General features: G+C 40.0%; 3 protein-coding genes across 5 annotated transcripts in view; all 3 read left to right on the forward strand.

Annotated features, from left to right (window-relative positions):
* The window catches only part of VPS26A (VPS26 retromer complex component A), a 24,760-nt gene extending 2,307 nt beyond the window's left edge, over positions 1-22,453 (forward strand). Inside the window, exons 2-9 of the mRNA XM_067552646.1 lie at positions 2,268-2,417; positions 11,816-11,891; positions 14,242-14,398; positions 15,525-15,689; positions 16,177-16,283; positions 17,852-17,920; positions 19,522-19,664; positions 20,614-22,453. Of these exons, the coding sequence (XP_067408747.1) occupies positions 2,268-2,417; positions 11,816-11,891; positions 14,242-14,398; positions 15,525-15,689; positions 16,177-16,283; positions 17,852-17,920; positions 19,522-19,664; positions 20,614-20,727 (981 nt within the window). The 3' untranslated portion in view covers positions 20,728-22,453. The remainder of the gene's footprint in view (positions 1-2,267; positions 2,418-11,815; positions 11,892-14,241; positions 14,399-15,524; positions 15,690-16,176; positions 16,284-17,851; positions 17,921-19,521; positions 19,665-20,613) is intronic.
* Positions 22,454-32,329: 9,876 nt separating this feature from the next.
* SUPV3L1 (Suv3 like RNA helicase) lies at positions 32,330-64,147 on the forward strand. Of its 2 annotated transcripts, XM_067552647.1 has the most exons (15): positions 32,330-32,649; positions 41,695-41,772; positions 42,155-42,262; positions 43,520-43,634; positions 45,530-45,698; positions 49,135-49,246; positions 49,872-49,949; positions 51,199-51,290; positions 52,243-52,423; positions 52,837-52,930; positions 54,018-54,237; positions 54,597-54,677; positions 56,309-56,485; positions 63,067-63,215; positions 63,619-64,147. In XM_067552647.1, the coding sequence occupies exons 1-15, from the start codon at positions 32,397-32,399 to the stop codon at positions 64,085-64,087; spliced, it is 2,376 nt and encodes a 791-aa protein (XP_067408748.1). In that variant the 5' UTR covers positions 32,330-32,396; the 3' UTR covers positions 64,088-64,147. The 2 variants fall into 2 exon arrangements, with proteins under 2 accessions (XP_067408748.1, XP_067408750.1); XM_067552649.1 differs by lacking the exons at positions 32,330-32,649; positions 41,695-41,772; positions 42,155-42,262; positions 43,520-43,634 and having other exon boundaries at positions 45,538-45,687.
* An 8,475-nt stretch (positions 64,148-72,622) lies between these two features.
* On the forward strand, positions 72,623-111,547 carry HKDC1 (hexokinase domain containing 1). 2 transcript variants are annotated; one of them, XM_067552654.1, is made up of 18 exons: positions 72,623-72,760; positions 79,944-80,106; positions 85,369-85,517; positions 85,608-85,727; positions 86,703-86,798; positions 87,703-87,802; positions 89,023-89,206; positions 91,356-91,511; positions 92,584-92,817; positions 93,711-94,015; positions 95,475-95,623; positions 95,714-95,833; positions 97,974-98,069; positions 98,148-98,247; positions 102,589-102,772; positions 103,595-103,750; positions 105,546-105,779; positions 107,748-111,547. In XM_067552654.1, exons 1-18 carry the CDS (start codon positions 72,698-72,700, stop codon positions 107,890-107,892), a joined length of 2,754 nt encoding a protein of 917 aa, XP_067408755.1. In that variant the 5' UTR covers positions 72,623-72,697; the 3' UTR covers positions 107,893-111,547. The 2 variants fall into 2 exon arrangements, with proteins under 2 accessions (XP_067408755.1, XP_067408754.1); XM_067552653.1 differs by lacking the exons at positions 72,623-72,760; positions 79,944-80,106; positions 85,369-85,517; ... (9 more) ...; positions 97,974-98,069; positions 98,148-98,247 and adding an exon at positions 101,522-101,820.
* The last annotated feature ends 24,963 nt before the right edge of the window (positions 111,548-136,510 follow it).

The raw sequence follows: 136,510 nt of genomic DNA on the forward strand, positions 1-136,510 counted from the left end.
CAGTGAACCCATGAGTCTCGCAATGGTTTTGCTATATTTGTAAGATCTGCAGTCTTTGACTGCTAATCTTGCATATGAAGTTTTCTTGGATGGTATGTTTACATATAAGCTATTTTGACAAATTGGAGGTGATGGTGCTTTTATTTAAAGGCTTTATTTCCCTTGGAATTAAAGCGTAGGCCAGCCCATAAGAGAACAAGTTAAAATTAGTATTGATGTTCAGTGTCTTATGAGTACTCATACTGCCAACCTCTGTTTCTGTGGTGACTGTGTTTTAGTGGTTCTCTATAATTTGTGAAATGCTATGAGATCCTTTTAGATGATGTGTGCTGTGAATGTAATGTATTTTGGTTTGGATGTAACTGTGCATAAAATTAAATTTGATGCATGTAATTGCTGACTACACGCTGAAAGGAGTACTACATGGTTAAGGATTAATGTGCATGTAGTCCTGGAAAAGTCAATAAAATGTTAAACTTAAAATATTTCTTGTGTACTAATGATTTGGGAATTCTTCCTAAAGAACTAATTTAGCTGGAAACTAAACAGATGTAGCTCATATAGTCACAAAGCAAGCTTTTTTGCAGTTCCACTTTTGAATGTGAATCTCTATTCAGCACAGACTTGAAGACTTCCCTGTTAGATGTGAGCTCCTCCTTGGGCTGCTTTTGAGCTTCATGTTGTGGCTACACTACAGCGCGTATAGCGGCCTAGCTGCCCCGATGCAGCTGTGCTGCCATAGCGTTGCTAGTGTAGACACTAAACCAATGGGCGAGAGTTGTCCCATCAACTTAATTATTCCAGCTCCCTGTGAGTGGTGGTAGGTATGTCAGCAGGACATCTTCTCCTGCTGACATACGTTCTGCTGCTCGCAGGGGGGTTGGAGTAATAAAGTCGATGGAGGACAGCTTTTCCCACCGACATAGCACTGGCCACACTGGCGCTTAGGTCAGTGTACTTGCATCACTCAAGGGATGGCTTATTCACACCTCTGAATAATTTATACTGATGTAAGCTATAGTGCGTACATAGCCCTCGACTTCCACTTAGTACTGGGTAGGTGTAGCTAATTTAGCTTTTTTATGGAATTGTGCACCACTCTTTGTAAAGTGAATTGGGGCAGTCTGCCGGAGTAATGAGCTCTAAGTAGAAACAAAGTACAGAGATCTCTTTCATTTAGCCTTGTGTATCTTGACGTATCATGTGATAAAAATTGCTTTTTATGTCCTTGCTTCAGCCTGCTTTGCAGATCTGTGTTTTTTCTGTTTTCCCTATACAATGTGACTCTTGCTGAAGTGAGAGCTTTCTTTTCAGCAATGCCTGCTGTTTGGAACAGCTTTCTTGCATCATTAGTTCTACACTTCATTTAAGATTTTAGTTAAATACGTCTCCTCTTCTTTTGACTCAGTCTATGCTTTCCTTGTAGTGTGGTGGGATAAAACTTGTGAAGACCCTACATAAAATGAGGATGTATATTCTTTACTGAATACCAAATTTACTTAGTAGAAGTGAGGGATGACTACATCTAATTAATATATATATTATACGTACTATAGTTGGTTCACAGTCTAGGACCAAAAAACCTCTCGTTCCAGTTGTGCTGTATTTCCTGCAGATCACTGTCCCATGTCTTTCAGTTTGTGGCCTATTTGCTCCTATTCCAATAAACAGCTTGTAAGAATGACATGGTTTCCTAACTGTAAGAAATCAAGGTGTGTTTTTTTTTTTGAACCTGGATTTCTCAAGAATGATTTAAAACTATTGAATCTCAGTGGAAAGTTGCGATACTAATAATTAGGGTGGGGCTGAATTTTTTTTCCTGTTTCTGTAGATGGAAGAAGCAAATGCACAAGTAACTGGTATTTTTAATGGTGGTAATAATTGAGTACTAGAACTATCTACTTGTTCCTGTTGTAAATAGTCACTTTTGCATGGACTGGTTGCTGCTGCTTGCTGCTGACCTTATCTTTAATTATTTGCTAACCGAGTACTGTCCCATGTGGCTGTTAGGAAACTACTTGTGTGTAACTTTTTAAATAGCCTACTGAAATGATTTGCGTATTCTAAGAATTTCTGTGCTGTACATCTGTGAACTAAGATCTGTCCTTCAGTACACAGGGAATTTGTGTAATTGGGAACATACTTTCTTCTCCATCACCTAGTCTTTAATTAGTATCACAACTACAAATAAAATATAGGAATATGTATTTCATATAGTTACCTTTACCCCTGTGATCTAAAAAAAAAAAATTTTTTTTTTATTACAGAGTTTTCTTGGAGGCTTTTTTGGTCCTATTTGTGAGATTGACATTATTCTTAATGATGCAGAAACAAGAAAAACAGCAGAAATTAAAACTGAAGATGGCAAAATAGAAAAACATTTCCTCTTCTATGATGGTGAATCTGTTTCAGGAAAGGTAAGGGGTGTGTGTGCATGTGTGTTTCTAAAAAAAAAAATCTTTTTACTTTTTGTAGCACATAAATGTAAATTAGATATCAAACGTGATGCTGATTTTTCTTCGGATTAGATAAACTGGTCTGAACAGCAGCTTAATTCTCTGGTCTGCATTTCATCTTAAAGGGCAAAAAATTATCTGTTCTATACCTACTTGTGACTAATGTGAACTTAATTGCCACACTAACTAATACAGAGGAATTTAACGAGAACCTCTGTTTTGTATATTTGTTAGTCATTGCTGCTTCCTTTTATCTCTTGTTTTCTTCCGATCTCTGAAGAGGCCAGTATAGCCAAAGGCAGCTCTGTCATTTTGAAATAATTTTTCGTGTTGGAAGCAGTGATCTTTGGAACCTGAGAGAGGAAGAAGGCCAAGAAGGAACCATTTATAGCAATAGTCTTTGGGCCTCCATTGCTCGCTTGTTCTGTACATTGTGAAGTTATGCCTCATGCCCTGAAGTGGCATTTGATAGCACATGAGAGGACCTTCAGCTCAGCTGGCCACCAATTCAGTAGGGGGAAAGTGTTTTGACAGCAAATTGGGAAAGGATTAGGAAGCCTAAATTGCATCCAGCAAGGAGCCAGGGAACGCCGATTTGTTCAGCATCTCACTGGGGAGTGCCTTATGCTTATTCTGGTCTTGTCTTAACCAAGCTTTTTCCATACCTTCGATACATTCCTGCTCTAACCCCTTCCTTCCCTCAAAGGAACTGAGCTAGATGTTGCATTCTAGGGCTATTTCCTCAACAGGCACCTCACCCTGTCTGTCAAGGGATCTATTAACCATCAGGAAATGCTCCCACTTTTCAGATCTACTTCTAAGGAATGTGTAGACTCCTCAGAACTAGAGTGTGAATCCCTGGAAGGTCATTCCAGAGGACTGAAAAAACTCAAGAGTCAGCCTGTGGTGTGTTCTTCTTCCTTTTAAAAAAAAAAAAAAAAAAGTACTAGCTTTCATATACTCACTGATATTTTTAAAAAAGGAAGACAGTCCACATTGCATAGCAATTGCTGAGAGGCCCCCGAGGAGCTTTGACCAAAGCGGCTGCAACTGGATCGGAAGACTGTTGGCTCCTCAGGCAACTTCTCCTCTCGTCTCCCCTTTTCCTCTTCCATCCCAATATAACTGCTTGCATAATCTCTTGTGCCCTCAACCCCAGATGCTAACAGATCACTAGTGACATATTGGACTGCAGGGTGTACAGAAATTTTTGAGCTCTCAGCTCCCAGTTAGGAAATGCTATACGCTTCATATTTCCAGTGTCCTTATAGAGAGGATCTTCTATCCCCAGGAGAAGAGGTGGCTTATTCTACTCATGAAGACCAATAACCTGCTTTAAATAAATAAAATGGACAGTAAATCTGGCTTTCCATGATTTTGTCCAGGATTCTCTTAAATTGGTATCCAGCACTGCAAGCTCCTTTCCCCACTGTGAGGGACCTATGTTTACTAGACTTGGCCAAAATAAATTTAAGCACAGTGTTCTCTAGAGGCTAACACACACATAAGATGGATCTAGGTTCAGTTGTATGGAAATCTGGAGTGCAAAACAGTTGACCTAATAGGATTCAGATCTTAAACTGAGCAGTGTCCAGGCTCATGTTTTGACTTGTGGGTGGAATGTTCTTGAAGTTAAGCAATGAAGGGGAATCTCAAGCACTTTGCAAGGTGACATGAAGGAATTTCTGTGACCTCCCTCGATTAATCTTTAATTCCACACGACGATAATCAAAGTAAAGAGTCTTTTGGCTGTGAAACTGTCATCTAGTTGCTTAACTTTAAGTGCAATGATAAATCCTTATATGTAAGGACTTGTCTAAATGAACATTTAGTTGACAGCAAGGGGGGCGTGTAATTTGATGCACTAATGTGCCACGAATTAAGTATCCACATGGACCCTGTTGCCATGCATTAAGTGTCCTAGTGTGCTTTAATAAGACAGGAGTAGATTAAAGTGCACTACGGAGCAGCTAATGTGCAGCAGCAGGGTCTACACAGGTGCTTAGAATGTGGCGCTCCAGCACAAGGTAGACTTCAGCAAAATAGGTTGCAAAACTACATGTTCATCTAGACAACCTTTAATAGCTGTCATGCACATTGGGAACTTGGAACATGGGTTTTCCTGTACATTTCAAGATTGATTTTTGTTTTAAAACACACAGGAGATTTCTCAGGTTGGAGGCATATAGGGCTGCCATGAGTCTCAGAAGTGCATTTGAAAAAAATTAAAATCTTAGTTGTGGTGGATATGGCATTTGGCCAACAAATCTGCCAAGCTCTTGTACTACAGTTCATAGCTCCTTGCTCCCATCTTTGAACCTACCCTTTGGTTTGTTGGGCTTGATGTGTAACTCTGCCTTAGCCAGAAACGTGAACAAAAGATACAGCTCTAGGTACCAAGTACAGGTGGTCTAGTCTTGCTTTCTTCTTGAATGTGCCAGGGAAGTGCAGGCTGCGCCACAAGAAAACTTGTTGTTTTGATCTGGTTCCATCAATACATACAGTTCAGAATTCTATTGCAGCTGTGTAATAAGAATCCTATAGTAATAAAATATTACAGGTTCATGGTTTACAAAAGCTGCAAAGAGATGGTGGAGCTTATATGCTAGCTGGAGGATGCTAGCTTACAGTTAACTGCCTTCCAGAACTCACTGAAAGCGGTGCTGTTTCAACCTTCTCTGGCATTGCATCTTGGATAATTAAATTCTTTTTTACTGTAGTAGCAGCCTGCTATGTGCATCAAGGCATATGGTCTCTCTTCTGCTATGCACTCAAGTGCCATTCAATGAAGCACACAAACGTAGAACTTGCAGACATTTGTGGCAGAAATGGTGGTTGCTCACACTTCTGTCAATTAAAGGTGTATCCATATGAGTAGGAGTCTAAAGTGCTACTGAAAGATGCTAGTCTCTCCATGTGAAGTTGGAAGCTGGGCTTCTGTTTTATCCTTAGGTGAGACAAGAGCAAATGGGCTGAATCTCACCAGTTCTTCTCATATGCTTTTCCTCCCAACCCTACTCAAGGCTCCAAATGCTCTAAATCACCTGTATTGGGAAGAGCTGGTGAGAGGACTGGGGGTCTGCTCAAATTCTAGTTTCTTCTTTTATTCTAGGGACAGCAGTAAGGCAGCTGGACTGGCAGGAAGCCACACTTGCTGGGGGCTCTGTGGGTGGATCAGGAAAGAGTAGGGAGTTCAGCACTCGGGTGGACCGGCTTAGTGTAGTGCGTTGCTTTCCAAACTCTCGAAAGCTGATCTCTCTCCAGGAAAATTAAATCAATTGCATCTCCACTCTAACCCTGCCATGAGTTGTCATACTTCAGAGTTTTAATTAAACTAATCATAAGCTTGCCCATACATCATTCCTTAAAACAGAAGTTTGTTAATAAAGTAACTTGTATTCAAGAATTTATTTAAAAAGTGAACTAGAATATCCATTTTAAAGTTTACTGTAATATATTACTTAAAATGTTATAGTTGGCAACATGTTTGTTAGAGAAGAATTCCTGTGCATGAGGTGTGAGGTCCTCAGGTTTGGCTTCTCCTCCAAGGGGTTTTGATTCCCTACTAGGCTTCTTGGGTGTGACTACTCCTTGAAATGGGGTGTGTGGAAAGAGATATTAATCTCAAGGATCAAAACAGTTAAAGGTACTATGAACTTTGTGTCCAACATTAAAACTAATGCAAAGTCTAGGGTTTTTTCTACAGAGGCCCTGATTCACTTGGTTTCTTGGCAGATACCCAAAAGCATTTATTCTGAAGTTGAAAGCTTATGATCAAACACAAGAAAGAACAGGAAATAAAAAGCATTTATATTGAAACTGAAATTGAGTAATTATGCAAAAAAACCCACAACCGCTTAATGTATTGAAGTCTCTCTCCTTTGGGAGGCAAAAATACGTCTCATTTTAATTTTTAAAACCATTCCCAGAGAGCAGTTATCAGTGGTTGGTAGTCAATTTGGAAGGGCATATTGAGTTGGGTCCCACGGGGATCAGTTTTGGGTCTGTCTGTTCAACATCTTCACCAATGATTTAGATAATGGCATAGAGAGTGCACTTACAAAGTTTGCAGACGATACCAAACGGAGTTGCAAGTGCTTTGGGAGGATAGGATTAAAATTCAAAATGATCTGGACAAAACTGGATAAATGATCTGAAGTAAATAGGATGAAATTCAATAAGGACAAATTCAAAGTATTCCACTTAAGAAGGAACAATCAGTTGCACATGTACAAAATGGGAAATGACAGCCTAGGAAGGAGTACTGTGGAAAGGGATCTGGGAGTGATAGTGGATAACAAGTTACATATGAGTCAACAGCGTAACACTTTTTTGCAATATAAAGCAAACATCATTCTGGGATATATTAGCAGGAATGTTGTAAGCAAGACAAGAGAAGCAGTTTTTCCACTCTACTGTGCACTGATTAAGCCTCTGTTAGAATATTGTGTCCAGTTCTGGGTGCCACATTTCAGGAAAGATGTGGACAAATTGGAGAAAGCCCAGAGAAGAGCAACAAAAATGATTAAAGGTCTAGAAAACATGACCTATAAGGGGAAATTGGATTTGTTTAGTCTGGAGAAGAAGACTTAAGGGGGACATAAGTTTTTCAAGTATGTAAAAAGTTGTTACAAGAAGGAGGGAGAAAAATTGTTCTCCTTAACCTTTAAGGATAGGACAAGAAGCAATGGGCTTAAATTGCAGCCAGGGAGGTTTAGGTTGGACGTTAGGAAAAACTTCCTAACTATCAGGGTAGTTAAGCACTGAAATAAATTGCCTAAGGAAGTTGTGGAGTCAGGAGATTTTTAAGAGCAGGTTAGACAAACACCTGTCAGGGATGGTTTAGATAATGCTTGGTCCTGCCATAAGTGCAGAGGATTAGATTAAATGACCTCTCGAGGTCCCTTCCAGTCCTACTGTTCTATGATTCATTAACAATCTTTCTTTGATGAAAAGGAAAGAGGTAATTTTCCTTTTTGTCCTGATGTGTGAAGGCTGTTCACTACTTCTGTTTTTAACAGACACAAGGTGGAGGAGAGACAGGCTAGAAAAGGTGGGGGAAATAAGGCTTTTGTTGAAGTTTTTGGAACACTGGATGGCTGGCCAGTTATGAATGGATGCTTTGGCTGGCAGATCAACCATGCATGACACCTGTTGCTTGGACCATGATTTGCTTTCCGGTCAGGGACATCATTTGGTTCGGTCCTTCTCCTTTGATGGGATGGGGTTGTAGCTCTCCTATCTTGCTGTGCTGATGCAGTGCAGTTGATTTCAGGATTCAATTAAAAGCAGAGAAAGAGAGATGATAGGAGGACAGAAAGAGGGGCAGAAAGTAACACAACAGGGATGGGAGACACAACAGGATCTCGTGTGCCTCTGTGGTGTTGGCAATCGGGTATCCTCACTGATTACCTGAGAACTGGATTTTATGATTTTCAGGACTCAGGTGAAAAAACAGATTTCCTTAGACAAGAGCAAGGCCTGATGGCTTTCCTCTTGGGAAGAAAATCCTTTTGGTCTGGTCTTCTCCTTCTTTCTTGGGTTTGGGGAGGATGAGAAGCCCGAGAGTTGGAACGAGATAAGACCTGGGAAGAGAGATTCTTTTCCAAGCCTTCTTTTAAGAACCGCAAAATGTTGTTGAGAGAGGGAAAGTGGGTGGTGTATTTTGTCCACTAATTATCCCTACAATTGATATGTCTGATATTAATTCATTAATTTATAGTTCCACATCTCTTCTTTTTACCAAGCATGATTTCAACACATAGCTTGAATTAATTATATCAGGAGGCCTTTTTGTTTAGACTAATTCAATCTGTCTCCTTTTTGTACCTTTTCGTAATGGGTCATACCAGTGGTCCATCTAGCCCAGTATCCTGTCTTCTGACAATGGCCAATGTTAGGTGCTTCAGAGGAAATGACTAGAACGGGGAATTATCAAGTGATCCATCTCGTTGGCCATTCCCAGCCTCTGGCAAACAGCTGGGATAGACGGATTGCTCATAGCTATTAATGGACCTGTCTTCCATGAATTTATATAGTTCTTTTATGAACTCTTTTATAGTCTGTCTTCACAACATCCTCTGGCAAGGAGTTCCACAGGCTGAATGTGCATTGTTGTGTGAAGAAATACTTCCTTTTGTTTGTTTTAAACCTGTTGCCTATTTAATTTAATTTGGTGACACCTAGTTCTTGTGTTATGAGGAGTAAATAACACTTCCTTATTTACTTTCTCCACACCAGTCATGATTTTATAGACCTCTGTCATGTGTGTCCTGTCCCCATTTCCCTCTTAGTCTTCATTTTCCAAGCTGAAAAGTCCCAGTCTTCTTAATCTCTCTTCATATGGAATCTTTCCCATACCCCTAATCAATTTACTTACCCTTTTTTTTGGTGCCTCTTTCCAATTCCAGTATATCTTTTTTGAGATGGGGCGATGAGATCTGCATGCAGTATTCAAGATGTGGGTGTACCATGGATTTATAGAGGCAATATATTTTCTTTCTTATTATCTATCACTTTTCTAATAGCTTTATTTGACTGCCACTGCACATTGAGTGGATGTTTTCAGAGAACTGTCCACAGTGACTCCAAGCTCTCTTTCTTGTGTGGTAACAGCTAATGTAGACCCCATCATTTTATATGTATAGTTGGGATTGATTTCTAATGTGCATTACTTTACATTTATTAACATTGAATTTCATTTGCCATTTTGTTGTCCAGTCACCCATTTTTGTGAGATACCTTGGTAACTCTTCGCAGTCTGCTTTGGACTTAACTATCTGAGTAGTTTTGTATTATCTGCAAATTTTGCCACCTGATTGTTTGCCCCTTTTCTAGATCATTTATGAATATGTTAAGTTTACTGGCTTGTAATGGCCAAGATCGCCTCTGGAGCCTTTTAAAAAAAAATTGGTATCACATTAACTGTCCTCCAGTCATCTGGTACAAAAGCTGATTTAAATGATAGGTTACGTACCACAGTTAGTAGTTCTGCAGTTTTCTGTTTGAGTTTCTTCAGAGCTCTTGGTTGGATACCATCTGGCCTTGGTGACTTATTACTGTTTAATTTATCAATTTGTTCCAAAACCACCTCCAGTGACACCTCAATCTGGCACAGTTCCTCAGATTTATCACCTAAAAAGAATAGCTCAGGTTTGAGAATCTGCCTCACAACTTCAGCTGGGAAGACCGATAGAAAGAATTAATTTAGTTGTGCTGCAATAACCTTATCTTCCTTGAGTAATCCTAACTACACCGACATAATCCCTTGTCTCTTGTTGAGGTGGTTTTATTTTGTCTGCAGAGTAGGGGAGTTACATCGGCGGGAGAAGGATTTCAGTGTGTACACCTCCACTGTTTTGTCAACAAAAGTTGACTTTTGTCAACAAAACTGTAATGTAGACCAGGCCTTAATGTTCTCCTATGGTATCTGAGTTAGTGCCTCTGAAGACAAATGAGGTAGTTTACACCTGAGCCATTGGTTAAGGTTGTCTGAAAGCTCAGACAGATACTGTGTCAGCTACACTTAGTGTGAGCAAAACTTTCAAAATATAACCTAACAACTAGAGACTTGCTCTTTTAAAATTAAAGCTGAGACTGCGGAGGACAGCTGAGAAGTATGCTGGATTCTCCCTCCTACTCCGAGTCCTTTGTGCTCTGAGGACCCATTCACCACACTTTGGGGAAACCCCTGATCAATGCTTAGTGAATGTCTTTGGATGTAAATGCTGCTTTTAACCGCAAAAGTTGCAGCTATCAGATGGGTACCATAAGAGTAATAATCTCTACCATTCCTTGTTGACAACTCATCATATTAAAAGTAGACTGAGATTGGTTTAATTTGCTGATTCTTTCTCTGTGCAAAAAGTATGGGTCATGGAGGAGGGAAGAACAAGTGCTAGAGCTGTGCAAATAACTGATTTCTTTTCCCCCAGGTTTGCAGGCAAAAAACACCTGTTTTGGGTTGGATGATACATTTTGGACCTGAAACACATTTTATTTCATTTGTCTTAATAAAACTGAAGTAAATTTAAAAGAAAATACTGTTTTGTATAAAAAAGTTAAAATGTCAAAACAAAATATTTCATTTTTTTCAGGTTTTTTGACTAAAACAATTAACACAAACTTGCTAAAAGTTTTCATATACATTTTTGCCCCACAACCCCAGTACAAACATTCAAAAAGCAGAACAGCTAAATGCCCAGCAGCCGGAGCCTGGGTTAAGCACTGTTGTCACAACTGTCTGTAACACATTCATTGCATATTTGTGCCTGGGGGAAAAAGATTGTGGAGGGCAAAGTCAAGTCTTAAAATAGATGCCTAATTAACTGAGCATAAGACAGATTCCAAATGTAGGGGGCTCTGAGGGAGCCCCAGTGTGGCCCACAAGCAGCATCTTGATGAAAAGTATATGCTAGACTTCTGCTTCTCTTGAACCCTTTTGTGTTAAGGGTGACTACTGGGATTTGGGACGGGGTGGGGGATTGGAGACTGGTGTTGGGCTTCCCCAGGACTTATCTTTCATATTAATACTGGATAGGTTGGCAAACTTTAGCGCCTTACCTGTTTGACTGCACAGCTGAGTGAACCTCCTCTTCATCTGTAGTAGTCCTATTACCTTATCTTTATCTCCCATTCAAATCCCCAAAGGGGTCAGATACCAAATTTGGATCAGGATGTCAAGCTGAATGATCACAGCTGGTGGTGTTGGATGAGGTGGTAGCTGGATTTGGCAATGTGAAAGCAGAACCTCCATCCCTCATGTATCTCCAACCGTACAGATGAATAGTTCACATTTAATTAATAAGGGTTAACATGCCATTGTAACCTGGGTACAATGGTACTAGCTTGGTGAGCTGACAGCTATTGTCTAAAACAATGAAACTTCAATAGTTTAAACACCTATATAAATGCTTTCCATTTTGAGAAGTAAATCAGCAAAGATCTTTTCCTGGCAGCTCTTCTCTCCTGATATGGTTTTAGTCCTCAAGAAGATTATACAAGGAGGAGGCAAAAGTTGTCTAGTCAGATGACTACTCTAAATAGGAGATTTGAGCTGCCAGGAATAAAGGAAATTCCTGATCCTGTAGTGGAGAATTACTAATTTGATGGCAATTTTACAGTCCTTTGGACATTCTTTATCTGTCCTTAATGCATCCTCTTGTCTGTATCCCTTAAGGCAATACACAGTCTTAAATTCTTAGCAATTATGGAGTGGAAAAAGGCAGGGAAGGAAAGTAGATATCCTTCTGGGCACACCCAGATAACTGATCTTTTCCCAGAAATGAAAGTGAACACCTGCTGTTCTACAGTGGGGAAAAAAGTATGAAAGCCTCCAACTACTCTTCTTGTTTTTGCAGGTGAACATAGCCTTTAAACAGCATGGAAAGAGGCTAGAGCACCAAGGAATTAGGATTGAATTTGTAGGACAAATTGGTGAGTTTTTGAAGCTACCAATGGGGTGTGGGTAGATGTGATTTATGGAACTTTACGTTTGTGAATGTTGGCATTCTGACTCAATCCTCATGATTACATCAGGATAGTGGTTAATAAGTGCTGAAGTAAGACAGTATCATTTTAACTCAGAAATAATGTGCTACTTGTGCTCGTCAGAAACTGAAAAAGAAGTAGTACCAGGCAGTGTGCTTGACATTTACACAATTTAATGGCACATGTGGTCATTGCACAACTATGTTCACAATCCAGATGGCATTTTACAGTCTTAATCTGCATACTCGAAATGAAGACCTAGGAAAATTTACACTTTTGTTAAACCACAAGTGGCAATTGCATGAAAAATAGCACCCAAAAATTTACCTCTCCTCCTTATTTCTTAGTCTTCTTTAGAGTATCAAATCAAAATGTCAAGCATGTGCCTGCTATGCAGGCCTAGATTACTTTTTTGTCTTTAATCCTTGATATAGAAGGACAGAGAGATATAGGAAAAGAAGGGTGGTGGTGGCCTATAATTAGCTATTTCTAGAAATACTTCTGTGACCCTTCCATACTTCTAAAGTATAGTTGTTTACTGTTACTCTACATTAAGTAAGGTGTCTAATTATCTCAAAGTGCCGAGATCTATAAAATTGCCTGGTAACACGGCATTAAACTGGAGTTCATTTTTTTTTCATTCAGATTTGGGACTAAGATTGTGAAGAATCTGCATCATGTAGTTATGTTTAAAGTTCTATCAATAACTTCTCCCAAAAATACTTGAAATACCCTCTCTATACACCTTAGATGTGTTATGAAATTCCATATTTTCTGTTTACATTAGAACCTCTCTGGCTTGTACAAAATATCTCTCTGCCTCAGCAAAAATTTAATAACAAAATGCTGTAGTGAGGTGGTAATTAGTTTTTAGATATATTTTTGTAAAACTAACTAATTCATGAAGTAATATAATTGTTCATTTGACAACTGTTTAATTTTAAAGTACGTTTGCAACATTCTTTTAATTATGATCACTTCTGCAACATGCAAAAAACAGTAACTTATTTGTCTCCTACTGTTCTCTTGTATTTCTAACAAGCTAATTTCATGATATATTACTTGGGTTGTCATATTTGTAAATATGAACCTGTTTAGAGTAATCATATGTTTAATAAATTGTCCCTAGCAGACAATTACAAATAAACTTGAGTCAATTGTCAAATATTTTAACTCATGGTGATAGTCACCAGCTGACAATGTCTCTTTCCAATTCTGAATTGTAAGTAACTTACTCAGGTTGCATGTAGAAATGGTTTTCTTCACGCAGGTTTTGCAAAGTTAAAAATATATCGTGTGAAGACTGTGTGGCTCAAAGATTTAGTAGTAAGGTGAAATACTAAGTGTCATATTCAGCCCTGGGGTAAATGGATTCAACTCCATTAGTCAGTATGCATCTGTTTACAGTATGACAGAACTTGGACCCAAGTGACTGGTTCGAACTTACCTAAGTTGGTAGTAATGGCAATATACCTTCTGCCAGTTTTTTTTGGTAACTTGTAGGAGACTAATTGGTGGTTGCAGTCCTATTTCAAATGGACAGGTGGTGTTAATTGTGTTTTTTGCCTTTCTGCTGTAACTGCCAGAGACTAAATGGACATGGATACTGTATTACAATCTGTTGGAATTAATTTATTTCTGCAGGGTGTTACTGCGACACTAATTTAACCAGAAATTCATCTATTAAATCCAAAGGCTGAATGCTATTTATACAGTTGTTCTAAATAATAAGCAATTTACTATATCCGAACAGAACAAAACAATTATAAGCATTTGATCAAAATACTTACAAATGATAGATCCAGGAGTGCTCAGACCCATATTGGTTGGCTCCAACTTGATCAGGAAGGTATTAGCAATGAATGTCTAAGAGCTAGTCTTTTTATACCCTTTAACAAACCAGTGATGTGTCTGTCTGTTGCAACTTAGCTGAAAACCAGGTTTTGGTCATTTTGGGTCATTGCTGGTTCAACACAGCACTATCCGCTATTTTTTAACTATCCCTGATTATTGGGGCCTTTTCTTCTCTCTTTATCAGTTGCTTTCAGGTGCTGTTGTTGTAATTTGATGCTGAAGATTGCTGACTTCAGTTTTTCAAACACCTTTTTGCTGAACGTGTTCTAAAGTCCATTGGTCTGGAGGTGAATTTAATTCCTCTCTTTTCCTCTCCACATATCTCACTCCCAGCAGTCAGAATAGAACTGTAAAAAAAAAAAAAAAGTTTCAAATGACGTTCATTTCAACATCTGTGATTTATTAAAAAACTTTGTTCTGACTTCTTGTTTCTCAATTTCAGAACTCTTCAATGACAAGAGCAATACTCATGAATTTGTAAACCTAGTGAAAGAACTGGCCTTACCAGGAGAACTGACACAAAGCAGAAGTTACGACTTTGAATTTATGCAAGTTGAGAAACCATATGAATCCTACATTGGTGCCAATGTCAGATTGAGGTATGAAAACATTCATTTAAACAGGCAGATTCTATGAAATTTGATACTAGAATCGGACATCATGTTAGGTTATATGTAAAACAGGCTCAGTGTGCGTTCAACAAAATGATAATTCTGTAAAGTCTGCTTCCCATTAAGTTAGTTGTAAACATAAAATTAATGCTGTATTACTGAACTAAAATTTGTATTTTTCTCCAAAACTCTGTATATGGAATTGAAGGATATTACTGTGCTCACGCTCAAAATGGCACTCTTTGTGGACAGACAGTGAGATTCCCACCTAGAAAATGGGCTGGTACTTCATTCATTTCACCTGTTTATGAAATCCTGTCCTTCTGTAAGTTGAAACTTTCTGAAGTGCTGATTTTGATTCCAAATAAAACATGGGAAGTGGCATGCTTTAGCGGAGGTCTTAAAGGGATAATTCTGATAGCTGGCACTTATCTCTTTGGAAGCAGCAGGATCATATGGAGGGTTAAATTAAAGACCACTCAAGACATGTGCTGGTCTCCCAAATCTCTCATATTCTAAGGCTGCTTCTATATACAAAAATGTCTTCAGTTCTGTTCATGCCAGACCAGTTCTCTGTAGGATGACACCCATCTCCCCCTCTCCCCCATCAAAATGCTATATGTCCCCTTTTTTGAACTGAAAGTTAGCTTATGAATAAAAAATATTTTTCTCAAGTACAGTGTTTCTTTTCCTGTTAACAAAGAACATAAGGTAAGAAAATAACATTTGAGACGCTACTTAGTATAGATTGAAAACACCAAGATAGAAAGTAAACTTGATACCTATAAAGAAATCATGTAGTTGAGAACATAAGGAGGATTTTTATTTATAGAACTCTGATTCTTGATACACGTCAACATGGCTAAAGGAAATGAGACTGGAGGTGTTGTGTGTTGCTAAGACTTTGACTTGACTAGCTAGTGAGTAAAACAGTGGATAAAATTCTGTAGAATAGTGGGTTTAATAAGAAATGTAGGTCTAATTATTGAATATAAAATGACCCTCTTGCAGTTTTATTTTGGTTTCATTAGAGGGTCACCATGGCAACTTTTTCCATAAAAACAACATATTCTGCATAACTGAGTCTCTGTTAACTTTACTGTTTACTTTGTAGGTATTTTCTTAAAGTGACAATAGTAAGACGACTGTCAGACTTGGTAAAAGAATATGATCTTATTGTTCACCAGCTTGCAACATACCCAGATGTTAACAACTCGATTAAAATGGAAGTAGGCATTGAAGACTGCCTGCATATAGAATTTGAATATAACAAGTCAAAGTAAGTGGCTCAAAATCACACAAATAGAAGTACTCAAACTGACCAAGAAGAGAGAAACTTTTGATGTAATGTAGATGACTTAAAAATGAAGACTTATCATAATGATTCTTGCATTATGAGCTTTTTAGGCCTAGAGTCTTGGAAACAAAATGATCAAGCATAAAGGCAAACATTTCATTTTTAGAGTAGTTGCCAAGTGCCATTTTCAGTGCTTAATATTCAGTCTCTTGCAAACTTTCTAGTAACTTTGACTTCTGAAATCATGCTCTCTACTTGGATAACTTTAGTGCATTCTCAGCTGGAATCTGTCATGGTCGGGATGTTCTAGCCTCACTTGAGTGGTTGGGAAATCCACCTTAGGAGAAGAGCACTGTCTGGTTCAGTTTCAGAAATAAAAATTATGTACTTTGTTTTTTCTTTAAACTCTACCTAAAATCATGTGTATTTGGTAAGCCTTTAACTGAAAGCCATGTCTGTTTTCCTAAAGGTATCACTTAAAGGATGTGATTGTTGGAAAAATTTATTTCCTCTTAGTAAGAATAAAAATCCAGCACATGGAGTTGCAGCTGATCAAAAAGGAGATCACTGGAATTGGTAAGATGAGCAAAAAAGGAAGAATACAAATCTGAGCTTTTAATTTGTGTATCATTAAAGTGAATGCAAACCTAACAGTAAGACTTAGTCAAAGATATATATTGTGGTTTTGGTTCATCAGACATTTTAATGAGTTTTCTGTTGATTTAGGGTTCAGAATCAGATGTCATATCTAGTACAAAGTACTTGATCTAATAGTAGTGGACTTCTACTTCATACTGTATAGAGCTTGCTTTGGGGATGGAGAGCTCATCATGTATCACTTAAATTTACACACTACTTACAAAACTCTTGACACTAAAATTATGCATCAGCATGAATTGTTTGTTTATTCACTTCAGTCTAATCTGAAATGGTGGACTTTTTTCTTTTTTTAAACAGTTGAGGAGGTAGGTGGTGTCCTTTGAACAGCAGATAATTGTGAAGACAGAGTAAAAATTTCACAAATGCCTAAATCGTATTAACTTTCAATGAGATTTAGATTCCTTTCAGTGAGACTTGGGGCTCAAAAGTAACCCTTGAAAATGAGACTTACAAGCCTACATTAGGCATTTTTGAAAATGTTGCCCTTCATCTACATTTCCCCTTTGTTAAAGGAGATATATAGTATATGCAAAGCATCCTTTTCTTTTCTTTTTTTTTTTAAAATGTGGTATGTGCCCTGTTCTGCTGCTGATGTCTTATAGGAAGACATAAGCAGCAGAACATTCTTATAGGTCTTCCTTGAGGATTCTTCTCCTTCTCCCCCCCCCCCCCCCCGTAACTTTACAAACATAAGTGGTGTGTTCTTTCTTCCCTGGCTTTTTTTTTTTTTTTTGCTGAAGGATGACTTGGAGGTCTGGGAATTTGAGTTCTCATGCTTAAGCTGAAGAGGTGGTATTGCTGCATTTTTAATAGACATCCGTGTCCATTAGTCTTTGGAGTTAAATAGGTGTTCTTAAAAGCAAACTAAAAACAGCTTTTGTGATGCTAGGGTTTTACAAGCTCTTCCGTCACCTTATAGTTATCGAAGGTAGACAGGACATGAATTTGTAATATGTAAAAGATGCAAGAAACTTTCTTTCCTTAAAACTTAAGGTGCTTTAATATATCAGAAAGGGTGCAAATAATTTCTTTTCCTTTGCAAGTCAACCTTTACACATCCTTGAAGCACTGCTTTTTTGCTAAACTCCTCATGACTCATAGACTTGATACCGAGCTACTTGATCTACTCTTTAATTTGAGGAATTACTGTTGACAGTTAGCACTATGTCCATTTCAGAAAATCAGCATACAACTTTGCATTTACCCATACTATATGTAGCTCTACCTAGTATGTTCTGTCATTTTTTATGAATGTAAGCACTAGTGGAAGTAAAGAGTTTTTTTTTCTTAATATACACATACTTTCTTAAGACATACAAAGGGTAACCAAAAGGTTTGTGTCATTTATAGTGAAAACACTGTTCTTGGGCAGGAATTGCCATAAGACAATTCTTTGGAGCCCTGTAGTTTCATTGAAAAAGCATATCAAATAAATGTTCCAAAAAGTCTCAAGTGAACATCTTGCACTTTTTATTTTTAACCAGGGCCCAGTACCACAACAGAGACAGAAACTATTGCAAAGTATGAAATAATGGATGGTGCACCAGTCAAAGGTAAACAGTTGCGCTTGCACTTTGGAGAACATTCTAGTGTAAAAATTATAACTAGGCTTTTAAGATGATTTTGCTTCTGTATGGATAGGAGTTGGTTGTCCTGAAAAAACTACATTTGTCTTTGGGCTGTGTAAATGGTACAGTAAGGTAGAATGCCCAAAGCTGCAAGTGGCAATAGTTATTACTTCCCCTAGACATAGGGGCTCCAATCATGAAATTTGTGTTTGAAGGTCATTTATCTTACTACTGCTACTCACCGCCACCAAAACCTGTGATCTGATTTGGGATTCCACTTCAAGTCTCTCTACTACACGAACAACTCACTATATAGGAGGAAGTAAAGAATATTCTTCCTAAGAAGGGGGTAGCAGTGCTTCTTTTTTCTCACTTGACTGCCATGTGCTCCCCTTCTTTACTAGTATTTTTAAAAACTTCCATCTCAGCTCTCCACCATATTTGCCTCTTTGGAAGCAGACGCTTCAGCAAGTTTCTGAGTACAAGACAGCTACTACCTGTTGTCAAGACTCAGTCTTGCAGCTGCTGCCCATGATCCCTTAGCACAACTGTGCTATGAATATTTGGGTGCTTCTAAATTACAATAACTCAATGGGTGGAAAAGATACTATTTTTTTAGACCTCGTCTAAACATAAAGTTACACCAGTTTAACTAATGGTGTAGTTTTAAAATTTATTTTAGTTAAGTTGGTGCAGCTTTGTTGGACCAATGAAAATTAGTCCGGTTAAATACCTGTGTGGACACATTTATCTGTTTAAACCTGGTTGCCCTTAATAGGGCAAGCTGTGCTGATATATCTGTTTTAAAACTGGTTATAAATCTGCTCACAAAGGGATTTAACTAAACTGGTGCAAGTGTGTGTGTGTGTGTGGGGGGGGGATGTCAAGCCCCTAGAAAGTTTCCTTTTTCCTCCTGAGCTATTGCAGCAAGTATCTTGGGGACTTAGAAGCAATCCAAGACTTGGTGTGGCCAATCAGTGGGGCAGGTTCTGGAACAATTAGGAATCCTGAGGGAAGATGCTGACTGCTAATGACTCTCAAACCTGCTTCCAGAGAAGGGTTTAGGGACGGAGGGAGGGAGATGGTAAATAAAAGTAGAGGAAAAGAAGGATCTCAGGTCTTACATCATCTGAAGAAAAATCAGTGGGAGGAAGTAGGCAGGGAGGGTTCTAGTTTGTAGTGGTGGGAGTGGGCAAGCTGTCAGTACCACTTGAATGGTGACCAACCTTCCTTGAGCAACTACTTTAGGAACCTGAGACAAGACTAGAGAGCAATATTAAACCATACTTTCTGTGACAGGGCGTCTGAAGGTGATGTTGCAAAAACTCCAACGAGGATATGGATCCTGCAGATCCAAATCAGTCTGATCCAGATGAGTTTGATTCAGGCATGGCTAAAGAACAGTAACTGATCAATAGTTGTCTGATCTAGTTTTGAGTAAGAATAGTTTTCCTCTTGACTTGGAGTTAGTATCCACACTTCTTCAAAATAGCTCTGACCACAAGATTTAGATTACTTCAGTAAGTGATGGGTTAACGGTAGCTCTCTCAGATTAAACTAATTCTAACATTTCTTTCCTCTTCAAGGTGAATCAATTCCTATAAGACTTTTCTTAGCAGGCTATGATCCAACTCCTACAATGAGGGATGTGAACAAAAAATTTTCAGTGAGATACTTTTTGAATCTAGTGCTTGTGGATGAAGAAGATAGACGATACTTCAAACAACAGGTATGGTGTTGTACAGGCTGGAGTCTTGTGACAGGATGGCTTTTTATTAGGCTTTTTTGTTCATATTTGGAAACGTAAAATAAGTAAACTCTGTGCTACAAATTAAAATGTGAAAGGCATTTCTCCCATTTGCTGTACTGAATAGCATGTGCACAAAATTTAATTTGCAAGTGAAGAGCAAGAAGGGGATGATAGACACTATTTTTAACAAAGATGAGGTATTGTGTGGTACAAAATGCAAGGAAGACATGATTGATGCACTCTAAATAGCCAGACAGAACAATACAGATAGCAATTGCTTTGTGTCTAAAAGAAGGCTATTAGAGCATTATTTTTAATTACTGGATGTGCAACATTTAACTTGTGTTTCTTCATCCAGCATTAACCCACCCAAGGGATTTGAGGTGGTTCCTGGCATAAGAGAGTACAAGGGTAAGGGTGTGAAAAGTGTATAAAGGGCAGGGTGGGTACTTTGTGACCATTAGAGGAAAATAAAGATAGGAACAAAACTGAAATCACGTAAATATGGCTTTAAAGTGTGAATAAGAAGCTTGAATGTAATGCAGAAAGGGGGAGGAAGCCAGAAGGATTAGAAGAGGGGAGTGGCATGATTTGGGGAAGAAATATTATTTACCTTTCATTTGTTTGATAGCACAGAATAGAAGCAAAGTGAGGATTTGAGTAGCCAGAGAGGAGGTGACTGACTAGAAGAGAGCACAAGACACATGGACATACAATCTTAATATTCATAAACTGAATTGCTTGTGTTATTAAATCAATTTGTACCTGATTAGTAGAAATACAACTTATTACGGAGCTTAAATAAATGGTGAAGCAAAGTATTTTGGACACCTTGCATCAACAGAACGTATTCATTTTGAGGCTATGGGGTTAATATTTGAGCAGACATACCACTATACTAAATGAGTGTTTTGCTTCCCCTAAATAGGAAATAATTCTTTGGAGAAAAGCTCCTGAGAAACTGAGGAAACCACGAACAAACTTTCACCAGCGGTTTGAATCTCCAGAGCCACAAGCATCTGCTGAGCAACCTGAAATGTGAACCGCTATCGGAGGTGAAAAAACTGTTGTGACACTTCAGCAGGTTAAAGATGGCAGCAGCCTGTAGGAAAAGAGAAGGCAAAAACTCACATTACAACTGTCTTCCTTCATCTTACAGTGCTGCATTTACCATATTACTAAAACATTCGTCAAGTAAACATTCAAGTGTGTATATACATTTAAAATAAAAGGCTTTCTCAAACACTGGAACTTTCTTAAGCTACTATTTTATACTGCACATTTTACTTTCATTTGATAATGTTATGCACTTTTTATGCATAAAACTTAAACAAATCTAGTTATATTTTCCATGCATGTAGGCTTGTATATTTATTTTTTTGCTAATCACCTATAATATGTAGATTTAAAGCATTTCTCTCCCTTCATGTCATTTATCGCATGCATACCTCAAATGCTGCTTATCTGCACTGGTTTTGAAACCAACAGATAAGTATACTTGTCTAAATTACACTAAAAATCAGGGTTTATGGTGGATTTTTTTTGTCCTAGGAATGTTTAAAAGTCTCATTCTAGATATGTAAACATTGTTTAAGACTTCATAAACCATGTACATATACATACCACAAACTTACTTTACCTGTTTGGAGGCTTCTAAGACCATACATGGCTCTCAGGGGCTTTGAAGCTTGTATCCTTTCACAAGAATGTTCACAAACAAATTTGTTCCCAGGAAGAATATTTTAGATATGTGGTGACTGTTGCAGTTCACTCTAACCATATTTGTTTTTACTTAGAACTTCCAGAAACTCTCACTTCTTCTTCCACCTATTGGTGTTTTACTTTAACTGAGATGGTGGGGGGGATGGAAATGTTTTAACATAGTTTAATCATCAAGCGTCAGCTAAGACAGTGTGTTCTTGAAATCGACTTGTTTCATGCACAATATTTACTCATCTCTTGGATTCACCAACCTACTCCCGTCTTTGCAGCCTACTCCCTTGCCATCCTGGGTGAGGAGGAAAAGTGACTGCCTTTCAGAAGAACATCCTTATTCTAGTCCATCTAGGCCTATAACTGGGGGGGGATGGGGGGGAGCAAACTGTTGGTTTTTTTTTAAGAAAGATATTTTTTGAACTGGTTGAGTCCGAAAGTGTTCAGAAATTTTGTCTAGCAAAAGACAGATTATTTTTGGTTTACTCGTCTCTTGTGTGAGTTTAGAGTCTTTGATCAAATTACTTAAACAAGTTAGCCTCCATTTGTTCACTCTTAAGCATGTAGTCTGTTATCAGACATAATATATGTGGCTTGGGCACAAAATGAAGCTTGCTGTGTGGAAGGCTACTTGCCCTTGTATTTCACTTGGACTATAAACAAGACTTTCTAAACTTCAATGCAAGTGTCATTGGTTTACCTTACTTTATGAGTAAGCAAAATAATTGAATTACACTTCTGTAAAATGTTTTACTACTATGGCGCTTTGATAAAACAGACAAAGATTCTATGTACTATAAGCTGGGGTATTTCTCTTAAATGTGGATATCTGAGTGCAAAATTAACTCCCTCATGTAAGTGCCTGTTCAGAATTTTTTTAAAAATATGCCAAATATTTTCATGATCACTTGCATGTTGTAATCTGGAAACTATTCCAAGAGACTTTGAAAACTGATTGTATTTAACCAGCCTCAGATTGTGCAACCATGTATAATAAACAAGAAACACACTGAGCCTCTATTTGAGTTATTAAAATTGCTGTGTTCTCACTAAAACATGTGAATTGTCTTTAATTGGAATGTACGCTACTGAAAATACCATTTGCAACAGATATGAATGTATTTTGAGAATGGAACACCTGGGTTAATATCTTAACAAATCTGTATGGTATATAGAATCTTAAGTAATTTATAGTTACTAGCCTCAATTCATCCTATGTCAGCGAGAAAATCCATCCCCATCAGAGACTTATTTTTTGCCATTTATGAAATGAGCTAGTGGGCTTAGTTCATTTCCTAGTTTTTAACTTTTTGGCAGTCTTCTCAGAGAAGCAAATGATTGACAGTTTAGTCTGCATGATCAGTCTCTTCAGGGCAAAGTAGTTTCTCAGGCTGGTTTTGGACATACTTTGGAAAGACAATATGTGAAAGCTCACACAACTGATGTACTGATACCAATTTTTATTGAGATTTTAGTTTTTTCAAGGTTTTTTTACATCAGAACAATTGGCTTATATTGAGTTAAGCATATATGAAATATACTCTCACCATACGTTACAATCAGAAATTCTCTGTATGCATAACTCGAATGGCTGAATAAAGATTTCAGACTTTGTTTAATCCTTTAAATCAAGGTTAAAATTAAGAAAATTGATTCAGTAAAGATATAAACATTTCAAATTACAGGCTTACAGTTTATTAAATTAGCTCAACACTGGCCTAATAAGCATGAAGTTACCTCAGATGTTCCAGGGTGCTCTAGCTTGACTCTAACACAGGGCTTTATATGAGACTATGGTCCCAATGTTTACTATCCCAAGTCTTGGATCATAAAATCTTGGCGCAAGTACACTGTGTGTAGATTTGCATGGCATTTGACAAATTAATACTGTATAAACTAATATAACAAAACCCTTAGTTACTTGTTTGTCTGAAAAGTAATGATTGCTTTTTCAGTGGTAAAATTCAGCAGATTTCAGTAACCATATCCTATTTATACTTGCACCTAGAATGATGTATAAATATCACTGATGTATTGTCTCCTATGACTTTTTTAACCTGGAAACTCTATTTTTCCTCTAAATAAGTCAAAGCCCAACTTATTACTTAAGATGGAGTCTTTATACATCAGTGGTTTCATTTTGATGTAGTGTATTTCCTCTCATTAAAAACTGTTCAGTTCATTAGAGAGCTTGATCTTCCACCCACTCTTGCTAAATACTGATTCCTCTGTAATATGCAAGATACCTTTCAAAAGTGAACATCTATTTTCTTCCAAAGGTAGTAACTTACAAACATTTTAATTTGCCTAATCAGGGCAGAACTTTCCCCAACCATAGTCATCTAGTTGCCTATACGTAGGCTTTGGTAGAATAAAGTGGTATGTAAGAAAGGTGTGTCTTTACCAAACATGCAGATTCAAGTGATGTCTTTGTAGCTGTGTGTTCTAGGAAAGTGGAATGGAACAGATACAGTGGGTTCTAGCAAAGAGACTTGCTGGAGTGCTGTAATTACAAGATGAATCTTGTACAGGGGAGGCTGTTACCAAGACATTGACTAATAAGAGTGTATGACTTACCTGGTTTCTAAGTAAACATGGCATTCTTTAAAATCTTCTGGGACTTAGACCAGTTATTGGGGTAACTTACCAGCTGATTTTGGAAACTAAGGGAATTAACTTTACCCCTCCTATCCTTGGAGATGTAGAAAGGTTATTTGGGCTAGGGCACTCAGTTGTAGGTTGGGCATATGTCTGTTGTTCAAAGGTGCTGTTAGCTTGCTGACTTGGGAAGATGAGGCCTGGGAAAAGCCTAGTGACCATGAGAAATAACAGGAGTGGTACAAGGAGTGGAGGAACAAACAGGTTACAGCCTCCATTTCTCTGTGACATCCTGACAATATCCTGAGCAAACCTTATTAGAATTAAAATAGATTTTATTGAATTGTTAGACCTTGTTGCAATGAGGGTTAATATCCTTGTGGTACTTGTATTAAAAATGCAATACATAAGAATGGCCATACTGTGTCAGACCAATGGTCCATCTAGCCCAGTATCCTGTCTTCTGCAGTGGCCAATGCAAGATGCTTCAAAGGGAATGAACAGAACAGGGCAATTATCACATGAATCATTCATTCCCTGTTGTCCAGTCTCAGCATCTGGCAGTCAGACTTAGACACCCAGAGGATGGAGTTGCATCTCTGACCATCATGGCTAATAGCCATTGTTGGACCTATCCTCCAGGAACTTGTCTAATTCTTTTTTTGAACCCAGTTATGCTTTTGGCCTTCAACATCCCCTGGTAATGAGTTATACAGGTTGAGTATGCATTGTGTGAAGTATTTCCTTTTATTTATTTTAAACTTGCTGCCTCTAAATGTCATTGGGTGACTTTCCCCCCCCCCGCCGACACCCCCCCCCCCCACACACATTCCACATACCACACCATGATTTTTATAGACTTATTTCTTGTTTGTCTCTTTTCCAAACTAAACAGTCCCATTCTTTTTAATCTCTATTCATATGGAAGCTGCTCCATACCTTTAATCATTTTTGTTGCCCTTCTCCATTTCCAATGTATCTTTTTTGAGATGGGGGTGATGCAATATTCAAGGTGAGTATACTATAGCTTTATATAGTAGCATATTTACATTCTTAGTATCTATCCCTTTCCTAATGGTTTTTAAACATTTAGCTTTTTTGACTGCCATTGCACGTTGAATGGATGTTTTCAGAGAACTACTCACAGTGACTCCAAGATCTTTCATGAGTAGTAAAAGCTAATTTAGACTCCCACATTTTGTATATATAGTTGGGATTGTTTTCCAATATGCATTTATCTGCATTTATCAACATTGAATTTCAGCTGCCATTTTGTTGCCCAGTCACCGAATTTTGTGAGATCCCTTTGTAATTCTTCAGTCTGCTTTGGACTCAACTATGTTGGCAGACAATATAAAATTACTCAATTTTGCCACCTCACTGTTTATCCCTTTTCCCAGATTATATATGAATATGTTAAACAGTACTAGTCCCAATAGAAGTCTGTGGAGGACACCACTATTTACCTCTCTCCGTTCTGAAAACTGACCATTTATTCCTACTCTGTTTCCTGTGTTTTAACCAGTTGTTGATCCATGAGCGGACCTATCCTCATATCCCATGACTCCTTAATTTGCTTAAGAGGCTTTGGTAAGGGATGTTGTTAAAAAGGTGTTTTGAAAGTCCAATATCTACTGGACACTCCCCGCTTCCCCCAAAGAATAGTAATAGATGGGTGAGGCATGATTTCCCTTTACAAAAGCCATGTTGATGCCTCCCTAACCAATCATGTTAAGCTATGTTTCTGATAATTCTGTTCTTTACTATAGTTGAAATTTGCCTGGTACTGAAGTTAGGCTTACCAGCCTGTAATTGCCAGGAGTGCCTCTGGAGCCTTCTTTAAAAATTATCATCACAGTAGCTTTTCTCGAGTCACTTAAATCAGCTTCTGTACCAGCTATGAGGTTACATACTTCAGTTAGCAGTTCTGCAATTTCATATGAGTTCCTTTAGAACTCCTGGGTGAATACCATCTAGCCCTGGTGACTTATTGCAGTTTAATTTATCGATTTATTCCAAAAATCTCCTCTATTGACACCTCAATATCAGACAGTTCCTCACGTTTGTTGCCTAGTAGAGAGGGATGGTACTAATTAATTTTCTTCATTATTAGCCTTTTGAAGCCATCTCTCTGCAGAGATATGAATATGCTAATTCAAAGTGGACCAGAGACCAATACACACACAAAAGTTTGGATCAAAGCCTGGGTTTTAAGCCGACTCCTTCCTGATCCATCAAAGGGCTAAGGCCCACATCCTTAGGGGAGGATTGGAAGGACTTGGCCAACTGAGGCCCACAAGACTGCTTGTTCTAAGCTGAAGCTTTGGTGAATTTGTATCCACAAAGAAACCTCTAAGGTGGGATGATGCCTGCTTATTTTATTAGCATGCATATGTGTTATTTTATTGCTTTCAATACACTTTCTCTGTAGCACTTTTTACCTTAAGAATAAAGTAAGCATGCTTAGAAAGAATTGAGTGGTAACGTATCTGTAGCAATCACTCTGTTAGTCTCTGAAGTGAAAGCAAGCAGGCTTTAGGCATACTGTCTTTGCTGGGAAATACACAAGAGTCGGAACTGTGCATATCCCAGTCAGAAGGGGGAGAGATGCAGATCTTCACCCAGAAAGGCAACAGCTGGGGCAAGCTGGAAGCCTGAGAATGGGTACTCTTGCTGGAACATTGGGGAAATACAGGTGCAGTTGCCCTGAAGTGGACACTGTCACTCTGCAGTCCTTGTACTAATAACAATCTACATTTTAAAGGCTTATTTTGGAATTATTGTTTCTGCAGGTTATTACTATGACACTAATTTAACCAGAAATTCCTTTACTAAATGTAAAGGCCGAATGGTTCTATACAATTGTTCTACACATGCCTAAAAGGCCTAACTAACAAGCAATTTACTAAATCCAAACAGGCTACCCCCAGTGGTGCTCAGACCCATATTAGTCAGCTCTAACTTGGTCAGGCAGATATTAGCAATGTACCCTTTAACAAACGTGATGTCACTGCTGATTACTGACTTCTGTTAAAAACTAAGGTGAGACAGTTCACCCTTATTTGCAGTCTTAATCCAGATAAGATTTACAACTTCCTTTCTCCCCAAAGTCTTTCCTTCCCTCATTCTTGAAGACCACCAGTTTTTCTGTTGCACCTGGGTTAATTCAGACTGTATTGTTAAGATAACACTGGTATATAGAATGAAAAAATTCATGTTGGCTCCATTTGAAACAGATTTTTTGTGTCTGCAGTCATCCTATTCATTAGAGGCCTTTTTTTTTTTTTAAAGAAACTTTTTCTTATCTTATTTTTTTGAACCAGCCATTCCCCTATCTCCATTCCATCTGGACTTCTAACTTGTTATTTTCCAGGCCTTCCTTCTACTTGCTAGTTGAGGCCTTTCTTTACAACACGTATATTTCCTTAGCTTAAGTAGGTTAACTAATTTTTTAAATTTCATATGCTATAGCTTGTATTTTTTAACAGATGTCTTGATTGCTCTTACACTTCAAAAATCTGAACTTAACTATATAAGAAGCCTTGATACTTTCATGTGTTAGTAGTCAGTTCTGCCCCAGGGAAAGGGAATGTGGTGAACTGGCAGCTGCAGTTGCTTCCTTGTGGCTGATGCAAGATTAAAAAAAGACACCTATAACCCTTCAATAAAGTTCAGTTGATGCGCACCAGATTTGCAGTACAGCCTAATCATATACTAACCCTAGCCTTTGTCTGTGACTATTTTGCTGATCATGCACCACTTCCCCTCTGACTTGTGAAATATTAAAATAAGTATTCTAGAATCTCAACATAGACACTTCCCAATATCTGCCTTTATAATTCCAATCTAGTTTTATCATCCACACACCTGCATGTGATTCATTACTGAGTTATAAGGCCTAATTTTCATTAGCACGTTTTACTTGATAAACAATGCTGATTACAGCTACATGTACAAAAATGCTTTAATATGAGATTTTAAAACTGTAATTTGGGTGTAATCTATTTATTCATAACAACCTGTAAAAGATACAAATGATAGCTTTCTTAACAACCATTTGCAAAAATGTGAAATCTGACTGGAGGAGAAAGCAAGGCTATGAAAATTGGCAGCCTTTGGACAGGAACGTTTGTCTTTCACCCAGGGAAAAACTTTAAAAGGCTGCCTCATTTTTTACCCAACTGGTGAGTGGTATTTAAATGGGGTTATTTTCTGCAGAAAATGTTGGACATTATTGGGCTGTTTATTAGTAACAATCCAGACCAAAACATAGCCAGCAGCTGGCATAACTAAACATTTTTGCAGCCACAAAATGCAGTTATTGTGGCTCAGGCTTATGTGTTTCATTAATTAAAAGACTGAGTCGAGGACATGCAAGTTGAGGTGAGCAGTAACACCCAGCTCAGACTACATGTGGCATGGGGTATAGGCTTGCCAAATCTGTTTGGATCTATTCCGGGAGGTTTCATCACATGATGTAATGGCATTAATGACTGACCTACCGTATTCTAAACCTTGTTCAACAAGGAGCCATCGTTTTACCTTCAGTGGAAATAAGGAGCATTGTATGAATCATAATTTCACATTTTAAGCATGCTGCATAAATAAACAATATTGCAAAATTTCCAATTGTAATGTGAATCTTATTTTTAAATAGCAAGATCAGGTTTAGGTTACTTTGCTTGTTAATGCATGTTTGAACATTTGTGTGCATTAGTTAATTCCATTATTTAAAAATACAGAAAATAAAATAGCATACCATTAGAAAATGCCAGTTACAGCAAAAACTCATTGATTAAACGTAAAATCAAATATTATTGTATTTATATTATAGAAGTTGGGTCTCCTGTAGTGAAGTGCCTTTGCTCAGAGTTTCTTTCTTTTTAAATCTGTACTTCAGTTGGCTTCTTGCTGCTTTCAGCAACTCTGGGGACTTTTTGACATATTCATAAAAGTCAGCGCACGACATGCTATAGTTCAGTTGCACCTGTAACTCTGCTTTCACAACACTTTCACTCAATCTGTTTCTTTCTCTGCTCCAAAGCTGAGTCATTAAGCTGAAAACCCTTTCACAGTAGGCATTTGAGACTGGAATTGAAAGTGTGAAAGATACAAGTTTAAACATTTGGCTGTTTCCACTTTCTGGTATTTGTTTGAAAACTTCTACCCATCTTTGATCTATTTTTTGCTCCTTTGAAATGATTTCTCTTCTTATTTGCTGTAAAACACAGTAATCATCAAACAGCTTGTCAAAATCAATCTCAATGTGAAGAACTTCAGCCAGCCTCTCAAGATCAGACCATTTTACTTCATTGTCCAGTGAGAGGACAGACATTTGTTTGAAAACAGATGTCTTGAAATCATACCATTTCTCAAGGTATGTGATGCATCTTGACAATGTCTTATCTGCCTCCTCCTTAAATTTCCTCTTATTAGATGGAGATACATTGCACAAAATTGCCTGAGCTGATCTTCCATAGAACTTGTCCTCTTTCCTTCTCTTTAGTTTAGAATGAAGACCTTCCATGACACAATCTAATTCTGTACAGCTGGCATTATTGCATTCTAGCTTTTTGAGTGCTTCATAAAATACTCCCATCAGGTTATGCAGAAAATAAACATAACAAAGAGGGAGAGACTCCTGCTCATCCTCACTGAATGCTTCCCATATAATCTTGACACATTCTTCTTCTCCCTCTGAAATGAAATATGCCTTTAATGCAGGCCAGCATTGTAGGACTCGTTCTATTGCAGGCAGAAGGGACAGCCACCTAGTTGGTACATGATGCAGAAGTTCCTTATATTCAATTTCTACAAATTCAAAAAATGAATGGAGAGATTCTGTCTTTTTAGCACAGGAAGAGAACTCGCTACATACTTTCAGGACAAGACTTTCAACATCAAAACTCAAAGCTTTCATGCCATTTTTAATACAGTTATGAATTACATGGCATTTGCATCCAACCTCAATTATTCTATCATTCAGTTGTTTAAGCTTCTGATAAACTAACCTGTGTTTCTCAAAATTAACAGAGGCATTATCAGCTACATAAGATGACACGCAGTTCATACTAAGGCCGTTTTCATCTATAATATTTGAAATGCGTGCAGCAATGGCTTCACTTGTCTCATCATCATCGTGGTAAAAATCAAGCAAACCATGTTTAATCCCTTCTGTCTTGGAAAAATAACGAACAGTTATTGGAAAAAACTTCCTATTTCCCTTATTAGAGGCATCCGATCCAACAGAAAAAAATCCTGCTAATTCAAGATCATTAAGCAAAAGTTCTTGTGATTTTGGCGCCAAAACATTCTCAGTAATACTAGTTGCTTTTGTCCGTCCACAAGACATTTTTCTTGCAATTTCTGAATCCGGTAGAAACCTTGGAAGCATATTGTTACCGCACTGACTAGCATAACTTAAATGATGAACCACACCGTGGTAAATTTCGCCAATTTCTGCTGCTGTTACTAGATTTACTTGAGGTGTGTCCTTTTTTGTAAAAGAGGATGTCATCTGAGGTGTTCGTTTCTGATTTTTCATAGCTTCCTTGTGTTTTGTACATTCTGCATGGATATTAACAGCTCGTCTCCCTTCATATTTAACAGAAAATGCTTGCCGACACAAAATGCATTCTGCTGTAAATTCATCAACTTTACGAAGCCAATTTTTATAGTCAGGGTCTTTGCACCAGTTGTCATTGTAACAACAATAGTACTTTTTCTTTTTTATGGTACCTTTGGAGCTGCTATGTTTTGAAGAGTCCTCACCATCATCCATTTCTGTTCCCCTTTTTTTGAAGTGCAAGGCACGTGCAGGGTAGTATGTTGGAGGCCCAGTACAATTTGAGTTGCTTGACCTCTGTCCTACAGGCTTAGTATAGCATTCAGTTGCTTGCTTGGCTATTCTGACCCCCGTAGCATGACATCTTTCAGTTGGCAGAGACTGATCTCAGTTTCTGCATAGCACGGCACATAAGACAAAATACAAATACTTTATGCTTGCAGCTGCACATAGATAACGGTGATGGGAACAAGTTATCCTTGAACGTCTGGGATACATTGTTTTATTGCTTAGGGGCATATTTTTACTCCGCCCCTCCTATCACCAGATGTTGTTTTGAGGACCCCAATTATTATGGTGAGAATGGAATGTAGTTAAGGGTGGAAACCCAATGTAGGTAATTAGCATATATGATAATGAGAAAGATAATTAGGTGAAGGTTGTTTATGGAAGGGTTAAGTAGTTATCACTTAGACAAAGGGGGGTGCTCCATCAACAACTGACTCCGCCGGAGGTGCTGCCGGTTGGACCAGAGGCCACTGACTCCCTGGCGGGGCCCCTGAAGAAAGCCGTTCCTGCATACAGCCTTCTGAGTGATTGCTTAGCTCTCCAGGCTTAGTGAGTATGATATATTGTAGTTAATTTTAGGCTTTGTATCTAACTAGTATATTTATAGAAAACCTTGCACATTAAACCTTATTGATCTGCAAATCCACACCGATGACAGTGTCCAGAACCAACAGAGTATAGACCAAAGAGACAAGCCAATGCCAACGTGCCCACATCTATCCATTTCGGGGCACAGACTTTTACAGCGTGACAGAAAGTCGCAACGAGACAAGGTAAAGAAATGCACGCAGAGTGCAACTGCTGGGCCGGCACATGCACATCACCAAGGCGCACCAGCGGCTGGACTGCTGTATAAATCGGACTGTCAGAATGCCCTGTGAGCCGTGGCCGGGTTGCTCTCAGCAGTCAGCTGGGGATTTAGATTTAATCCCTGGAGACTCACGGGCAATCCTGGAGGGCTGGCAACCGCGAGCCGAAACCGTGCACTGCTCCCTACCGAGCAGCTGTCTCATGATCCCGCACTGCAGCTAGTGGGGCGGCAGCGAGCGAGCGAGCGAGCAGGCTCCCCCTGCCCGCGGGTCTGGCCCTGCAGCTGGGGCCCGCTGCCTGCGAACAGACAGCCGCGCCGGGAAAACAGCACCAGCCCCTGCTCTGGGCCCTTCCGAATCCAGTGCCGCCCTAATGCGTCATTGATAGCCGCCGGCGGCAGGTCCTCTTGGCACCGCCTGTCCCAGGGGGGTGGTGACCAAGGAGGGTGGCCTGCCGGGCTGGATATTGGCGGAAAGGGCGCAGCCGGGCGGGATCAACCTTTTCTCTCCCGCCGGATGCAAAGCAAGCCCGGCGGGGCGGTTCCCATCGTTGTTAATATTTTCCCCCATGAAGGCACCTTGACGGGCAGCCCTGAGCGGTGGCCTGTGTCGCTGCATGATGACGCAGTCGGAGTAGGCGTGAGAGAGTGCGCGCGCGCGCGGTGCGTGCGCCGTGTGTTGCCGCCGGTGGAGTGTTAGTGAGGGACGAGCGCGCGTCCGTCCTTCCACGGCTCGTCTATGAACCGCTGCGCGTGGCTGCTGTCCCGCTTGCCGGCCCGCCCGGGACCTGCGCTCCGCCATGCCGGCGTCGTCTCTGCTGTCTTCCGGAGCCTGGGGCGCCTGCGGCAGCCGAGTCGGGCCGCCGCCTCGTCCGAGAGGAACGGCGTCAGGGCCCCGGACACCTCCTTGTTCGTGCCCCTGAGCCTGAAGCCCCTGGGGCCGAGGCCGGAGGGGGACATCGGGGCCGAGCTCACCCAGCCGCTCAACAAGAGTAAGTGGTGCTGGGTGGCGTGGGGCGTGCAGCGGCGGCGCGTCAGGTAGCTGGTGAACAGCCTTTGGCGTAGGCCTGAACTGTAACCAAACCAGCCACTAGGCAAGGCCGTGTCTGAAGGGGTCAGTCTGGTTCTTGGTGTGGTCACATTTCATGCCTGTGCTGAACGCGGAAGTCCCTCTGTGCCATGCATGCCATGGCAAGTCGCTGTTTGAAGACTGTCTATTTGTGGAGGGCTAGTCTCTTTCTTCCCCCAGCCCTAGAGAAATGCATTATTACAAGAACAGAACTGTATAAGAAATCTGTTCTTGACACTGTCTTCATGACTTGCATAGCACATATCTACCTGTGCATCTGTATATTACTTCATTATTTACCAACGTCGTTTCCTTTTGACAGACCTGAGGCAAGGACCTCTGAATTGTTCAAATATGGTGCCTGCTTCTTAAACATAGTGGTAAGATGCATGGAACAAGAATCTACAAATCGTAGCTTGTCAGGATTGGCAGCATATTTTGTTAAAGATCTGCAAGGTGTATTGTAATTGGAGAAAAACCTATCATTTTGTTTTTTTCACCCCTTATTATGGAAAACGTTGGATGACCATAGTGGGCACTTCAATGACTAGGTTGAAATCTTGTGAGCTGTCACTCTCATATGTGGTAACTTCATAACTTCACTGTCACAAATCCGAACCAGTTCACATCTGAAATATTAGTTTCCTCAAATTTTGTTTTGAGGTGGGTAATGCTGCCAGGGGTCAGAATTTTCTCTAGATGAAAATCAAACATACCAGCTCATGAATACTTTTACTAAATGCCCAGCTGTGTTAAAAACTTTAAATACACCACCATATCTTGTAGGAGAAACAGGAAGCTTTGTCAGGAAAGAGGAAGAAATAGGTAGGCTTTTGTGGCAGCTGGTGTGTTGTGTGTGACCAGCCAAGGTCAGAGAAGGCTAGCTGAGATAGAAAGGTTCCAGGATTCTGAGGAAAAACTATGAGCTGCAGGGGAAAGATCCTGGACAACGCAGAGAGCTTGGCTCAAGCCAAAGTAATTCTTTAGAGTGGGGTGGAATCTGAAGCAAGGAAATGTGTATAGTTGTATTTATTATTTTGTGTAGATCTGTATATTTCTCATGTTAACCAAGTAAAATGTAACTATGTTTAGAATCCTTTTCAAAGTCTGTCTGTTTACTTTAAGTGTCATGCACTCCTGAAGAGAGAACATTCTGGGGAATGTGGTAGAGTTGTTGGGGAGGCTTGGGGGAGATGACACGACTTGCAGGGCCTAGGCAGTTGGTCTGCAGGGTCTCTTGCCAAGAGAGGTATTGAAACAGGTCTGTGTCTGTGCAAGTTTAGCGAGCCAAAGCCCCAGTCCCAGCAAGCTAAGGGCATGTGGGAGTCAGCATTTGGTTCCCCTCACAGCAATCTGATGAGTATCCAGCAGGGGCAATTGACTAGATCTGTGATAACTTGAAGTTCTTAACAGCTGTTTGTCAAAGACTTGGATTGTTTTATCTTCTTGGTTTTGGACCATTTTAAAGATGAGTAGAAACACTTTCTAGCTGGAACATAAGTGCGGGGTTCTCTATGTGTTTCAGCCTTAACATCATTAACGATTAAAGCCTTTAGGGCAGTGGTTCTCAACCAGAGGTTTGCATACCTTTGGGGTTTCGCACAGGTCTTCCAGCGGGTACATCAACTCATCTAGATATTCGCCTTGTTTTACAGCAGGCTACATAAAAAGCACTAGCGAAGTCAGTACGGACTAAAATGTCATACAGACAAAATGAGAAAGTAAGCAATTTTTCAGTAATAGTGTGCTGTGACATGATTGTATTTTTATGTTTGATTTTGTAAGTAGTTTTTAAGTGAGGTGAAACTTGGAGCACGCAAGACAAATCAGACTTCTGAAAGGCGTACAGTAGTCTGGAAAGGTTGAAAACCCCTGCTTTAAGGCACTCTGTGCTACTGAAGCTGTTGAGGGTAGCAGGAGCAGTATGGAATCTTGAACTCTGGCTTTGGCAGGAAATAAAAGAATCTCTTGCTCTAGTTTATTTAAGAAGTCATGTACCGTAGCTGTAATTTCTGTCATCTTGCATAATCCTTTAATTTACGTGGACTTTAAATTAAAACAAAATGTTTTGTGCCCTTTCAGCCATTTTTGTTTCTTTTCTGTTTTTCATGTCCCCGTATTTGTGAAATGTTCCCCTAGAATTTCAAAGCTTTCTTTTGAGATGCTAGGTGTAATTGTTTTTCTTGTTAAAGTTGTTTTTACACCATTCACTTGTTAATTTTGAATATATTTGTCCTCTTCTACTCAGGAGCAACATTATTTTACTAAGGCATGACACAAAAACCTTAGGATTTGCCAAACATGACAATTTTGTTGGGCTTTAGGTGCTGTACAAAAGTGAAGATGACACTGGTGCTCTAAAGACTGCAGGATCTAAATTAAAACAGTTTCAGATACATAATGCATTAGGTTATTAGATGTTGTCCTTATCTAATGTTAGTTTAGACAATAAATGGTCTGTGTTAAACCTCGGAAGTGGGAAACATAAAAATAATCTTAAATTGTTTGGTATTATTTTATAGCAAGCTAAATGGTTAGGGGAGACTTTCCAGGAAGAGACTGCATGGGCTTGGCAAATAGTGTGTCGTCCCTTACACACACACACACACACCCCCCCCACACACACACACAACATGATTGTTGTCACACATGGAAATCCTTAACTGTTGTCTTCCTAACCTAAGGTATGTGAAGGCTACTCCTTCCCTGAGAAGCAGCTGGAATTGGCAGTGATTTAGAACTCTAATACCAGTAAACCAGAGAGTTAGTATCTTTATTACATCTTCTAGCTTCCTTCACATGCCTTTGTGAAAGAGTGTCAGCATACAGTAGAGCTTAGAGTGAAAGGTGATAGCAAGTAGAGCCAGATAACTAGCTAAGGGGACCATAGCAGCGGTCTTTATTTGATGTGGATCAGAAATGCATTTCAGTATTTTTTTTTTTTTCAAAATAGTAATTCTGAGAAATGGTTTAGGAAAAACATGTAGAATCTGTTTGATCTCTAGTAACCTATGGGCAGAGAACAAGGCCTATCTTGACAGATTAATTTCTTTGCCTTTCCACAAATAATAGATTATTTTAAAATGGCTAAAAGAACCAAAGTCTTTGTGCTCTAAAATTGTGAGGAATGCAATACAGGAACCCACAAGTGCATGCCTGGCCTCTAGCTTTCTCAGTACTGCTAACAGTAGGTTCTGTACTTTAAAGTGCAGTACTTTATAAAGTACTTTAAAATATTAAAGAGGAGATCTAACAATATTTATCTTTTCAAACATTTATCCCTCTCTTTAAAAAACAAGAAACTCACAACCCTCACACCTTTGTTTTGTATGTATTTGCTATTGCTTAAAATGTATTTACCTTTTCTCATTGCTTTGGCTCTGCTCCGGCCAACCAGCTCCACAGGTGGCTGGACTTGGGGGCTGGCAATCCCATGCTCACAGCTCGTGACACCCACATAACCATGTCACAACCCCCAGTTTGAGTACCAGTGATCTAGAGGTCCCCATTTAGGGATCAGGGCTCTGCTGCACATAGGTGGTGGAAAGACATTAAAGCTATGTTTATGCCATGTACTTCTACTGCAGCTTTGCTGGTATATCTTGTTTTGTGTGTGGGGATGTGTGATGTATGATTGATATGCAACCATGTATAACGTTGCTACTACTTTTATACAGTTGCAACAAAACTTATGCAAAGTATGTCAAGTAAGGTGTCAATGGAAAAGTTGTGATTTGCTAAGTATGATTATCCTGTTTATATGCGTATATCATTTTGTATCTGAAATATAGATTTTGTATCTGAAGTTATAGATGTTGACTTTGTACTGGCATCCTGCATATATGCAAGATGAGTAAAGCCCAACAGGTAAACTCTACATTGAAACCAGACATCCTATTGTAAATGCACCAGGCAGCTTAATGGTCCATTTAAGGACACTTAGCTTGCACAATAGACCATAGAAGAAGCCTGTCCCCACCTGATGAGCTTCTCCATGAACCTTTTAGCCAGAGCATAGAGGATAGCTGCTCCTATGACTCCACAAAGCATGCAGGGACATGTGAATTGATCATATGACCCTGGACTCCTTTTTGGGCTTGTAATTTTTCACAAACTGATGACTGAGAGACTGAAGGCATCCACCCACATGGGAAAAATATGTAAGGCAGAAGCACCATCTTCATCACCTCTTCACCTCTTGTTTCATTTCTCTGGACTGGATTTCTAACGAGAAAGCTTTAAACAAGGACTGATGTTCCCCCAGGCGGTTTGGGTAATTCTCAGAGACTTTTCAAATTGGCAATTTATTTGGCCACTGCCACAAACCTTATTCAGGAACTTTGCAATGATTGTATATATGTGATTTTCTACCATTTTAACTCTCATTTCTTTTTCCCTAAGAATAAACCTTTAGGTATTAGATACTAAAGGATTGGTAGAAGCATGATTATTGGGTAAAGTCTGAGTTCTATATTGGCCTGGCTGCTTGGCTGAGCTCTTGGGATTGGAAGGACCCACTGTTTGATGAAATTGGTTTTAAATAACCACACATCATAAAGTTTAGTGTCTGGATGGTGAAACAAGGGCTGGGATATCTAAGGAGACTGCTTTTCTGACTTCTTCTAAACCAGTGTGGTGAGACTCAAGTTTACTTTTATTGCTGGCTTGCTATATCTTTATGGAAGAATAACTACCAGCCTGGGGCATATTTTCCCTATTTCTCTGCAGTTTGTCCTGAATCTGATATCCTTAGCTGTGACCCACTGAGGCACGGGGGTGGTGGTTTTACCATATTGGTAGACAATGAAGCTTTGCTGGTATAGCTGTGCCTGCAGTAGGAGCACTTTCCCAATATAGTATGTCAGTATTCCTATAATAGTAAAGTTATCCTAGTGCAGACTTGGCCTTAGGCACAAGATTCTATCTGTGAGGGGAAGTAGAATTGTTTAGGCCAGATCTACAGTGCAAGTTTTTGCTGGCATAGCTGTATTGGCTAGGAGTGTCGCGGGGGGGAATCACACTGCCTAGCTGACATGGGTATGCCAGCAAAACCTCCAGGGTAGATATGACTATGGTGACAGAGTGCTTCTTGTCTTAGCTAACATCCTCAGGATGGTGGTGGTACTGTGCTGGCAGACAAACTTCTTTTGCTGGCTTTTCCTGCATCTACACTAGGAGCTCTGCTAGCATCATTATAATGGCTACGACTCTGCAGTGTAGACAAGCCCTTAGAAAGGAAAAGTGTGTGCTTAAAGTCAAAAGAGCTATGGTATAGTCCCAATGCCATACTGCTTAGGATAATAACAAATATCACAACACTGACCTTTTGGTTTTGTAACGTGGCCGGTTAGAATATTCTTACCATTCAGATTGTTTGAGCGCCATTCTAGCTGCCCTCAGGGCTCGGAGTTAGCACTGCTGTTCTATTTGCATTTTCTGTTCTAAGCCTCCCCTGCGCTGTTCTGTTGGTGCTTCTGCCTTTGTTAGCTGATGCTGCAAGGTAAAGTTTAAGGCACTCAGCTGTTGCAGTCAGTGCTGACACCATGAGATACAAAATAACAAAGAAAAAAAATTGAAAGGCTGGCAAAAGCTTGGCTGGTGGGAATTGGTACAGATCTAAACTGGTTGTCTTCCTTAGTGGCCAGGTCAGCTATTTCATAAAATATATTACTCTTTTTGTAAGTTCAGAAATAAGGCCCAGTTGACTGCATAGTTTGTAAGGGGGCTCTTGAAAGTAAAATTCACCCTATAGGCTGCTCAGACTGCTTTGGTTTTTCTCTTGGTTAGTCGTGTTAACTTTTACAATTATATTTAGTTTTTAATATTTTCAGGAATGCTAGGAGTAGCAGTAATTAAAGGACAGATCATGAATGTGTAGATAACTGGCCAGGTATGTCCGGTAGAATGAGTGCAATCTTCTATTCAGTTGCAGATGGAAGTGCACATTTTTTTGCCACCATGGTTCTTAATATTTAATAAGTGCTAAATGCATACTGACATAAGCAGATGCAACTCTGATGTAACTCTTTATCTGCTTTTCAGAGTTAGGGTTATTACACTCTTCTTAGCTTGCTCTCTGTTTCAGTATTCTTGGAACTGTATGTATCTTGTGCACTGTACTACATGTAGGGCCCTCCCAAATTTACTGTCCATTCTGGTCAATTTCACAGCCATAGGATTTGAAAATTAGTCAGTTTCATATTTTCAGATGTTTACATCTGAAATTTCACTGTGTTGTAACCTGGGGATCCTGACCCAAAAGAGGGTCATGGGGGTGGGGAGGGGAAGGAGGAGGTTTACAAAGCTGTTGGGGGCGGGGTGGATTGCAAACCTCACTTCTGTGCTCCCTTCAAAGCCGGGCTCTGAAGGCAGCAGTCATGGAGCTTCCTGCAACCAGAGGAGGCTCCTGGAGATGGAGGTGGGCCTGATTTTCCTGTACTTCTGTAAGTGTCCCAGCCAGTGGTGGATTAACATATGGGCCCACAGGGCCAATGCTCAGGAGCACCAGCCAATTTGGGGGCTCCACAGAAAAATGGGCACCCCAAGCTGCAGGGTCGGAAGCCCCGAGCCCCAGCAGGAGCTCCGGGGGTGGAATCCGGAGCCCCTGCATGGCTGCTCTCAGGGGGAGATCAGACCTATCTCCCATTACTTCCCCTGGCTGCAGAAAACTCTGGGGCTGCTGCAGTGCAGAAGTGAGACACCCTCACTTCTGTGCTGCCTCCAGAGGTGGGTCTGATCACCCCATTTGAGAGTGGCCATGCAGGGGAAGAGCAAATCCTGTCCCTCCTCAGCCCAGCTGGGAGTAGCAGCTTGGAGCCCCAACTGGGGTGCTCCCAGCAGCACGGGGGAGGTGGATTTCACGGTCTGAGACACATTTTCCATGACCATGAAATTGGTAGGGCTCTAACTATGTGTTACAGTAGCTAAGTATAGTGGGAAAGTTGAAGTGGGTGCTCCAACTCTAGATGTATTAGTTTATATTGTTCTGATCATTTTTATTTGGATACTTCTGAACTGGATGAACTGCCAGTTCAAGAAAGACCTAATATTTACCTTTTGTTGTCAGATGTTTGAAGATGGCAACCTTTTTTTTTTTTTAAAAGATAAATGAGATTTTAATTTGTAACGCTTTCAAAATTATAGTGACTGACAGGTCTAGTTAAGTTTTGCTATAGTTAAGATGAAAACCAGATTTCCATTTAAATTTATGTAGGTTTCTATCCTATAGCATAGGTTCTAATCTGCTGGGAGTTTGGGACTCACCATTTATAATTTGAAAAGTTTTCTGGCTGGTATCTTGGTTCTAAGTCAACTTCCTAAGACAACTTATTTTTCTCTACACCCTCAAGTTCAAATATTGATCTGTGGATTCTCTCCCCTCAATTTTTTCTTTTTTAAACTAAGGCTAGGAGGTTGAAATGATGGGAATGCAGTAATTATTTATGTTTAGATTTCCATTGCTTGAAATATTTGCAGTCATATTTAGCAAACTATAAAGGGATGATGACAGAGAAGGGGAGAAATGCAGAACGAGAGAAGAAACTGTTGCCTGAGTAAATGTGTTGCTAGGTTTTCATAGACCACTCTGTTTGGCATATAGGCAGTTACCATTCTAGTGTTCCTTTCTAGTAAGGTAAAGAGAAGCTGCCAACACTGGTGCCTAAAATTAGTCTATTTTCTGTTTACATTTGTAAGCATAAACATAGTTATGCATGTCTGCACTATTCTTATGTTTCATATCCTGACTATACAGTATTTCCTCCTTAAAGGATTTCTTGTATGCTATCAATACTCTACCTGCTCCAAATAATCTGACATATGGGGTGGAAGGATAACATGATGTACATACTTGTCACTTGACATGATGTACGTGCTACTGAACAACTGGAGGGGAAGTCTAATAGTACCACCACTTCTATAAGAGCCATACTACCTGAAGAGGAGGATGGTTAGAGCAATAATACATAGCTCCATGCAGCACCCCTCTTCTGATCGAGGTGCTCTCTTCCCCATGGATCTGTGGGGTTGGGAGGCTTCATTCCCCCGGTTGCTCTTTGATCCTCAGTGCAGTCATCTTGAGGGGCATTTTTCAGGAAACTTTTTGGCATAAAACTTGTAGAATTTTTTTTTTCTTCTGCTCACCACCAGCTGAAGGGGGTGCTTCAGCCCTCGGTTAAATATTTTTTCATAAAAAAACAGGCATGTTCTCTTTGATTGCTCTAACAAACTGTTAATGTCACAGATTGTGGTCAAAGAAGTAATAAATGATTTGAATAAGCCTTTGACAAAATCCCCAGATTAATAGGAAACTAAGTGGTCATGGGAGAGAGGATAAATTATACAGTATAAAAGGGATGTAAACCATTATGCTTTGGATCACAGCGTGCCATTAACTAACAAGAGTAGTAAAACTTTCGTTGTATGATAACCTGTAGTGCACGATTATGGAATTTTTTTGCACCTTCCTATAAAGTATCTGAGATGGGCTTCTGTCAGAGACAGGATACTGGACTAGATGGGCCTCTGATCTGATCCAATATGGCAATTCCTATGGTATCACTTGTGATGATTATCAGCCCCAGTACTAGGCTCAATGTCAGTTGTAACTAAACTTAAAGAAAGTCAGAGTTTGTTCATGATGACACACGCTCATTTTCTTACAAATGTTTAGACCCAGATTTTTTAAGGTGTGTAGGTGTTCTGCTCAGTGTGGCAAGGCTGTGAAAACAGACAGTTTTCAAAAGTGAGGTAGGCACTTAGGAGTTCAAGTACCACTGACTTTCAATGAGACCTAGGTTGCGAAGTCAAGCATTGCAATGCTGAGTAAAGCAATGCCTAAATACCTTTTAAAAATCTGAGCCTTAGGCTGAGTAATATAAAATAATTGCAGTCTTTCTTAATTACATGTGAGCAAAGGTAAATCTGACATGTCAACTATGTTAAGAAATTTTGTATTTTTATATTACAGGTGAAGTCCTGAAAATCTTAAATAAGTTTTACAAGCGGAAAGAATTGCAGAGACTGGGAGGAGAAAATGGACTGGACGGTAAGAAAAATGTAATATGTGGCACTACCCATTTTTAACAATGAAAATATTAACTGGATGTTTCTTTTTTTTTCCCTTTCTAGTAGAATAACTCTCAGACATGAGAAACAGAAATATGGCATCTTGTATTTCGCCCCTTATTTTTTAGTTGTTTTTAGAAAAACTGTTACAAACAAACCCTATTTACTGTCTGAGCAGTTTGCTTTTCTTTTTTTCTTTAATCTGAATATTTGTATATGAAAGATCTTCTGAAAAATATATTATGTGCTTATTTCTAAGTAACTTGATTTAAGTGGACGCTTTGAGCATTTTGTTAGGTGTTTCAGAGTGCAACGTTGTACGTAACAGTGAACCTTTTTTTGTATTTCTTTTCCTTCCACAGCTCGTCTTTTTCACCAAGCATTTATAAGCTTTAGGAAATACATTATGGAGTCCAGTTCCCTGAGTGCTGATGTACACATTATTCTAAATGATATATGTTGTGGTGCAGGCAAGTATATAGAATATCTTTTAAAATGAAACTTAGTTTGTGAATATTTTTATTTCCTACTCTGGCTTGTATAAGGATAAAGAAAATTGGGTCTGAATCTGTGAGGTGCTCAATGCCTTGGAAGCCCACTGAAGTGGGAATGGAAGGTGTGGAGGTGTCTTTCACTTTGTGGGATCAGGACCTTAAGCACCTATTGATCTCCAGACCATCATAAAGATGCATATCCTGCTCCACAGAAGTATCTTTTCCTCGCATAGTTAAAACTTTTAAGAAAAAGAATTGATGACTATTCATCTTTTCCATTCCATATATTTTTCTGTTATGACTTTACAACTTCTGTGGTTTTTAAGAGGCTATTCAGAATATTCTGATGGATTACTGGTTTTAATATTGCTTATTTTCTCTGAATTTTTTAGAAGCTGGAGAGTATACTTTTTTTTATCCTTTGCTTTGTGTTTCTTTTGTGGGTTTTTTTTGTCAGTACTGACACTGGAATACATGTTCTGGTTATTACATTCTGTATCATAATTAATAATGACTGTGCCAGTGAAGAGGAGATGCTAGTTGATGACTGTAGAAACAGCACAGGAATGCACACAGATCTTCTTAAGTATATGTTCTACAAAAACAGTAGCAAGCTTTATTTTTAAATGGTGGCATTTCTGAAGTGTTAAACATGACAAAAGTTCTCTATGCTTGAAATATAATCTAAAGTACAGTAGGTTAAATTATGAACCTTAAAGTATTTGCTAGAATCCTTTTAAAATTCTCATATGCTTTTAAACTAGTATATGGTGGCACAAAATATTTGTCAAAGTAAGTTGAAGAATGAGCTTTACCTCCTAACAAACTTTTGAAAATGTCAAAATTATCTTAATTTTAATACAAAATACTCAGTTTTGGTAGTCAGAACACAGTAATTGAAAAGTATCTAAAATTTTTAATTTAATTTTATTTGGTTTATCTTAAACAAATAATCCTAAGAATCTTCCTTCCTTGAAATCTTCTGTAACACAGGTAATAAAATGCTGTGGAGTAGCCAGAGTAATTGTACTAAAGTTAGATTTTGTTTTCTTGGGTGGGGTGTTGTGGTTTTTTTTTCTTATCTTTTCTTTTCTTTTTTTAAATCCTAGATTATATTGTATTATAGGTTTAATGAGTCCACATTGTAATATTACTTTACCTTTTTTCAAAAAACCCATCCTGTGAACCTATACTCAGTAGTAGCAAACTTTCTTAAAAGTGTTTCTCTTCCAGGTCATGTTGATGATCTTTTTCCATTTTTTCTGAGACATGCTAAGCAGATCTTTCCTATGCTGGACTGTATGGATGATCTGCGCAAGATCAGTGATTTAAGATTACCACCCAACTGGTTAGTGTATTTAAGTGTCAGACTTTCATGTTATTGCTATCAGTGACAGCAATTTTTATGCTGAAGACTTTATTAATTTAGTTGTCTGGAAGATGTTCTTGTTATAGCTAGTTATCAGCACTGATCTTGTGCATACCTGACTACTAGTACCAGTACAAATTGGAAATAATGTATAGCTAAGAGTAAATGGTTCTGATTAGTCCAGTACATTTTAGTGGTAAAAGCTTTGCTATATGATATCTAAACGTAAGGTGAAACTTAGTCTCATGTCTGTGGTTGTCCAGTCTTTGGTAGGTAACGATTCCAGAAAAACGTGCAGAACCTTCAAATCATGTCATAATGACATTAATCATAGACGAATAAGGCTGAAAGGGACCTGAAGAAGTCAAGTCCAGCCCCCTGCACTGTGACATATCAAGTAAACCTAGTCTGTCCCTGATAGGTGTGTGTTTGAACCCTTTCTTAAAAACTTTCAATGATAGGGATTCCACAACCTTTCTTGGAAGCCTATTCCAGAACTTACCTACCCCTTACAGTTAGAAAGTTTTTCTTAATATTTAATCTAAATCCCCTTGCTACAGATTAAGCCCAATACTTCTTGTGCTGTTTTCAAGGATGTGGAGAACAATTGATCACCATCCTTAACATATCTGAAGACTGTTCTCCCTCAGTCTTCTTTTCTCAATACTAAACGAGCTCAGTTTTTAAACGTTTCTTCAGCAGTCTGGTTTTCCCAACCTTTTATCATTGTTTTGCTCTGGACTCTCTTCAGCTTGTCCACATCTTTCCTAAAGTGTGGTGTCCAAAACTGGACAGTGCAGTCCAGCTGAGGCTTCATCAGTGCTGAGTAAGTGGAACAATTAACCTCACGTGTTTTGTATACGCTCCCATTAATATACCATTAATACATCCTGCACCAAATTTTTGACTTGTATTCAATTTGTGATCTGCTATCCCCAGATCCTTTTCAACAGCACTACCACCTAGCCAGTTATTCCCTATTTTGTAGTTGTGCATTTCTCTTTTTTAAGTGAAGTATTTTGTCCTTGTCTTTATTGAATTTCCTTTTGTTGAATTCAGACCAGTTTTCCAATTTGTCAAATTTGTTTTGAATTGTAAACCCGTCCTCCAAAGTGCTTGCAACCCTTTCTATCTTGGTGTCATCTGCAAATTTTATAAGCGTACTGTCTGCTCCATTATCCAGGTGATTAATGAAATGACATATTTGCTGGATAGTCAAGTATTGGCAAGATTTGTTTTTTAAAGAATAACCAGTTTTGGACCTGGGCTACATGAAATAAAAGTTCAGCCCTGGCTCTCAGATCACTTTTACAATCCATGTGTGCCAGGAGTCAGACTTCTTTGGTGTGATGTCTGTTGCTATCAGTGTACTTTGCCAAAGAATTAAAATTTAAATAAGATGCCTTCAGATATGAGATCGCTGTTCCTTTATCAGACATTCCTTCTTTCTCCTCCCGTTAAATAATTGTAGCTTGTTGACAGAAACTACTTCTAAACAAAGCTGTCTTATACTCACATCCTATTCAACAGACAGTAAACCAAAACTCTAAAAAGTAAATAAAAAAGAATGCAGTAGTAAGGCAATAGCAGTAAGGATGTTATTTGTTGACAAGGGTATTCACATATTTGACTTTAAACTTTCTGAAATGTGAAATGATCAAGAGGTCTACTAATATTCAGGATTATACTGAAACCTCTTTGTACCTGATTGAGTTTAAGAACTATCTCCTCCCAGTCTTTGGTTTTATTAAATGATATTTTAAAATAAACTAACTGGCAAATAGTGTAAATTCATTTGGGATTTCAGCCAAATTTGTATCAGGATGATAAACTATATTTGTTTTTGTATTTGTTGTCTTTGTTTTGTGTTTTAGGTATCCAGAAGCCAGGGCTATTCAACGAAAGATAATTTTTCATTCTGGCCCCACAAATAGTGGAAAAACTTATCATGCTATCCAAAGATACTTGGCAGCAAAATCAGGAATATACTGTGGTCCATTAAAACTGCTGGCTCATGAGATCTTCCAAAAGAGTAATGATGCTGTCAGTATGTTATTTAAACAACTTCTGCAATTTTACATGCATTCATGTCATTATACAAAATATTTTTTTTAATAACTTTGTTTTAATGGTAGTCTTTGAAATAGTATCTGCTAACGTAGTTTTGAATTATGGTACTCAGTGTGCATTAATTCTACTGATGCAGAGAAAGAGATGAGATGGTCTCTAAACACTGCTCTGTTGCATTCGTGCATGTAGCAGTCTGTTGCTCTTCAGTCATTGGTTTGCCCCTGTGCTTATACTGGCTCTTGCTGGGGGTTTTTTTTTTTTGTAGCACTGGGGCATGGAGATGACCACCTCAGTTGCCTTTGACATTGCATTAAGGCAGCTGCCCAGGGACTGTGACCTTGAGAAAACAGGGACAGTATTAGGTTGGGATGAACACTGATTGATGTGTCAGGGAAAAAAACCTAATTCAGGTTATGTTAAATAAAATTATTTATTTTTCATTGGCAAATTATAGAAATAGAGAGAAACATGAAATAAGAGTTGATTTTTAAATAAATCACTTTATTGAGTCACTATGTAAAGCAGTGCTAGATTTAGTTAGAGAAATGTTTTTAAACCATGAAAACCATAAATAGTAGCAAGTCCATTTGCCTTTCAGCTGCAACATTCTGTCCATCTCCCTGCTATAAAAGCCCTCTACATTGGTGGAACATGTTGCATGTACTTGCAAGGAAGTACTTGTGTTAAGGGAGACCATGTCTATAAAATTTCTTTTCTTTTTGATGTGGAATCTTACCCTTCTCAGAACATTAATAGGGGAGGTCATGGTTCTCTAGGCAGTATATAATATAGGGTTACTTATTCCTATTATACAACAGCTTGATAAGTCAGTTTAATTTCTATTCAAAATAGTTACCCTGGCTTATACTAATATCTGTCTTCCTGTTTTAATGTTTATATGTATATTAGCGGGCATTGAATAAAATGTTTTCCCCACTTGCAAAAAATGCTTTGATTTAAAAGGCAATTGCCATGATGTTGCTTTTCATTACCCTGTTGATTGCCCCCAAAATCTTTGTAGGTTTCTTCTCTAGCCTGTTTTCAGCTGCATAGAATTTGCAAGGAGGCAAATAAAAATACACCGATTACAAAGCATTAATTTAAGACTAACTATTAAATCACCAATATTTGTATAGTAGTAATAATCTGTCAATAAAACATGCTGATTTTTGGTTAAATTCTTTAATAATAATTTTTGTAAATCTTACCATTTTAGTTTCTAACATGGTTTTACATTAATACAAAATTCTAATTCCTAAGAGCAAACATCTCCCTTTGAACAAATAACCTGAAACAATCTATCTGTTGTTAGTGGAGTTGTCATGAAAAAGATTCCTTAATCTATTGAGGTTCTTTGTGCTCAGCGTGTTGTATATTGTTTCTGATACGATTAAAACATGTACCTCCTAGGGCTGGAGAAAAAAAATGAAAGCGTAATGATACTATGTTCCAGGAATTGGGGATCGGGCGAGATCTTCTGATTACAGAAATTAGTAGTATCTAAATGTTGACTCAAGCATATTAGAATGTAATTGAATACAAAATATACCTTAGGTATAATATCGCCCGCCCCACCCACCACCACACAAAAAAAACCTTTTTTTGGATAATTTTTGTTAAACAGTGTACTCGTTTAAAACTTGTTTTTTTTCAGTGCCTTAAAAATAAAGAAAATAAGGCAAAGGTTTTCTTTTAGCCTTTTAAGTTCTTCTTAGTTTCACACTCTTCAAACAATCTTTTCTTATTTCTAATACAGTTAAATTTTGTTCTTCTATATTTACTGTACTTCATTGTCTATCTTCTGTAACTACTTGTGGCATGGATTTCTCAAGGATAAAGCTATCCACCCACTAAAGAAAATCAAACCAGAGATAGTAATCCACTAGATCAGAGGGATGGGTGAGAGGGAGAGAGATGTTGTTAAGATAACTTATTTCATTTAGGTTTTGTTTTAGAAGAAGCTCCATACCAAAAAGCACCCATTCAAAGCTTCGGTCACTTTGATTTTTAAAAACATAGCACCGTCAGAACATAGCAACAAAATTGAGCCAAATAACACGTTACCCTTCCTTTGTCCCTATCACACGTCATTTAATCAATAGAAAACGATCAGTACAATTTAAAACCACCCATCAGACAGAAATTTCACCCTCAGTTTCCTCCCCTCCCCTTTAAAACAGGCTTTTTAGCATGTCCAGAAGGCCACTAAAATTGGGCCATATCAGACCATGTATGTAGGAATGTAGTATACCTGGGTTTATTTCTGTGACATAACAGTGTACAATTTAGACTAATGAGCAGCTGTGTCACCCCTGCCTGGCAACCTTGTGCCTCACAATGCCGTGCTAAAGTAGCTCCAACATTGTCTGCTCACAAACAGCCTGCCAGCCACACTTGGGTTACACTGTGGTTCTCACCAGCCTTCGTTATACTGCAGAATGACTCCAATACACCCCCAGTCCCAGACTCCTCCCCCCCTCGGGAAATGTATGTCTGGTACTGCCCAGTCTTCTCCTGGACAGTACAAAATATTTTTAAGTCGGTTATTCTTTCAAGGGAATAATGTACTATCTTATTATCTCAAATAATTATTCAGACACTTTAAATTAAACACACTGGATTAGATAACAGTAAAACAAGTTTATTAACTACAAAGAGATTTTGTGAGTACAAGTAATGAGGAATAAAAGTTAGAGATGGTTACAAGAAAAATAAAGATAAAATGCTTACTAATACTTGACTTAACAAACTATATCAGACTGAAGCAAAGTTTCTCACCACATGCTTTCAGCAGTCTTACTGCCAAACTCTGTAGGTCAGGACCTTTCCCCAGAGTCCAAGGAATGGTTTCTTTGTCACATGAGGCGCAGTGAATGCAATGGACAGGGGAAGAGAGGGGTGTTTGTCCCTCATTTGTCTTGTTCTTGAAAAACATTTCCAGCTGGGCACTAGGAAATAAAAGATCTATGTGAAAAGATGTTCCTGCTGGCTTTTTCTCACCTGTTAGGGACACAAAGAAATCTCATTCTGTTTGATGACTCTGTTTATTGCTCAAATGCAAATTAAGTGGAGCACACGTTCCTTTGTCTGGGACAGACCTGTAGCTCAAACTGAGGTTGGCAAGGGCTGTGAGGTTTGGAATATGTGTTGTCAACTTCATATGGGGAAATTTTATAATTTTACATTAGTGTTACCACACATTTTATTAAGACGATATTGACCAGCAAATTAAAAGTTTTCAAATGCTACTTTACAAGACATGCCTTGTAGAAAGATTATTATGATAATTTGTAGGGTGTGAATACAGGGGTATATTCTTTCAAAATTTCCCAACTTTTTTCCCTTTGGGAAATATTCTAATTCTATTTTTAAGATAGCAATTTAACCTTGACTTCCTTCATTCTTTTAGAATGTGCCATGTGACTTGGTAACAGGAGAAGAGCGTGTTCTTGTTGATCCGGGTGGCAAGCAAGCTGCCCATGTTGCTTGCACTGTTGAGATGTGCAGTGTTAATACGCCTTGTATGTATGCATGGTTATTTTCTTCATATGTATGGATTTCTTTGTATGCAATGATGCTTATACCTGTATGTTTGAAATTATTAATAGTATTTGAAATTAATAATATGGGAAACCACCAAACACTAATTTAACCATAAATTCCTTTATTAAATCCAAAGGCCAAATGGTATTTACACAATTACTCTAAACATCTCTAAAAAGCCTAACAAGTAATGTCATTGCCAATAACTGACTTCGACTTGCTTGTCAGGGACTTTCTTTACAACACATATATATTTCCTTAATCAAACTTAAGCTAACCCTAAGTCTTTAATTTCATATTTATTCTACACCCTATAGAAGGTTAAACTAAAGCAATTCGTTCTAGTCTTGCAAGTGTTGTATTACTCTTATTTTTAACTTAGCAATTTCTGAACTGTGCTAGAATACGGTCATCTGAAAGTTGTTAAATTTGGGTACACTCAGAGCAATCTTGGAATGCAGTAAAATACTGAATTTAAATAATTCTTGTAGGAAATAATTTCATTTACTTTTGAATTGTGCTTCTTGGAGAGATTACCTTCATATATAGTCATGCCATCTAGGTGCCCCTCACCTAGCATCATCATTTTCTTGTTTTTTTAAGATGAAGTCGCTGTGATTGATGAAATTCAGATGATCAGAGATCCAGCTAGAGGATGGGCCTGGACCAGAGCACTTTTAGGTATGCTCATCAGTGTTGAAACTGAGCCATTTTACTTTTAATAAGTTAGCTCCAAGCGTGTTAAGTTTAACACTGATTATGTTGATAGATATGTCTAATATAACACGTACAATGCAAAATGCAAACATATGAAAGGATTTAAAAGCGTTGCTTCTTCTGCTTTAACAGTGAAGGTCTCTTTTACATAAAGATATTTTCTTACTTTCATCTATCATTTTGCTTTCCTTTCTGTAAATATTACATATTTAAAAATAATTTGTCAGGTATCTCTTCTCCCCACATTATCTCTGAATGCATTTGTTCTTGTTTGTTTACCTGCTTGATTAGTAGAGAAGACTCACTTGATCATATGTATTTATTACACTTTTGTATAAAAAATTTCCCATGAGTGTTGAAAAATTATAACAATAGGTAATCCATCAGAATTTTTATTTTAAAAGTTAGTGCTTAAATGTGTGCTAGCTTGGTGAATAATAAACATTTCTATAATCTTTTTAATTTTAAATAGAGTTGGTTGAAATTTTTCTACCAAAAATGGGTTTAATTATAAACAGAATTTTTTGCAGGAAAATGTTTTCAATTTTATGTTTTTTAATGGGAATTTTTGAAAACATTTGTCTTCAAAAACTGGAAATTTCAGAATTTTGGGTTTTTCTCTCCCCTTTCTTTTACCATTTAATTCAGCAGAATGAAGAAAAACCAAAACATTCCCTCCCCCCAATTTTCCCTTTTTCCCCACTCTGTGACTTTGTAAAAAACATCTCCACCTTTTGAAAAGTTAGAGTGGAAAAAGGAAACAGTAACTTCCATAGTTGAGAAAATTTTGAGAAGTTAAGAATAGCAGAGTTAGTTTGATTTTTCCTTTTACAAATGTAGCAGTGAAGCCTTAGGCATGTGTTCCCACGTTGGACAAATATAAAGATGATCCTGGGACACCAAGAGGGTGTCAGCACAATATTAACTTTAAAATAGTTATCAGATGGATGATTTGACATCAGATAATAGTTGGTACAGTCAAGAATTGCTCCCGTGAAATGAAGCAGTATATAGTGGTTGTTTAGGTAACAAGTAAAAGTCACAGTGACTATGGAGATATAGGAACACAGCATCAACAAGAAAAGAGATCCCATCCTCTGTTGCCATCTTCAGTAGGCAGGATTTCTTTTCCATAACCACCTTTGTCAGCTATCAGTATTTCTGATTTGTGTGAACACATATTTTAACACTTTTTCACCTCATTTTTTTTCAGGACTGTGTGCAGAAGAAGTTCACGTTTGTGGAGAAGCTGCTGCTATTGACTTGGTGACAGAGCTCATGTATTCTACAGGAGAGGAAGTGGAGGTAGTTCTTACACTGCCCTCTTTTTTTTCTCTCTTGTCCAGTGGCTATAAAGCTGTATACACATTGTTCAGGTGCTCCCTGTTTAAAAAAAATCTATCTAAAATATTGCAAGGGACTACTATATCCCTCATTTGAGAAAATACTGATCAAATCTACAGGAGTCAGAGCTTGTGTTGACATGTTGGCTATGTATGAATCAAAGGGTGCTTTCCTGGAGGTGTTGCAACATAAACCTATTTTAGCAAAAATGTTAGTGCCTTAACAAGAGAACAATGGATCTTACAATTTCTACTGATTTACCCAGAGAGTGCTAGATCTATGCTGATGTCTCCTTTACGTGTCCATTTTTCCTTAGAGGTCATGATGCCCTCCTTTTGCTCAGGTCACTTTTTTGTTAGTTAATTGTTCTTAAGAAATCAAAAAATAGTGGAAAAGTTTGAGGCTAAAAAGGCTAACATCCTCAAGGGGAAAAAGATATAAAAAGAGAAATAGACCCAACTCAAGTTAGCTATTACCATGTGCTCATCTGCAAGGCAACAATCTTCTCTTAAAGGACATTTTACAAACATAGGTCCTGATCCTGAAAGCGTTCTGCCTGCAGGACTCCCATATTGGAGAGCAGTCTTTTCTCCTTAGTATTAATACAGTATTCATCACATTGTAAATGTCTGCAATGGAATCTAACGTAAAAATAAAAATGACTCATTTTCTGTCTCCTGAAAAGGTCAAGTTCTCTGTTAAGAATGTTCATTATGTTTTGGAAAGCATAAGGGATGTCACAAAGAATGGATGCCACCTTCTACCCTAGTACTTCTATCACTGGGGTTGTGAAGCACAGCACAATCTTGAGTCTATGATGAATTTGTCCTATGAAGTTAAATTTTCATAGTAATTATAAATTTTGTAAAGAATTTTTGTATTTTGCCATGACAAAACTGCTGTTTGATCCTAGGTCAGAAACTACAAGAGACTTACCCCTATTACCGTGCTTGATTATGCACTAGAATCTTTAGATCACCTCCGTCCTGGGGACTGCATTGTCTGTTTCAGTAAAAACGATATTTATTCTGTGAGTCGGCAGATTGAAGCCCGAGGATTAGAATGTGCTGTCATATATGGCAGTCTCCCACCTGGTAAGAGACTAGATTTATCTTGGTTTTAAAGAGAAAGCTCTGTTTATTGTTGCTACCCTAATAAAAGCATTTAATAAAGAGACTCTGCATTTTCCCTGCTTTATATCTAGATACTGAATTAAGGCAATAATAAGCAAATTTTCTTTGCTCTATATTATAGTCTTGGAGTTTGATTACACTGTTGATAAAGATCTTAATTTTTGTTCCAACAACAACTTTATTTTATTTTGATTTATTTAAAATGGCACCCATCCATCTCTTTGAGAACGCTTGCAGATATTAACATTCATGTTTCTTCAGCCTGTTACGCTTTTGTTCAGTGATATGTAAGAGCATGCAATCTTTTTTGTATAATCTCTTTTGGTGGGGAAAGTCTGTTACATAAAGTGTACTTGTGATTGATTCTGTTCTAGGTACAAAGCTTGCCCAGGCAAATAAATTCAATGACCCGGATGATCCATGTAAAATTCTAGTTGCTACAGATGCAATTGGAATGGGGCTTAATTTGTAAGTACTCTGAACAGGTTAAGGCTTATTTTTCAATGAGATGAGCGTGCTGGTTTTCCTTGGTCTTTCACAGTTTGCTTAATATGGATAAAAGTATATTATGTACAGCAGTGGTTCTCAACCTATGTCCACAGACCCCTGAGAGTTCACAAACTATGTCTAAGGGATCCGTGAAAGACTTAGACTGAAAATTGACTGAACAGAATTCAACTATATATACAGGTAACAGATTTCCAAAGGGGTCTGCACCACCATTTGATATTTTTAGGAGTCCGCAAATGAAAAAAGATTGAAAACCACTGATGTACAGTACCCAGTATGTGTGTACATGTGTGTGGTTGACCTGACTGGGTAGATCTGTACTTTCTAGATACTGAAAATGATCACAAAAATTAAACTGCTTATTTAGAGCTCAAACTGTGTGGTACTGAGCATCTTCAATTCCCTTTTGATTCAGTGGCAATTGAGTGCTCAGCTCCACAGAGAATCAGGTTCTTGTTCTCTGATGTGAAAATTAGAGGTGTGCAGTTCAGAAATCTTAGTGGTCTTAGTCAAATCTCAAATGTTGTAGTATCTTTTTGTGATGTGGTCACCATTGGACTCTGCTGAGACTGCCAAGGACTGAAGGGGTGGAAATCTAATTTACTGTGTGTGTTCCTTCTTAAACAGGACAGGTGTTGGTCTGGTGATGTGGGAAATTTGTACTGCTGCTGCCCATGCTGTGTCTGTTCTACGGCTAAATAAAGCCAACTTTGAACACTACATTCATATTAAAATAACATCTATAGTCTCAGGACCTACTGCTTTGTGAAAAAAAAGGAATCTTGAGAGGAAAAAGGAACTTGTATTCTTCTGCAGTAATTAGCTTTATGGAAATAACTTGCATGACATAAAAAGAGAAAGTATGCAGTGTAGTTATAGCTATGTCAGTCTCAGGATGTTAGAGAGACAAGTTGGGTGAGGTGAACCAATTCTCACCAACCGAAGTTTCTTTTTGCATCAGTTGCATCTTTTTCTGTAAAATAAAGTAGCCAATGATTTTTGTCTTGTTTTTGTTTTGTTTTTGTTTTTTGTTTAAATGTTTTAGGAGTATAAAGAGAATCATTTTTAATTCTCTAATAAAGCCAAATATGAATGAAAAGGGAGAGAAGGAAATGGATACAATTACAACCTCTCAGGCTCTACAAATTTCAGGCAGAGCTGGAAGATATAGCTCTGTGTTCAAGGAAGGGGAAATCACTACAATGCATCGTGATGATCTTGTACTGCTGAAAGAAATTCTGAATAAGCCTGTGCTTCCGATAGAGGTAAGAGTCTTAAATGTTCAGGTCTCACTGAAGTGTTTTAGAACTGCCTTGGTATATTGTTATCCAGTGTTGTTCTTCACTGTACACAGTTGAATCTGAGTAAGAAAAGTGAATTGTACAGTGCTGTCTTTCTGAATGTGTGGGGCATTTGTAGGTTCCATAAAACGTGTGAAGTCTCTCACTCACATGCTGCAGCGGCTCTTCTAGTTTCTCTCTGCTTGAGCTTTGTTTTCATTTTGGTTCTTAAATTCATGATGGTGGTGCACTGTGGTGGATTCCATGGATTTGCTTTTCAGTTGCTGGTATTTTTAAAGGTTTTTTTGTTAAGAAATAATGAACATCGCTTTCTTTTTCCTTAGACAGCTGGCCTGCATCCTACTGCGGAGCAGATAGAAATGTTTGCATACCATCTCCCTGATGCTACTCTATCAAATCTAATTGTAAGAATGATTAAATCTATAGAAACATGAGCTTTCATTTTTAAAATCACTTAATGTTACTTTATAGTTATTGCTTTACTGCAATGCAGTGTAATTAAAAAGCCAAGGTGCTGCTTTGTGGGGTTATTTATTAAGCAATTGGACTTTTCTATCTACTAGTGTAGTGACAGCTGATGCATTCAGAATGCTCATTATAACCCTTTCTGTGTCACTAATGATCTGGAAGTCTCTAGGTAATCTTGTTTTGTTTTTAAGAGCATTGTTGCTGCAGCTCCTGCTCTTCGCTTGTTTTGGTATTTTAGAAGTATGTATACTTTTTGGTTTGAAGTTGGAGACATAGACTCAGATATTAAAGCAAAAATAATAGTTTTGGAAAGTAAGCAGGTCATCTAGAATTTAGCTTTTTTAATCTCAATCACTTAGATCTTGTGTGTACTATCTGTTGAGACAGTGTCTTCACTAAAATTTGGACATGTGGATTCTATAGAAGCCACTCAATCCCATCACTACTTGGTTTTTTGGATTTGTTCCATCTTACTAGTGCATTTACTTGTGATGCTCATAGAAGTTTATTTAGGAATACACTTTTATAGTATAAATGAAACAAAAAAAGCACCATGAAAAGATTTAATCTTCTAAACAGATTATCAGAATTTTACAGTAGTTCACACAGATTCCCTGAGTGTCTTGAGGGTCCACTAAAGTTATTAACTGAGAATACTAAGTTATCTAAACAAAATGTACAAAATTACCCTGTTATGAAAAGGAGAGTTTGTACTATCCAAGCAAAGGCCTCTTGTAAAATTCATGCTGATAGAAAAGCAGCACATGTTTAAGCTTTTGCTTTCTAAACCTCAAAGCTAGTATTCAAATCTAACTTTATATTTTTTTCCTTTCAAAGTCTAATTAAAATGCCTTATTTCATATTTTTCTGTACGATACACATACAGTCAGGCACACAGATCAGTGGTTGAATGTATCTTTACTTATCATATCCATACCAGAGACAATTACTGCTATGGACACTTAAAAAAAAAAAAAAAAGGTAATCTTAAATATGTTTCAAGCAGAGGAGGATAGGAATAGCTATTTGTCTTTATACTCTATGATCTCAGCTCCTGCAATGTTTTAGTTGATCTGTGTTTCTCACTATTCTTTCCTGTAATCTCAAAAATCCTAAAGCCAATCTTATAATAATTTAATGGTTTGAATTATCCACTAAAATAAAAAAATGTATCTTTTGTTATGCTGGTGACATGAATCTACAACAAATGTTGAATGTAGAAATAGCATGATCTTATAAAGTCAATTATGTGGCACATATGTATGCTCCCTATTATACTATATTTAAGAAAAAGTTGGTTTATTTTTTTGAAGTGTCATATACCCTCCATACTACTACTGAATCTGCATTACACATGTCATTTTTAAAGGAAACTGCAGAGAGAGAACAAACATAACCTATACAAAAATTGGTGTTTTTAAGCTACCCTCCAAATGTAATCAGACTTTGAAAGAGTCAATCAAATATTCAGTAGTTAGCATGGCAGTATGAAAGTTGGCAACCATCAGTTGTGATAACCTTAACCTGAACTTCAACTATTAACAGTATTTTAACTCTTTCTGAACAGGATATCTTTGTGAGCCTCTCACAAGTGGATGGGCTCTATTTTGTCTGCAATGTTGATGACTTTAAATTTCTAGCAGATATGATTCAGCATATTCCACTAAATTTGAGAGCAAGGTATGTGTTCTGCACAGCACCTATCAACAAAAAACAGCCTTTTGTCTGCACCTCATTGCTAAAGGTAAGTTCTTCAAATAAACAGAATTTATAATTGACTAGATCAGTCTTAACCAAGTATGTGTCCCGTTTCTAAATTGGTAGTTTACAAGTGCATTTTTAAAAGGCTCACATGGAAGTAGAAATACAAACTATGTGGCGAATTTAAAAAGAAATACAACTATTAACTGTTCAGATACAGTTTTGTAAATGCATTAGCTTTTCTTTGTTAGGCCTCAGCTTCCACTTTGGGATGTAAATTAAAATAAAGTTGTTGTTTTAACTTTCACTTTATTCACATCACAAAATCCCTTTATTTTGCATCATAAAATCCCATAACTTTCCCAGTGAGAATTTCTGAACTAGCAGATGTCAGGAATGAGGTACATACTCAGTTGTGTGGTGTAAAGCTTTGCACAGCACCTGCTCACAGTAGCTTGCCTGGAATCAACTGGTGCTATTTCCAGGAACTCATTTTTTTCAGCACCCTATATGCGAACAAAATAGAAGAATTTAAGCCCAATAAAATCAATCATTGATCTTATGACATTAAAAAACCCAAAACTTAGCCTAATAATGAATTCACATAACTAAGAACTAAATTTATATGACCATATATGATCTATTTCATAGCAAAGCCTGATTTGAGTAATCTTCAGTCATGTTGAATAATCTACTGAACGCAGTAGGAATTACTTATGCAAATTAGGCTTTGCAGGATTGGGCCCTTGCTCAGTGACATCCTATTAATTTATGTCATATGCTGCCATCTTTGTTTCACTTGGTTTGGACAAAACACTATTTCAGAGTAAAAAACTTAAACATTTTTGCTGCATATCAGTGAAATGAGGAAGTCTCAATTGTGTGAAAATACAGGCCTATATTTTACAAAATGATTCTACTTGTGATTCTACTTTTCTCAAATTACCAGTGCCTCAGTTAAGCTACCTAAAAAGGACCTGATCTTCCAAAAATGCTGAGCCCCCATCCTTTGAAAAATCAGACCCCTGCCCATTGTCTGAAATTGGACACCCAAAATCACTAATCACTTTTGAAAATTTAGGCCATAAGTTTTCTGATTGAGTAGTCTGCTGACAAAGCAGGTAAGATTCCCAAGTGTTATGTTTTTTTAATAGAAATTAATCACTATTTTTAGCTGAGAATAGTGACCTTGTTAAATCAGGGAATGAGTATCCAACATCACTTTCTCAACCTGGAAAGATAATCTGAAATAAGAGAAGCATTGTTAGGATTCAGCCAAACCATGAGATATTCTCTGACAGATCTAAGACAATGGACAAAGCCCAGCTGACCATGCTAGGAGGGAGATCATAAAGCTCTGATCTCAATTTCTGGGAAGTCTCATACTTCGCTTCTTAGCTGTGTGTGTGTGACCCATAACAAATTGTTTTAATGAGGCAGAGAAGGGGAGAAATGGCTCCTGGGTTGAATAGTTATGTAAAAAAATGTGTGGTAGTTGATAATTCTGAGCTGCATAAAGTAAACATCATCTAAAATATGTGCAGACAAATTTTAGAAATACTAATTATTAAAATAAATAGATTAAAATAGTAAATAGATTCTGAGATGACAAAAGCAGTATTGCCTTGCTAGTCAATCTTCATTCCACTCAGTGCTATGTCATAGACAGAATGTTAGTTCTTTGAGCAGTTACACCTGTCCATTCCACTTCTGGGCGCACACATACCCATGCACTAATGTCGGAGATTTTTCCCTCAGCGGGACCGGCTGCTCATGTGCCCTTTACTCCTGTGCGATGGTATAAAGGACAGACCCTCTCTAAGTTCCTTCTTCCACCTGTGATGGTTGTTGGAGTATGCTTCCTTGCTATTGCAAGTGTTTCCCTCTCTCTAAATCTTTTCTATTGTATATAGCTAGTACTCGTTAATAGTGTAGTGTTTTAGTAGTAGTTTCCCTTTTTCTTTTACTAGTGTACTTACTTTACACTTTGGTTCCTGCTGGTTCTGGGTACTGATACCGGATGTTGGGGCATTCTGTGGTCCCCAGGCTTCAAACCTTGCCATGAAAGCAAAAAGCTGATAGTCGTGAGTGACCTGCACTCCATGTGTCTAAAGTGCTTTGGAGAAACTCACATCAGGAGCAGGTACCAAACCTGTAGGGACTTCAAGCCCAGAACTAAAAAGGACAGGGAGGTCAGATTAAAGCCTTATGGAGTCAGCCCTATTCCCACCCTTGGAAACTTCCTGCTCAGGTGGGCACTGAGCACCTTCATTTCGCCTAGGAATGCTCCTTCTGTTGTGACAGTGTCTCGGTGCTGATCTCCTTCTCTGGCACTAATGAAGAAACACTGGCAGATGTCATTGAGGAGATTGAGGTCCCTAGCACTGATGGGAAGCAGGGTAGAACGTGTTCAGTGCTGAGGAACTGCCTGGCGCATATAGCATCGGGTGCGGTCGTTGACTTTGTACTAGTGCCATTGAGACCGACATTTAAGGAAGCACCATCCTGTTCAACGGTGCCATCCTCTCTGGCTCAGCAACAGCAAAAGACTTTCCTGATGCCATCAACGCCTGAGGCAGATGCAGTGGCATGTGATCTGCTGAGTCCATCTGTGCCAATTTTTGCTGGAAGTTCTATAGACACTTCGCCCAGTACCGGCAGACACCCACTTGCAAGGTTCTAGAATTCAGCGCCTGGCACCATGGGCACCTCTGGACACTCTGGTTCCCCCTTGTATGATGCTGTTAAGGGGCAAACAGGCTATGATTTCTCTAGTGCCGTCCTTTCTGGACTCCTGGCACTGAGAGATACTGCATCTCCCTGGTCGAACTACTCGGGTTCATTCTCTGAGTTGGAAGTTGGATCTTAAGTGTCAAAGCTGTATTCCATAAACCATCACTCTTATCCAATGGATTTTCACCCCTGGTATCCAGCGGAGGCTCTGCACTGGTCGGTCAGTAGGGAACGTTGACTGGGAAGAAATTGGGCTCTGGTGCCATATCAGTGGCAATACTGGAATTTGTGTGGGTTTCTACCAACCTCCGGATCCTCTCCCCACCCCATTCTCCAGTAGGCATTACGAAGCTTCATGTCAAGAGCTGCAAGAAGTCGCTCCCAGACATAAGCTCAGTACTGAACATGAGCAATCTGCCCAGTGAATCCCCCTTTCAAGGAACTGGGGGAAGCACCACCTCAGCCAGCCTTGGGTTCCTCCTCATCACCACCAGATGAAGCAGTAGTGTCAAATGTTTCCTCATCTCCCCCTGACAATTACATCAGGGCCTCCTAATGAGGTTGGTTGCCAACACAGATGTACAGGCGGAAGTAGAGCTCACATAGCTCTACTTGATTGATCTAGTTCATATTGTGGGATCTGTGGGGCCTTCTCAAGTGGCACTCCCCACAAACAAGCAGATTTGGAACATGCAATAATATTGTGGCAAACCCCATCTTCCTTGCCTCCCACAGCTAAAAAGAATGTATCGAGGTATTCTATCCCTTCTTAGGAGTTTGAACACAGTTATACCCTTCTGCCCTGAGGTTAGTAGTGGTCAGTAGTGTTAATGAAAAAGAGCACCAAAGTCAGCAGATGTCTACCTCAAAATCAAAAGAAGAAAGAAACTCTTTTTTGGAGAAAAAGGTTAAACAAGTGGCCTGTAGCTCTGGATTTCAAATCAGTGACTATTGCTTGGGCATTGTTATTTCTTCCTCTTGGACAATGTTTTAAAATATACAGAAGAAGTTGCCAGAGGAGGCCGGACAAGAGTTTCTTGCAGTAGTGGACAAAGGAAAGATGGTAGCCAGGGCCTTACTTCAGGTTGTATTGAATGCTGCAGATTCTACTGCTAGAGCTATGGCATCAACCATAACAATGCATTAGATGTTCATGGATCCAGTCATCGAGTCTTCCTTAGGAGGGACCATCAATCTTTTCACAGCAAGCAGATACCAAGTTTTACAGCCTTAAAGACTCTTTATGCTGAAGTTTTTGGGTATTTACACTCCTCTCACAAAGAAGCAGTAGTTTTTCCCACAGCAGTCCCACCATTATACTTCCTTTATGCCTTATCAAGACCAGACTAGGAGAAAAGGGAAAAGTTACAGGAAGAGACCACTTCCTCTTCTTTTCTTGTCCACTGCAAGCTTGTCCAGACAGCCTGGGAACACCGAACAGTCATTTTGACAGTCTCGGCAAGGACAGTGTACAACTTTGTAGTTTGCTAGATTCTCATACCTGTTTTTTTTTCCCAACAGGCTGTCCCACTTCCTGAGTGCTTGGCCCTATATCACTACAGACTAGTGGGTCTTAAGCAAGATGGAATTGGGATCCATTCTTCAGTTTTTCTACCTCTTGCTCCCACCCCCTTTTCCATCCCTTTTCAGGGACCTCTCTCAAGAGGAAGTTCTCCTATGGGTGGTACATTCTCTCCTATCAGGAGACATATAGGAAGTTCCTCCTCTACACAGAGGAAAGAGTTTTTCTTCATGCTACTTCCTGATTCCAAAAACAAAAGGCTCTCTCAGGCCCATACTAGATCTTTAAGAGCTGATGAAATACATAAAGAGAATGAAGTTTCACAGGGTCACTTAGGCTTCCATTATCCCTTCCTGATGATTGGTATGCTGTCCTTGACTTAAAGGGTGTATTTCAATGTGGTAACATGTCAAAGCCCAGGAGATTCCTCAGATTTGTGGTCAACCAATCCCACTATCAGTTTGCAGTCACTGCCATTTGGCCTGACTGTTGCCCCACCTGTCTTTTTAAAAAGCATGGCATGACAATGGTGGCTGCGTTCCTGAGGAAATCAGGAGTCCAAGTGTTTCTGTATCTGGACGACTAGTTGGTGAGAGTCTGATCGAAGAATGAGGTGGTGCTGATAAATGAGGAAAAGTCAATCCTTTGATCTGTTCAGAGAATAGAGTTTATAGGAGTGGTCTTGGATTCTACAGAGGCTAGGTCATTCCTCTTGCAAGCCAGGTTCCAGACAATGTTGGGCATTTTGTTAGACCTGAAAGCCCATTTTGCCACGACGGCATGGAACTGTCTCAGGCTTCTGAGGCACATGGCCTCATGTATGTATGAGGTTTGGTGTGCTAGGCTTCATTTCAGGAAGCTGCAGGGCTGACTGAGCTTGGTATACTTCCCAATTTGTCATCCACTGGACATGTTGGTTTGAGTTTCCAAAGAAGTCTTGGCTTCTTTGGACTGGTGGATGGATCCAACCAATGTATATGTGGGAGTTCTTTTTATTCCTCCACAGTCTACTTTGATTCTTGTTACAGATGCTTCCACCCTAAGTTGGGGGGTCTGCCTTGGAACTCTGCAGACACAAGGTATCTAGTCTGTCCAGGATTTTACTCTCCACATAAATGTAAGATAGTTAAGAGCCATTTCTCTAGCTTGCCACACTTTTTCCCCCACATCAGGGGAAGGATTTTACTAGTTCTTAGGGATGACACAGCAGCAGTGTTCTACATGAACAGCCATGGAAGGGTGTGCTCGATTCTTCTATGCCAAGAGGCAGTACAGTTTTGGGAGTTTTGTATTGCCAGCTTGATCTGTATCAAACTCTCTCACCTTCCAGCTATACCAGAAGAGCCTGGCAGATTACCTGAGCAGATCTTTCACCTGTCACCATGAGTGGTCTCTGTCTGGGAGGTTCTCCACATAGACTTGTTTGCAAGCTCACACAACAGGAAGCATCATCAGTTTAAGAGCAGGTCACAGTCCAGTGTTTCTGACAGATGCTTTGCTGTTGCCATGGAAAGACAACCACATGTATGCTTACCTTCCGGTTCTGCTGTTTCCCAGAGTGTAGTTAAAAAATCAGACAGGATCAGGCTCACATGATTCTTGTTGCACCAGCGTGGTCTCCAGCATTGCTTTCCGACTCTGTTGTCCCTCTCAACCAGGATTCCATTGGTATAAAAAACAGATTCAGATCTGATTTCACAGGACCATGGTCTCGTTCTTCACCCAAACCCAAGGCTCTTCATTTTACAGTCTCCAGGGTTAACACCTCAGGAGTTTAGCCTCCAGATTGAACTGGCTGTGTCATCCGCAGTGGAATGCATGTGTGCAATCACGTGAAGAAAAATTGGTTATTAACCTGGTGTTCTTTGAAGTGTGTTACACATGTTCCTTCTACAACCTACCTCCTTCCCTTCTATATCAAAGTCTGTCCAGTAAGAAGGAAATGGGGCAGCTCTGCCCTTTGTCATCGCTCAGCACCACAAGGCAGCAGAGGGTGCAGTGCCACCCTAGTGGGTACCACCAATGGAAAAATGTCTGATGCTAGTGCAGTGTGTGTACATACCTGAAGTGGAATGGACATGTACAACATCTCAAAAAACAATACTTACAGAACAGGTTAGTAACTTTTTTTTATATTTGTCAGTATCGTGATTTTCCATTATTACACAACATGATGTTTACAAGATAAAAACACCTGCGTGTCAACACAGCTAAAGAGGCTATAATTAACAAAGTTGTACTTGTAACTCATACTAATACAGTCTATTTCTGAAGATTTGAAATGGTTTAATAAATTACTATCTTGTAAAAATATTCGGTTCTTGCTAACAGACTAATATAAGACCCCGTTGAATCTGTTTATTTTCCAGTTTGCAAGACAGTTTAGCAAAAATGAGCCTCTGACGTTTGACTGGGTATGCAGGCATACGCACTGGCCACTGATCCCACCAAAGAACATCAAGGACCTTATACACCTTGAAGCTGTTCATGATGTTTTTGATCTCTATCTGTGGTTAAGGTATTGAAATTTAAGCCTAAGTTGTATTTTGTTTTTTGTCTAATGTATTTGTAGTTCATGGACAAATGGAAGCTATGTCTTTATGTTGGTGCAAATTTAGCACTATATGGGGGAATGCCTTGTCATCAGAGAGGATCGTGATAGTATAGTTATTGCATCTGCTCAGTTTGTACAATCAGTATGTTCTACAGAGATCTGTTTAACTGTAAATGTGATGATGGATAATATGATACAGAAATAAGAAGCATATGGGTGGGAGCAGATAGACTGTCTCTTAAATATTTTTTTGGTACTTCACAACACTTAAATACCACATAATGGTAACACAGCAACTTGTTATCTACTTACTCTGACCTACAGCAGTTCTTAAGTTGGCAAGATTAAAACATTTTTTTTCTTTCAGTTACCGTTTTATGGACATGTTCCCAGATGCCAGCCTCGTAAGGGACATCCAGAAAGAATTAGACAACATTATACAAACTGGTGTACATAACATTATAAGGCTTATCAGAGCTTCAGAAGCTACTTCTGTTTCTGGTGCTATAGCTGTACCAGATGACTTTCCTCTTCAGAGGACCAAAGTTAATGACCGTATGTTGAACTTGGAAGATCTTCCAGAAGCAAACCGAAAGGAATTTGCAAGTGCTACAACAGTCCCAGGACAGAGGAGAATGAGGGGATCTAAAGTTTTGAGCTCTAAACCTACGGAAGGATCTCTTGCTGCGACACTAGTGCGTAAAGGACTCCTTACCCAAGAAATGCTGAAACAGCTGGAAAGAGAGTGGGAGGTTCACCACAATAACAGTGGAAATTTCCCAAGTGAAAAAATAGATCATCAGAATGGTTCAAAAGGGACGGAGAAAAAGAAGTGAAATAATGACCTAATTCCATTTAAGATTTGTTCAGAGAATAAATACTATTTTAATATCCTTTTCTAGCATCTCTGGCCCGGTGCCGCTGCATTTTTTTTTTCTTTGTGGCTAGTTTTATGAAGCAAACATTCAGAGATGGATTCTTGTAAGCTGAAAAGTTATTTTATTAATTCTGCTTTTGTTGACTTGTTACACACTTTCTCACAACCATGACATTCAGCATAATAAAAATATTGTGTTCCTGTATAAAGGTTTGAACCTAAAACACACTTACGAAATACACGCTTAAATTGTTTTTACCATAGTGGTCGGGTATATTTTTCTTAGTAATGAAGTAGCTAATCATTCCACACTTTTCATGTAGTACATAGTTCAACAGATAAATGCTATAATTGGTAATCTACAACTTCAAAGGAAATCAGATTAGTATCTCATGCCTTTCAACCTTTGCCTTCTCTGAAAATCTGTAGCAACCAGGTGGAAAGCATTTATCTGATAATGTCTTAGATGTGGGCAATTTACAGTATTTCTCTCTTGCAGAAATTCTGAAGGAAGGGACATATCCCTTTTAAGTTCTATCTATCTGATGGCTTCTAGGAAAAAAATTCATACATTTAAAAAATAAAATCTTTCCCCTGGGGAAAGCTAGAGATGTTCTTATTTAGGCAAAGCTAAAAATGTTATACTGTAAAAATATGAACTTGGGGGTGTGGTTGCTTTGTGGTGTTTGCTGTATAGTCCATAAATTGCTGTCTTAATGCTATTTCTTTCTTTTGGACTACAATCAAAGTCTATGTATTTGCCCTGACTTTTTACATTCCCTTCATGAAAGGTGATGTCTATGCTTGGAGCTAGGGGTGTGATTCCTAGCTCATGTAGATATACTTAGGCTTGCTCCCATTGAGCTTATGTGCTAAAAATATAGGGTAGCCATGGTAGCATGGGCAGCAGCGAGCTTCCCCCTGTGCAAACCTGCTGAGAGCCTGTGGGTACGTATTCAGGGTGGATAGTCCCTGCCATCACTGCCTGAGCTACCATGTACAGTATTTAAATACTGTGAATACTGCTACTGTTTTGGCACCCTAGCTCAGTGAGAGCTAGAGTGGCTGTGTACATAAGCTCAGAATCCTCCTCCTTGCCCCAAGTGTAGGTTTATCCAAAGTGACTCTGTTCTTCTGTGTGTGGTTGCATTTTATTTCTTTAATTTCAAGATAATCCTTCATCATTCTTAATTGTTATGGGAGGAAATAAAATATGTAACTTGAGATCAACTAAATATTTAGTGCAATGTACAGTGCGGTATACTTAGACATCCATGACATCTGTACATCTGATACCCTATTAAGAGAAGTTTTTACCCAGCTAGCATAAAATTGGAATGTTGGCTGTTTAGTTTGACCATTTCCCAGTTCATCTGGCTAAGCTCTCCACAACTCCCCTCCCCCCCTTTTTTAATTGGAGTTAATCACTATATAATCCTTCCTTCTACAAGTTGCTTGAAGTGGAATGCTCTTGCTCTTTGCACACGTCTAGCCCTGATCACTAAATTAGTTTGATTTAGATCATTTTAAGGCGACAATCTTGTCAGTGTCTTTGTAGAGAGAACACAGATCAAATGTGCTTAGAGGCTGAAGCTACTTTTGTCCATAGAGGTGATCTTCAGCACGGGGGCATGTTGTAATGGCTGTGTGAAGGAAGTTACACTGCTTCTGCTGCTCTGCTTGTTTTGTGGAGAGAGGATTTCAGCTCCAGCATTCTGAAAGCTGTAACATTGCATCAGTTTTTGCAAACTTGAAAGCAAAGTTTAATTTCCTTTTAACTGATTTCTGACTTTCTAAAATGTCTGGGTACAAACCTCCATTGATGGGTTGAAGGTTTAATTTGCACCCAGTTAGATTTCATTTAGCTCTAGTTAATACAGAGAACAACAGAATCTATAAGCAACTATGTGGAAACAAGCACTGTGTCAGCGTGTAGCAGCTTGAAAGCATTTTTCTTCTGATTAGCTACTTTCAGTGCCTTATATATTTCATCTCCGCAGTAATTATTTGATTAGACTTGTGAAATGTGTATAATTGTTTTCCAAGTTCATGTAACTTTTTATTTTATTTACAAAGCTAACCCACTGTTGACAGATTATGGCAAAGGCTTCCTTTGGACTCTTTTGTTTTGTGTGTTTTTTCTTTTTTCTTTTTTTTTTAAAGTATTGTCTCTCTGAGGCTTGAACTCAGAAGGTTTAAAAGTTGAGTACTTGATGTACAGTGGTGAGCAGTGAAAACCACTGACTTTCAGGCAAGCAGTTTTGCACGCCCTGATATGCTGCTGTGGAATTCTCCGACCACTTGCTCTGTTAAGTTTTTTAGGCTACAAACTTCAGTCCAAATCTTAAACTTAAATTCAGAACATGTATAATGTTAATGCTCCCTTCCCAGCTCTCAATCATCGTGGGTATGGCATACAGAAAAACCACATTCCTGCTATACTCCCTGCTTCCATTATGTTTTGATAAGTGTACACATAGCTACTTCTTAATGTATATTTTGAGCAAGGAGAAGGGGCTTCATTTGGATATTTAGAGGCGTAAACTGAAATCTTGTGTTTGAGCAACAGCCCTTCTAATGAGAAAGAAGCTAAGTAACTATTCAGCATTCTTTTGGTATTTTGCTGAGATTAGCACTTTATCTTAATTCATTGCTTGTTCCCATAGTGACTCCATAGTAACTGTTGTAAGAGCTCTGAAATTTATTCAGGCGTTTCTAGGGCTGACTTTCATAAAAGAAAGTTTTCTTTTCTTCTGAGCTAATGGCACAGTTGCCATTAACTCTAATTAACGTTGCTGTCAAATTGGTCTCACATGATATGGTCAAAACTGATGTTGCAAAGCAACGCTAGGTACACATTTTTAACATGGGTCTTGTTTGTACAAAACAAGAACACTTCCAAATGACCTGTGCCTAGTGGTTTTTGCATGGAGCTGTTGTTTTGTGCCTACATTGTGTGTGTGTGTGTGTGTGTGTGTGTGTGTGTGTGTGTGTGTGTGTGTTCCTACATTATGAAAGTTCAACACACTTTTCAGCTGACACTTTAAATGGAAGCCTTGGCTCCCGGATAAAATGTAAATTGCAATTTCCACAGTACTTACCTTCAGTTGGAAGAGCCGCTTTCATCAACTTTGTTTCTGATGGGGGTTGTGTAGAAACTATGGTAAGGCAGTTTTTTCCCCTCTTGCTGGGCGGGCTTACAGGTGTTTTCTTTCTTCAATTTCTCTGAAGATGTCTTAAGTACACGTTTCATCTTATCATTTTGCATCCTCGTGCTGCTAATGATTGTCTAAAGAGAATCTTAGACAAAACTGAGCTTTGTGCAATTTGTCCTCGTTAATACATATATCCAATATGGCAGTGAAGGTGCAATTCATAGCTATCTCCCACTTCCTGAAATCTAAATGAGAGCTTTAGAGAATTTGACATGGGGTGAAGCCAACAGATGACTGTTCATTTCCCTGATATCTGTTATCACTGAACTCCAATGTGCAAATAAGATTGGAGCATTTGTGTGGGAGAGCGGTGCACCTGATAAACTAATAAAACACTGTCTGAAAATAATGTGTTGGAGGAGTCAGTGGGGCATAACATCAAAATAGCGTGAACAAGTTTAATAAGTTAAGCTAATAGGAACAGTTGCCATTCCTGGTAAAACTAAGTCAGGAAAAACTTAATATTGCCCCAAACCCAAAAAGTCTTCAGAAAATGAATTCTTTTTCCATCCAAGTTTGCATGTCCTGTGACTACTGGATAAACTTATTTTGCCCAGATTTGAGTTCATTTGTACAAGATATTTTGGTGAGATGAAACTCAGAAGGAAGAGGAGAGGAGGAGGAGTTAATTGATTTTAAAGTTGTTATGGTTTAGGTTTATTTGGGTTTTTTGTACCACATCTTATCTGCAAAATAGCTGAGAAACTTCAAATGAGATTTATTTGAAAATGTTAGTGAGATTTAGTACACAGGAGTAGTTTGGAGAAAAGAATATTTGGGGCAAATGAGAACTGGTAGTGATCCATTGATCTCCAACCGGCTATGATCCTGATCCTGCAATTTGATCAAAATGGGTGAAGGCCTGGGCCCAGGAAGAGTTGTGATTGTAGAGTTGGGGCTTTAGATCGTAAGTTCTTCAGGACAGGGAATGTTTTTCTGTCCACATACAATGTCTAGCACCCTGACTGGGGAGACTGTGGCTATGTTCACACTGCAGCACTAATTCAACTTAGCTTAAATCGACTTTCAGCAGCCGATTTAAAGAAATAACAGCAGACTGTTCTTACTACACTATTTGAGCTGGTCTCGTTCACACATTCCAGGCTTAATTTGAATTAGAAAGCAGTGCAATCTGTGTAGCTATCCCACAGTGCAACTAGCAACAGAGGCTGTGGCATCGTCCCAGGATGCACTGCTGCTTCCCCCACCCTTTGCCCCTCCCAAACAAACAGGAAAAGGATTTTCGAGCCAGTTTTTTTGCTCCCTGCAATCACCATTGCTTTTTGTGGCTTAGCATGGGGTACTTGAGAAAAAGGGCAAGAAAGTGAAGCAGCCGAGACTGCCCTGCTTCAAGACATCCAGCAGAACAATTCCCAATTGCTGCAGCCAATGAATGAGTGATGCATTAGTGATTTCTGTTCCTGTATGTTGCTAGACTTTTCTCATGCACCCCCCCCCCCCCGGTATGCTGCTTGCCTTTGATGAAAGCCTGATATTGGTTCCTGTATGTTTTCCTTTGATGATACCCGCTCCCCCCACCACCCTTCCAGATCTGTGCCCGGCAAATCCCTCATGAATAAGATTTTCTTTAATAAAGAAACGTTCTGAAAAGATGCAAAAATTTATTTTTGAACAGTCATGTCTTGGGTGAAAGGGTGGGGGAGAAGGGTTCCTTCACTCTTTCCAGGGGTAGGGTAGGGTGTTTAGTTTCTTCCTTTTCCTAATCAGAGACAATCTGTGTGCAGCACTGCTTAATGGTCGGGCCACTGGCGAGGAGTCTACAGAATGAGAAAAAAAAAAAAGCCACAGCCAAATTAGTGAAGAACAATATACACATGTAAGATTTTGAAATGATGCTTGGATACAATGTAGACACAGTTTTTAAAGTTAGGAAGAATGTATCTATCAATAAATTTCAGCAATTGAAATTGAAATTGGGGGGGAGGGCGTGTGGGCGTTTATCTCGGCATGCATCCAAAACCTACACAGACAGGATCGGGGCGGGATTTCTGTGCTTGCAGTACAAATACAGTTTCGGAGATCTAAATCGTGTGGCAGGCTGAGGGGGGGAAAATCAGCTGGCATCACAAACACAGAGACAGGAACAGAAGACAGAAAACTGAAGACAGAAAACTCACCTGCATCTTTTTGGAGAGGACCCAGAGCGGCTCTTAGCTTCCCTGGCTTTCTGATACGTCTGGCGAAGTTCCTTTATCTTGCCCCTGCACTGCTGAGCATCTCTCTTGTGCCCCTTCTCCAGCATGTCCTGGGATATCTTCACATAAATGTTCAGATTCCTTTTGCTGGCTCTGAGCTGAGCCAGAACTGATTCCTAGCCCCACAGCCCGATGAGGTCTAAGACCTTTGGTCGACTCCATGCTGGAGCGCGTTTGGGCTTTGCAGTAGCCATGCTGAGATCACTAGCAAACCTCTCTCCATACTGGCAGCAAGCACATACAGTGGAAATTCAAATCTTCCCAGGGCTTGAAGGGAGGGGACTTTACCTGCTATTGTGACCACAGAGCACCACAGATTGATTGGCCAGAGAGGTGAAAATGGAGAATAATGGGATACATTCCAGAGGTCAATTAATTCGAATTAAGCTCCATTACGTTCACATGAACACTAATTCGAATTTACAAAGTCGGTTTAGGTGCTATACCACTTGCAGAGGTGGTCTTATTAAATCGATTTTACTGGCACCTTAATTCAAATTAACAGTGGTGTCAGTGTGAACATGGGAGTACTTAAATCGATGTAAAGGACTTTAAATTGACATAAGTCCCCAATGTGAACCAGGCCTGAGTATTACTGCAGTAGAACTAATACATGGGTAATTTTAATGGACACCAAATGATTGGGGGAGACGTAGGCTTTCGTTTATATATAGAGAGTCTTTTCTTTGGCCTTAAATGTAAACTGTACTCTAGGGAGGCTTCATGCTCTCTTCCCAGTTGCCCTACAGCTGCACTCTTCCATTCCAGTAGCCGGAGCTCCTAACTCAACTACCTATTCCTGGCATTTTACTATCTTCCCCCTCTACCCTACCAAAGAGAGGCAGCACTGGAATCCATGCTATGGACAATCTCAGCAATGCCACCAGGGGAAAGTGGGTCAATATCCATCTTTAGTGCTTGTTTAAAGACAAATTCCTCCATGCTTCCCTGGGAAAATGCCATCCCACTGAAAGGAGAGTCTCATGGAAGGCATTTGAGTGCTAAGATGACACCGTGGGATGAATCCACTTTGCCATGTCTGAGGGAAGAGGAAGTGGCTATTCCCCTATCCTAGCACGAGGCCTCCTCTCTTCCATCAGAAGCCTTGTCCCAAGAGGGTCTGCTCACAGGCAGCAGGCTGCAGATGTCTCCAGTGAGAAAATCTTCAACTCCGCCCAGCAGGAAGCATGTTGCCTTTAGCACTCTGAGTAAGAGAGGCTGGCAGGTGGCAGCAGCAGCAGAACCTTCACCAACATCCCTTGGAGTAGGGGCTGGTATTGGGATTTTCTCTATGCATGCACACGTGTTGAAAGCTCTCCATCCTGGTTACGAGGATCTTACCTAATGGTCTTTGACTTGTAGCTGCATTGATCCCAGTGATGATCATCCACCTTAGAACGCTCCAGGATACCTCAGGAAGGGGCTGCAAAGAGAGCATTGCAAAAATAAAAAAAGTCATGCTGTGATGCTCTCTGATCTGAAGGTGGGAGGGAGGGTTTGTAACTGGCTTGTTGGATAAAACACTGTTATATTTAATATATATTAACAGCAACAAATGATGACAGAAGCTGGTATATTCATTTGGGCCTTATTTGTCATTTGCACTAATGTCACTTTGTACCACTCTGGCCAAAGTACTGCAAATTGGCCTTATTTTAAACGGCTGTTAGTGTTTTGAAAAATCAGTTGCATGAAAAAAATAATTTTCCTTCTTTCCTCAACCTCCTACTTATCTAAAGCAAGGATGCACTGAAAACCTAAATGACTGATGGAGTTCGCTCTCAGGATGAAACTGACAAATACCACTTGATTAACAAAATTTGTCTGTTTGGTATCTTTGAGACGCTTTTCATGTGATATTTGAATTCCTAATGAGAGAGTGACAGTTAAACCTACTATATTAGGCACACAATGAGCTCTGGAACAAAGAGGAATGGAATTTAAAAGGCGATGCTCTCAATTTGATTGGCCAGCCAGGGATGTGCTTCAAAAGAGAAGGTTATATAATGAGTAAAGAGACAGACCACCTGTGCACGTGGCTTGTTAGATCAGACAGTTATTTAAAAGATGAATCTGGGAGTAATGAACCATGATCTCAGGCTGGCAAGGTGTTTGTTATTTTTTAAGGTGAAAGGCCTAGTTTAGAAATGTCTAATTTACTGCATGCTCATCCTCTCGTTTGCATTACACTTGACTTTTCTGTTTTCAGCTTGTGTGTGGTATTTATTTGATTAAAAACTTTAAAAGCTATAGATATGGTTCAATTCAGCCCTGACATTAGTAGGTGCCTCTCTGTGGGGGCTGCACACCTTAAATTAGGATTGAATTTGTCTGAGTAAGACTGAGTCTAATATTAAAATTGTCCAGCTATCAAACGGGTCAAATTTTTCCTTTGCATGTGCAGTCCTGGGGACATAAGACTTAGATTTTGTCATCACAATCCGCATGAACAAAGGGAGAATAATGTGTGCAAGTTGGGAATTGTGTAAGGAGTACCTTGGGGTAAGTGTTGCTGGGCCAGGGTGAGTGTGGGGGCGTACCGAGACGAGTCCTAGAGAAGAATGTATTATGTTTACCAGACGCAGTGTGACATGTCTGACTCAGAGACATGGGTTTGTCTCAAAAAACTTGAATGCTAACCAGGTGAAACAGACACCCTAACTTCCAACAACTCTACATAATTTTCTAAGTGAGCTAAAGTTAATTGAAGCAGCTTGTATTTGTCACATTCTTGTGGAAGTCTGTCAAATGCTGCACAAGATTGTGCTGGGTTAAGCAAAGAACATTGCATAGCAACTGGATTGTTAAGTGGTAAAAATTCCTGAGTGGGCCAATCAATTTTTTCTTCACCTTGGCGGCTAGCCAGATGCTTACTATTCGACAATAAAATCTCTACCAGGGGAAGGGAGGGGGACTGGTGGGCAGGGAGAGAGAGAAAGAGACTGAAGTTTATTCATTGAACCAACTAAACTGAATGGATTTAGTCCCAGATTTGATTTCCCAGAAGCTCTAATATCTCGCTTTGGGGAAAATGTTGAAGTATTTTTAATTCTTAACTCATGAATAAGATCTGCCACTTTGGAATTAATTATTCACAGCTGCTCTGTCACCACTGAGACACCAATAAGCATCAAGAAAATGTTTGCTGTGCATTTATTAGCTTTTTATTTTACCAAACTAAAAGAAGATCAAATAAAAAAGGTAAGGTCCAGTTTTGTTTGCTGGTAAGATTGATTGATATGGGTTACAGGAGAGCAGAGAATATTTTACTATATGAGCAAAAAATGACTGGATGCTGTGTAATATGCTCTTGGCAAAGAGGTAGAGATCAGAGGGTTGGTAAATCTTCGGAATTTAAAACAGTCCTATTTTTATTTAGTCTTCAGATCTGATAAACTTAGAATAACATGTTAGGAAACAAAACTCTCTGCATAGTGAATGTGTAAATAATCTTCAATAAGTCTAGACGAATGTTAGCTCTGAGGCTTCTTTTTGTAAAATGTTCAAAAATAAAGAGCTTTCCTACTTACTGCAGCAGTGGAGTATAGTTTGTGAAACTCATGCTCTTGCTTGGTTGCATAATGACTTTGATTTAGACAATAAGGTTGAGGTTTTCAAAACTGAAGAGGGGTTCGAGTTCATTGAAATCAATGAAAAGATGCCAGTTGTCCTCAATTGACTTTGGATTGGGACCAGCGGGATTTGGAGACACAATTTCCTAGTCATTTTAATGGGAAAAAGTTTATCTAGATCTTCTAGCTGGCTTTGAAAATCTCAGCCAAGATGTTTGTGTACAAATAAGAGTTTTAATTAACAATAATAAAGTACAAGACAGACCAGACTGTAAGCTTTTTATGTGCGAACAGACTAACGGCACCCTGACTTGGACACACAGCAGATAACCAAGTCTTCTCTTGGAAAAGTGCTGATATGTGGGTGCATGGCACTTCAGCATAAAACTCTTATACGCTCCATGCTCCTTGAGTTAGTCTTCTGCATCTCTGTCCAAATTTCTCACCTCCTGACCTAATACCACCTCACCTTCATATTGTGGCCACCTGCCTCTGGCCAATGGTCTGTACACAGGGCTCCTGTCATTGTCACTTTCTAATGAGCTGGAAGGATGGCTGTTGAGACAGATGAGGCAAACCAGAAGCAAGAGTAAACTGTTAAGCAAAGGCGTAAGAGGAAATGAGCCAAGATCCCCATGAGTGAGTAAGCACCACCACTGAGCTAGTCCAGCAGTAGAACAAGTCTGGATTTTTTTCCCCCAGAAAAATATTGCCTTACGCTGGAAGGGCTTCTTGGGTGTTCCCTTAATGGCCTTCCTTTAAGAAACACATGGTGAGTCGACATCGCAGTAGATAACATGCTGCCAATATCTTAAGCAGCCCTCACTCACAAATTTACCACTTAGTCTGTGATTGAATGGGAACACAAACTGACATTTAAACAGCAATGTTTTTTCATAATCATAACGAAGGAAGAAAGCAACGCCACTTGGAACAACATGTTTCCTGGAATTGTTTGATTTTTTTCCCCCTGAAAAATACCCTGAATTTATTGATGTATAATGTTAATGGAAGTCAGGCCCTTGTGGGGTTTCTAAGAGGGGGGGACACACAAAATGGAACCTCCCACTCGCTGCAATCAAGTCCACCCGAAAGGCAAAGCACTTGCCATTTCGAAGAATTTTTATGAAGCCCAGAGATAAGCTGGCTCTGGCATGGATGATTTTTCATTAACCATAAGAGGCAAGAAAATTACTCCCAACCTCTCCACAATTTTGGTGGCAAGATTTTTAACTGAGTGACCCAGAGCCCTCAGCTCATCACTGCTACAATGTCATTTTCACAGGCAAGGCAAGACACTGAAAACAAGGGCTGTGTTAGTCTGATGGGATAAGAGCGTGCTCGTTGGATAGAATTTTACTTTCTGCAGAGATTTGCCTGATCTTATGAGGGTTCCTATCTTTATAATCAAACCATTTAATGGTAGGACCTTGCTTTGGTTGTAAAGCAGTTTAGAGATGACAGGAAGCTCTGCTGGGTGTTTCTGGAGTCTTTTTTTTACTCTTATTTTTTTGAAAGGGCTCCCTTATCTTAAGGGCAGAAGCTCCTAAAGGGTTTATACGTGCCCATAGTCTGCAGCTAAACAAGGGGATTGTCCAAACTGAGCCTGAGAAAATGCAATTAGAATACATATTAAACCTAACATGCACATACACACACATCTTAATCTGTTTATTCTATAGGCAGCAGATGATCAGTGGGGATGGGGGTTACCTCTGCAGTAGGAGAGATGTAACAACGTTTTGACAACTATTCAGATAGTTCTGTCAGACTTATTAGCCTATCTGGAGAAAAGGGAGTGTGTGACAGAGTGAGAGTGTCTTAAAGGGAAAAGGCCAGTTCTCTACCTTAAAACATATTTCAATATAATATTTTCAGCAATCTCTCGTTAGATGATAAATTTCTACATTATTCCCAGGGTCCTGGCTGCATCTGATAGATGTGACAGTTTCTTATCTGGGTTTTCACATATGTGCTTTGGATAACTTCTGCTCATTGGTTTTCATTGGGATTGTGAATGAGTAATTAATTTCCAGAAATGGTCCATGCAAACACGTGATAGAACAAGCGATCTGTCCCCTCTCCCCAGCCCCATTTAAATGAAACTGCCTCTTAGCCACTCCCCGTTATTTTACCAACATGATTTGCTGGACGAGCACTCCCCAGTCTCCATTGATGAACCCCTTTCATGGCCAATGGCCATGGAACAACTAGACAGCTGACGAAGGACTGCAATTGAAAACAGACAACTACAAAGATGGAAAAGAAATTTAGCCTTTGGTTCCCTATGGACCTGATCCTCGAGGAGTGGCACACGCTCTGCTCTCATTGGCCCAGTGCTCACCATTCCAGGTGTCAGTTTCAGCACTGCGCAGCATGGGGTCCTATTTAAATAGTATGGCTGGGCTGCCATAGGCAGGGCTGAGATGGCATTTGGGTACAGCTACAACCCACCTGGGCTGCAATCGATTGCTTAGCTCTGTGATACCCTGCTAAATTACATATCTTTTGTAACTCAGAAGTGAACTGTAGAGGCTGGAGAGGGGCGGGGGAAGCCTTGGTACCACAACCAGGAGAGTGAACGATCACCTTCGCCCTGAACGTGGTTCCTCTGGTTGAGGAATGGTGGTGGTGTTGGAGCGGGAGGGAGCATGATCATCTGCAGCCTTGCCACGCCCTTTCTGTGTATGAACAGTTGGACTTTTGTTTGCACAACTGTGCCGTCACTCTGACACCTATGCACAAGCACAGGAATGCGGTGCCAGCACCCACTTAGTTCACAAACCATCAACCTGGGTAGAATTGGAAGAGACACAGCAAAAGATGGGAATTTATATAAATAAATGACAGATTCTTTCTTTCCTGTGTGTTAATCCAGTATGAGCACCTGGGTAGATACTCCTACTTTGGTTTGTGTGACTTATTTTAGTTTCACTTATGCTGATTCCTAATCAGTGTAAGGTGATTGGAATACAGAGGGAGGCGGTACCCAGCCTGAACACATGGTGAGCGTTGGAGCGGGGACTGTGATGAACAACTGAGGGGATGAGTGGGATATGGAGACAGGGAGGCATAGGGAGCTGAGTGGTGTGGGAACACTAACTTGGACAAGAGAGGATAGAGGGGCCAGGAACAGAAGGGGCCAGATGTGGGGTGGGGTTAGGGGGATGAGGTCAAATGGAGTAGGAGAGGAAAATAAGCATCTGTAACCACTAGAGAACACACCCCTCAGAATCTGGAGTAGAATCAAATTTGTGAGTCAGCAGTCCTCTGCAGTCAGCAAATATCTGAGACACCCACTGGTGAACTGTGTGGTCCATCTTCTATTGACTGGCCCACACAGAGGATGCTAACCTATTACTGCTTTCAGTTACTCTGTTAGGACAGGTGGTAGAGATTTGTGTAGTGATTGTAATGATTCTAACCCTGGTAGCGATCCATGCCGGTGTCAGTATGATGCCACGTGCTGGGATTTCTGCTTTTTCAGTTGGCGCTTTTTTTTAACCTAGGAAATTACAGAAAAAAAACTAGATTAAAGCAATGGTAAAGTTGCAAAGTCAAGCACTCAGAAGTTAAGAAATGCCAGAATTAACCCCCTTGGGCATATATACGTTATAATAGAGTTTTTAATTATGTGCGCACAGGCTATTTTTTCCATTGGACTCTGTCCTCATTCAGTACACAAGATGGATGGGGCTCTGAGAGTGAATTAGATGTGTAGTGAATGAGACTGCTGTCTGTAGGACTGCAAGGTGTGTAGGACAGAAGGACAGAAACTGCAAGATGTGTAATGAAGGAGACAGAACAGTGGAGGGAGAGAGAGGCTGGGGTCATGGTTAAGGCTGTTGAATGCCATGCGGGAAAATAGGATTCTATCCCTGCCTGTGCCCCAGAGTTCCTGTATGATGCTGTGCAAATTATTTAAACCAAGCTCTTCACAGATGACCAATAATTGTGTGCCCTTCATTTTCTGGATGCCTGACTTGAGACAATTGGATCTGATTTGCTGTAGTGCTGAGTATTCACAGCTACAACTGACATCAGTGGGAGCTGTGCTCTGAACATGTTTAGTGCTATAAAATTCTAAACGTTTGAAAAGTCAAGCCATAGGCATCTCATATTGGGTATCCAAAGTTAGTTTACTCTTGACCTTAATCTCATTGTGCCTGAGTTTCCCATCTGTCAAATGGGGAACAGTAATGCTGCTTTACCTCACAAGAGTAGAGTGAAGATATTCCTTAATGTTTGTGAAAGAAGGTGGGTGAAGCAATATCTTATATTGGACCAACTTCTGGTGAGAGAGATGAGCTTTCAAGCTTACACAGAGCTCTTCCTCAGGTCTGGGAAAGGTACCCCGAAGATCACAGCTAAATGCAAGGTGGAACAGGTTGTTTAGTATAAGTAGTTAGCCATATTCTAAGAGACTTTTCAAACTTGTTAGCACCTCTGCAGTCATAGGACAAAAAGAGGGGGTTAGTGGGTTACAGATAGTTCTAATAATCCATAAATCCAGTGTCTCTTGGTCCATGATTTTAGTGTCTAGCAGAGTTATGAACTTAAGCTCCCACGCTCGTCTTTTGAAAGTGACAAGTGTTTTCACAAAGCGATCATGCTGGCTGACGTATCAGTCCATGTCCTCAAAGGAAAGCTGCACAATACTGTTGCATTTCAAGTGTAGACAAGATGTCAGTGAGCATCGTCCATTCTGTGCACTGAATGAGGCAGGAGACCTGTGGGGGTGAAAAAGGTATGGGACCATGTAATTAAAGACAGTATCATAATGCATACATAAGCGTGCTGAATTAAAGTTGCACAGACAAACTCAATTTTGGCATTTCCTAACTTGAGTGCTCGACTTTGCAGCCTAAATATTCTTTTGATGCAGTTCTTTCTAAGTAATATAGGAAGCGTGCAAGGAAAGTCAATAGAGGAACAGATTGAGATGACATTTCTAGATGTACCCTTTCAAATTATCAAAATATAATCTTCCTTTTCTGAAAACTCAGATACATATAATGTTATAAATGTAAAAATAAGAACAATTTCCCCTCCTTGTAACATTCACAACCGCAAAGGTAATGTGTGTATGCGTACAAACATCAGATGAAGGATTACCTATGTTTGGCATTCTTTAATTGTAAACATTGTTCTATATAATGCAGAAATATTTTAATGTGGTCAAATCAATAAATGTGATGACTAAACAACACAAAGGCCGTCAGTACAGCACACATATAAATAATGTGCATTATAATTCATTAGGCCCGAGTTAAAACGCACATAGTAAAATGTTTCTCCTAATTTTTAACGTCCTCTGTTAATTAAAATTTCAGGCTGATTTTTTTTTTAAAGCCACAAACTTTCCCCTTACACACTTGGTAAGGATTTGATCACACCACTCATGCAGCAAATATAAACAAAGGATATAGGCTGGATGTAAGCAGCTACAGGAGACCAGGTAAGTTTTTAAAAAAGGGGGGGATGGAGAATTTGCAAAATTGAGTATAAAGGACTAGCTAATAGCACCAGTAACACCTAATTCTGCTGAAAGATACACTTGAATAGATTTGTGAAAGTGATTTTTGGCTGTTGGTTGAGACTCATGAACTGGTGACTCAGTCGCTCCTGGGTGGGGAGGTTGAGTTCTCACAGAGGCCAGGTCTACACTTAACATGTAGGTCAGTATAGCTATAGTGCTCAGTGAATAATCCACACCCATGAGCTATGCCACCCTGACTCCCAGGGGAGGGGCAGCTAGATCAATGGGAAGAATGCTTCCATCAACCTAGTCACTGTCGCTCAGGGGGTGGTGTCTCTACAGTGACAGAAAAACGTCTTCTGTTGCTACAGACTACGGCTACGATACAGGGTTATGCCATGATAGTACAACGCTGTGGCTATGCCGCTACAGCCCCTGTAATGTAGACATGGCTACAGTCGATATTCCTATTCAGTTCTTTCTTGCCCAAACACATGTATATAGGAGAAAAAAAGATTGTACAAAACAGCTGATTTCTGTTTAGACCAGTGTAACTCCAAGACTGGGGATCTTCCGTTGAACAGAAGACCAGACCTTTTCTGATGGACAAATAACTAATATTTTTTGTGACAGTATTTTACTAACAGTGGTTAAACATCTTTACAAATAGGTTTTATAGGCTGAAGCATTCTTATATAGGCCATCCTACTGCTTACACTGAAGACTATGGGAATTTAGTTATTGGTTTCAATGGGGTCGGACCAGGTAACCCTATATCATATGACTGTAGCTGATGTCATCATAAATCTAACAGAATCAAAGGAACAGGGTTAATAACCATTTTACATGTACGTTGTGCATTTAACTTCAAAGCACTTTATAAACATTTAATTAATTTTCTCACCTCTGAAAATTAGGTACATATAATCATCTTCATTTTACAGATGTACCCTGAGGCAGAGTAAGTGAAGTGAGATGCCCAAGGTCATTCAGAAGTCAGTGGCACAGCTGGGACTAGAATTTAGGTGTTCCTGGTCCTTAGCTCTGTGCTCAGGACACTGCACCAAACCCTGGTGATATCTGGTTGTATGTAGCAAGCATTTCCTGTGTAACTGAAAACTAACGCTGCATTAGGGGGAGAAATTCTGCTCTAGTGATTTCTAGTAGTGATGATAAATAAAGTGTCCCTTATGTACTTACACTGTAAACTCTTTGGGACAGGGAATATCTTTTTGGAGTGTGTGTGTGCGCATAATATCTAGCACAAGTTCCTGATCCTTGGCCTAGCTGCTACTTCATCACAAATAATAATAGTCTGAATGTCCTGATTCAGGTTGACAGGTTCCTTTATCACATGCGTCTTTCTGATGATGTATTACTTGATGTGATGACTCGCTTCCAAGCAGAGATGGTGAAGGGCCTGGAAAGAGACACTCACCCAACAGCTGCTGTAAAAATGCTGCCAACATTTGTACGGTCAATTCCTGATGGATCGGGTGAGTGATCCTGGTGCATTATTACTTTTTCTTTGGTGTAAGGAATTGATGACAATGAAATATGTCCAGGCAGCGAGGATTTGGAATTTGGAGCTCTGTAACTGTCTTGCGCTGTGGGCATGGGTGGGTGCCATCCCAGAGTACCCCCTTGTCACCTAGCATGGCCCTGTAGGTATCATGCCTTCAGTTCCCTCTTGGTTCTTTGCAATAGTTGACTCTAAAATCAGAATCTTTACAATGAGACCCTTTTGTGGAATCTTACTTCTTCAGTCTTTGATCAGCTACAGTTCATTTGGGCCCACAGTCCTAGCCCTTTTTCTCACTGGTTTAGGAATCCCACAGCCCTCCTTCCTGGGGCATGTGTGATAGTCCAAGAGAGATTCCACTCACTGACATGGGAGTCCTGGGGTCCAGTGGCTTTCAGTCCTTCTCAGGCTCTGATCTCCAGTGAGCAGCAGTTCTCAGAGCTTGCTTCCTCCTCTGGCCTCTTCTCTGTCCCACCAGCCAGGCCGTTCCTTTTTTATACCAGAGGCCTAATTGGGTCATTGAGCCACTTTCTCTACCTGGGGAAAAGATTTAACTGTCACAGTTGGGGCTGAGACCTCTCTCCCCTTAAAGGGCCAGCACATGCTGATAAGCGGCTTCTTGTTGCAAGCACAATGCAGCTCAGCTGTTGAGTGAGCTGGGCAGGTACATTCTCGCATTCCATTCATTTCCGGTGGATGTTAATGTTCAGCTGCAACACAGAGGGACAGGAGAAGTCTGGGGATTAATATTAACTTGCTAAATGACCTGCTGGAGCAGTTGTCAGTCACGGAGACGATAATTGTGGATCATTAACAAAAATGCCTAAGCGCATCTAAAGTTTTTCAGATAAAATGTGCAGTCAGGTGATATACAACGTGTGTGTGTGTGTGTGTGTGTGTGTGTGTGTGTGAGACCTTTGCTTTTAGCAGGACAACGCTCAGCGAGCTATAGAAACCTTGACCTTACTGAATAAAAAACCGCTAATTTAGTCGTGGCCATGGGTGCGAAGCGATGCGCAAATCAACACTGTGATTAAATACACAGAGGGGACCCTCTACAGCCCAGTAACATCTATGCCATTTGACGACAATGTGAAGTTTCTATTCTGAGGGGAAGTGGAACTTCAGGCAAACAGATGCTTCTCCTGAGCTGGATCTACAAAAGGAAAAAGATTTAAGTTTGCGGAAGCCAGGGTGGTGCAGAATAATGAATAATGTAGGCCCTGATCCTGAGAGTGTCTGCATGCAGAAGCCAATGAAGTCAACAGAGCTCTGAGTGGACATGGGGTTGGAGTGAACCACTTTGCAGGACTGCAGCCTTCATTTTAAAGCCCGGCTCTTGTATTGAAGTGCTAATAATATTTTTTCTGCCCCATAGATCCATGATTTCTTGACATGGCTACGTAACCCTTCCTCAGTTTGGTTCCCGACAGTGACTTCTGTACCTGTATGTTTATCCCTAACAAAACATGTTTCCACATTCTGAAAATTACAGAGCACAGAATGAGCTTTCCCCAACACACGCTATCTAATCTGTCAGGAAAGTGCTCATTAGATTTGATGGAACAAATCCTCATTCCCAGCAATAGTAATAAATCAACCATGCACTAGCAAACAAACTGGTTGAAGAGGTAATCTCCTGTGCTTCAATCCCTAATGAGACATGCAGAACGAGGCTTGAACTGACCGGACAAAGGAGACTGAGCCCAACAAAGCAGCTCTGTTAATTTGCAGAACCCAGCCCTAGCAGGCTCTCCCTAGCAGACATTGGCTTTGTGATGCAGGTGGCAGGAGAGGGCTAGAAACGCCTTCTGGAAGGCAGGCAAAGGTTTGGTTCACTCAACTTTATGGTGAACTATCAAACCCTTCCCTTTTGAGTACCTTCCCACCCCTGACCATATTAAAGGACCACATCTTCAAATCAGTTTATTATGAAAAATTTCAAACTATATTTACATTTACGAGGGCTGATTTTCAGTTTCCTGCTTTTCAGGTTTCATCTGCCTGCTACCTGTTAATAGGATTTGGGTGGCTAATGCCTTACCCAATCAGTTTAATGTCTCCCTATCACCCATCCCAATGAGACGGCGGTGGTTCATGTCATGGCTGGCTGCTATTTGTTTAATCCAGCATGCATATTAAACTCTTTATTTTCCAGTAAATACTGTAATGAGCTTAACAAAAGGTGAAGTCTCTCCCCTGTACAAGCATACTTCTCAACCTGCCAAAGCCCATATGCAGCACTCTGGCCTAGACCCTGTAACAGGGATGGCAGCCTCCTGTATGCCCCCTCATGGCCAGGGGTGCATGTATGGTGCTGGCTAAATATTTCTCCCTCAAAGGGCTCCTGATACAGACTACACACACTTTTTCTGAAGTCAAAATATCCCTCCTTGGGGCCTGGGTTTATTCACAGAAAATAACTCAAAATCCCAAACTGAAGTCCCACAAACAAACATTTCTCTTCCTACTCCCAGCCTTCCTGCCTGGAGAGCTTTTGCACCCTTCCTTGCCTGCTCAGGGGGTCTCCTGCATTAGCAGGCTACTTCCAGCTCATCCTGGTTGGAATCTTAGGGTATATCTACACAGCAAGCAAACACTTGCGGCTGGCCCAGAGCAGCTGACTCGGGCTCATGGGGCATGGGCAGTGGAGTTGTTTAATTGCGGTGTAGACGTTCGGGCTCGGGCTGGAGCCAGAACTCTGGGACCCCCTGAGGGAGGGATGGGGGGAGGGTCCGAAAGCACCAGTTCTAGACTGAGCTTGAATGTCTTCCCCAAGAGCCTGCGTCAGCTGACCTGGACCAGCCACAGGTGTTTAATTGCTGTGTAGACCTACACTTAGTCCTGAATCACAGGACTCTGCTGGAGCCTGCTCACTCCTAGCAGTCTCTGTTCTCCCTGAGCTTCTCCCCACATGCAGCTTCCAGCTGCTCTTTAGAATGGAATTGCCTGATCCCTTTCATGGTGGTGGGGGCGGCAGGGGCTCATCCTTTAATTAGGGTTGGCTTAGCCTTAGACTCTCCAACACAAGAGCAAGCCACCCAGTTACAGACCTAAAATGGGGGGGGGGGGACAAGAATTATTCATGCAGGAAATTTAAAATGATGTGGAGCTGTCTCCCATTAGTGTGAATAACCTTTCCTCCCATCCCTGCAGTCCCATGCTTCTTTATTTCTGAGGACAGATAATTTTCAACCATAAAAGTGAGAGAGAGATCAAATTTGCATGGCACACATAACTTGGAGATTAAAAACAGTGATGCATCTTGAAATGAGGGACATTTGAGTGGTATTGTGTGGTAGTGTTTGTATATAACCCTTTGAGGTCACCCTGCTGGAAATTCGAGCGCTCTCACTGCATCACCACCACCAAAATATAAAACTAAATCATGGGGTAAATCCTGTTAGCCCTTGGCCTTTCACAGCTTTAAAATGACACTGTCTGTCCTGAAATTCCAAAGGGGCTGCAAAGGACGTCTGATTTCAACAATTGTGGCATTGCTATTTCACTTCTCCCAAGGCCAAGTCTAGGGAGTGTCACCTGGCAGCGCCAGATACAGTTACGCTCGCTGGTGTCAAGGACTTGTTGATGTGTTACGTTGTGACATACCTTACTATTAAATTAGGTCTTGCGAAACGCCATTTTTGCCCTCTCCCTGAATTCTCCATTGATTATGGGAAAAGAGCAGCTTTCTCTGCAGACAAAATTTCCAGCAGCTTCTGAGTACCCAGAATTTATTTAAATTTTCACGTTTGCTGTTATAATTAACTTTCAGAGTATCTGCACCTTGAGCTTCACTATTTGAATTAGTTCTCATTTAACAGCGCGCCATTTGTTTTTGTCATTCAGCTATTGATTTTCTGACTAATGCCACAGTTTACTGACTAATCCAGTTTATCTCTTTTTCTTTATGATATCAGGCCATAGAATTACTGAGCTATGTTTCCAGCTTGCTTTTCAGGGCCAGAAACAATAAAATCTCGGTCTGGCATTTGTCTAGCATGGAGTTTAGGTCACATATAGCTAAACAAAATGTATGTGTGTGTGTGTGTGTGTGTGTGTGTGTGAGAGAGAGAGGGGGGTGACAAATAGGTTTTTTTCATTCAAATTTTAATTTTTGGTGAAAAATATTGTCAACGGTGTGAATTTTGACCAGCTCTAGCTGTCTGATAGTTTCATGCTAAGGGCAAGTTTAACTTCCAGGCTCCTCCAAAACAACTTACTTCTTAATTTACGATAAATAAATAAGACTTTAAAAAAATCCTTGAAATTTCATATGTGATGGTTCTGAGCAAAGAGGGGTTCTTGGAGCAAATTGGTTAGTGGGAAACAGCGCTGCAGGCAGCACTGATTGGAGAAGATGGCTCAGCCTCTTCCCCCCATCATGGGGATGTCTAGCCTGCAGCTGGGAGCAAGCCTTCAGCTTGGGTAGACAGACTCCTGCTGGGGGGTCTCGAGCTAGTGCACTAAAAACAGCAGCATAGGCTCTGACGTCTAGGGGGTTGGGGAAGCTTGAAAGTCAGAGCTGTGACCTTAGCAGCAACATCTACACAGTTGTTTTTAGTGTGCTAGCTTGAGCTCCCTAGCACGAGTCTGTCCAGCTGGGCTGGGAGGCTGGCTCCCAGTTGCAGAGTAGACATACCCAATATGGCCTACGTCGGTTCAGTCTGCTAGGGGATGGAGCAGCAGCAGCTGCACTGGCCCTCCACCTACCCGCTCAGCTCTTCTTGCTGCTATTCAAAACAATGGAGCTAAGGAAGAGAAAGGAGAAAAAACAAAAGGCAGGGAGACCGTAAATATATAATGAAATTAAATTCTGAATGTCAAACTATTACACAAGCATTTCTCCCCCATCCCTTTTTTGGAATATATCAGCCTGCATCAAATCCCAGGAGAGAACGTTATCCCACCCCTACACTCCACACTAGGGTCCCAATTTAGCAAGGTACTCAACCCTGTGTCCAAGTTGAAACACGTGTGTAGTTCTGTTGGTTTCTCAATAGGCCTACATTTCCAATATGGTCTGCGATTGTTCCTTGTTTTCGTTGCAGCATCTAGTGAAGAGCTAAAGAATTCACCACTCTATTCCTTTAATGACTGGCAAGAATTCTGCTCCAAATGATTAATAATGTACATTCATTATCCCAAGCACTTACCTGAAATATGTCTTCAGGTCATACGTCACATTGCTGTGTACTGCTGCAATAGTAAGTAACCTTTATTTTTTTAATTGTAGAAAAGGGGGATTTTCTTGCTCTCGATCTTGGAGGCTCCAAGTTTCGAGTCTTAAAAGTGAAAGTGTCTGAAGATGGGAAGCAGAATGTTCAAATGGAGAGCCAATTCTACCCAACCCCAAAGGAGATCATCCATGGGAATGGAACAGAAGTATGTAGTGCGTTTTCCTCTGGGGAGTTGCTTTCTGTGTTGAATGTAATTGATGCTATTGACCTGTTCTGTTCTTTCTTTTTTATGCAGCTATTTGATTATGTAACTGACTGTCTGGCAGACTTCATGGAGACCAAAAACATAAAACATAAGAAAGTACCTCTTGGGTTTACATTTTCTTTTCCTTGCAGACAGACTAAATTAGATGAGGTAAGATTTTTAAAAATATTGTCGGTAGCTACACAGAGTAGTAGTAATAGAATTCAGAGAGAATTTTTGAAGTATTAACATATGTCAGTGTATGAAAAGGTAACCTCTGCGAGGCTTTCTGAGGAAGACAAATAATTCTGTGTGCATAGTTCAACCAAATTTCATATCCCTCTTAAAACTCGGCATAGTGTTATAAACCTACAAGAGGAAGAAGTGGGAATCACAATTATGTGCTGAAGTAGACCTGAAGAATTAATTCTCATATTTCAGTGCAACAGGAGCTGTAAGCTAAAGCTCTTCTTTTACATGTCAGTACAGGATTTACATAATGATCTACTCAGCTGACAGAAAATATTACATGGATTTCAAAAGACATTGTATTTTTGTGCTCTAAAGCATGTTTAAATATACCAAACAAGAGGGAGTAAAATATATAGTAGATTTGAAATACAGGGGGCACATGGTTGAACTAATCAGATAGGCATATAAGAGGTGAGAGCAGAAGCTGCAAAGATTGCCATTATTTGATTGCCTATTTTTTTTGCCACCTCTCTTACAATAATAAAAGTTAGTGTATTAGGCCCTGACACTGCAAACACTACACACATGCTTCACTTTAAGTATGTGAGTAAGCCTGTTGAGGTCTATAGGACTACTTACCTTTAAAGTGAAGCACGTACATAATTGTTAACAGGATCAAGGTCTTATTTTGGACCACTTCTGTAGTATTTTTGGTGATGGCTATAGTTGCCCAGGCTGAAACTTCCTGTTCATATGAAAAGACTTTTGCTCTGAATCCCAGTGCTACTAATTGCCAATGGGTGATTCTGTTACTTTTGCTCAAATTCTTACACATGCAGTAGTGCAGTGAAATGCTCCAAAAGCCAGTGATAGAATATATTCTATTCTCTACTACCTGTGTATTTATTAATGCTCTGTATTTCAATGTGTAACGTAGTTTGCATATTTTTAAAGGGTGTGCTGCTTTCTTGGACAAAACACTTTAAGGTACGAGGAGTGCAGGAGACAGATGTGGTCAGTTCTCTGCGCAATGCCCTCAGGAAGCATAAGGCAAGTTTTATAGTGAAGTCTTAATAATAATTAGAATACAATCATTTCCTCATATATGAATGCCCTATGTTTGGTAATGAAGGATAGCTTATGTATTTGTACAGTCTTAAAGAGCAGTTAATTATAGGTGCATGACTTTGCTGTACTTGCAACAAAAAGTACTAACTATGGGATGATTGCACTTTAAAATTAGTAATGAAACATAATTAAATTCTAATTTTTAGCATTCTCCTATAGGTGCTTTTAAAAAAGCTAGTTTCCTTTACACCGTCTCCATCCCTTGAAATATCATTTTAAAAATATGAAAATTTTTCCATGTATTGACATTTTACTATATTTCACTTTTTCCAACATGGCAAAACAAAACAAAACCCAGCTTTGTGTTTTGTTTATTCTCTGTCTCTCTGTTAGTGTCACTGACATCAGCAGGAACCTGTGCAGCTCTGACGTGAATGTTTGTTACTTAGGGCCAGAGTCTGATGCACTTACTTAGGTTGAGTAGCTCCTTACACCCCCAAATTCCTTCTGACTTCAGTGGGACAATGCAAGGAATAAAGTGCTACTTCACATGAGTAAGGGTACCTGAAAGTGGCCCTTAATGATTTACCTGGTGGTCTTTGGTGCCATCACATCAAAGTGGAAGCTTTTGTTTTTCTTTAATTTCTTGGCCAAGGGCTGGTAGATTGGGGAAACAACCCAAGATTCTGACCCTGATTCAGGAAAGCATTTATGCATGAGCTTAAGTCCATCCTTATTAAACATATGCTTAAATCCCATTGAAGTAAATTAATCTTAGTCACTTTGTTAAATTGGGCCCTCTAAATGTTGTGTCTAAACACTATTATTTAACTATAAGGATGGGTGTAAACATTCTTCTATTTACTGGCTGTCTTTATTCTGTTAGGATGTTGATGTAGATGTTTTGGCACTGGTAAATGATACAGTGGGAACAATGATGACCTGTGGATATGATGATCAGCGCTGTCAGGTTGGCGTCATAATAGGTAATTTTATTTTATTCAAGCAGGGCTGCAAAAGCAGGTTTATAATTTTAGCAAATCTGGAAAATGGAGGCATTTTAGCTTCACAGTTCAAAAAGAAACTATTTGAAAATGAAAACTCTAAAAGGCAGGATTTTCAAGCACTAGCCTCTCACTTTTGGATACAAAGTGGAATGTAAACATTTAAGTGACACTAATTGCACATCCAAAAAATTGCAAACACAAAAATAGTGACTTGGTTAAGGCTGGCTTGAAAACATTTAGTCCCAAATCAATAAAATGAGATAGATCATCTTGTACACAAGATTTACATTTTAAAAAGAAGTTACTTGTCTTGTTCTATTTTACTTAGGACCTTTTACAAATGATCATTTTCTGAATGCTTCTACTTACTTTTATTCTTACATAGATAACTGTCTGTCTGTCTTTCTCCCTTCTTTTTCTGTCTTCTAGTGACTTCTACTGCCTAACCTTCAAGATAATTCAATATATCCTAAAATTTTACCTCTGGATGTATATATTTAGTTCTGTTAAGAAAAAATAAAGACAAGAAAACATTGAAAAATCCTGAGTACCAGCAATTTTTGGGGTCAGGCCCACAAAGAACAAGCTCTCTTTGCCAGCTGTTTGGAAAATCTTTTTCTATTTCTGAGTCTCTTGATGACTGCAACAATCTTGCTTAAAAATGACATTGTTTATAGTTCGAAGTGAGAGGTCCGTAATGGTAAAGGAATTTCCATCTGGTTCAAATACAGATTAAATATCAAATAATAAAGAAAGCTATAAGTGTGCTTCTATCCAATTCTTCCAGGAGATTCTGACCTACAAAATAAATGTTTCTGCTAATGATAAAGAAGGTCCACACCTTTTTGTCCAGAGAAGGCAAACCTCCTTACCTTTCCCAACAAGAATGATATACTCTTTTCAAAACATGTCCGCTTCACATTTTCTCTGGTTTTATTTTTTTAAGTATCATATATAAGTAAATATGAACTAGCACAAATATTTTGAATGATTCAGTCCTTATATTCATTTCATTCATTCGTTTGCTATTTCTTTGATATTCCATGGTTTTATTTAACAGGTTTCAGACACAGATGGTTTTGTGTAGCATAATATGCAACGTAATGAAAGTACATTTTCTGGTAACGAAAATATTGAATCTAATTCTAAAATGTATTTCCAGTTCCTCATGTGTTAATTTTTCTTTCTGATATGCTCAGGAACTGGCACTAATGCCTGCTACATGGAAGAAATGAGTAATATTGATCTGGTGGAAGGTGATGAGGGGAGGATGTGCATTAACACTGAGTGGGGAGCCTTTGGAGATGATAGGTCACTGGATGATCTCAGGACTGAGTTTGACAGGGAGATTGACTTGGGATCTATCAATCCTGGAAAACAACTGTAAGTGTTGTTCCTTGTTCACTTGCTAACATGAGGCTTTCTATGATAGTCTCCACATTTTGAGTATGTTTACAGAGCATACATAGAGTTATAGAGCCCTTTGGAATGGAAGTAGGGTTAGGTGAACTAGTTTAGCCATGACGGAAGCTGGCTTAAACCTCCATCCATCCCCACCCAAATCGTTCCTGGGACTGGTTCAGTTAAGATCCTCTTCTTTTCAGTAACCTACCAGTTGATGATGGGATCTCATACATGGCTGTGCCATACTGCTGCTGTGAACCTTCACTGGCCAGGGCACCCCAAAATGCACAGCGTGACTTGGAAGCCACAGACCTCATGCATTCTGGATCATTTTTTGCAACTCTGTTTTCTTTTATTTCAGATGGAAGGGTCCTGTTGGTGACTGGGTGAAATCCTGGCCCCATTGATGACAATCGAAGTTTTACCATTTACTTCAATGGAGTCAGGACTTCACCTTCTATCCCCACAGAGCAACCAGTAATGTTACATTATTACCAGTCAGTAATTCTGTTGTCATTTTGTGGTGGAGTAAAATGAGGAAGTGAGGCTGATTTGTCTGCATTATTTTCTTCATGAAAGTACCCGGCAGGTGCTCTTCTTAAATTACTTGCATGTTAATGAGCAACTGCAGGATAGAGGTGAGGGATAGCTCGTTAGCAGTGACAAAATGAGGGATGTTAGCATAACCTCTTTGTCCGCTCAGTCACTGTGAATGCCACGAACTCCCGTGCAAGGCCAGTCATTGAAAACTGCTTCTCTGTGACACAATACCTTCTAAAGTGTGTCATTCTATAGGTGTGTGTCATTCTATAGGTGCTCAAAAGAGAAGTCCCCAGTGCACATAAATGAAACCTGTGTTAAAATTGTTTTTCAGCCAAGCTCCTGCTAATGGTTGGATTGCAGGCAAATATATTAATAATACATTGATTAAGAAGCATTAACACAAGGATATCTGCTTTGTCCTAGTGTCAAAGAAAGAAAATACACACCCAAATTTAATGGCTACCATTTGAAAGGCTGGTATTCTAATATTTTCCCCTCATGTTATTGTTTTAATTCCAGAAATATATCCTTTTATCACAGTGACATTCCGACAGTATTACTTGTTAGAGCATTTGGAATGAAATGCATCATGTTCAATGTGGTTTCAATGACTGTTAATAACCATTTTTAAAACAGAGTGTTGCTGATACCTAACTTTTATGTAGGCTTAATTACATACCTTTAAAAACATATAGCAATTCTGGTGATCTATAGAAAGAATTACAATCACTTGGTATTTTTGTACAGAAGAACAGCTATACTGGGTCAGACCAATGGTCCATCTAGCCCAGCATCCTCTCTTCTGACAGTGGCCAATGCCAGGTGCTTCAGAGGGAATGAACAGAACAGGGCAATTACTGAGTAATCCATCTCTTGTCGTCCAGTAGGAGCTTCTGGCAATTGGAGATTTAGTGACATCTTAAGCATGGCGTTGCATCCCTGCCCATCTCGGCTCATAGCTGTTGAGGGACTTGTCCTCCATGAACTTAGCTCATTCTTTTTTGAATCCAGTTATACTTTTGGCCTTCACAACATCCTATGGCAAAAAGGTCCCTAGGTTGACTGTGAAATGTATAAAGAAATACTTCCTTATGTTTGTTTTAAACCTGCTGCCGATTAATGTCATCAGGTGTCCCTTAGTTTTGTGTTATGTGAAGAGGTAAAGAACACTTCCCTATACACTTTCTCCACACAATTCATAATTTGATAGACCTCTATCATATCCCCTCTTCTTCTCTTTTCTAAGCTGAACAGCCCCATGCTTTTTAATCTCTCCTCGTATAGAAACTATTCCATACACCTAATCATTTTCGTTGCCCTTCTCTGTATTTTTTACATTTCTAATGTATCTTTTTTGAGATGGGGCATCCAGAACTGCATGCAGTATTCAAGGTGTGAGCATACCATGGATTTATATTTTGGTGGTGTTATATTTTCTGTTATCTATCCCTTTCCTAATGGTTCCTAATGTTCTGTTAGCTTTTTTGATCACCGCTGCACCTTGAGCAGATGTCTTCAGAGAGCTATCCACAATGGTGCCAAGGTATCTTTCCTGAGTGTAACCATTGCTTGTATTCACTAACAGGTTTGAGAAGATGATTAGTGGATTGTATTTAGGAGAGCTTGTAAGACTCATTCTTCTAAAAATGGCAAAGAAAGGCCTGCTCTTCAATGGCAAGATATCAACAGATCTCCGAACTAAGGGCAAGATTGAGACAAAACATGTAGCTGCTATGGAAAAGTAAGAGCTTTAAAAACATTCCTCGGGAATGACTTTTTAGCCTCTCCATAGTGCAACTAGTCTTCTTCCACTCCATTATAATATGCAAATATTTGAAATTGATCCTAGATGGTCAAATTTCTGCTCAAATCAATTTAATGCTAGAGTCTCCCATTGTTTCTAACAGACAAAATCGGTCTTTTAATTGGTAACAAAATAATACAGAGGCATACACATACTGAACTATTTAAATATATTATAGTTATTGTATGTAACAAATGGAGAGACCTGACCAGCGTGTAGCTTCACAGAGCTGTTTCCAGTGTTTCAAAAGAGTGGAAGCTTTACTTACGCATACTTGTTGTTATGTTTGGGCTTATAAGGCATAATAAAGATCATCATAGATCTACAGACAGCCCATGTCATTGATGATTATCTGTAGTGTTTCAAAACTCTGATTTTGGTGCTTCCATTTTAAACATGGGTCGTATTCCAACTACAAAATCGACCACAACTTTATTATACTCTTTAAGGGAAAAGCAACAAATGCACATTTATCTTTAAAATAGAGTATTTTGTCTTGAATATTCACATGCAGTGCTTCAGTTCTACTTCTAATAAGTAATCTAAAACCTGAGAGAGCAGACAAGGATGAAAGTGGTACAGAAAAAGAGCAGCCTGTTTAATGTTTGTTAAAACACAACTTGTCTTCCCGTGTTTATTCAAGGCTCAAGTCAACTCCAATTAAGCTCAATGGGAATCTTTTCATTGACTTTCATTGGAGTTGTATCAGACCTTCTGAGACTTTCTAATTTTATTTGGTTGGACAACCTGAGTCATGGCAAGAAACCTTAAAAAATGAAAAATAAACAGGAGAAGCCATCAACCTGTAACCAACCAGCTCGCTGAAGATTGGAAACAAATCATCTGCAGACCACTAGTAGTCCACAAAGCACAGAATGAGATCCAGTGCTCTCAGGAAATTGCCTAATCTAAAGCTCTTATGACCTAAGTCTTTCTTATTTTCTGTTTGTGCCAGAATGTGAATTTAGTTTTAGATGTAGGTTAATGTATGTTTCTTTGTTTGGGGCAGACATAAAGAAGGTCTCAAAAACACTAAAGAGATACTGATAGAACTGGGCCTGACTCCATCTGAAGAAGATTGCATTGCTGTTCAGCATGTCTGCACCATTGTTTCATTTCGCTCAGCAAATCTCTGTGCTGCTGCCTTAGCAGCAATATTGACCCGTCTTAGAGAAAATAAAAAACTACCACGACTGAAAACTACTGTTGGAATGGATGGAACTCTGTATAAAACACACCCCCAGTAAGTTAGATGCCTAGCTGCTGTATTATTTTGTCTGGATTATTCAGCAAAAGTTACTAATGTTAAATCTGGGGAGGGGAAGGACGTACACCAGATGTCTTGTGTACCATTCACCTCCATGAGACAACATTTGAACATAAAATCTATAACGATGAAAGAATTGTTTTGTAAAACAAACAAATAAAAACAACAGCCCTCAAAACAAACAAACAACAAAATACATTTTCTTATGATACATCACATGGAATTTTCAAACTAACTTTCTATCCTAATTCATTTCTTTATTTTGAACCTTTGGTTTATTAGCTGTAGCACCATTCCCTCTTAACTGGAAAAGTACCTGAGTTGAGAAGTTTGGATCCAGAATTTAATCTAAATCCAAGCTTACCCAAAATTTAGGGTGTTCAAAGTTAGCACATTATGGAAAGAAGGGCCTGAATTCAAAGCATGGATCTGAATCTACACCTACACGTCCACAAAATTAATAAAGTAGCAAGTTGTAGCTGATCTGGTTAAGGCCCATCTCTACATCCTCCTCAGTAGGTCATATAGGGCCTCCCTTCTCCCCACTATCTTCTTCCCACGTGCACTCACCAATGCAGCAAGATTGTAGGATGTAATTTCACTGTAGCCTCTTTGTATGGATCTGATCATGGGGGATGTTGCCAATAGTTCCTTTTCACCTACAGTAACGGAACTGAAGCTGCCGAATAATCAGAAAACAAGAGTTGCACACACATTCCCAATCCTAATTTCTGAGGTTGCATTTAGCTAATTCTGCTTTTGTACTTATGAAGTTTTGTGTGTGTATTATGTGTATGTGTTTTTGTACGTAAATTTATATTACACACAAAATATTTTGCCAGGGTCTAAAGCAATGATTTTTCTTCTAGATATCCTAAACGCCTGCATAAGGTTGTGAGAAGACTGGTCCCAAACTGTGATGTTCGATTTCTTCTCTCTGAAAGTGGCAGTGGGAAGGGAGCAGCAATGGTAACTGCTGTTGCATACAGATTGGCCTCTCAGCGCAAACACATTGATGAGATTCTAGCATCATTTAAACTTTCCAAGGAGAATCTTATAGAAGTGAAAAATAAAATGAGGGAAGAACTGGAGTATGGACTGAAGAAAGAAACACAACCGACTGCCACAGTGAAAATGTTGCCAACTTATGTTTGTGGAACACCAGATGGATCAGGTAAGGGTCTGTGGAAGCCACACAAAAATGTAAGGTTGTATAGTAGAGATGGTGGGAAATTTTCCTCTGGAACATTTTTCTGTTGGAAATTGCCAATTGGTCAGAATTGAAATGTTCTGCGAAATGCTTCTGACTTCTTGGTAGTCCAAGCTCCCAGCTCCTTGGTAGCCTTATGCTCCCAGAGTCCCTGGATCTGCAGGCAGGCAGGTTTCCCAGGATTTCCAGGTTCTCCTAGCTCTTTGTCAGCCTTGAAGCCCCGGAGTATTGGCTCTCAAGCTCCTTGAACTGCTGATCTCCTCTCCAGGCAGGCTCAGAGGTTCCAGACAGCTTGCAAAGCCTCAGAAAGATTGGAACAAAATATAAATTTGACTTTTTCTAAACCAAATTTTGGAATTCCCATTTTACAGAAATTTTGTTATTTTATTTCTTGTTCCATTTCGGAACACTTTTTGAACTGGGGAAAATTCTGCAGGCTGGGAATTTCCAGCCAGCTCTTATACGGTATTTCTGGTGTGCTGTAATGGCTCCCCTAGAAGCTTGCACATTCTGACTAGGCTGATAGTTGAATATTCTGACAAATACCCAGGTGATTATTCAGCTAATTGAGATATTTACTACTTTCCTTAAACCTAGAATGAAATAGTATTTATTATTTATAGCAAAAATAATAAAGTGTGTGGTGCGTGCATGCATACCCGTATATTGGTGGGAATGTAGGTAGGAATGGTAATGTGAAATGGAACTTTTCACATCTAGGTTCAAATGTGGACCAGGTTGCTACTGACTAGAAGTTTATATCATTTGACAGATATGCAGTGGTGTCTGCAAAATGAATTTTAGGTCTGTGAATAGCTTCCAGAGGACAGGTGGCACCAGAAAAAACTATCACCACAGTCTGAACTACTATCTCTTTTCTAGAGGGGGCCCTGTAGAACAGGCTTTTGGTATGGTTTGCATTTCAATTAGCTATTCAATATCTTTTAATGTTTATAAATGGAAGATTTGAATTTTCTGGGCAATCAGTTCAACACCTTTTTACAAACAACAAAATTCTGTTTAAAGCCTTCTGGGAAGCTTTGTGTAACTAGGCAAGTACCAGAAAGGAAATAAAGGAGGGTAGAGACCTGAGATTAGGCCAAGACTTTAAAAATCAGTGCCTGAACTTAGACTCCTAAATTCATGTTTAGATGCCTAAATAAACAGCCTGATTTTCAAAAGTATTGAGTACTTAGTGTACCCCATTGACTTCATTGGGAGCTTTGCATAGTAAGGACTTTTAGATTTGGTTCAGCAATATCAGATAATAAATTAGACATAAAAGTAGTACAGCATGTCATTGGTCAAGAGAAGATTTATTTGTGTCTGTACGATAGACTGTGGTGTTAAACTGCTCCTAATGTCAAAAGTACTGTGTCTAACTATCGAGAAGCACTGAAAAATAATTGTTTTTCCAATACAGAAAAAGGAAAATTCCTTGCACTTGATCTTGGGGGAACAAATTTCAGAGTTCTGCTTGTAAAAATTAGAAGTGGGAGAAGAAAATCTGTGAGAATGTACAACAAAATCTTTGCCATTCCTATGGAAATTATGCAAGGAACAGGGGAAGAGGTAACATCCAAACCAGTGTTTAATTATTTTTGCCAAGTTATCTTCCATTAAATGTGTGCTGGTTTTTACTTACTGTCTCTGTTCTTCCAGCTCTTTGATCATATTGTCCAATGCATAGCAGATTTTTTGGACTACATGGGAATTAAAGGTGCACGTCTCCCTTTGGGCTTCACATTCTCTTTCCCTTGCAGGCTAGCTAGCATTGATAAGGTAAGGACTGCAATACAAAACAGTGTTGAACAGCTACAGTATGTCTGGTTCCTATTAGAAAATTGCTGGATCATTTTGATGGATTTTTTTTTAACTATTCTCTGTTCAGACATTTAACACAGAAACCCTTCATTTTAAATCAAACATTTAAAATGTATACTTTTTACAAGCAACAATTTACAAGGTTTTAAAAAAAATTCAGGGCCAATCTTTAGACTTTATGAATTGTCTCACATAAAATAGAGATTAAAAACCAACCAAAACATAAACAAATATTCTAAGCATATAAACGGTCTGATTTTGCCCTCCTTACTTACAACTGAATATTGGCTTATTCTGCCAGTTGGCTACTTACAGAATATGGTGCTACCCTACATGAGTCAGGGTGGCGGAATTTGACATATCAGGTCTAAGGAGAGGCAGAAGACCCGGCAATGTTGCCTTGTAGTATTGGCGTTCTTTCTCAGAAGAGCAAGCCATGATGATGACTAAATGATCTTGTATGTTTTTAAAGGGTCAGAAATCTTTTGCTCTCTTTCGGATCTATAATACCAATGGAGATTAGTCTTCTAATTATACTTTTTCAGCTACAATTCTAGAGTGTTTTCAGAAGTGTGCTACAGAAAGAGGATAACTGCACTCAGTGTTGACCTTTCACACTGCATTTATTCGTTTTATGGTGCACCACTGGGCAGAGCTGAGCTTAGCCACAATGAAGAGTTGATGTCTGTGATTTTTTTATTTATCATCAGGCAGCTTTTCATGATACTTCCTCTCCCCTGGTGGTGCTCTCATTTGTCACTGAGACCCTGTAAAACTGAAAGGAGATACAAGACTTGGTTTACTTTAAACTTGATGTGTAAAAAAACCAACCACACACCGGAACTTGAGCCATAGGACCTGATGATTATAACTGAGAACTATTTCTCTCCATGCCTTTCAAACATGAAGCAAATTAGTAAGTGATGGGAAAATGAATCCAGCCATGATGACAGATTGAGCTATAAATCCAAATCAGTGCTTGCACCCAGTTTGTTTTGTCTCTCCTGTGACAAGAATTTTCTATCTTAAATTCCTTTGGTTTTTCAGAAACTTGGTGTAATTAGCAGCTATGATTTCAACATTGTTCAAAAACTGCCATTGGCTCATATTGAGTAGTCTGTATAACACTGGTTGCAAAACTGGTTATTTTAAGCATAACTTCAAAGCTTCATCAGTGGGATCGGATTATTTATCTTTGAACTAAAACAAATCACATGGTAACCTAGATAAGAATCCTCTGTATCACTCATCAAATGAGCTGAAATTTTGCAATGGAAATTTCCTAAAACTCATTGTCGACTGCTTAATTATTTACATTAAGTATAATTTTTGTCATAGTTCATTCACAAATGATGAAAGAGATGATTATTTGCAAGGAAGGAGGTGGGAGGGGACTGCATCTCAAAGAAGTAGAAAGAATACTTCAGCTTTTGCTGCCACTAGGTTAATTGCTACAGTGGCTCTTGTGTTTGAGAAGATGAGGGATAGCAGACAGGGTGTTCAGAATAGCACATCTGTTAGATGATGGTGAAACTTCTGGATCCTCATGATGTTCCTGTTATTGGGAAAACCACAACACACACTAGGGGAATCTCAAGGAACCATTACTGGTCAAATAATAATGACATACATGATGTTATCTTCTTCCTGTCTAGCTGTGTCTCTGTTGTTCCTAAGCTTTGATGATGTCTTTCGGGACATGACTTGAGAAGTTGAACCAGTGTTTGTGCTGCAAGCATGGAGCAGAATCGTAATAAACAGGGAATAAGCTGTCCACCACAAACCAAGTGGAGTCCTATCCACATAGCAGTTGAGCCTCAAGCACAGTAGAAGCTGGATTTTACATGGGCCAAAAACATATTATACATAAAAAACTACATTAAAAGAACATCATGAAGGCTGTAAAATCAAACACTCAAACTTTAGGAAATGCCAGAATGAAGATTGCCTATGCAACCTTAATTCAGCCCCCTTGTGTGTATGATACAGTCATTAATTACATGCTTACATACTATTTTTTCCACAGGACCCTGCCTCATTCAGTGTACAGGATTCACATCCAATTACATTTGTCATTTTTGTTGCTGTTCTGTTACAGGGAACACTTGTGGGGTGGACAAAAGGTTTCAAGGCAACAGATTGTGAAGGAGAGGATGTTGTTGATATGCTAAGAGAGGCCATTAAACGCAGAAACGTAAGAAAGTCTATTCCTATGTATTTGGTTTGTTAAAGAGGTTGCCCCCCTTTCTAAATAATGTGATTTCTACTGCAGGAATTTGACTTGGATATTGTGGCAGTGGTAAATGACACTGTTGGAACAATGATGACATGTGGCTATGAGGATCCAAATTGTGAAATTGGCCTTATTGCAGGTAAAATGCTAGTAAAATTACTTGTTTTAAATTAAAGCAAAATACTTAAAAGATGGGTTGAGTTGTGACAGAAAAAAACTTACCATAGAAACACTTCATAAGAATTGTTAATGTCTGGAGAATTTGTGCCATCTTGATAACTCAGTGGTAATGATCTGCACTAGGATGTAGGAAAATGGGATTAATTAATTCTCAATCACTGGATTGACAGGCTGTTGTGTTTCACAGCATACAAACAGATAAATTGGATAAAAACATTAAATACTTTTGCTGGAAAGCTTTAAAATAACACTACTTTATTTTTTAGAATTCAGAACACAGAAAAACCCCAAAACAGAAAGAAGCAAAACAGGTTGTTCACTAAAACAGTGCAGCACAGCTCACCCCATCTTATTCTAGCTGTCTGCAAACTGACTCTGCTAGGCACAGAATAATCACAGGCTTTCCTACAGAACCTCTAATTTGCAAGCTGGACCAGGATTTAAAGGGACAGCTTGTAATTTTTACTGTTTTCAGTACATCATTCTGGGCCTGTGAATACGGCTGGAGGAAAGGCTGGGACGTGTTCTGGATGAAGTTTCATCTCTTCCTCTAGTGATATAATTGTAGTGGCTAGCCTGTAAACCTCATGTGTGGTGAGGACAGGGAAGGGTGTTTAAACCAGAATATAATGGGGGAATCCTGGGGGCTTTGACAGTGATACTGGCGATTGAGAAAGCTTTGGAATTTTGGTTGCTGAATTCTCGTAAATTATCTAACAAGAAAGGAGTGATTGGTGGTTGAGAAACTTTCTCGAAAAAAGCATTTTAAATCCAAATGCTTAAATATGGCTTCTAATCTTGGATGCCTCAGTTTTTGGATGCCCAGCTAGAGACAGATTTTTCAGAGATTGATTTTTCAGAGATGCTGAACTCCATAACTCCAGTTGGAGCCACAATCTGAAGTGTCCAAAATCAGAAGTCAGTTCTGAAAAAGAGAGTATCATTGTCTTAACAAAGCTAAAGAGTTGAGATTTGTGTTTGAGAATTTGTCTGCTCAGCAGTGAGACAAAAATGAGATTTCTTAGATTTTGGTTCCACATTCTCTGTGGGCTTCTACAGGTCAGCTACAATAGAGGCCAAATTTTTCTCAGCACAAGTTTTACAGAGCCTGGGCTGTGGGCTTTGACAATGCTTAAGTAGCTAACGGTCCAAAAGAAGCTCTTTTCCAGTTCCCATATATAATATAATATGTAATTATATTATACTGAAAGTGAGCATGCCTAGAGGGAACTTCACGCACAATTGGGCTCTCTGAAGTCTCAGAGCCTGAAAATGCCTGTTAATCAAGATGGTTGCAAGCTGTCTGTTTCCACCCATATTTTGATAGCTCATCTATTGCTTATTGGTCCCTTCTTCTGTGCTCTTGTATTCCTTCCACACTGAGCTGCAATCAGGGGCATTAATAGAGTGAGACCAACATATAATAAGTTGTCATTGCCTTTGTCCCTCCCATTAAATGACATTACATCTGTTCTTGACCAGTCTGGATCATGTGCTTTAGTGTAATTGTATCCTCCTTAGAACAAGTTCTAAACTGGATCTGGGCTGTATTTAGTTCTCATAGTTTATGCTCAAGACCAGGATTTTGAAATAACCAGTGCAGAGTGAAGAATTCACCCTGAGTTTTACAGAAGACGCATTGCATGCAGGGACAAGTCTATAGGCATTTTTGTTCTATTCAGATGTATCTGGATAGCTGAATCACATCCCTGTTTAGAAATTATAATTTCTATTAAATAACTACTCTGACCTACAGTTAGCATGGTAAAGGTGCAACTACTGCATGATCACTGTTAATCACTCAAAGGAAGCTTCTAAACAAAGATATATGGTGTTCAATAAAGTTTCCAGCTGCTTACTTTATTCCTGAGTCTCAGGTCTTGTCAACAGATAGTATGTTCCTATAATGTTTATTATGACACGTGAGACGGTCTTCATGGGTTTCCCACACAACTGCCCCATAAACTTTGTCAGGTTTTCAGGCAGGACTGGATAAAAAGTCACCTACTGAGGAGTAATTTAATTTTCTCTTTATAGACCCATTAGCAGCAGCCTTAGCTTTGATCATGAACCCATAATCCCTTCCTATAGACATTTTAAAATGCTTATAGAAGCTTCTAGAGATGTGAATTTTCTTCTCCCACACTAGTATGCAAGAAGATTGTATTTACAGCTTGTAATACGGTGTTTCCAACCTTTGGAGATTCTTCCTTTTTTAAAGTCAGTCTCAGCCTTTCAGCAGCTAGGACATTTGTAAAACAATACTGATGCCCAACTGGGAAAAAAGTCTCTCAAGCAGGGAGTTTGGTTGGTTGTATGATTTACAGAGACAGCAGACATAGGTAATGAGACTTCCTGGGGTGGTTTTGGGAGTTTGGTAAAATAGGTGAAAGTATTCACAATCTTCTACACAATTCTTAGAAATGATAGCAAAAATGGAAGATTTAAAGTTCTGCTAGAAAATGAAACTGCCTGTTACTGATCACAGTGATTTTGTAGGCATGTTGGTCCCAGGATATTAGAAAGACAAGAAGGGTGAGATAATATCTCTTATTGGACCAACTTCTGCTGGTGAAAGACATAAGAGGTGAGCTGAGGAAGAGATCTGTGTTGCTTGAAAACATGTCTCTTTCACCAACAGAAGTGGTGCAAAAGAATATATTACCTCCCTCATCTTGTTGCTGATCATTCAGTCATGTTGCTAAAGGAAATCTGATACTTTATCTTGGTCAAAGATATACCTCTTTCTTAGATTAATGCAGGGGCAGCTCGTCAGCCCTGGCAAGTGAGGCACAGTCTCTAAAAGCTAAACAATACATTTTGCATATTCTTTCATTTAATTGATAAATATTTCCAGATATAAGGACAAATTGTGATTTGATTTTAATGTGTCAACTCTCTCTTCAGTAGTGACGTGCAATGCCAGCAAGTTTGAAGAATGTAGTGGTGCATGAAGCTCAAAGCTGGGAATAGCTAATACTGCCTCAAGATACTGCTTTGTTACCATGGCAATTTACCATGCTCAGGAGTCACTTTATAAGGGTGTTGCTGTGGTAACCACTGCTTGGTTAGGTCAGGGCAGGATTGTAGCAGATAAGCCCCAAGTGGGGATTTGCAAGGGGCTTCCCTGCGATTCCCTGGCCCCCACCCCCATAGGGCAGGCTCCGTTCATGTGAGTGAGGAGCCATCGCTGAGGCCCAGGCTGCCTTGTGCTCCACCTCCCATGCCAGTGTAATGGGCTTGCAAACCGAAAGGCAGCAATGCACCCCCGACTCTTTTAGCCTGGAGTGACTCTCAGGCAGCATTGTAAAAATGGAAGGGTTTATTCGATGTCTGGAACACAGTGTAGAAAGTACTTGGTTAGCACAGAGAACGGGAAAGTTACAGCAAAGTCCATCTGGGTCTGCCCAGAGCCCTGAGCTCTCTCTGACACCCACACACACACACCTTGAGTCTGGCTCAGATAGCAGCAGCGAAGGCAGTGGCTGCTGCAGCTCCTGGGTCTGCCTGCTGCTGCTTCATTATAAAAAAGGTAAGCTTTTAATAGCGATTACAATATACACTGGAAATAACTAACTATGTTGTGGTTTGTGCCTCACCTGTCAAACATACAAGTTGTCACTGTATTAATGTGGCTAATGCGGTAGGAAGATGATGCTTTGCCCACTGAACCATTTTAGATTCAGCTGCTATGTTCTTTTTGAGAACATGTTGTTCACATGCAGAGATGGGCTGTGAATCTGGTGTATCCTCTGAACAAAAGGAATCAGAGTTCATTATAGATAGGCAGATAAAGATGCCTGGCCAGTGTGTAGCAACAGGTAGAAAAGCAAATATGATACGTAGATGTGTGAACATGGGATAAAACAAAGTATGGGTGAGCCAAATTACTTTTATAGTAGCATTAGCTGCTTTGACTGCAGATGATGCAAATGTCAGTTGGGTAGTATTCAGTCACCAGTCTCTGTGCCTTCCTATCCCATCTCCTTTTCTCCAGTGAGATTTCCCAGAGGGCATTGCAGTAATAGAGAATCTCCAGTACTTTTAATTTCTGTGGCAGATTCTGTGGAAAACCTGCCTCAGTTCTGAATGTTTGTGTTTCAGTTATTTAAAGACCTTATTGGGAAGGCCATTGTTGACACTGATTTCTATTAAGATCTGGGGATATCTCTGTAATTTGGAATCTGGTTCAAGAGAACTGACATCTAAATATTCCACAGTGTAGATACCATGATTTCCTTCTATGCATTTCAGCTGCTCTCTAACTAAATGTGACTGAAGCTCTGTTGCTTTCTCCCAGGAACAGGCAGCAATGTTTGCTACATGGAAGAGATGAAGAATATTGAAATTTTGGAAGGGACTGAAGGGAAGATGTGCATTAACACAGAATGGGGAGGATTTGGTGACAATGGATGCATTGATAATATCAGAACAAAATATGATAAAGAAGTGGACGAGGGTTCATTAAATCCTGGGAAACAGAGGTAAAGCTGATTTTATTGTTCTTAAATGATGAATAAGTTACTACAACTTCCCTGAGCCCAAACTGGTTATTTTTTCAAGTACTCAATTTATAAACAAGTAATTTATAAGGAGATTTTGGTATCGTAATTCATTTGCCAGACTATAAATTGTGCAGATTGCCTTTGCTCTTTATATCTAGACTAAATTATTTTTCTGTCCCCACATCAACATTGCCAAAAGAGGTTATTTACAAAACAGAACACCTTTCAAGGTGCGCATGCAAACCATAAGCATAACTGTGTCCTCCTCTCACTTTACTGTTCCACTTGGCTAGGGTCAAATACTCAGTTCTGAATATTTTCTAAATTAGATTAATTGCAAACGTTTTGTATTAAAAACAAGCCTTGAAATAAATCCTGCAAAAAATGAGTTGAGGAGGCTGAGTTTTGTTTTTACAAAGCCAGAACTGATCTGGATCTAAGGGGCAATTTATAGAAGCCACCAAAGTTAAAGGTGGAGGAAACAGGGAAAAATGTTCCAGTTTTAGATTAACTCTAACTTCAATTGCTGCATTATAGTTAATATTTTGTATTTTCTTTCTAATTTCTTTATCTTCTAAAGAACATGAATTCTTGTAACTAGTATTTGCACTTGAGGTAATTGTAACAGATAATGTGTTTTTTTTACAGCCAAGCGGCAGTGAGTTCAGGTAATGGAATAACCAAGTTTTTAATGTTTTTAGGAGGTTGTTATAGTGTGTACTATCAATGGCATTAAACAGTTATTTTGCCATCTTTTCATTATTTTTAATTATTTATTTATTTATACTTTTTGTAAAATAGGTATGAAAAAATGACCAGTGGAATGTATTTGGGTGAAATAGTGAGGCAAATTTTGATTGACTTAACCAAACATGGACTTCTGTTCAGAGGTCAGATTTCGGAACCACTCATGACAAGAGGCATATTTGAAACAAAATTCCTGTCTCAGATTGAAAGGTAAAGTAAATCATTACAGCTAGGTGGTTTCTGTCTTATTTCATTGCTAATTGCTTCTGTGCAAATAGGTGTATTGCAGTCAGGAAGTGACAAATTCTAGCTCCAATCCTGAAGTCTTTACCCAGCCACTACTCCCATTGAAGTAAATGGAATTTGTCTGAGGGCTGGGTGATACTGGGAATTTACCCTGGCATAGCTACATTGCTTAGAAGTGTGAAAAATCCACACCCCTGAGTGATGTAGTTAATCCAACCTAATCACCGGTGTATCAAGCACAAGGTCAATGGAAGAATTCTTCTGTCAATCTAGCTACCGCATCTCGGGGAGGTGGATTATCTATGCTAGTGGAAGAACCCCTCCTGTTAGCATAGGAAGAGTCCGCACTGAAGTGCTACAGTGGCACAGCTATATGCTTCAACATTGTCCTGTTTCCGTGGTGGACAAGCCCTGAGTAAGGATTCCCACTGTATTCCACTTAGACTAAGGATATCCAGTCTGATCTCCAAGATGTATTTATAATTAAATCATCTGTAATTGAAACCTTAAATTAATCGCAAAATGCTGATCCAGTGTCATGATAGTCACTCTCATAGTTTTTGTAATGGGGAAAATGATATACTGTAGACTACTACAACCGTCAATGAGATTAGGTAACCTGCACATTTTATGAACTAGGATTTTTTTTTTTTTTTTTTTACAGTGTCTGCAGTAAAGGGCTCCAAAACAAATTTTGAAAAAAACCCACAGCACCATGTGAATATAGTGGAGGAAGGAAATCCCATCCTCTCTTTATACAGTACCTTAGTCTGAGGGTCTCAATAAATTTTACAAATATTGAGGGTCTACCACCGTTACTCATGTTGAGTAATACCTTACTCCACAAGTAATCCCATTAATTTCAATGAGCTATTAAGAGTAAATTACTACTCAGTGACAGTATGGCACAATCTGGGCCAATACTCCCAATTAAATCAATGGAAGGTCAGTAGAATCTGGCCATCAGTAATTAAAGCTTCACAACATTCTTGTGGAGTGAGCATTATGTCCATTTCAAAGATGGATAATCTAAGGCACAGAGAAGTTAAGTGAATAGCCAGGCTTACAGAGTCCTGGACCCTGATCCCTTCTATAACCCCCAGCCAATATTCCCTCTCAAAAACGTGGAGCGTTTCCCTTCATGGAAGCCTATTAAAAACAGCAGCATAATTATTCTGTAACTGTTAGGAGTGATTATCCCCGTTCTTACCCAACCATGTCAACCATAGCCTTTATCTCATTTGCACTGTTTGCTGTGGCACTCAAGTGTTACTACTTTTACAAAAATGGGATTAATAATGGAAGAACTGTGCTCTGAGTGTACATGTGTGTGGGTGCTTGTCCATGATTTTTAGAACTATATGAAATTGCCCCCCCCCGGTTTTTAAATAACTTTTTGATCCTTAAGGAAAAGAAGCTAAAACAATAGAGTGGCTGATTTGTGACCCATTGGTGGGAGATTTTCAAAGGCAGAAAATGGCAGTGAGTTGCCTAATTCCTACTGATTTTCATGAGAGGCACCCAGCTGCCATTTGTGCCTTTGTAAAACCGCCTCTTAAGTGGTATTCACAGCAATTACAGAAGGGGTCAAGATGCAAAATTTGGATTTGGATTCCAACCTCCCCTCCAAAATTAAGGGTATTTAGCTCTGGAGGAAAGCCTGCATCCAACCATTCAGTTTCATTTGTAAGACTAAAAATCAAAAAGTACATACAGAATCCCCTAACCACAAGCTGCTGTTGTGTTTTTATGGACACAGTGACCAGCTAGCCCTTCTTCAGGTCAGAAGAATTCTGCAGCAGCTTGTCCTGGACAGCACTTGTGATGACAGCATTATTGTAAAGGAGGTGTGCGGTACTGTTTCAAAGAGAGCAGCCCAGCTGTGTGGAGCAGGATTGGCTGCTATTGTAGAGAAGAAGAGAGAAAACAAAGGTTTAGAGCACTTGAAAATCACTGTTGGAGTGGATGGAACTTTATACAAACTACATCCGCAGTGAGTACTTTCTTCCTACTTTGCTTTAGTGTTGATTTAAGAGTCCATTAAGAAAACAAACAGAATTGTAGTCCGTATTCTGTTTAGATTACAGAAACTGAAAGGTTATCATCAAGGAATGAATGTGTATCCCTGCAGTTTATTTATTAATTTGGACTAAGGGTTGAAAATTGCAAAGAGAATGAGTCTCAAAGCTGTGCCTTCTTGTACTGTACTAGTTCAAAGCTGCCTGAGTGAAGAAAGGGAAACTTGCTGCTGAGGTTGTAATTATTGATCCTGAATTAAACAGAAGAGCTGGTTTCCAATCTTCCACAGCAGGCAAGAGATGGCTTCTCTTTTTATACATTTTTATATACAGTTGGAAACTTTCTAAACTCTTAATACAGTATAAATGCCTAGATACAATGGGGTGCTGACCTGGTTGGCCCCTAGAAGCGAATACAATATAAATGTTAAATAATAATGCAATATAAACATATATTTATCAGCTCATAAATTTACAGTAAATAAATTCTATTCGTATGCTAAACCAATAGTTGTATCTGTCAAGACTTTATATCTCTCTGATTTATTTAGCACATATATGATCCTTAACATTTCCATTTTTATGGCCTTTTGTATGCTTAAAATGTATTAAAACTCCAGTTGGGGGGAGAAACCCACCTCCCAAAAAAACTCAGTCAAAAGGAAATCTTCATGCTGGAAACCTGTAAGGAAAATAGTTTCTAATGGTTCTAAATGAAACCCTTGGCATTTTGGACCTTTAACGTTTTTGGTGATGGCTTTGGCCAAATCTTTGCCAAAGAGGTGGCCTTGTTGAAATGGAAGATTATGCTAGTTGCTGAAATTGCAGCCATGTTCCATAAATGAGGTCTAGCCCTGGTAAAGAAAGGTGTAGAATTTGCTGCCAACCTAACTGCATCAGAAGACCCCATCTTGCAGAAGACAGACTGCCTATCACCCTCAATAGTTTCTAAAGTAGGGGCTTGTCTGCTAACTTCAGTTCATGATGGATGTGAAAAAATGAAAACTGTGACCGAGATGAGGAAGTGCCACTTTTTTATTTGTTTATTTTTTGCTGGTAAAATGTTTCCAGATTACATTAACTTTTCACACATTTTATAGGGAGGAACTTATAGTTGTTACCTCCCAGCTGACCAGCCTAGGCTATGGAAATGTTTCCATAGATTTAACTATTTCCTTTTGGCATCACATCTTCCCCTCTCTTCTCTTCTGAATCACCTGCAGTACAAATTCCTCCATTAGCTCCTGATTGGGCTTTATCATCAGAACCCCTTAGCACTTAAGAAGCCCCCAGTCCTTTAAAAAACAAAGAAAGAACAATCTTTTCTGTAAACTGGCCTAATGAGCATCTAATGTTCACCACTGAACCTCCACATTCACTCTGCACGAGTTGGAACAGGCAAAGAGAAATTCCTATAAATTAAAATGGGTGAGATGGCAAAGAGCTGGCTAGACTAATAGCTCCACAGGAGTCCTCAGTGCTTCCTAATATGAAAGGAATCTGGAACTCAGCGTTGGTTGCTGCCATGGGTTGGAAAGAGAACCATCATTGAGATATGGTCCCCTCTGAGGAAATGGATTCTCTTCTCTCACCATCGCACAGGATGTAAGAACTTGTTTCTGTTTCCTGTTGTAGGAAGTAGAACATACTAAAGGGGGAGGGGCAGAACCAATGGAAGATATTGATTGGGCTGTCTTGTTTGTTTAGCCTCTGGCTTTAGGTGAAACAAACCTTTATTGTCTGGGTTAGTGAAGAAAGGATGTGAACAAAATGGATACACTCAGAATCTCGTATATGGTAATCGTGTATGGTAATCATTAGCATAAAATCAGCAACTAAACATTTCAGAATACACTAAATTAAATGAGGTGGTGAGTTAAATAATTTATAAACAAGTAAAAATGATCATGCCACACATTGTAAAACATTTTTTTTACTTTCAGTTTTTCTAGGATTTTACAGGAAACGGTGAAAGAACTGGCACCTCAGTGTGATGTGACTTTCATGCTATCTGAAGATGGAAGTGGAAAGGGAGCCGCCCTAATTACTGCTGTGGCAAAACGATTGCATAATGTTGGAGAAAATTAAAAACAAAGATAAATATTTAAGTACAGCTATACAAGTGCATCAGAGATTTGCTCAATGACTACACAAAATAACTTGGGTGGAGACCAACAAGAAATACCCACTATTAGATAGCGAATAGACTAGGACCGCCACTAACATAGAACAAGTCAAATCTTTGACCCACCATAACTTGGGTGGGGGTTGGGGTGTCCTGTTGCTAGTTAACACTATGTTCTGGATACAACAATAGACTCATTGCTGCGATATGACCTAATGCCATACGTATGTGATACAGCAGGTCACATAAATGGAATTTTTTTTCAAAAATCAGTTTTTGAAGTGCTTAATTGATCTCTGCCCCACTACTGTTATCATGTGAGTTTGTCACCCAGTTTTCCAGGGTTTCAGGTTTTTATAGCCATAGCTTGGACTGGCTCAGTGGGTATCGAGATACTGGTACTGTACATCTCTAGTGGGTATACTTGTTCATTTTGTTGTTTTTTAAAATAGATGTATACATTGGAATAAATTAATTAACTTCGTCCAATGAAGTATCATGTTCAATGAAACATGTATTAGTAACAAATGTAGTATCTTGGTTGTACAAAAATAAGATTCCTCAAAAGGAATATTAATTTCAAAATATATTTTAATGCATTTGAGTGAATAAAAACCTTAGTAAGGATGGATGTATTCTGGGGATGACAGACATCGCTAATGCTTGGCAGAAGGATAAAGAATGTGTGTGTGGGGGCGGGGAGGGGGAAAGCTGCCAGGTTTGTCTTTAGCTGGGTTGGCTGATTCCTAACACTTGCCTGCTGGGTTTCTCTGCAGAACAGGACTGGGTGCCCCAAGAATATTTTCTAGAATGAGGCCACATTAATTTCTCCAGTTCTTTTCTTCCTTGTTTTCCTTCTGTGCTCTCCTCCCCATTCAAATTTTAAGAGTCAGATTATTTCCATCTTGTGGAAATGTTTTTCTTTCCATCTTTCTTAGTCTCCTGGCTGCTGATCCGCTTGTCTCCAACCATGCTAAATTAACCCTTGTGGAAGCAGCATGTTTTGTTGCTGCTTCCATACCCTTTTAATCCTCCATTCACATATATTCCTATGTACTTGTGCTGGGAGCACAGCAGGACACAGTGCTTGTGCTGATGCCTGTGGCAGATGTATTATATGGGTTTGGATGTGTCCATAACTATTGTGCACTTTGTTAAATAGTTGGCTTCATGTTAACAATAACATAAAAACTGAAATGAGACTGAAAATTTAAACCTAGCAACAATGAATCAAATATTTTAAGATACATTCCCTTTATATTTTTTTATTTTTTAAAAGCTAATCAATAGTATCTTTCACTGTGAATATATTGAAATTACAGAATGCATGAAAAAATAAAACAATTAATGAAGCTGAAAATGATTTTCACTTGCTAAAGCACTAATATATCATTTTTGTTTCTGGGCTAGCTGAAGACGGTAAATGCATATTTCATATTTAAGAACAGACTATTCATAGTACAAACGGAAGTGTATGCATTGCATGCATGTTTTACATTTTACATACATGTTTTAATTTTACATTTATTTGCATTATACATTTCTTCAGATTTAACAATACCACTTGATCAGATTTTCCCATGAAATCAGAAAAAATAACTTTTACTAAGTAAAATAAGCAGGAACTATCTGGAACCAGCTTTGCCAAAGCAATGAGCAGATTGTGTGGTGATGAGCATCTTAGAAACATATTAGATAGAGTGACTGGATTTCTTCTTTCAGAGTTGTAGGTACTAAATCAAACATACTGTATAGCACTCCCCACTGAAAAAAGTAGGATGTTAGAGATCTCATCACCTTCATCAAATCTTTTTTTATTTACATTCAAAGTTTGCTACAGGAATAATTACATGATGCCTGCATAGCTAATTTTAACTTCAATAGCAATCCTACAACATCAGCTGACTCAAAAGTATCCTAGCTATCCATGACAGAGGATGAATATTGGATGTGGATTAGTTTTGTGTAGGAATACCAGCAATTGTCAGACTGCAATGTTAGCGTGAATATTTAAAAACAAGAAGGGAATAAGTGGGGAAAATAGAAATGGCCAAATCTAACTTCCCGTTCACCCCAGGACTAGAGGAACTAAAGTGACTGTGGCCTTTAGGGAAAGAATTGCCATGTTGACCTGACAATGCTGGGATCTGATTGCTCCTCTACTGAATCCTGCCAAGCTACCCTACAAACAGGGGCTTAAACTCGTATTCACATCCCAGAGTGAAGAATGCTCTTGTGAGAAGTGTTCTAGGATATCAGTTCTGGGGAAACCTCGAAGTGCAGAGGAATCTGAATGCAGCTGCGGGACTCAGTAGAAAAGAAACTGGCTCCCACAGGATGGACATGGGTCTTGGCTCCCGTGGAGAAGGGGAATTTATTGTATTCTCCTCAGAAAGGGGAGAGAGCATGGTCTAGTGGTAAACGATACATTCTAGAGGTTTAAAGAATAACTTTTATAGAGCCACTATTTTATTTTTATATAACTATTGATTTGATTTCTATTAAAATATATAGGATTTTCCTGTTGAATGAGCCATATTTAATATTCATTTATTAAAAAAAAACCTTCAGTCTCTTCAATTCCTTAAAGATGTTGTTAGAGACCTGTATACTGGCAAGGGCATGTTATTTTGTTGGGAAGCAGGAGCCTAAGGGTTGGTCTACTCTCAGTTTGAGTCCCAATTTAACAAAATTAGTTTAGTTAAATGGTGCAAACCTTTATGTGGATATTCTTATTTTAGATTAGGAGTGTCCTATTTCACTCTTTTATTGTGTGTGGATGAGGCCTTACAAATCTGGAGCTGAGTTAGTGTGCACCTCAGCTGCAGTGTATTTTTCCTGTAATTTGCTAGGTCAACAATATACAGTTTTTCTGGCTTCTCTTTTCCTCACTGTAGGTGTTGCAGAATGTGATCACGTGATCATAAAATGCTGCTCAGACAGTAAATGGAAATCATTGTCTAAAGCAATCTCAAAATGCCAAGGACATTGTTCTAGTTCACATATATTCTAACCTTCTTTTAAGCAGCAGGAACACCGTGAATCCAAACAGTGCCCACATGGATATGATAAAACATCAGCAGAACAATGAGATGTCATAGATGCAGTGGAGACTGCTGATTTCTGAAAGTGGGTAGGGAAATAATAAACAAGGTTCTGACGTAGTCTCTCTCGCTAAAGAGATGAGGATTGGTAGCCATTTGGCTATGGAAAGGTGAGATGTGGTACCCCACATTGATTTCCTAAAGAGACTGTTAATTACATCTTTTAAGATCTGTGCACTTTGTTACTTTCAGCTTACTCTAAAATAAGATAATTTCTTCTATAACCAACTAACAATATGGTACAATGTTTCTGATACTGCCAACATAAAATGAGAAAGGAATGTTGCAAACTTGCAATCTCCTATGTACGTATATTACATAGGGGAACTAAAATCCTTTACACATCACACACAGCAACACTTTCTTTTGCTCTAGCTGGGATTTTAAAATAAGAAAACTTCAGATGAATGTCTGTTATCCAGCACATGTACACTGAAAAAATATGCAGATTAAATATGTATGTAATTAGTATATAAACTTTTGCAGCAGAATTTCAATAAAGTGAGTTACTTCGAAGTGGTATCTGTGTTTTGTTCTTCCTTCATTCTGGTTTTTTCCTTCCATATCTTTGTGGTGTTTTTGCTTCCTTTTTTCAGTGTCTTCCCTCTGATTGTTGTAGTTTGTATACTTTCTGAAATTGCCAGGTTTTTTTTTTTTCTCCTGGAGACAGGAGAGCTGACAGATCTAAATTGTAGGCTTGATGCAGAACTTACTGGATAAGGTTCTATTACATGTATTATGCAGGAGACAAGATGATCGTAATGACTTCTTCTGACCTCAAACAACAGGAGACCACTACTCCACCGCAGAGAGTGAGTGCCGGACTAAAAGGTGAGCTGTGGTGGCACTATGCTATTACCTCCTAGGAGCCCTGTTCTGCTTGGCAATGCACATGCCCCTTAAAAAGGATACAGGTGATGAAAGACACACATCCATACATCAAAAGGTGGTATCTGGTTCTACAGTCCTACATGTTCCAAGTACAACACCTGCCAGGGACACAGCATGGAAATGCAAATTTCTTTTTCTGGGAAGGGGGAGACATTAGAAAAGAAGGAGATCAGACCCACAGGAGGTGGTGTATGACTTGCTGTACCAGGCATTTGCTGCCCCCTACTGGAGGCCCTGTTGCTTGGTGCCCTCCTCTCTATGAAGATGTCCTGATGGAAGGGAAGAAAACAGCAAGTTCAGACCGCCAGGGGATGCTTAGAGAGGCTCCTATGATCAGATGGAGGCAGAACAAGTGAGAGATGGTCCTCTGACACCTAGAAGGACCAGGAGCAGGGGGTGGCCAGTCAGAGTCCAGCTGACCAGACAAAAAGAGCTGGCTACTTTTACTAGGGGCCAATTGCAGGTGAAGCCAGGACAGGGAAAGAAGGCTCCCCGTGCCCCAATCCAAGTAACCTGAGTGGTCAGGGGCCTACTCTTGAAAACACTGGCTGTGGGTCCTTAGGAAGGACTAGTTTGCATGTTATAAACTGTATTGCCCAGGTGGCTTTGTCGAGCTGAGGTTCACTTTGTTTTCTGTTAACCCCAGAAGGGGTCTGGGGCTGAACGCTGACCTGGCTGGAGGGCTGGGCAGTGGCTGACTGTTGCGGAACCATGACACGAAGGGCCACAGAGAGGACGAGGGCCTGCACTATTGCATTCTGACAGGACAGAAGGGGGTGCTCTGGTGGTGAGTGTGCACTGTAACACAGGCCTTAGGTATCTTTCTGTCCTTGGTGCCATGATGGTGGGTATCTTAGAAATACTTCAGATAATTGGAGAGACGTGAAATTGACTATGGTGAATGCCATGTAAAATGTAAACAAGCACCATAAATGGGGAAAAGCATATTCAATTTAAAAAAAAATCAACAGTCTAAATTTTAGTGATGGACATAGATATGGGACTCTTTCTGTTTAGATGCGGCTTTAATCTTGAGTATTGCCTTTAAGATCATATCTCACATTTTCAGCTTGAATTTTTGCGATTCATGCTGTGGTGGAACCCAACCCCACTTCTGCAGGCCAAAGCTGTGGCAGAACAATGAGAGCTTGGCACATGCTGTCTGCAGCATGCAGCACAAAACCAGCTCACTGAGCCACTTATGTTTCATGAACTGTCACATACCTTTAATAAAACAACTGCAGAACAATAAGGTACTCCAGCAAAGGTATGGATTTTCTACAACTCCAGAGGAAAATGGGATAAGCCCTAAAGGACAAAACGGGTTTTAAAGCAAAGATGTAGAAACGCCACCATTTGAATTAACGGAATCAATCCTGCATCCATTTGATACTTTAAAAGCCTAATTTTTGCTTTAAATGTCCTATTGTCTTTTTGTTTATAAATCCTGTAGTGATTGCTTAAATAGACTTTTTAAACAGAAATGAGGCTTTTTAAAGCTTCTAAAATGGGCTGAAGGGTGCTTGTGGGTAGTGTCAATATGTGAGAGAGAAATGCTGCCAGAGTTTGAGCCCACTGTATAATAATGTGTTAATGTGTTTTTCTGGAGTCCCTCCTTTTCTCTTCATTTTCTGTCTCATCACCACCACAGCTTGTGATTAGACTACACTGTCTCAGGGTATGTCTACACTGATGGTGGCAAAGTCGCCACCATCAGATCGACCTATCTGGATCGACTGAGAGGTCAGTGAAGACCCGCTCAGTCGATCCAGAGTTCGATGCAGTTAAACCACCCCCCTCAAATGGCGTAGCGCTGTGTCAAGGGGAACGTGGGTCCTGTTGCTGCAGTGCAGTGAAGACGCCGCGTGGAAGGGAAGCACAGCAGTCAACGGGAGCTACATAAGCTACTCTACGTAGCTTGCGTAACTCCCATCGCCTGCCGCCGAATCGCCCGGTAAGTGTAGACCAGGGCCTAGGAAATACACAGATACTAAAATGTGCAACAAATAGATTACAGAGCTAGTAGGAGCACAATTATTCAGTCAAAAAATTAGAAAGATATGGGGAATTTATAGTTTAATCTAGAAAAGAGCGGACAGTCAAATACCGCAGCAATGAATGTAGTGTAAATGCCTAAGCAGAAAGACTTCTGATTAGATTTCCTACACAAATACATGGAGACCTGGAATTCTAGAGACATTTTCCTGCCATTTTTTCTGCATCTCAGTGCAGTGGAAAATAAAAGGAGACAAGAATGTAAAAAAACACTGACTATTGTACTTTCAATCTTGTTCTTTCGTGCCTGGTTATGAATTTAAAAAGAATAGAAACTTCATATCTTTGAAAGCCCAACCTTGAATTAGAAAGAAACTGATTGAACAAGGATTTTACATCCACTAAGCAATAAAAACCTTTTTACAGAGGAGGATGGATGCTGTGTTGGAAAGAAGCAGGAGCTGAGCAGGGAGAATTGTAACTTTAGGGACTGATTTCCTTCTCCATTATACTACTGTACCTCAGGTATAACAACTGAAGTCAGTGGGGCTACACTGGTGCAAAAGGGTAGAGAACTGAGCCCTTTGCATAAAAGGAACAGAGAAAGAGAGGCAAAATAAGAGAGAGCTAAATTAAAAACTATGAAATACAACAGCTATGGTCAAGGGTGTAAATGACTTGTTTATTGGAAGGGATGGGGGAGGTTGCTGCTGCTCCACTGTCCCTGTACTCTGTCCTTTCCCTTGTGCACATTCTCCTACCATTGGTTAGCGCCTGCTGGGTTCTCCTCTAGATAAGAAGATGAAAAGAGTAGTTCTCCTTGAGGGCCAGAGACTCCACTGTCTTGCAGCTTGTGTGGTCATTGACACCTGTGCAAACTGAGTATGAAATGCTACTACTGGTGTAAGTGAATAGAGCATTCTCATCTGTTTGCATTTTACATGCAATCTGCGTAGGTGACAAGGACCACAGAAGATGCAAGGTAGTGGGGAAGCAGGTCCACAAAGTCTCCCCACTTTGGATGTGCACTGTGTAAGCTCGCTGCCCACCAATGTTTGTACTGACTCTGCGCTAAGCCTGCCTCCAGCCGTGAAGTGCAGTCTGCAATAATGCCAAACTCAAGTGACAAAAATAATGTTTCAGGTCCCAAAAATCAAGTTTGATTCAGCCCAGGTTTAGTGATCACTCTGCAGGCATGCGGAAGGAAGTCACCTTCTCCTCGCTGCTTAATGGCAGCATGTCAGGCCCCAAGGCTCCAGGTCCTTTGTGGCTGAGCATAAATCAGCGCACTGGCATCAGCATCTGGACCGTGAATACCTGTCAGGAATCTCTCAGCTAGTGTGACTGTTGCCTACTCACGCTGCCTTTGCTCTGCCTTTCATCCCAGCCCACATCATTACTTACCAGCAGAGCTGTGAGGAGTGAGAATGGTTTCCACGGCAGTTCCTATGCTCAGCTGCTAGCTAGAGACTAATTAGGGTTGTTGAACAGGTAGCCAAAGTTTGCCACCTCCTTCCCTTCGTCTCCTCACTGCTCTCATGCAGACTCTGAGAGTACAACAGAGGGAAGGGCCATGAAATAGAGAGGCGGAGGTGGTTCACACTGGCTTGGCTCAGTCAGGCTTTTTCACTTGCTTGCCTCCAGGGGTATCTGCTGCCACCACATATTTCAACCTCCCCAGAGGGGGGTCATGGTAGGAAGGAGCAGACAGACAATGTGGGGGAGAAAGAACCAATGAGTGAGAGAGGGTGATGGGGAGGAGGTGAAGGGGAGAGAGAAAGGCAGGGGAGAAAACACTGAAAACAAAATAAGGCAGGGTAGAAGCATGGCTAATGCAAAGCTCTAGTTGTCAGGAATTTAGGATGCTATTCCCAGCTCTGTCTGTAGTATCTTGGATAGATCAAGGTCACCGCATTACGGCTATGGTCACATAACGTATGGTATGAATGAAAGTTATAGTGCTTGGCATCTAAGTGGTTAATTATAAATCACATGATTGACAATTTGATCAAGGGAGGGGGAGCGAACCAGGGAAAAAGTGAGATGACCTCACAGAAAAAACTTTGGAAAGCTTAATAGGATTTATGAAGAAAAGAAGGTAAATAAGGAAGGTCCTGTCTCAATAGATGCCTCATGGAAATTTCAGTGAGGATGGTTAAGGATGGTGGTTTTAGAACTGTAGCTGATTCTGGAAAATGAATAGGATAAATAGTGGCATGAGAAATAAATTGTTTAAATAATGTCTGATGGGTGTATGTGCTGCAGGAAACTAACTTAAACCAAAAAGATCTTAGGAAGCTAAAACTCAAATGGGAGAGAAAAGTGAGTTTATAATGTGGCCACGTTCAAGTTATGGGCCTGAGAAGGTTTCCTGTGTTGTACTGTAGTCACAAACTGAGGAATACAGTAAAGTTTTGGCTTTTGCTCCTCCACTTTTAAATGCAGCATCTGTGCTTAGTGCAGGTATGAATCTGTTTGTGCCGACTGAATTTTAAAGGTGTTTTGTTATGTGTTCAGAAACTGTGGTCTAGAAACATTTCTTTTGCTTTCAAGTTCATGTTTTCAGGGCAAGGGAGCAGCATTGTATCTCTAAAGCCCAGTCTGTTAGTCTGAAATTTAAATAATTGCATGGTCATTACATTTTACACAAAAAGGAATTGACTCTAAAACCAGCTGATATGTTATCATGATTAGAGCAATAGCAATGCCTTCATTCATCACAATGAAGTTACATTGTTGGAGAACATAATTCACATTTTTTATTGAAAGATTAAAAAGAATTTGTTTACAGCTTTCAAACAAAGAACTTTTAATTCAACAAACTACAGCAGGAATAAGCAGTAAGTAGCATTTTTGCCCAACAGATGCTTAGCTTTTTAACTATGGCTTGCTGCCGATAGAGAAATGTGAAAGATTTAATAGCTCAATATGCTGCCCAGTCAAGCGTGGACTCTTCTGACAAACATCAGAAAGCTGACAGGGAGAAACTTTGAGTGTAAAGAAACGGGGGAAATATTTAATGTTAGCATTCTTTTAGACGAAGCCCTGGCTTTCAGCATTCAGTTTGACGTCGCTGTCACATATATATCAAGATAGGATGTTCCTGAGGATGTCTTTGCTGAAGAGATTTCAGGACAACACCTGTCAGTTTAAATGTGTACTAAAGTAGGTATCTGGGTTCCTTTATTATTTTGTTCATGGGATTATTTTACAGTACACTGGAGGATGGAACTAAATGGTATTGGTAGTTAAAACTGGTATTTAGGGATGGTTTGAAGTGTGCATGTGTTCAAATATTCTGGATACAAGCAGGGCATCCCAAAAACTGAACTCTTGTCTTCCTTCAATTGAATGATAAACTTGAGTATGCAGAAATCTCTCGCTAATTAAATGAGGCTAGTTTCCTGTTTCTGCCAGTGGCCTATGCTTTTGTATCTTTTACAAATCTCAGACGTGTCCCCCAGGTAAAATCAAGGGAGTGTGAAATTGGCATTTCCAGACCAAGATGAGAGTTTCCACCCACAAGCAGGAATTTGTTCAGAAAATAACAGGAGGGTTTACTACACAGATTAGATCAAAGATTCCGTGAGTCAGGGATCCATTTTCAGAGGAGGCAAAAATCCCACATAATGTACCTGGATTTTTTGGTGCTGGCCATCCTTACTTGAAAGAGCATTTGTAAAACTGCTAAATTACATTGCTGTACACGGGGGAAGGGGATCTTTCCTGACTCTTGGGGTGATCAGCCAATACTCTGAAGTCTGAGATTTGATTATCTTTATCTTAGTATGTATATATCACTTTATATATGTTTATTTTAAAAACAGCAATGGTAAGAGATTGATATTGATGCTGAGTGATATCACAACTTTAAGGGTCTTCTGGCTTTAAAAAGCCAGGTCTTTTAGGGAACAGTGGTTCTTCCCCAACATTGTTAAAACATGGTTCCATCTTATACTGTAGACTACATCTAATTATGTTTAACTGTGTTCCCAAACTGTGCTGTAGCTCTGCTCTGTCCAAGGCTGAGGCATAGCTAAGGACTATGGTTAAACTGTTAGCTTCTGTACCTGGCCCACTTCAAGGCAGAACTATGTTTTAACCATGTTGGGGGACAAAGATGCTTTAAGTGGATCACCAACTCAGTGGTGGTTAACATAGTCAAGCCCAAAAGGTAAGAGCTTTTACTCATTTCAGCTTTGGCCACGTTACCGCTGCACATGTTGCCCTATTACTCTTTCTGCAGAACAGGATTATCTCCAACTAATAGGAGCACCTCAGCCATTAACTTTACTGAGATGTTTAATTCCACAGTGTAGATACTGACATTATTATTAAACAAGGTAGCATAAAAAAACCTCCCAAAAAACAAATATAGATTTTGAATCGAGTCAATCCTGAGAAGAATATGGTCTTGTGGATCTCACCTTTCCCTTTTCTGGCACAGGCTTTTCATTTTTTCTCCAAAGTCAGATTCCTTAAGAGATTTTCTCCTGGTTGTTTCTTCTTTTTATTGCCCAGTTTCCCTTCCCCTGTTGTAGCTGCATTGTGGCCCTTTGCTCCCAGGCTGCAGGACTGGTGGCAGAGACAAACAAATCAGTTTAGATAAAATAAGAACCCTTTCGCCCACCCAGATTCTGGGATTCAAAAAAAAATTTCTCTCCCATTCTATTTCATTTTTGTATGCCGAGGATCTGGCTGGCACCAAAAGCGTGAAAATACTAAACACAAGGCTCTTCCTGACTCTGTTTGGGCTGGAAATACCAGAAACCTCATAGGAGGAAGAGGAGTGAGAGAAATAAAAGCCTATTCTTGTACGACTTACTTCTGAAATTTGCAGACCCAAAGGGTTCAGATAAGCACCCAAACTTTTGAGGATTTAATTGAACCTGGACTTTGAATCTTTTGACCTTCACCTATTATGAATAGGACCAAAACCACTTTAAATGCAGCATGAATGTCCTGCCAGTGAATTCAGTCGAGTGCTGCTTTAAACTCTGCATACACCTTTTCAATGTCCAACTATTGCCTGGAAAATAAATAATTTGGTAATGAGTTCAGTGTAAAAACCTTGATAGAGTGACTGTAAGTCCAGATATAAGTTTATATCTCCTGATTCGTTGTTTGATCATGCATTATGTGAATTAAAGCACATCGATTTAGGCATAAATGTTAATATGACATTTATGCTGAATTGACATCATGCTGAATTGAAGCATAAGCCTCCATTTTCTCTCCATTAACTCTCACTAATGTACCAACTCTTCAGTCATCTGGTTTAGCCCTCTATTACTTTGCAGTAGAATACTGAACGTCGTCTGGCTCCATTCATCTCATGTCAAGTTGGTTGATACACAACTACACTCAACTGTGTGCATTGTAACTGGGACGATTTGACCCACACTAGTACCGTGGCTCTCTCTCCTTCACACATTCGTCGGGAGGACGCTACAGGCAGAATGCTTGATAAAATCAGGGTATACCTGAGCCTACCACTATACACAGAGTACCCCAGATGACGCTTGTTGTCCAGGCACCCATTGTGGATCTACTTGCCCTGCCAGAGTTCTCTGTGACATTGATGGGGCAAGAAGAATGGTCTGCAGCTGCAACTGTCTCTTATAACTGCCCCGACCATGCGTGCACCCAGCTTTGATTTGCCATGCACTCATGGGCCCTTCTGAACCAACTTTCGAACGGGCCATGGTCAATGTGCAGTCAGCCATCACACCTGGTGCCAGCGAGAGGATTCCACATGCAAGTGTGGCCAAAGACAGACAATATCACACATCACTGACACCTGCCCTCTGACCAGATGTGATGGTGGTCTGAAGACTCTGCACTTCACTGATGAGGCTGCAGCAAAGTGGCTTGACAATCTCCGCATCCAATATGAAAACTACTGTGTCTATTTATTACAGTATGGCAAATCTCCAGTTGATCTGAGAACTCTGAGTAATGGGTCACACACATGACAAAAATCAGATACAGCATCGCTATAGGGCTTTTCCCTGCGAAGACTTTCTCTAAATTTTTTTGAGAATGAAACAAAACAAAACAAAACTCATTTGAGTCTGACACGGTAATTTTTTAAAGTTAAATACCTGAGAAGGAAAACTGGACTAGGCAATGTTTCTGTACGAACCTGCAGGTTCAGGTGTTGTGAACAGGCCTTGACTTGTCACGAGCTGAATTTATTGTGAAACACTGAATTCATTTAGAACAGGGGTCAACAACCTTTGGGAGGTGGCATGCCAAGTCTTCCCCCGGCCCCTCTCCCAAGTGCTGTGGGCCCAGTGCCCTGGACAGGAGCCACTCCTGGCTTCAATCAGCACTGCATGGCGGCCACTCCCCTCTCCCAGCCCCACTCCTTCTCCCCCGCCCCTCTTCCATGTGGCATGGGCTGAGTGCCAGACAGGAGCCACTCCTGGCCACAAGCAGCGCTGCGTGGCGGCCGCTCCCCTCTCCCAGCCCCACCACTACCCCACCCCATGTGACGTGGGCCCAGCACCACAATGTGTGCTGCTCAAAATCATCTTGCATGCCACTGGTTGCCGACTCCTGATTTAGAAACTGTACACAAGATTAAAAACTCCATTATATACCTACAACTTTTGGAGTTCATCAGCCCTTGCTTCTCTCACCTACTGGATGGGGTGTAGTTGGGAGCAGGAGGGGTGTGGTGGCACGGAACTCTGTTATGCTGATTCTCCACTGGTGTAGGTTCTTTAGGGAACCCTTAAGGACTTTACATCAGTGGTGTAAGTTAGAGCAGTTCCTTGGCTGCTCTAACTAATTCCAAGGCTGGACTGGAGCTAATTCAGGGAGCCATAACTGGATTCCTGATGACCTCCATTTCCCCTGAACAGAGCAGAACTTGGATATAGGGAGAAACAAGCCGCAATCATTATGGATTCATGCAAAGATACAGAGGTAAGGTTTGGTTGGTCAATCTTAGGCCTCATTCCTGCCTGTGAAACTGAAGCATGTGAGTTCTCTGCACTGGGAAAAGGATTTTTACCCCTCAAACTATATATAAAAAAAAATTCTCTAGGAAGAAAGCAAGGATGGAAAATACAATCCCCAAAAGTGATTTATGATTTGGACTCAGCACCCCCACAAAGGTCAAAGAGGGAACGCTTCCCCAGGTGATGGCAAGCAGCCTGATTCCAGAGGGGGGCTCCTGAGTTGAGAGGGTCTTAGTGGTAAAGATCTTGGATGGAGATGATGGATGGACTCAAAAGGGGCAGATGGATTAAGATTAATTCATCCTGACCTGCTGTGTGCCATGCAAACAAACATATGCGGGATTACTGTTTTCATTCATGGAGAATCTGCACACGGTGCACTGCCACTTTGAGGGGCATGAAACAAACACTGAGTGGTGGGATGGCATCATTATGCAGGTCTGGGATGATAAGCAGTGGCTGCAGAACTTTCAGATTCACAAAGCCACCTTCATGGAACTCTGTGCCGAGCTCATCCCTGCCCTGCAGCACAAGGACACCAGAATGAGAGCTGCCCTCTCAGTGGAGAAGTGAGTGGTGATCACCGAGTGGAAGCTGGCAACTCTAGGCTGCTTCTGGTCAGTCGCTAATCAGTTTGGAGTCAGGAAATCCACTAGTGGAGCTGTGTTATCGCAAGTGTGCAGGACCATTAATCACATTTTGCTACAAAAGACTGAGTGTCTTGGAAATGTGTGTGACATAGTGGATGTCTTCACAGCGATGAGATTCCCTAACTGGGGCAGGGCAATAGATGGCATAGCTCAATTTTGGTTCTGGACCATCTTGCAATGAAGTACATCAATAGGAAGGAGTACTTCTCTATGTTGCTGCAGGTGCTTATGGATCACTGTGGGCATTTCACTGACATCAACCTGGGCTGGTCAGGAAAGGTGCATGACGCATGCATCTTCAGCAACACTGGCCTGTACAGAACGCTGCAAGCAGGGACTTTCTTTCCTGTCCAAAAGATTCCAATGGGGGATGTTGAAATGCTCATTGTGACCATGGGAGATGCAACCTACCCCTTACTGCCAGGGCTCATGAAGCCTTATATGGACAACCTAGATAGCGGCAAGGAATGCTTCATTAATGGGTTGAGCAGGTGCTGAATGACCATTGAATGTGCGTTTGGCAGATTAAAAGCTCGCTGGTGATGCCTTTATGGCAGGTTAGACCTAAATGAGGAAAATATTCCCATGGTTACAGCTGTCTGCTGTGTGCTCTATAATATTTGTGAAGCTAAGGATGAAAAGTTTCCCCTAGGAGGAGCACAGAGGTGAATTGCCTTTAAACTGACTATGAACAACCAGATGTCAGAGATGTTAGAAGGGCACAACGGGGCGGCCATTCGAATCAGGGAGGCCTTGAGGAGCTATTGTGACAATGAGCAACAATAAAGTGTCTTTGTAAATAGTGCTGTGACACGCTATGACTGCTATCCAGCTTGCACTGTGTATCAGTGAACTGTAACCCCAAGACAAGAGACAAATAAAGATTATTTATTCTTCACAGAATAAGTCTTTATTAAATAATAATTATTCACAACAAACACGAAAAGCTGGGCTGGTGGGGAGAAAGCAGTGAGGGGCAGTGTGAGCTATGACAGCTGGGTGTAAGTCCAGCTATTGTTTTGGAAACTGTCTGAAGGGGTGGAGTGAATGGGATACCAAGATGGACCAGGAATTTGGTAGGAATGTGTGGGTGGAGGTCAGGGAGGCATGGAAAGCAGTTCTGTAGTGGGTGTAGGGTCGGGGGGAGAGAGCACACATGAATTCAGTCTGCTGCATTATAAGTGACTTTAGCAGCTCCATTTGCTCCTCCATGGCTTTTATCATGCGCTTGTGACCTGCTATCACTCGCTCCTGGTTTTCCCTCCTCTTCTGCCTATCAATTTTCTGATTTTTTGGACACATGGTGTATCCATGCCCTTTTTTCTTTTTCCTCCGCCGCAGAGGACTGGAGGAGTTCTTGGAACATCTTCTCTTTGCTTCTCCATGATCATTTCCTTATCAGCCACAGGTGCTTGGCAGGTGTGGGGGGTTTTCCCTGAAGGGCACATCTGTAGAAGCACAATAAACAATGAACAGAAGCATGATTGTAAGTGCAATAACAGCATTGATTATTACTGTAAAATACACCTCTTTCTCACTGTCCCCTGCCAAGTGCACAGCTCGATGATCAATCGGGGCATGGTGAGTTGTGCTGGGGAGAGAGGGCAGTCAAGCTGGGGAAAAGGCTCTGGGTGATTGTTTGGGGTATTAATTCAGGTAGATAGGGACAAAAATTCATATTGTGCCACCATTGTCCACAGGCTGGGGGATACATAAGCCGATACCTCACTCCTGAGAGTAAGCAGGGATGCTAGGGTGCATCTCCTCCATGCAAGCAGCTTCAAACTGGGTCCCTATGCTGCTCGCCTGTGTGCTGCTTTGGTCCCTACACAAGTGATTGCTTATGGTTGCGGGAAAGATTCCTACAACAGGGGAAGAAACAAAGCAGCTGTGCTGAGGAATCTCCAGTAGAGGATTGGCAACTACCTCCAGGAAAGTTTCCTAGAGATCTCTCTGTAGATCTCTCTGCATTAACACACTTTTCCATTGCACTGCCTAGCTGAACAGGGGAATGGGAAGCACATGCAAACACAGCTACTCTTGTGCATTTCTAGCCATTCAACCAGCTGTATAATGCAACAAAGAAAAGGACAGCTGTACCTCATATATCTAAGCAGCATCAACTCAAAAAAATCACTTACCCGAACTCTCCTCTCCTGTATGCCAATGCTGGAGAGCTAGGACTGGCTCAAAGCCTCCTGGGTAGAGAAGAGGTCCTGACTCCCCACGTCAGCTCACCTGCTCCACATTATCCTTCAACTCGACTCCTCTTCATTGGGTTTGAGTCTGGTGTCCGCTGCCTCTGGGCCCACAGAGGTATCCATGGATCTCTTGGCTGTGAAGGTGGGGTCACCACTGAGGATGGCTTCCAGCTCTTTGTAGAAGCGACAGGCCTTTGGCTCTGCAGCAGAATGACCATTTGACTCCTTAGCCTTTTGGTACCCTGCTGCAGCTCCTGGATTTTCGCACAGCACTGAAATGTGTCCCATTTATAGCCCTTCTTAGCCATTAAATGAAAAATTTGACTGTACGTATCAAAGTTCCTTCAGCTGGAGCGGAGCTGGGACTGCACAGCCTCCTTTCCCCAATGAGGATGAGATCCAGAAGCTCCGGTATGCTCCAAGCAGGAGAGCATTGGTGTGTGGAGCTGCCATCGTCAGCTGGGAAGATGAGACATGAGCTCTCCATGCCGACCAAACAGGAAGTGGAATTTCAAAAATTCCCAGGACTTTAAAGGGGATGGCTGGAGGGCAGCGGAATTCAAACTGATGGCCAGAGGGATCAAGATGGGCATTGTGGGACATTTCCTGGAAGCCATTTTGGCAACATAACCAAGCGCGGCGTCTACACTGATGCTTTGGTACAAAAAGCTCAACACCTTTCGTAGAGGTGGTTTTATTTTGTCACTAAATCAAGAGAGTTGGGTTGGCGGGGGACTGCGGTGTGTACATCACCACTGTTTTGGCACAAAAAGCTGATTTTGGTCAACAAAAGTCTGTAGCGTAGGCCAGACCTAAGACAGAAGTCTGTAAATTAAGGAATTAGGAAAATATTGTAAGAAGAAATTACATTGTTAGTTAACTGTGTGTTGCATTGTGAGGTTGCTAGTACATGGTGCCTTGGTTTCTATGAAATAACTTGGAATGGTGGGGGAGGGCTGAAGCAAAAGAAAAGAGCCTGACAAGAAAGACAGCTTAGGGCAAATCCTGCCTCCCACATGTGCCTTGCATTTACTTGTGTTCTGGGTGGAGGCTGCTATTGTTTCACCTATCTGGTTCCATAAAGGACCTTACCTTTATCTCAAGTCAAGGATGGCTGTTACACCTACTGGTTTTAATAAGATTTAACACCACCCATTGCAATAATATAGGAGAAATTAATTCCATAAGTGTCTTATCCAGTGAGGCATCTCTCTTGTCCTCAGGGCTTGTTTACACTTGCTAATTTACTGAATTAGCTATTTTGGAATAGCTGTTTGGGTAAACTTCCTCAGAAGAAGGCAAAAGCCAAAACATGTAAATTGATTGGTTTGACTTGTTTAGATTCTGGAATGCATCATTGTGACCAGTTAATGTCTATTTGGATCATAAGGCCTCTGCCTGTGTTTTAATTTGTATTACTGTTTTCTAACGTGTGTGTTTTTAATAGGAAAGGAATATATGTGCATTTTGGGGTAAGGGGAAGTGATGAAAATCTATATTGCTACCTACTTTCTTTTTCACAGCCACTTATAATAATGTGACCTCACAAGAGGTGCTCCAGCTATGGCCACAGAGGAAGAACTTAATGCCTTAGATGAATTTTACTATTGCTGTTCCTCAGAATGCAAAGTAAGTGACTAATATTCTAAAAAGATACAAGGTGGTAAAGTACATTGTACAGGTTGAAGGTTTCAATTTCTTTGAGTAAAGAGGAAGCAAGATGATGATTATAGTAACATAAAAGAAGAAAAACTTCCTTGATTTGGAATAGTTTCATCCCTCTGTAGTACTTTGTCTAAAACTGTGAAACAGAAAAATAATTGCATTTAAAATATGAATGTTTTTTCTCTTTTAGACTTTTAAGCTTTACTAATAAAGAAAATCAAATGCCAACTCTATTTGGGAGTTACGTCACACTTATTCTGGCACAAATGGGTATTTGAAATTGTCAACATTAAGTAGAATTATACCAGGGTACAATACATACTAATGAGCAGCTGTGTCATCCCTGCCCTGCAGCTGGGTGCCTTTCAATATCCCCAACATACCTCCAGTCCCAGATTTCCCCTCCCAGAAAGGTATGTCCTGTACTGCCCAGCCCTCTTCTGGACAGTACAAAATATTTTAAGTCCATTATTCCTTAAAGGAAATAATATGCCATCTTATTGTCTCAAATAGTTATCCAGACATTTCAATTTAAACATACTGGGTTAGATAAAACAACAAAACAAGTTTATTAACTACAAAAAGATAGAGCTGGTGTGTACAAAGAATGAGGCATAAAATCAGAAATGGTTACAAGAAAAATAAAGATAAGATGTTTACTAATACCTAATTGAATAAACTATATTAGATTCAAGCAAAATTTCTCACCACATAATTTCAGCGATCTTACTGACCAAATCCTGTAGGTCAGGACCACTCCCTAGAGTGCAGTGCAGTGAATGCGATGGGCCTGGAGAGGGAAGGAGGTGCTTTGGGGTGTTTGCCCCTCCTGTTTATAGTTTCAGTCCTCCTCTGAAAAAGATTTCCAGCTGGGCATTGGGAGACAGAGTCTATGTGGATGCATGTTTCCTGCTGGCTTTTTCTCACCTGTCTGAGCTTACTTTGTTTCTCTTCCTGCTTGGTGACTCTGTTCACTGTTTAAATGCAAATTAAGCAGAGCACACATTCCTTTGTTTAAGATGGACCTATTTGCTAACCTCACTTTGGGCAGGGCTATAGGGTTTGGAACATATGTTAATAACATCATACAGGGAAATATTATAATTTTATATGTATTGTTGCCACATATTTTATCAGGACAATACTGCCCTCCAAATTGACTTTTCAAATGATATGCCTTGTACAAAAATAATTACAATAGCGTATAGGGTGTGAACACAGGTGTGGGGTATATTCTGTCACAGCCAGCTTTCAAACATCATTTCTAAACTGCCTGTCTCTAGATATAGAGACAAACTTGGGAGATAGCTCTGCTTCACCATTGTGTTGACCAAAAAGAAGTGCTCCAGATCACGAGCCTAAAGCAGTCACAAGACCTAGGTAGTCTCCTTCAGTTATTTCCTGATCCCTCAATTCCCATTTAAGCTAGTGGGAGTTGAAGGTGCTTACCACTTTGCAGGATTGATCTTCTATTGCATGAATGAGATTGGTATGCGTGTATACGTGCATGCTTCATAATTGAAGACCGCAATTGCAACAGTAACTGGGCTGCCTGTAGAAGCCTTCGTGCTTTTGTCTCCAGAGACCATGCTTGTCCATGAGCCCTGGGTATTAATTTTTTCACGGATTCTGGGGCACAAATTATTTTGTTTGGGTTTTTAATTTATTTATTTTGGTAATGAAGGAGAACAGCAGGGCATTCCCACAGAGTCTAGACTATTCAGAAGGTATTTAGTACAAGTGACACTTACAGGTGCAAACTATTGCCCTTAGATGAGTGCAGATATAACAGGGTGAGCCTGGGTGTGCATAGTCATTAATATTAAATATGAAATTGCATTTTCCAAGGATAGACCCTGATTCAGCAAAGCACTTTAGGAATGGGCTTGTCTTTTAGAATGTATCAAAAGTTAAGCACATGCTTAAGTGCTTTGCTGAATTGCACCCTTAGCCACTTACTTGCATGTCCCAATTTAAGGACTCGCACATTCAGAATAGTGGATTATGATTTATTTTAAAGTACACTGTACTGCTTTATTCTGTGTTTTCTACAACTCGAATTACTGACCAAGAAATTTGATTGAAAACATGCTGATTGTGAAAATGTTGAAAATGTTTCCTTTGTATAAAATTTTTATCAAGTTAAAAGATGACAACAGGATAAAAGAAGTGACTGACAATTTCTACAAAACAAAAATAGAACAAATGAAATATTTACTAATTTCCATTTAATGGGTCATGTTAGGATATTGTAGATCAGACTTCACTTCAGCCTCACTAATCAGAATTACTAATCAAAAAGATATTCAGATAATTATTTTTAGAGTTGCAAATTCAGATTAAATATATTTAATAGTACTGCACAAGTTTATGAGTGTGTGCAGCCAGTTTGCCAGTATATTAAAGTTAAGTATCTCAAATATTTTCATCATTTCAGCTGTTGTGCTGTGCTTTAGGAAAACATGCGTTCCAAGATGCATAAAATACCTGGCCTCAGACAGAATTACTAAAGCACAGATGCACACAGGGCTGGCCCTAGACCAAATGGCACCTTTCATTTTATTGATGTACATGCACCTTTAATAAAAACTATCACTGCTGTTCACTTTTGCAAACTGACCTCTTTGTGAGACATGAACATGAATGGATGGAGTGCTGGTCAAAGGAATGGTATGGTCTTTGACTTACATGTAAGATATGGGGGGGGCAGATTTTCCCTCCCACTTTGGTCCCTTTGCATGGGGGCTTGGGAGGGCAAGGGAATGGGTCGTCATCCCCAGCTGACACAGATGGCTCCTACACTGCCCTCATGGCAACCTACAGCATAGGGGATGTGCATGGCCAGAAAGTGATTTACTCTGGCTATCCCTACCTGGCAGATGGTCTCTTCAGAGTATAGGAGCTGCTCTAACGCTGCACATAGGGCTGCGGCCAAGCAGAGAATCAGCGAACCATAACTAGATCCCTGACAGTGCCCTGATCTGCTGTGTCCAGTGTAAATTGGATGCATCAGGGAATCTGGTCAGTGATGGCCTGGTACAGACAAAAAAAAGCACATACCAATCTTTCAAGTTCAATGTTCCTTTTAAATATACATATACGCCTAGTGAACATAGTTCTGGAGAAAGGTGTTGGCTTAACAGTGTTAGAGCATTATGTCTTATTTATGCAGACTAGGAAGAGACCAAACAACTGCACTCATTTCTGGATTAACAGAAAATTTTAGATATGCGAGGCTTGTTGTGATTTAATTTTAACCTAATTATCAGTTTTGCTGCATACTTTGCTCCAGTGTCACTATATCAGTAATGCTGACCCAGGAGTCACCTTACATATCCCATCTAATTCTTTCTAGTGTACAATTGATTTAAAATATTTTATGAGCTCACTACTTGTGCACAACCTGTATATTTTGCAGTATACACAATGCTATTAAAAAGGACTGCTCATGAGTGTGGATATGTTACTTAAGGCTATTTCCGCTGAAAAACAAGGTTAATTTAATTCCTTCCTCGCCTCGGCTACATCAAGCTGCTCTGCAATAGTTTTTTTCTTTCTGTAGAAAGTTGACAAATGATTCTCTGATGCTGTTTTACACTTGGCCAGCAGGGGAGACTTGTGCACAAAGAGTGAAATTGTTCACGTCTGGAAAACGTATAATGTATCAGATCTGTGACACTTAGTAGTGTCTTAAATGAACTGACTTTCTTGACTTAATCTAAAGATGGTAGGCTTTTTGTAAAAACAGCCAGCACAAAAACTGTTGGACATTTGAGCGTTGGCCTGGGGCTACCATTGAGCCCTTCAGAACGATTAGTACCCACCTCAGTGAATCCATATAGAATACCTTTGCTGTACAGTATGGAAGCTGTAATAGTTGCACACAGTTTGTTTCAAAGAGTTCCATTTTCCCCCCTTTCTAAGCAGAATGTGAAGGCTTGGAGAAGTGAGACAGGTGTTGCAGGTCTTTTAAACCTAGATCCACAAAAAGATTTAGATGTGCAATGCTCAGTGTTGCAACATGTAACATTTAGGCTTCCTGTACAATTCCTGGGGAGAGTTAGGGGCCTAACCCTCTATCCTAGGAAGCAATGACTCTGAAAAAGACATGGGGATTGTGATGGAAAATCAGCTGAATGAGAGATCCCATTTTGATGCTGTGGCCAGAACAACTAATATGATCCTAGGATACATAAACAGGAAATCTTGAGTAGGAGTAGAAAGGTAATTTTACCTCTGTATTTTGCATTGGTGTGATTGCTGTTGGAATACTGTGTCCAGTTCTGGTGCCCACAATTCAAGAAGGATGTTGATAAATTCAAGAGGGTTCAGAGAAGAGCCATGAGAATAATGAAAGGATTAGAAAACATGCCTTATAGTGATAAACTCAAGGAGCGCAATCTATTTTGCTTAACAGATAAGGTCAAGGTGGGGTGACTTGATTACAATCTATAAGTATCTACATGGGGAACAAATATTTAATAATGGGCTCTTCAGTCTAGCAGAGAAAGGTGTAACACAATCCAATGGCTGGAAGTTGAAGCTAGACAAATTCAGACTAGAAATAAGGTATACATTTTTAGCAGTGAGAGTAATTAACCATTGAAACAATTTACCACGGGTTGTCTATCACTGACCATTTTTAAATCAAGATTGGATGTTTTTCTAAAAGTTCTGCTCTAGGAATTCCTTTGGGGAAGTTCTCTGGCCTGTGTTCTACAGGAAGTCAGACTAGATGATCACAATGGTCCCTTCTGGCCTTGGCATCTGTGACTGGAAAACAAGAAGTAAGGGACTCACAGAAGCCAGCAAACTGAGCAGGGAGCTGCCACAGCTAGCCAGTAGGAAATGCTGAGGATGGAAGGGTGTGGCCTAAGCCCTGCCCCACCCAAGTAGTTAGGTGCCCACAGCCTCTTGGGGAATCACAGCTGTGAATATTCTCTAGGAGTCAGGCACCTAAACCAGGTCAGCCCTTCCTCATGAAGAGGGAAAGAGACATCTCCCACCCTCAGTTATGGCCAATAGCCCGAGAATAGGGCACTCATCTGTTTGTAAATCCCTACTCCGCCTTATTTGGAACAGAGACTTGAGTCAAGGTTCCCCATATCCTGGAGGAGAGCCCTAACCACTGGGCTATTGGCTGTTCTGGGATGAGTTTCTCTCAGTCTTTCCTGTTTAAGCCCTTCTACTTTGGATACATTAACTATTTATTGGTGCAGGGACTTGAACTTGCATCTCCCACTTCCCAGGGAGTGCTCTAACCACTAGGATATAGGGTTACTTTCATTCTGGCCCAATGTCTAGCTAATGATTTATATGAAGTGGACCAGCTTCAACAGGAGAGACAGAGACCTGTGCCAGAATACCCAATAGCTTGGTGGTTAGCGTGTGCACCTGGGATGTGGGAGACCTGGGTCCCTGATCTGAATGAAGCAGAGTGGGGATCTGCAAACAAATCTCCACATCCCAAGTGAGTGTCCTATCCAGTGGGCAATTGGTTATTCTGGGGGATACACATGCACATGTGAGCGTGCCAGTCAGCCAGCCTCAAAAATTGCTGAACTGGTCAACGCTGGCTGTCTTGTGTGTGAGGTCCAATCTGGTAGGTGTTCTCTGATAATGTCTATTGGATTGGCCCCGGAGGTGAGGTAGACAGGAGAACACCTAATCAGAGAGCCCTGCAGGGGCCTGCGCATGAGCTGGGATGATGCTGAACTGCTTGGTGTGGTCAGGACTTGGGCAGTTGTGCACATACCCACCCACTGACATTTTGTGCACCTCAGGGACTTTACTGGTGGGAATTGAGGCACCCCCTGGGTTAGATGGCAGCTGAGTGGGAGTTTTGCGGATCTCAGTGGCACCTAAATGTTGGACTTGGGTGGCTCAGTCTCTCTGTGGATTTAGTGCTTAGTGCCCAATGGAGCAGGCTGCAGTCCTGCCACCCTGGTCTTGTGGTGCACTGAAGAGGAGGGCTGCTGACCACAATGACTTGGGACTTTGGATGTTAATTCCCAACCAGATTTCAGAATTAGGTGCTCGGCACTTAGAGGGACAGGGCTACTCTCTCTCCTCTCTTCAATCCTGACACTACAATCAACTCCCTTCATCCACAGAGTTTAAAGTATGATACTAACAAACATGAAGCTTCCTCGCCCTGTGAGGTAAGTTTTGGAACCATTCCAGTCAGTAAACTCAAGGCCAGCCAGGGTAATTGACTTGCCCAAGTTCAGTGCAGGATTGCCAACCCCAAGCATGCAGGTTTCTACCCAGTTATAGGACCGCCCAACCCACATGTTACTCGGAGCCTGCCACCCGCATGCTCCCCACACCACTGATGACTAGCTAGACCCCCGGGAGGATGAGCAGGAGGATGCGGGAAAGGAGCTGCCCCCTAGAGCCAGGATCTTTTCGGGACTCAGCAACCTGTTGACTGCTAGGTGGAGAGGCAGCCCCAGGCCTGCCCTGCTGCAACGGACCCCGATTCATGCCCTGCCTCAGCTGAGCCAGAGTCCTAGCCAGAAACCCAGACTGGGTCTATCTGAAGAGGTAGATCCCATGGAGTGAACTTGGGCAGGTCAGTACCTATCTTTCCAGTGCATTTATTATTGTTGTTGGTGAATGTGAGTTGGGAGCCCCACTTCCCTCCTCCCCTTTTGCTGATTCAAAATGGCTTCTCCCAGTGTGGCACAAGCGCAGTCTGTGGTATCCCACTTCTCCCTCCCATAGCAGATTTGAATAACTAAAGCATTCGTTTGTCCAAAACTCAGCAGTTTATGGAGGCAGAGCTTACATGAGGTCTAAGTGCCTGGTGAAGGCACAGACAAAGCTGTTCCCTGTGGAGGTACAAATGCCCTATAACGTGCACTGTCGTTGACAGTCATTATAGGACTCTATCTATTTTCCTGTGCAGGGGAGATATAGCAGAACTTCACACTGAGAAATAGCTTGGTTTTGTTTTGCACATTGTAGGGAATAGCCACAGACATGCCTCCAGTAAAGTTTGCAAGCCCGTTCCACTCCAGTGCACAAACAAACCTGGAACATAGCTCCAATCACCCCATCCCACCCCTAACTGCATGAAAACAGGCACAATAGACTGAAATCCCGAAGCACCAAGCACCGTCTATACACGCAGACCACTTATCTCTGGGTTCTCCCACAGAAATGGGAAGTGTCTCAGGTAAAATCACATACATATTAAATAAAGTTATCATGACTTGTTTGGGATATGAACTATAAACTGTTTTTCCTCTCTACTCCCACAGCCACAGCACCTGCAACAGCCAAACCGTCAAGGACAGAGCCTCTATCTACTACTGACAGGGGGGGGAAAGGAAGACTGTGGATGAGGTGTTTGCAGAACTCATGGAAGAGTCACAGAGGAAAACCAGGGTGCCTGAGTGTTTGGAAGCTATACATGAGGTCCAAAAGGAGGGAGAAATGCATCTCTTCCAGGAGATCCTGATAGTGGCCAAGGACAATGTTGCAGTGGCCAGGGAAAGCGTGGCTGTGGCTAAGGTCAGCATAACCATGGCAAAGAAGAACATGGAAAAAGACAGAGAGATGCAGAGACAACTTATGGATGCTATCTTGAGCCAGAATGCTTTCCTGCAAAACATGCTGCTGCGAGGCCAGAGGCTCTGCAGTCCAGTAATCTGAGACCCAGTCATGCTCTTCAGCCACCGGACAACAGTAACTACTGGGACCAGCAGCATTTGCAACCTCTGTATCCCTGCAGCAAAGGCTCCCATTCCCCTCTCAGATCCAACCTCTGGGCAATGAGAACATCAGCACCTGGAAGTCCAGCTCTGTTGAGCCCCAGCACTCAACCCCAGCACTCATGTGGATGAGAAGTGCCCGAGGCAAGGTGTGTCCTTGCTCTTAACTTCACGGACACCCTATCCTGCAAATTGTTGTATCTGAAATGTTCATACTGTTGCACTCTGAGTTTTCTTTGCATAGTTGCAGAAATTAAAGGTTTGCATATAGTTGGTGACTGAAGATAATTGGTTAGTTAAATGTACTTCCAGATATAAATATACAGTCCTCCATTGGTGTCATTAAAATGTTACCATCTCTTTTATTGTTCTTTCATAATAAAACCATTTACAATATATTGTTGCTCAGCAGGCCTCCCCCTAGGTGCATGATGCACCACAAGGCCAGGCCTGGCGGGACTGCAGTCTTTTCCATTGGGCACTAAGGACTAGATCCACAAAGAGATTTAGGTGCTAATGATATCCTCAAAACCCCCAATCTGCTGCCATTTAACCCTGAAGGTGCCTGAATTCCCACTGTTAAAGTCCTCTAAGTGCACAAAATTTCAGCTAGTGGGCATGTGCAACACTGCCCGTGTCCTGACGTTGCCAACCAATAAGGTGAAATTGCATAGTACATTTAACCTTGTGCATTGAAACTGCTAATCAAATCAATAGCATCATGTGGCTTTTATATTTTCTTAATATCAAACATATTAAGTTCTGTGTAAATTCACAGTGATGCCTTCCAGACAAATTCACTCTTTTTCACTCTCCAGATATGGGAATTTCAGATAAACATTTTCAAAAATCCCTATGTTGTTCAACTGTGCTGTTCCCTTGCAAGTCAAAATGTATTCATAAAACAATGAATTTCTGTTTCTCCTAAATTACTAAATTCCTCTCCTCTATGCTTTTTTTAAACATTGAGAAGGGGGAGAATCTTGACATTTGTGATGAGCATTGATAATTCTGTTTAATTTTTTAATCAGTTCACTCAACAAACCAATAGTTTCCACACATGGGAAACAAATGTATATGACACTGTATCGATCAAAACTACATAGAGGAGAGGAATGAAGATACAATTTGTGGAAGTAGAAAGATGCTTTTCTAAATGTAAAATACAGTCAGTAATGGGACATTTAGAGAATAAAAGTTGTAAAAAATTAAGTATACTGTAGATCTGAACTGACTTCTAGAATTATTTCTGTAAATACAAACAGATCCGTACAGATGTAACTCGGTGACAAACTGGAATACAAATGGAATAGCTGCTAGCTACCAAGTACCTCTGCAGCCCATTTGTGCCAGTGCTTGGTCTCTAAGGATGATGACTGCCAAAAATAGAATGCTGGATGTGTGGAAGTATACATCAAGTCTAAGTCATTAATTTGCAACTGCGCTGATCCCTTTCGCAAACTAAAAGGCAAAAACGGTTGATTGAATTGGAAGGAGAAGAGACAAATGTGCTGAGAAAGCAGCAAGTCAATGTACTAAAGCTCCTGATTTCTAACAAAAGGAAACTTTTAAAAATCGATAAGGCTTACTGCACCCTTATTTATTCCACGATAACTGTGGAGCTCAACCATTCTAATTCCGTTTGTAAGGCTTGACTGCTCGAAGATTGTGATGCATGCAGCAGCATGATTGCTCACAGGATTGAGTAGTGCTGATCATATTATGCTTGCCCTGCCCTGCGTTTTCTATGCTGACGACCTATAAAATGGCAACATTAACTTAAGCTGACCCTATTGCCTTTTAAACCCTTAATCAGTGACAGGCTGCCAATATTTAACAAGCAAGGTGGATATCTGAGGGAGACCTGATCAGGTCCCCCCAGCTGCTGCTGGGGTTTGGAAGGAAATAGGAGGGACTCCAGGTTCCCCCCCAGTACTACCTCCTGAAACTCCTGCTTGAAGTTGGGCAGGCACAGACTAGTGTAGAGGCAAGCTGCAAAGATACCCACTTAGCTTGGCCTTGCCTTCCTCTAAGCATGGAGTGCTGGGGGGTGAGGTGAGGGAGTAGAGCTCTGTGCTGCTCCTCCCATGAGCTCCTAAAAGTAAGGATGAGGCCCTAAGGAAGGGAGTTCCCATTGCAGTAGCTACTATGGATATGGCAATGGTGGGTGCAACCAAGAGTGGCTCACAAGCTACCTGAGTGAGTGGGAGCCATTTATGTCTTTGTGAGGAAAAGAGTCAGAGAGATTAATTTTTAAATAATGCAGCGATTCTCCTTCATAGGCCACCTCCATTACAAGGGACTCCACTGAGCCCTCACTAGCTCATCGGTAGCTTTAGTGAGGAGGAAGCTGGCAGAGTTGAGCCCTGCTGCTTGAGCCTTGTAAATGGGTTTCTGTGCTCTAAGACCTCTTACTTTGTAGAGGTTCCAGTGTTGCACCATAGGTTCACTATTGATTTTTGCTGTGGTGTGGAGCTTGCTCGCCTGGACGTTTGCCTCCTCTTTCCTAAATTAAAGACACTCCAAACTATTTAAGGCCCTTGTTTAATAGAAGAGTTTTCTTCCTTAATCACTGCTGACCCCTTTGTATGACCTACCTCTTCTTTAATAGCACCACTGTAGCTCCTTAATTAATATTGTTTTGTAATGCCTATGACATGCTGTTTTGTTTGATCTCTTTTTTACTGTATAGCACCATGAGCAGGTCAAGTCAGGGGCTGCTTTACACATATTTATTGGTTGTAGAGATTGAAAAGAAACTAGAGAAGGTATTTTTCTAGTTTGAGTCAGCAAAGGTCCCACTGCATTTTGAACACACTACAGTACAAATGCATGGGAAAAATATGAGCCAGCCCATGAAATGGCTTGGCAATAACCAGTTTTTGACATAAAGCATGATGACTTTTTTAACTAACTTCTAAGCTAAACCTTTGGCCAGAGCGAATAGTCTTGTCAAAGTGGGGTGAATGAAAAATAAACTTGGACACTTTTATTTCTAAATGTTTTTTCAAACAAAGTCTCTCATCACAGAGGCACCACCCAACAGCTCTTTATTTCATACCCCTCCATGTCCTATTTGACAGATGCAAATTCTTTGAAATTTGAGAGGAAACAGACAGAAAAGAATCACTTTCACTTTATCAGAGATTAGCCAAAGAAAACTTACGTTCATCTCGTTGTCTAAATAATCAGATAAGGATTCCCACAGAAAGATGACTAAGCAAAGATAGTACATATAGATTTACATCTCATCTAGGCCTGAACTAAAATCCCAGATCCAAACAACTCTGAATTTTGAAAGGGGTTGGACCTGGATCTGAACTTCATGTTGCAGGCCCATCTCCGGTGTTGTCACAATACCAATGAAAACTAACCTTTGGTTAATAGAC

This window comes from Emydura macquarii, unplaced genomic scaffold (genome assembly GCF_026122565.2).
Source record: "Emydura macquarii macquarii isolate MOO-44397 ecotype Brisbane River unplaced genomic scaffold, CSIRO-AGI_Emac_v2 contig_1390, whole genome shotgun sequence".
In the NCBI taxonomy this organism is placed as follows: domain Eukaryota; kingdom Metazoa; phylum Chordata; order Testudines; family Chelidae; genus Emydura; species Emydura macquarii.

Coding starts and splice junctions, on each gene's coding strand:
- HKDC1 (XM_067552654.1), top strand. CDS start 72,698: ATGTTTGCTGTGCATTTATTAGCTTTTTATTTTACCAAACTAAAAGAA. Junction 85,518..85,607: donor TCCATGGGAATGGAACAGAA/GTATGTAGTGCG, acceptor TTTTTTATGCAG/CTATTTGATTATGTAACTGA. Junction 95,834..97,973: donor GGCTAGCTAGCATTGATAAG/GTAAGGACTGCA, acceptor GTTCTGTTACAG/GGAACACTTGTGGGGTGGAC.
- SUPV3L1 (XM_067552647.1), top strand. CDS start 32,397: ATGAACCGCTGCGCGTGGCTGCTGTCCCGCTTGCCGGCCCGCCCGGGA. Junction 56,486..63,066: donor TCTGCACCTCATTGCTAAAG/GTAAGTTCTTCA, acceptor TTTATTTTCCAG/TTTGCAAGACAGTTTAGCAA. Junction 63,216..63,618: donor GATCTCTATCTGTGGTTAAG/GTATTGAAATTT, acceptor TTTTTCTTTCAG/TTACCGTTTTATGGACATGT.